This window comes from Bos javanicus, chromosome 9 (assembly GCF_032452875.1).
Source record: "Bos javanicus breed banteng chromosome 9, ARS-OSU_banteng_1.0, whole genome shotgun sequence".
Lineage (NCBI taxonomy): Eukaryota > Metazoa > Chordata > Mammalia > Artiodactyla > Bovidae > Bos > Bos javanicus.
The window spans coordinates 68,479,839-68,624,017 of NC_083876.1; the positions used below are offsets into that span (position 1 = coordinate 68,479,839).

Genomic DNA, 144,179 nt, shown 5'->3' on the forward strand with positions numbered 1-144,179 from the left:
CAAAATTCATCAAATGACTATTATAATAAAACAGATGATCAAATTTGACATTTCTTTCAAAAAATGAATTTTTCAATATTTCCTCGTGTTCTAAAATAAATGTGTGAAATGTGCCTATCTACAAAACAGAAAAGGACTCTAGACATAGAGAATTGACTTCCCCCTTTCAAAGGGAGAAGAGAGGGAATGGACTGGGAGTTTGGAGGTTAGTAGATGCGAGTTATTACATTTAGAATGGATAAACAACAAGGTCCTAATGTATATTCAATATCCTGTGATAAACCATAATAGTAAAGAATATTTTAAAAAGAATGCAAAATAAAATAAAATAAATCTGTGAAAGGGTATCTTCAGGGCTTCTAAATACCACAATTTAAGTTGCATTCTGTTTTACCAGCATTGTAACTTAATTAAGATCTATACATAATTGTAAATGATTACGTTTACAAAGTCAGCTCTGTGATGTGCACATTTCTGTTGGTAGTATAATTAAGACATCCAGATATTTGTAAACATGTTTGATATCAAAATGCCAAGTTATCTCATTCAAATTTAATAAAAAAACATATCTAATATAATTGTCAAGAAAGACATTATCTTTCTTTACTCCAGATCATAAATTACGGTTGTAAAAACTCTAAACTGAAAGATTTGGTACATTTAAAATTTCAATTTTATCAAATATTATCAATTTAATATGTATGTGACATGCTGTTGATTTAATTGAGCAGAAATCAGAGATTAAACTGTTTTACAATAAATTTTCTCTATGCCTAGGAGTGTTATGCTAAGAAGGCATCCTTCACACAGTGGTTGAGAGACATGTTAAATATCTGCTATGTAACAGGCTAAGTACTTTACAAATACTATTTTATCATCACTGAATTCTTAAAACAGCATTATAAGGGCATACTATAATTATTGACACTATGAATGAGAGCCATGAAGCTTAGAATGGTCAGTACAAGTTAAGATTTTAACCTAGTTGTTTGATTCAAAGCCTGTGCTCTCTGGGTAACACCACGCCACCATAACCAAAAAATGTAGCTAAAAGAGCAACATTTGGGGTGTGTATCTGGAGAGAACTGAAATGAGGGGTGATATAAGCAGAGCACCAGGGAAGTCAAAGGTGGTGGAAATCGTGTCCTAGGGCAACACTTCTCAAGTTTAAACAAGTAGACTAATCACCTGAAGATGTTGTTAGTTGAAGAATATCATTCAAGAGGTTTGGGTTGGGGCTGAGATCCTACTATTCTAACAACTCCTCAGTGATGTCAGTGTTGCCCAACCTCCAACCACACTTTGAGTAGCCAGGTGCTAATGCCGCTTGACTGTTTCAGTACCATGGACAGTGGACCCGGCGTGCCACACTGCCACCTCTGCCATTTCTCTCAAATCTCTAATATCTTCTGTGGGTAGATTCTTGTAACAAAATGCACAGACAGACTATTAAAAAAAAAAAAAACTGCTTCTTGGATTTGTACGTACCCTTTAGGTACGTGCAAATATATCCAGAGGAAAGAACTGGGGCTTTAGAAAGGAGAGAGCATATCTGCTTCTGCAATTTAAAAAGGGATGCTGCTACTGCTCCTCAGGTAGAAAGAATCTAATCAGGACAAATAGGGAATTCATAAAATATTTAAGCAATAGCATTAGCTTCAATATTATAAAGTATCTATTTGAGATATCTAACTTGCACATTTGATGAACAGAAATTAGCAGCGTCTTTCTGCCACTAAATCTACTCAACTATTAGCCAATGCATAATGAGAGAGAAAAATTTAAAATACAGCAAAATGCTACTCAAAAGAAGAGTGAAATTGAAATGATTTAAATTTTTTACTTTTAAATATATTTCTGCTATCTTTTACTTTCTTCTGGATTCTTTCTACCTAATACCATATTTTTAGGATAAACTCAAATAGACAATTTTCTTTGACTTTGTCCTTCTTTACCCCTTACTTTGCTGGCTACTCTGGGTGACAGCAAAGCTTCCTCAGGGGCTTTACGACTATCAATCTATTTCACAGCTGGAGCAGAGTAATTCAGATAAGAATCTGGCAAACAATTCCATTTGTTTGCCATTGAAGATATTTTTATTTTCTGGTTGAGGAATTTTTGCTCAGATCTAGAGATGTTATGGGCTACAATTAATGGCAAAAGCAAATGAGTACCATCCCACATAAACTTCACCAGTCTTCCCTTAGCCTTATTACATGATCTACTTAAGAATACTTGTTCTTTTCCATTCCAATGTGTGTTTTCAAAATCAATTCATTTAAAATGTGTTGCCATCCATTGGGCTTACTTGGTACATTTGTAAATTCTTGGTACATTTGTAGTGTACCAAGAACAAAAATGTTGGTTTGCATATTTCAACATTTTTCTCAAGCTAATTCTAAATTCCAGAGGAAGCATCTTACTCTATTAATAGCATTAAGACAAGCTTGGGGGTGTGTGTGTGTGTGTGTGTGTGTGTAACCAAAAATGTGATGAGGATCTGTGTCACATGTTAAAAGAGTCTTACATGTATTACTTCATTTAATTTGCAAAAAATACTTTGTAAATAAAATACTTTGAAATACAGAATACTTTGAAATAGATTTGTTCCTACTTAAGGGTTGGGAGAAATGAGGGTTCATTTCCCTTGATTAGTATTTAGTTGAATTTGAATTATAGTGATTGTTTTGCTCCCATTACTCACTCTTGTAAGACGGGCTTGTTCTAGTGCAAATTGATGCATCTCAGAAGGACACTGCCAAAAATATTATGTGTGAAGTGCAGTGCAGCTTGATGGTGAGAGGTGCCATCCATTACCTCAAAGGAGGATATGGAGCTAAATTCAAAACCCATTACAGGCATGGTATTTTCACTGCTCTTTTTCAACATGGAGAGATACTGCCCATTAGCAGAGATTAAATAATTTACCTGAGTTTGTTTTGAGCACTCAATGCCAAGGAAGAGTTTATGAGAATGCCAAGAATTTATCTTGGAAGTTGCTTGGTCTACTGAATTACAAACAATCCTCTATAGAATATTTTATCCTTGTTTTTTCTGGGACTAATAGTAATTCTTTTAAATGCAAATAATTATCCTTTGGTGATCTTACATAGTTTATTTTAAGTTGGATCACTGAAATCTAAGTTCAAAAATGAATCATCAGTATTTATGACCAAAAGAATGTGCTGATGCCTCTTTCAAGGCCTTCATCTTTGAGGCAGGTTCAGTCTTACAGAATGTGAAATGGTTAGATGACCATTTTAAATGTGCCACTACTTGTCTTAGGATGTGATGTTTGATGATCTTGATCACTTGTGCCCATTCTTCATTTCCTAGGAAGCCACTAGGAAACATAATTAGGAAATATCTCTCAGGGGCTGTATAGAAAAATGTGGTTTCAAGATACTTTGTTATGAATTGAAGAGGTTACAACTAAAAGGAAGGCCCCTTGGAATCACAGCCCTTGAATGGGATGCCTGCACAAATGTGTGAGAACACCTAAGCAAGTTGAGCAGGTGGCTGTGGATTAAAGAGTATAGAGACAGGTGGGGCAAAAATAAAACTTACAGATGGTTTACAGGGGTGACTCATTTCTCTACCCCTTCCAACTTCCAACCCCTTTAGTGTTTAGTTTTGTTTTTAACATTTTGATTGTGAAATTTTTACTAAAAGTGTCAAATCTCCCAATGCTTCTAGTCAAGACAGGAAAAGTGTACCAAAGAAATCCATTTCTACAGCAGTCTCTCCTCATTGCCAAATCTGATATCCAAGATTCTTTTTTAATGTTAAAGTTTTTCATGGAATTCTCTTCTTTTTCTCGTACATTTCCCACATCCAGAAACAAATTTTTGTTGAAAATGAAATCAGCAGACTGCACATTGAAAGACACAAATTCACTGCACTAGAATGCCATACTTGTCTTCCAGTCATTAGCTTAAATATATTCAGGAGACCCACAGGTACACCCTACACCCAGCGCTGGGGTATTGTATGCTCTGTACATGGCAGGGTCGTGGGTGGACTATCTGGTAATCCCGTTTTACATAAAACTTTATTTACTGAATTGACCTGCATATATACAATCACCAGTTCGGTCTCTGCCAAATAGGAGGTACCTAGTATAACCTTTAGCAGCTTTCCAGGTGGCAGAGTGGTAAAGAATCCGCCTGCCAATGCAGACGACACGGAGACCGAGGTTTGATCCCTGGATCAGAAGATCCTCTGAAGGAGGAAATGGCAACCCAAGTCAGTATTCTTGCCTGGAAAATTCCACCGAGCCTGGTGGGCTACAGTCCATGGGGGTCACAAAGAGTTGGACGACTGAGCGCGCGCGTGCATACACACACACACACACACACACACACACACACGCACACGTCAGATAACCTTCTTCTCTGTGAATCGGGGACAGTCCCCACTTACTGGATGTTTGAGGGTAAGGAAGATTAACCCATACTCCTCCTTGGCTGTGACGTTTACAGTTGAACCTAAGTACTGCTCACCGAAGCTCTCAAAGATCCGGTTCGCCCTCGTCCGCCCTGCCCATGACCCTCATATCGGGCCACTCTCGCGGGGCTCTTTTCCGTGCTAGATCGGGTGGGCGCTCCAGGGCCGTGTTGATAGTAGACGCCGGGTCTGGTTCCGCTCGCGCAGCGCTCGCGCAGCCCGCCAGGGGGACCCCGACCAGCTCAGGCAGCGTCTGATAAGAGAGAGTCCGAGGGGCGTGGAGCGAGAGTCCTGCAGCGTCGGCTCCAGGAATACCCAGAATCAGCCGGGGCTTCCCCACTGGTGCAGGGGCTGGTGGGACCCCGGCTCCGAATCCTGGGGTTCCAGTGAGAGGCGCGCCCGGCTGGTGGGTGTATTCTTTTCCACTCTCTGGGCTTCCAGCAGGGAGAAGAGCCCCAGAAAGCGGGTATTTTGTTCCCAACGATAGGTTTTGTCTGCGGTGATCCCTGCACTTCAAGTACAACTTTGAGGCCAGGGTACGCCTCCTGGGGTCTGGGAGTCCGGGGGAGGGGGATTGGATTTTGTCTGCATCCTCAAGGAGGAGGCTGGCGGTTAGAGTGGGGGCGGCAGGGCCTGGGGAGTTCCTACCGGTCGTGGGCAGCGAGAGGCTCGCGCGCACCCGGGTCGCGATCGCGTGGCCACGCTCCTGGAAGCCCGCCCGGCACCCTACGCGCCGCCCCCAGACTCCTCTTTCTGCGACTGGAGCGTGAGGTCGGTGGGGATCCGTTCAGTGGGGATCTGAGCACTGCTGAAAACTTTTCTCCTCTCAGCCCCCGTGAGTCTTTTGTCTTGTGCGGCTGAGAGTCCCTGTCCGCTGCCCGGCGCACGGTGCCGGGTGACCACCGAGGGCAGGAGCGCTCGGACTCCGTGAGCCCTATGGCTGCGGCCGGCGGCCCGGCGACCCGCGGCTGGCACAGCCAGCGGCGCGCCCCCAGCCCCGAGGGCGCCGCCCCCACCCACTTCGGCCCTCCGGCAGCCCTCGCCGTCCGCCCCCTCGCCTGACTCATCCGCCCGCGGTGGCCGCGCCGCGTCCGCTGCCCGAGCCCCGCCGGGATGGGGAGGGAGACCGCGGCTGCCCAAGGCTGCGGAGGTTCCTGCTGACGCCCCCAACCCCGCTGCCTCCTGCGCTCTGCTCGGGAGGCGCCCGACGTCCCACCCGCTCCGGGAGTGAGAGCCGTGAGAGGCGACTGGACCCCCGAGGCCCCGCGCTCGGGACAGGTGAGGAGGGAAGAAAAGAACGCAGCCAGGGATGGGAAGGTGGGTGGGTAATCCGTGCAGTTGAAACGGGGCGCTGCTTCACCACCCTCTCCCTCCCCGCGCCACCTCGGCCCCCAGAGTTAGGATAAACACTGACTCCTGAAGTTTGGGGAATAAACCAAACCCGCCATCAGTTCTGGACTCCCCAGTACCCGGAGCGCAAGAGGAGCGGTGTAGGGCAGCCTCCCAGGACCCCGGAGCCTTGGAGCGGCTGGCTGGGTTTCTCCAAGCTACACCCTCCTTTGTCTCCGTTCCAGAGTCAGCATTCTCTGTAAAGATGTCCACAGTATTAATTTATAGTAGTTCTTGGCAAAAGCAAAGTGTGGTCAGGGTTTCCTAAAGCAAAATCTGTATGTGGTAGGATCTTCATAGACAAAATGGAGAGGCGAAGCAATTATTTGCCCAATTCAGCGCTATTCTTCTCCGTATATAATCTGTCCTTAAGAGAAAGGGCTGAGCGTTTGCAAGATTTGCTCCATTAATCATTCTTGTGCTCTAATTAATTGCCCAAGCCAGCATTTCACATTTTGTAGGTACAGGCTCTCTGTGGGTATTTACTGCCACTAGTTTTCGACTGAGAAGTATGTGTCTGTGTGTGTGAATGGTGTATATAATCAGAATAATTCATTTTTCAGTACCAGGCATAGGCAATGCCAGGAAGTCAGATGCTTCCCATATATGTAATTTACTCACTAAAGTCAGATCAAGTACACCTTAGCCTGGTATTGGACTATGTATGTTGGACCTAAGTGTTTATTACCTTTTTTTTTCTTTTTTCTAAAGACCTTCAAAAGTACTTGTGGACAACAGAAAGCATTTCAGGAATCGACAATTGTTCTTATTTGTCAGTAAGAATATTGAACTCTTTAGGTTTTGCTGTCAAACCAAATTCTAAGGTACACTTTTTGTAGTTCTTTACAAAATTATGAACAAATATTAACAGCTCTGTGAAAGCTATTAACTTTGCTGGCTTGTCATGTCTTGCATTACAGAAACACGTAAAATGACCTTCAGTTTGTTATTTGTCCACCAATACCGGAACATATCACCATTTTGTGAAAAGTAGGCTGAACTTCAAAACTTCTCAAACCTTACTTTGTTTTTCCACCACTTTTTCCCTATACAGAAGCAGCCACTAAAGCATGAAACACTTTAGTTTCATGCTTCTCAGACAGCTTAAGTGAAGGAGTTGTTTTTAACAGAAAATAATGTTTCTCTTAAGTAAATTAATGTTTGAGATTTTTTTTTAACTCTTAAAATATATCTTCTGAAGTGTTAGGAATGATTTTTCTCTAATGAAGTCTTAGTATAGAGCTCATTATTGTGAGATGATTTAACTATAATTTGTAACCTTGGTTATAATTAGCTTTGTATCCTAGGCTGGGGAAGCTTTCAGTGAAAGAGAGTTGTGTGGGGAGCATCTGTATGGTTTGCAGGCAGCTGACAGAGAGATTTAACCTGTTGCTTCTGAGTCAGGTTCAGGGAAATATATGTAATATCCAAAGGCTTTCTGGAAGGGATTCTTCAGCAAAGGTCACTGTAAAGTGTCATGGCTGCTCTTTTTATTCCAATTTAGAGGAATTACTAGTAATGCTTTCGAACATTCCAAGAGATTGCTATACTTGAACTTTTGTAGCTTCAGCATTTTGACAACAGCTCATTGGACAAAGATAACTACTAGCATATAGGGGGAGAGGATTCAAACCGTTTATTTAAATTTTCTTATTCCCATGATAAATCTCAGCATAAAGGAACAGAAATTTAAGAAAATAGATAAGAACAAAGATAAGAACAGATGTCACTTTTTTATGTTTCTTCAACAAAATTGGTAGACGATAAAATTAAGTCTTCATGGTAATACCTATTACTTACCATATAGAATGTAGAGTCTAAAAGAGGAGGCAATTCTAAAATAAATTTCATTTCATGTTACTTTCGCTAAATGAGAGACAGCATGAGGAGTTCAGTCAAACAAAGCACGTTTGGGAAAAGAACTTGTGTAGAGATGGAAAAAATGTGTCTGCAGTAAGATGGACCCTTCATTTTATTAAGGGATATATGATTTGCAGTTTTGTCAAGGGTATTTGTTTCAGGATTTAAGATATGCTTTGTCTGCTAAGATCTGATATGTGTCCAGCCATTCAGAAAACATCCGTGAACCCTTGTCATGGTGCTAGGTTTGCTGATTGGTGGCAAACTAGCCTCTCCTCCTGGGAGTTTGCAGGCTGGCAGGGAGAGGACTGGGAAACATGTCAGATCACTGAGCATCTGCAATGGTCCTTGAGCATCAGGGGTCTGGTCCACACTGGATGTCCAAGGGCATTGGATGGGGAGCTGGAAAACCCAAGTTGTTATCCTGGCTGAGATACTGGTTATGTGGCCTTGGATACCTTTCTAGGCTTTTCAGTCTCTCTGCTCTCGTTGGCAGACCAAGGACTTTGGACTGTGGTCTTTTCATCCTCTTTGTAGAATGCTGCATGATGAAGAGAAATCAGGATGTGGTGGGGCTGGTGTGGTGAGCAGAGTTTGGGTTGGGAGAAGACAGACTGGAGACTGCATTGGACGTTGGGAAAGAGTAATGACCATGATAGTAGGAGGTCAAGGAGACTGAACATCTGGCCCATCACTGATTCTACAAGTTCAAAATAGATAACAAAATAATGAATTAGCAACATTCACTTAGTCCTTGATGGTTTTCAGTGAATTTTCACAAATAATGGCAGTTGATTTTCTTTACATTTCCAAGAGGTTATTCAAGTAGAAAGGTGATGAAACCAGGACTAATTTCGCAGAGCATGTTTGTGCCAGTATGCTCCACTGCTTTTTTGCAGGATCTGTAGAGACAAGAGAAGCTAGAACACACTTTGGAAACCTTGTGTAAATAGGAGACAGAAATATGGGTGGCGTCAGATTTTAGTGGCGTTTCAAATGTATGAGGAAAAGTTTAGGTTATATTCTGGAAGATGTGTGCGTGCTAAGTTGCTTCAGTTGTGTCTGACTCTTTGTGATCCCATGAACTGTAGCCTGCCAGGCTCCTCTGGCCATGGAATTCACCAGGCAAGAATACTGGAGTGGGTTGCTCCAGAGGATTTGCCCTGCCCAGGGATCGAATCCACATCTCCCACATTGCAAGCAAATTCTTTACTGATGAGCCACTGGGGAAGCCTATACTGGAAGCTAAGAATCTCCAATTGTGATATTAAGACCTGAAACATCTGAAATTCTCATTGTTAATCTTTAGTTTGATTACTCCTCAGGGCTTCCTCCTCATCTCATTCCCCTTCCCATCCCCAGCAGGAATTCTGGTGATTTGAGTATTACAGTCATGGATAAGACTCTTCCAGAAACTTTGAGTGCAATTGGAAAAAGAAAATTCTCATATAAAGATGGGCATTCTTGGGCCATTGTACTATTAATCAACGGAATATGTTCCAGTAGCAAGTTATTCTTTGGAAATTTTGTCACCAGAGGTGAAATTACACAAAATTCATGGGAGCATGAGCAAAGTGGGAAGATGTGGACATGTAAGTTCTTTTCTACAGTGTCCTTGTCACTCTGCTCCAGACATAAAGTACACTAATGGAGGTCAAGTCCCCTCCCCTTTACCCTGTGTTCCTGCAGAAGAGAGTTATCAGGATTCATCTGGTTATGCACGCGAGGAACCTACATTTAACTGTGTTAAGCAAAAAAAAAAAAAAAGTATATTTATTGGCTCATGTGACTGGAAAGTCCAAAGGTGAACTTTGCTTTAGTCATGGCTGGAACACAGAGCCTCATGGCTGGAACACACACCCTCTCTCTCTCCCCATTTCTCAGTTTCTCTTCTTTCCGAATCGGCTTCATTCTGAGGCCCCTTTCCATGTGTTTCACATGCTGAGAAAGGTGAGCATTGGTGGTTCCAAACCTGCATTCCTGGGCTTTTGATCCATAAGAAGAGAAGACTTGTCTCTTCCAGGTCCCATTTATGGAAGTCTTCTAAAAGGTCTCTGATTGGTTGTGCTTGGCGGTCATTGACTCAGTCTCCGTGTCCAACCAAGAGTTCTGCTGAAATAGATTTGTACTGGAAGGCGTGCCCAACCCTGTTTGTATGTGGTGCTGGTGGTGGAGTGGGGCAAAGGACTGGGAAGGGCACCATGACTGACGGTTCTGTCAAGAGCTTATAGATCCTCCAAACTTATGAGGCTGCCAATCAAAAACAGCATGTCTATTACTGGGGAGGATTGCTCCCTCCTTTTGGGGGATAGCCTCCTGGACAATGATGTGAAGTTTGTGTGTAGAGGCAACTCAGATGCCCAAGGCCATGCAAAATCCAGAAATGGGACCTTCCTCCCAGCCAAGGCAAAGTCATGAGATGAAATAATTCCTTCCCTGTCTAGAGTTTGGTAATAGGGTCCAGAGGATTACGGAGTGAGGAACCCACCATTTATCCATGTCCATGTGCTTTTAGGAAACACCCTTGTGCCCTATTTTCAGCCTAGGGATTTTATTTTCAAAAGCCTTGGTCATCCTGGGATCATGAGATTGGAGACCCCCTATTTTGGGCATTACAAGATCTAGTGACACAGTGACAGTTTGAACGAGGAAGTAAAGTGACGAACATACAACTATTGTTTTAAACAGATTTGTTGAGATTGTGGGAACTGGGCAGAGAGGAGGCAGTGGGCAGAGATTAGGGTTATCGCTTAGGAGGCCGAAGATGATTGGTCCCAATAAAATATTGGCTTGTGTGAGCAACTTTATGAAGGTCTGATGAGGACTAGGGAGCCTTTGTGTTGAGAGAAGTATTGGAAGGATAAAACAAATCGGGAGGGACAAGACCAGAAGGTAGGCTGGGTCAGTAGGTGAAGTGACTATGTGTTGTACATTTGTTCATAGCAAACGGGCTGTATCGAGAGACGTCCTGTAGCCACCACACATCCTGGGGGCAAAGCCTTTATATGTGTAGCACTGACATTTATCAAAGACCTAACTTCTGTGCCAGGTCCCATGTTACATGCTTTATATCCATTACTCATAAAAGCCCTCTAAGATGCAAAAACAGAAAGTAAGGGAAGTAAATGACTTGCTCAGGGTTATACGGTCATTAAGTGGATTCAAACCCTGGCAATCTGAAACAAAAGCCTGTGCTTAAACTATGCAACACTGTCTCTCAAAGTCAAGATAAAAATACAGTACATCAGGCCAAATTGAAGGATGAGTGCCAAGCTGGACCATCCAATGGGCATCCAGACTGCCAGGAATACAGGCCAGACAGAGGGGATGGAATGGAGGCTATTGGGGTGAAGAGGTAGAGCATCGGGGTTCAGTAGCAAACTTAGTGCCTGAGTAAGAAAGGCACAGGCATAGATTCTTGGCTTGGGGTTTGGGTGCGGCGAGGAACGTGGGTAGGAACAGCTCAGGAAGTTGAACAGGTGGGCAGATCAATAGAACAACTAGAGCTTGATTGTTGATCTGAGGCCAGGAACTCTGCCATCTGCCTCGCTTTAAATATCCTTCATGATGGAAGTCAATACAAATACAGCATGGGCAGCTCCTTAGAGGGAGACGGAGTTCTATTAGTTGTCAGGCACTATTGGGGGAAAAAGAGCTAACATTTGTAGAGCACCTGCCATGTGTCTTCTATACATAATCTCACCAAATCTTCATTAGAGTCCTGGGAGGAGATGTATTGTGGCTTTTTTTTTTTTTTGGTTGTTGAGCCAGGAAATGAAGGCTTAGAGAGGTTAAATTACTTGCCCGAGCTCCTGGAACCAGACTGGAAGTTGAAGGAGCTGTCATGGAAACTGAAATCTATCTGTAGCTCAATCTCATCCTGAGTCTTCAGGGAGTCATCCTGGTTCCGGCAGGGCAAGGTCAATTTCAACTCTGGGCCATAGACTTGGGGAAGTCAGCAGAGGCATATGATTGGAAAGGGAGACTGTGAGTTGAACGTTTAGACATTTGAATGGGAGCTGAGAGCAGGTCATCTGAACAGAGTTGTCCAGCAGGACTGTATCTGGCTTTGGCAGAAAACTCAATAACCTAGTAGATTTTTCCCCTCAGTGCAGGATCTCTATCATTACGCAGGATAGATACGTCAGCAAGTCAGATGTTTGGAGGGCTTAATTTTAGTTACTGATTTCAGTTGAAGAGAAGGGACCTTTGCCAGCTGCTATGGCCTGAATTTACCTTTATACATGCAGGTACTTTTCCCAGAAATATGATAAATAAGAAATAGATACATAGAGGAAGAGCATTAGCACATGCTCAATGTCACAAGAATGTAGAATACACTCCAGCTATAAATGTCCGTACTTGAAGATGCTCTAAATGATGAAATATTTAGAGTTATTTACTGATTAAATATGAGTGATATATCATTTCCCAACAAATGCAAGGTCAAATTGGTCACTGTGTAAATTTGACTGGATGTAGGCGTTTGCTGTGTGCAGTGAACTGTGTATACATGTGGTAAGAAGAAGGGGAATGAGAAGGTACATGAGAAAAAATATTTGAGACATATTTTTGAGACTCCATAGCTCATTTGGAGAAGTGAGACAGTCATGTTTAAAATGTTAAAGCAGCACAATAGAATAGTATGATTTTAGAGTTGACGGGATCTTTCAGACAGTGATCAAGATCACAGTGCTAGCCAGTACCATGAAGTACAAACTTATTAGGAGCAGTTGAACATAAATGTTATGGAAACTAAAAAGAATGGAACTGTCTGAGCCTGGAAGACAGATCAGGGGAGGCTTACTAGAGGAGGCAAGTTCTGATGAGCATGTGACAGAAGGGGTTTCCAGGTAGCATGCTGCTGCTACTGTTTCATCACTAAGTTGTATCTGACTCTTTTGCGACCCCCATGGACTGTAGCCCACCAGGTTCCTCTGTCTATAGGATTCCCCAAACAAGAATACTGGAGCGGGTTGTCATTTCCTTCTCCAGAGGATCTTTCTGATCCAGGGATTGAACGCACGTCTCCTGTTTGGCAGGTGGATTCTTTAGCACTGAGCCACCTGGGAAGCCCAAGGTAGCATGACCAGGAACTTGTAAATATCCTGTAGCCAGAGACCACCGGGAAATGACTTGTAGTTGAACAGGTTATGTTTGCTACTTGTTACAGTGAAGGAAAATGTACAGTCCAGGAAAACATGGAGCATTGCAGTAAATGTTAGAAATGAGTGATTATAGGAGTTGGTCTTGTAAGTGATTTGAAAGAGGGTTTAAAGAAATAGGACTTTGCATTGAAGCAGAAATAATCTTATGAGTTTGTATCTTAATAAGTCTTATCTAGAAGTAGCAAGACTAGAGAGGCTAACACTATTATTGGCAAATATGCAGCAAACACTCATTAGCCAGATTAGGAGACTACTGGTCATTTAGGGGATTGGATATTTGTGCTTTTGTGTTCAGATAAGATTACACAGTGGTCGTCTTTTTGTCCTGATCCATCACGGTCACAGAGTGGCCTTATCTGGTGTTGATACTCTGTGAAATCATTTCCATCCAACAAGAGAGCCCCAGGGCCAGCTCCCAGATGCCTGTGCTACTTTTGTGCTCTTTCATAAACTGGAAATTACGTTCCACAGGGTATCTGATTTTATGCACTGACCAAGATACCCATTTACAATAGGAGCCTGTTAGTGAATACTTCTTTGAGGGTTATTGAGGTGATTTTCTTCCTATTCTGTAAAATTGTACTTAATGTTAACAGCGTTTATTAAGTTCTCACTGTTTACTAGGTACCCTGTAAGATTCCAGGGATGTCAAGATAACAAGGATCTCAAGAATCTTATAATCTATTGAGAAAACCACATGTGAATCAGTGATTATGATGCATTGAAATAAAACTGGTAGAGATATGAGAATGGGTAAAGAATAACAGGGGCTTTGGGGATGAAAGTGATGCTGAGAAAAAGCAGGCTCTTCTGCAAACAGTGAGCTAATCACAGAGGTGCTGAATAGGTTGGCAACTGCTGAGGTATGTTTGCAGTTTGGAGAATCAGCATCTTTGGGCTGAAATGCAGTATGAATTCAAAGATTCTCCATCCTCTCTCTAAGCTGATCTTAGCATAGAAGAGGCATGCATTTTTGGCTCACTTGGCAAACCAAGTATCAGATCAGCTCAGTGAAAGAATGAGAACATACATGTGCAAGCATTTGTAATACAGTAGGGTTACTTATTAAAAGGAAAACTCCCACAATTATGGAGAGGATCTACATGGTTAACACCAGGCTATGGTCATTTAGGTTTAAAGGCTCCTGGGAACTGTTAAATCATACTAAAAATGATCAACCTGGTAATTATGAGACAAGGCTGGGTGCTTTATGAACTATACCTATTATTACCCTTAGAGAGAGTTATTGGTATGTAACTCAGTGGATTTGTGGCACTAATCTATGGCCCTCACATCTACAGGGATGGATATGAAGGTGGAGCCTGGGATTCCCATGAATTTAAGGTCAGACATGTTAACAAATTAGAGGTAACCCTAACCAATCTAACATTAGTATGATCCCATTAGGTAAAAGATCTGTATTCTACTGGTGTGACCACTTAACAGCTTGTGTGTGTGTGTGTGTGTGTGTGTGCCTTCAATGGGGTTGGAGGATGTAATTGACCATATCTAAGCCTTAACATGGAGAAGGCAATGGCACCCCACTCCAGTGCTCTTGCCTGGAAAATCCCATGGATGGAGGAGCCTGGTAGGGTGCAGTCCATGGAGTCGAGAAGAGTCAGACACAACTGAGTGACTTCACTTTCACTTTTCACTTTCATGCACTGGAGAAAGAAATGGCAACCCACTCCAGTGTTCTTGCCTGGAGAATCCCAGGGACAGGGGAGCCTGGTGGGCTGCTGTCTATGGGGTCACACAGAGTTGGACACGACTGAAGCGACTTAGCAGCAGCAGCAGGGTTACTTAGCATTTCTGAAGGATGTTATTATTTCTAATCATAAAAGTATACATGCTTCCAATGAAAACTTTGGAAAATACATTATGTATTTTTAAAAATCAGGGAGAAAGTTTGCCTATAATCCCATGACCCAGAAGTACCCATGACATTTTGGCATTTTTCTTCTTTATTTTTAATGAAGTTTTTCCACAGTTAAATGCGCTCTGTTTGCTTAACCTTATGTCCTAAATATTTTCCAGCTTCTCGGAAAGCTTTATTAATATTGTATAATATTTGATTGCATGATTTACCATAATTTATTAGCTATTCCCTTAAAATTGGACCTTTAGGCTGTTTCCAAATATCTGGTATTATAACTGGCATTTTGATGAAATCTTTGTTCATATTTCAGATTACTTCTTTAAGGAAGATCCATGGAAGGGTCATTCCAGAGTCAAAGAGTAAGAATACTTTAAGACCTTTGGTACTTACTGCCGAACCGATTTTCAGAGTAGGTGAACTTGTGATTGCCAGTGCACAGAAATCCCCTCTCACCTGCTTGCATGAGGGGTTACTTATTTTTTTCTTAAGTGAATAGCAGTTTTGCCAATTGCTGATTTTGTTCCTTTGTTACCAAGACCTCTCTTTTAGAATGGTGATTGGTCAGATGTTGCGATGAGTCACTCCATTAAAAAACATTATTCACAGAGTGGCCCTGAATATCCAGATAGGGGCCCATGACAGAGAGAACATTAGTTTGTGAATGATTTCTTAAAGCCAGTGACAGGCAGGCACATCTTGTAAGGGCACTCTTCAGACCTTTGTGTGGAGCACCTCCTAGTGAAGGTGAGGCTGGATAAAGGCCCCACTTTTCAGGCCAAAATCCTCTGCCAACTCTGTCCTGTAGTTTGGCGGTTGGGTGCTTGGACTCCTGGACTCCTGGAACATTTGGGATCATTGTGCTTGTGGTCCCTACACTGTTGGAAGGGGCTGTCAGCCAGGGAGCGTGGGTCTGTGTCTATTTTGTTCACGCTGTTCTCTGAGCAGGCGACCCAGGTGGGTACAATGTGAGGTCGGCTGTGCCCTAATGTAGCATGTGGACACCTGAGAGATACCCCCTCCCCAAAGCCCTCTGCCCTCTTAGTCACTGATCCACCCCCCCCAAACAAGTCAAGCAAAGATCCTGAATTTTGAACTTTCTGGGTTTACTCCCTTTCCCAAAGACTAGCCAACCATATCAAAGTGTCTTGTTTTCAGAGTGATAAACCTTGCTTTATTCCACAAGAAGGAGGAACTTGGAGCTTACTCAAACCTCCATGGGGAGTTTTGTTGTCCAAAACATTGCTTCAGACTACAAGGGAACTATTGAACTTACCACCGCAGTCAGTTTGAGGTGGTTTTTGAGTTCCAATTTCAGTTTTTCCACAACTGCTATTTTGCTGCAGAAATAATTTACAACTACAATAAAAATACTTCTGGTTTTCTTCTAAGAGTTGGAGGGGAAAATTATTATAGTGTTATGATTCCATTTTCTTTTGTGGATCTCAGTCAGTAATTTTAAGCAAAATTGTTTTCATTCATTTGTCCACCAAATCATTATTTAGCGAGATTCATTTAGTAGTTGCTGTTGAATCATATTTATGACCCATTTTGGTCAAATGTGAGGTCATCTTATACATGGTAATGTAGAAAAACGGGGAGGAAATCATGACCTAAACATTTATTGGTTGCTTTCTGATGAGACATATAAAAGTCCTCATAGCTTGCATAAAGTAGTACCCAAAGTACCCACGCTCTGTAGGAAGTTCATTAATTAATAATTGATTCAATAAATGTTACATGCTGGTAACGGGATATAGTAGGCGTCAAAACAGAGGTTGTGGTGGAGTGTACGTCTAAGTGGGAAAGACAGGTCTGCTTCAGAGAGTAGAAAGTGCTTGTGAGGAAAGTAAGGAAATCTAATGAATAGAGTGCCTGGGTTTTTGTAGATCGAAGGGTAGGGAGGACTTCTCTGTGTTTGAGACATTTGAACTAAGACCAGTCTTGCATACTGAGGAAGGGGTGTGTGCACGCATGCTAAGTCACTTCAGTCATGTCCAGTTGTGTCCAACCTTTTGCGACCTGATGGACTGTAGCCCACCAGGTTCCTCTGTCCGTGGGATTCTCCAGGCAAGAATACTGGAGTGGCCTGCCATGCCCTTCTCCAGGAGATCTTCCCAACTCACAGATTGAACCCACGTCTCCTGCAGCTCCTGCATTTCAGGTGGATTCTTTACCACTGAGCCACTGAGGAAGCACATTGGGGAGGGGAAGTAGGCTTTATTCTCAGGGCACTGGGAAACCATTAGGAAGTTTTTATTTGGGAGCATGATATTTGAGGTCATTTATTAAAAATAGGGTTGAGGGAGTTTCCCGGCTAAGTGGTTAAGACTTTGCCTTTCAATGGAGGGGACGCTTACTTGATCCCTTGTTGGGGGACTAAGGTACCACACACCACAGGATGCAGCCAAAAATTAAAAACCTAACCACAGGGGTTGAGATTAAGAATGTTAAGCAGTTCCTCGCTGTGATGATCGTATTGGAAGTGAGAACAAAAGTGGCATTCGCACTTAGAAACTTCTTGGGTTGTTCTGTTCAAGGTGTGCCCTGTATCACTAAGTGGCTGAAAACATTCCATGAACAGTACGCGTATGTGTGTGCACGCTAATTCACTTCACTAGTGTCTGACTGTGACCCTATGGACTATAGCCCGCTAGGTTCCTCGGTCCATGGGATTCTCCAGGCAAGAATACTGGAGTAGATTGCCGTGCCCTCCTCCAGGGGATCTTCTAGACCCAGGGATTGAACCCATGTCTCTTATGTCCCTTCATTGGCAGGCTGGTTCTCTATCACTAGCACTGCCTCCATAAACAGTATATCCACCTTTAACAGTATATCACCCTCCATAAACAGCATTCAGTTCAGTCGCTCAGTCGTGTCCGACTCTTTGTGACCCCATGAACTGCAGCACACCAGGCCTCCCTGTCTATCACCAACTCCCGGAGTCTACCCAAACCCATGTCCATCGAGTCAGTGATGCCATTCAACCATCTCATCCTCTGTCATCCCCTTCTCCACCTGCCCTCAATCTTTCCCAGCATCAGGGTCTTTTCAAATGAGTCCCTTCAAAAAGTTTTTAATATAAATACAAATATTTATTTATCCAAAGAATATAAGCAGCTTAATGAGTCTGCCACGAAGTTCTTATGTAAAGCTTTTTTAAAAAAAAACAACTGTTCCTAGCATAGTGGGTCTTCCATGGTAGCTCAGCTGGTAAAGAAGCCACCTGCAATGCAGGAGACCCTGGTTCTAATCCTGGGTCTGGAAGATCCCTTGGAGAAGGGATAGGTTACTCACTCCAGTATTCTAGGGCTTCCCTTGTGGCTCAGATGGTAAAGAATCCGCCTGCAATGAGGGAGACCTGGGTTCAGTCCCTGGGTTAGGAAGATCCCCTGGAGGATGGCATGGCAACCCACTCCAGTATTCTTGCCTGGAGAATCCACATGGACAAGGGAACCTGGCGAGCTACAGGCCATGGGTCACAGAGTCGGACACGACTGAGCAACAAAGCACAGTACAGCATAGTGACTTGTGTATGGTATGCATTCAGTAAATGTTTGCTGAATCAGTTATAATGAATCTTCTATACTGTCAGTAAAATATCATCCTAGGATATAGAATCACATTGAAATCACAGTATTTTTATGAAAAGACCAAATAATATCTTTGGAAAAAAATTAGATAACATGTTAACTGTACTATGAATATTAATGATTTTCAATTAGAGTCAAATTAACAGTTAAAATATTGAATATAAATATCTAATACATAGCTATAATTATCTTCTTTAAATACCTCTCACCACACAGTATAGGTGGAAATCTCTGCAAAGTCCACACATTAGATAAAGATTTTGCTAGTATCAGTTGTTTTTTTCACACTCTATTTAGCACATGTGAAAATAAGCACATTCCTTATTTATTTTATGAATCTCCCAATTGTTGAACCAACCTTTGTTCAGAACTCTTCTGCCAGGCCCCACAGAATGGAGTATAGATGGTGATAGCATATAATTAGTGATGTTTGTTAATGAATGTTTAACTCAGTGTCTTCCAGGAGATTGAGTTCAAAATATCCTCTCTGAGTCATCAGACATTTATGGAGAGTGTGCCAAGTGCCGTCCATTGTGGTCAGTTTTGGGAGTTAACAGGCATAGGAACTCACAGTCCAGTGGGCAATCTGGTCAGTACTTAGAGCAAAGAGGAGAGTTTTGAAAGATGATCTTTGGGTAGTGTCCCTGAGTCTAAGCTTGGGGAAAGGAGAGAGTAGTGAGTGAAGCTGTGCATTATTTCACAGAAGTAGAATTTGGTTAAGTGTTTTTTTCAAAGACAGATTACGAAAAGAAGACAAAGATGAAAAAGGCAGCATGTGCCTTAACCATCTTTAGGTAACAGGGCCACTTGCGTCCTGATTCTCATTTCTGTTGAGATTCCCGTGGGGATTCCCCGGCTGTCAGTGACTCAGTGTTCATTTGGCACTGGCTGCAACATCCTCCTCGCTTCAACACCAAGCCCCATGAAGCCCGCCCCCTTGGCTCACAAGCCTTGGGATCTACCCCATGGCCTCCACTCCTGCTGACCCTCACATACTCCTGCAGTTTCATTTTATTTTTTTGACCGCACTGTGCAGCACATGGCATCTTAGTTCCCTGACCAGGGATTGAACCATATCCCTGCATTGAAAGTACAGAGTCTTAAACACTGGACCACTAGGGGAAGTCCCCACATATTCCTGCAGCTTTAGATTGGCAGATTCTTGACTCTGCTGCCTTCTTGGTTGCTAGCAGAGCATCACTTATTCATTGCTTTATTCGTTCATTCACTCATTCATTCTTTCAATAACTATTTTTTTTCAGTATCTACTCATTTAAACACTGGCTATATAATGGAAAACAAAGCCAAGTTCCTCTCCTTATGATCCCTACGTTCCAGTTGGAGGAGATAGCCAATGTGTGTATAGTTGTAATGACAAATATTAAGAAGAATGAAGCCCAGCTCAGGAACAGAGAGCACTGGGATGGGGGTAGAGGGGCGGGTAGAATAGCCTAGACACAGAAAGCCTCAGGGATCAGGTCTGAAATTCGAGCAAAGACGTGATTGAAAGGGAGGGAAGGAGTCATTAGAATGTCTGGGTGGGAGGAGAGCTCCAGGCTGAGAGCAGGAAGTGCAAAGGCCAGAGGAGGCAGCAGGAGAGGTGGGAGTAGGTTTGGAATGTTTGAATAGCAAAGAGGCTGGTGTGATTAAAACAATGCACGGGCTTATAGAGGGCCTTGGGACCTTGAGGGAACTTTGGACTTTACTCTGAGACGCAAGGAAGCACCTGCCAGGATCCTAACCTACCCGAAGCTTTGTTAGGCCCAATCCTAATAGAGTTAACTAGTTTCAGGAAGGAATGTGCAGTGAGTGGAGGCCTGTTCATCTCCCGTATGCACTGCCTGATGGGCCTGAACTCCAACTCAAGATTCTTGAAAGTGATGTGATCAAATGAGAGTGCCATTGACAAAGACTTTGAATCAAGGATAACCCAGAGAATTTCAAAGGGGATGTTTTACTTTGGGTGTGAGCAAAATTTGGTTGTGGATAGAAAACAGTATGCATTCACAGATTCAGTGCCCTGAGGAGACTTTTTCATACAGTAAGAAATCTGAAGACTGGAGAACCCGTCTACTTTGGCTAAAGTTCACTCGCTAAGTATTTGATGCAGATACAAGATTAAAATCCAGGCCTTTCTCCTCTTGATCTTGACTCTTGAGAAAAGGGGTGATGCACATGGGTTAAGCAAGAGAAACAATGTGAAATTTGGCCTGAGATTAGCTACCTAATAAGAACCGGAACTGTCAGGGTTAGTGACTTGGAGCATGCCCATCAGCATCAGCATAAGCATGCCCATAAACATCAGCATTTGTTTGGTCAACAGATGCCCATGGAGCAACTGCTGTGTTCTCGGTATGACTGTGTGTGATGCTGGGGGAACAGGGAGCTGTGTTCACAGGGGCAACAGGAAGCTTGTACTGTAGTAATAGAGGCAAATAATAATAATAATAAGTCATAAGTAGTAAGTGTGGTTTGTAACATGAAGACACAGGCTGCTAGGAGAGAGGGTCATGAGTCAGAGGGGAAATGAAAGTTCCCCTGAGAAATGTCTTGTTAAGATAGGACCAGAGACCAGAGGAGCTTGTCTGGACAAGATCCTTGCCAGAGAGAAAAACCCAGGCAGGAAGGTTGAAAAAGGAAGGAGTTGGGTTGTTTTTGAGAAACAGAGAGCAAGTTGTGTAATTGGATCAAAGTGAGCCTAGGAGAGAGAGTGGAAGGAAAAGTTGTAAGCTGGGCCAGCGGCATCATGTAGTGTCCTGAGGGAAATGGAAATCCGAAGAGCCAGCTTTGAGAAAAAGAGGGTTGACAAATGAATCGCATTTGGATATCATTCTAGAAGTTTTCTGGTGAAGGGGCTGGAGGAAGCAAGAATGCATAAAGGAGATAACAGGGCGTTGGATTGGGTGGTGGCAGAGATGAAAGAAGTGGAGAGAGAAAAGGGAGGTTTTGAAGGCAGAACCAGTGGAGCTTGGTAACTGATAGCACATGGGAAATTGTGGTCCAGGATGCTCCAGGACTTTAGCAGGGATGGTGGTAACATTCACATAGGTGAGGAAGACTTTTCCCAAGTTCCGTTCATGAGTTCAGTTTTGGACACATAACATTTGAGTTATAGGTGAGATATCTCAGAGGAAAGGGCAAGTAGGCGTTTGGACAGATGGGTGTGGAGCTTAGATGATAAATTTAGAACGGGCACCTAAATTTGAGAGTCTTTAGCCTGTAGTTGGTAATAAAGTCATGCAGAGAAATAGAGACTGAACAAAGAAGGTGACTGAGGAGCATGCTTTGGGATTTCCACCTTAAAGGGTGGTCAAAGAAACATACAGAAAAGTATTCATAGCAGCCCTGGAAGTAGGAGAAAAGCCAGGGGTGTGATGTCATTGATGAAAGTCACATGATATTAGTGAAAAAGTTTGTTTGCACATGCTCCTTACTGAGCCCTTTCTGAAGATTTGGGTTCAGTCTCTTTCTCCAGTTTAACCTACCGGTGCAACCATAGAGTAGCCTGTAAGTTTTGGGTGAGATGAGATTAGAAGTTACTGAAAATCTTTTTTTTTTATTCCATGGGCATAGTTGTTGATATTAAATTAGAATAGAATAAATGCTCAAATCATACCTTCACAATAAAATGATGATAGAATAGCGTATCTGAAGGTCAGTTTCATCATTATCATGTTCATTACTCTTCTATTTCTGCTATCAATTCCATGGCTGCCTTCCAATTTAGTAGGTGGAGAAGGACATGTAACCCCACTCCAGTATTCTTGCCTGGAGAATCCTGTGGACGGAGGAGCCTGGTGGGCTGCTGTCCATGGGGTCACACAGAGTCGGACATGACTGAAGTGACTTAGCATTGAACTTTGTAAAGTATTTGCATATATACTTTTAACAAATTGAAATATAATTGACGTGTAATACATTGGTTTTGGGTAGACAACACAGTGATTTAATATATGTGTGTATTGTGAGATACTTACCCCAATAAGTCTTACTAAATTAGCATCTATCACAACACACAGTTACAACTTTTTTTTCTTGTGATGAGAATTTTTAAGAACTACTTTCATCAACTTTCAAATATGCAATACAATGTTATTAACTGTAAGTCACCATGCTGTACATTACATTCCCTAGGACATTTATTTTATAACTTTATTTTAAACCATTACTACATCATATTTAATATATTATCTACGTGATAGGCATTTTTTTAAAACCACAAATAGAAGTTTAAGCTATTTTCTTTTCCAGGACAATATGAGGAAAATATATCATGTAAAAGCAAGTTGCTTGGATAACTAGCAAAAGACTCAGAGGATTACCCTGGCTCTTGTTATTAAAATGCATTTTAGCTCATTAGAACTGAAGAGAAAAGACACCTGTTAATTGAGATTGCCTTTGGCCTCTCCCCTTGGGAGCTTAGCCCATCCTGTATGTGACAGTGGACCCTGAGGGAGCATCGTATCTTTGTTTCTGTATTTTCCTACAGGAAAAGACACAGTAGAAAGTCACTAGTAGTACATGAAACGAATGTACAAAAATCGAAAACCATCCTGTGTGTGCATTTTCAGATTAGAAGGGATTAACTACATTTACATTTTCTCTAATCTTCTAATGTAGTCTTTTCATTTTTTAAATATGTTTCATCATATTAAAAGACTGTTTAAGATTCAGGAATAACCTTATTTATAAGAGGAGTTTATAAAAGCGCTTAGTAGTGCTTATTATGTCCATTGTTATTTTAGTCGCTAAGTCGCCTCCGACTCTTTTGCTACCCCATGGACTGTAGCCCACCAGGCTCTTCTGTCCATGGGATTTCCCAGGCAAGAATACTACAGTGGGTTGCCAGTTCCTTCTCCAGGGGATCCTTTTGACCAAGAGGGATTAAACTCATGTCTCCTGCATTGGCAAGCGGATTCTTTACTACTGAGCCACCAGGGAAGCCTGTATTATGTCCATAGTACTTTCTTAACCTATGATTGAAAAATATATAATAAAAAACTCTCCTGGACTTTGAGTGTTTGGGGAGTTTGCTCAGGATCCCCTGGATCAGTGAGAATCCTCCAGACCTCCTCGGGCACCTTTCTTTTCTTACCTGAATGCTTAGAAGGTGAGCCTACCAATGGTTTTAGGTGTCTTGGCATAAGTGTCTGTAGTTATATGAAACCTTCACAGCAGTGTGTCCTAAGAAGCAGTACTATGTACTTGCTGGCTATATTTGATGATCCATCTTATTGCTTGCTCTTAACCAAAAAAAAAAAAAGAATTTCCCCCCAAATCTGTGCTTTTGGGTGAACCATTGCTGATAATCTTTGAAGAGGGAAGTAGGGCTGCTTTCAGCTTCAGAGAGGACTTCTGTAAGAATTTGTGAAGGTTGACTCCCCTTGGATAACTATGTCTGGTGCAGAAGTTGAGTGAAAGATAACTCTCAGCCCATGGGATACTGTGCTGGGGACTCCAGTAGCTTTCCTACAAGTGCAGTGCTTTTGGAATGTCAGCCACTTTTTTCTGTATGACTGCAGTAAATTGAGTGACAGTCCCTAAGCTGTCTTGTTCAATGTTAGACACACATTACAGCATATTATTCCTGAAAAGCGGGAGACAAACTTTTTTTTTTCTGTTGAGGTACCCATTTAAAAAGCAGTTTGTGGAAAGAGAGTGCCATTTAAAATTTTAAGTGTAAGTACCAGAAAGGTTTATTTGGTTCTTATCTTTTATTTCTGGGCTTCTTAGGTGGTGCTAGTGGTAAAGAACCTGCCTCCCAATGCAGGAGACATGAGAGACTAGAGTTTGATCCTTGGGTGGGGAAGATCCCCTGGAGGAGGGCATGGCAACCCACTCTAGTATTCTTGCCTGGAGAATCCCATGGACCAAGTGGTGGGCTATGGTCCATAGGTTCGCAAAGAGTCTGACACGACTGAAGCAACTTAGCACACAGGTATGCATCCTTTGCCAACAAAGGTCTGTCTAGTGAAAACTATGGTTTTTCCAGTAGTCACGCATGGATGTGAGAGTTGGACTATAAAGAAAGCTGAGCACTGAAGAATTGGTGCTTTTGAACTGTGGTGTTAGAGAAGACTCTTGAGAGTCTCTTGGACAACAAGGAGATGTAACCAGTCCATCCTAAAGGAAATCAGTCCTGAATATTCTTTGGAAGGACTGATGCTGAAGCTGAAACTCCAATACTCCAGCCACCTGATGCGCAGAACTGACTCATTTGAAAAGACCCTGATTGTGGAAAAGATTAAAGTCAGGAGAAGGGGATGGCAGAGGATGAGATGGTTGGATGGCATCACCGACTCAATGGCCATGAGTTTGAGTAAGCTCCGCAAGTTGGTGATGAACAGGGAAGCCTGGTGTGCTGCAGTCCGTGGGGTCGCAAAGAGTCGGACACGACTGAGGGACTGAACTGAACTGAACTGGACTGAAGGCATCCTTTATTTTTATAGCTTAGCCAATGAGATTTGAGAATTGCTAATTAAAGGTTAACCTTTGATACTCTGGTTCCCATATCTGAGTGGGATGCCCTGTCTTATCTGCACTCTCTCTTCCATTCATTCCAGAATCCCTACGACTTGGCTATGTAGCTGAGGTGGCTCCCCTTCAAGTTCAGTTCAGTTCAAAGATATTTTTAAATATACAGTCAACCTTTGATTATCTGGGTTGTTGGTTTAAATCAGATTTTGTTTGAAAAAGAGTCCCATTGCCAGGGATAATCTGATAGTCACTGGAGAATTTGAACTTTGCCCCCAAGAGCCATGTGATTTTGTTGAGGTTACTTAAGCTTGCTGAGCCTTAGTTCACTCTGCTTAGCCTGGGACAGTGTAACCTCCTTAGAAAGGTAGTTGAGTCATAAATGGTGAGATAGGTAAAGGGTCTGGCACAGGGGGAAGCTCGAAGTGGAAACGGTATGAGACAGCCAGTGTGGGCGCCCTAGCGTTCCAGAATGAGGCCAGAGGGGGAGCGCTGTCTCCTCAACTCGTGCTCAGTTGTGTCCGACCCTTTGCGATCCTATGGACTGTATCCTGCCAGGCTCCTGTGTCCATGGTATTCTCCAGGCAAGAATACTAGAGTGGTTTACCACTTCCTCCTCCAGGGGATCTTCCTGACCCGGGGATCAAACCCATGTCCCTTGCGTCTCCTGCATTGGCAGGCAGGTTCTTTACCGCTGGGCCACCTGGGAAGCCCATAAGAGCTGGAGTATTCAATGGCAGTAGATAATCCAGTCCTTTACTTGTCCTTTTTCTCCACTGGCTCCCACCACCATGCCCCGGTTTGCACATATGCTCTGTGTGAAACAGCTGTTTTCTCTGCCTGCTACTTAAGCTGAAATTCTTTCTTGGGGTGGGGGAAGCACTTTTCATTCTAGACACACTTTGACTGCACCTCTTCTGTAGTCTTCCCCTGCCTTTCCAGGGAGAGTAGTTGTACTTTCCAGCACCTTTGAGATACTTTGCTCATGCCAGCAGTTAAAACTGATACATAAAGAGTGACTTCTCTGCTCTCTCTGTTGCAGACCTAAGAGCATGAGTAGTAAAAGTGGATCTAATGTCTCCCTCAGGACAACAAAAAGAGTTGAATGGAGAGTGAAAGGGGAATTATTTTCTTCCACTGGTGGTATTATCACCAGCAATGTTACCTTAAAAAAATAAAAAAAGGAACTGCTTCAGCTCTAAGGATACTGGCTTGAGCACTTGCAGTTTGGAGACCAGTGGACAGGGGTCTCAAGAAGGGCTGCAGCCCTGAATTAAGTCGGAGTATGCCATAAAGAGTTACAAACGAACTACTGTGTATAACATAGAACAGCCACCAGGATATACTCTATAGCACAAGGAATTATAGCCATTATCTTATAATAAATTATAATGGAGCATAATCTATAAAAATACTGTTTTGCTGTGCTGTACACCTGAAATCCTGAAACTAAAACAACATTGTAAATGAACTATTGTGTTTAGTTGCTAAATCGTGTCTGACTCTTTGTGACCCAGTGGACTACAGCATGCCAAGCTTTCCTGTCCTTCACTATCTCCTGGAATTTGCTCAAATTCATGTCCATTGAATTGGTGATGCTCTCCAACCATCTCGTGCTCTGCCACCCTCTTCTCTTTTTGCCCTCAATCTTTTCCAGCATCAGGGTCTTTTCCAATGAGTTGGCTCTTCGCTTTAGGTGGCCAAAGTATTGGAGCTTCAGCTTCAGCATCAGTTCTTCCAATGAATATTCAGGGTTAATTTCCTTTAGGAAAGTCAACTATTCTTCAGAAAAAAAAAAAACAACAACAAACAAACAGTAGAAGCACCTCCTTCCTATCCCCAGGAAGCTTCTCTCTCTCTCTTCTGGGGGCAGGGGCAAAGTAGATACACTGGGCAGGGAAGTTTCTCTCCTAAGTTTGCTAAGGTCCTGCTATTAAGTTTCTCCTGTGGCCAGGCTCCTGGCACCTGCTCTGGCCCCGTAGGGACTCCAGACTAGAAGTGCACCCTCTTACCTGATGAATGGTGTGAGCTCCTTAAGGCCAGATGTGGTATTCTATCTATTGTGTTTAAGACTCCTCTCTAGTTTTTGGATGGTATAATTCAGTTGAATTAAGACAGAAGCTCTGAGGGGTTCAGAGGTGCCTGTAGCATCAGGTGGGATAATGTCACCTTGATTGATGGGCAGGTCTTATCAAGTCTAAGGTATTAACTAGTTCAGAGGAAGAGCTACCCTAGACTTAGAGGTTGACTTTTTCCTGATAGCTGAGAAGTCAGCAGTGGCATCCTGAGTTGAATGAAACAGTATGAGGCAGCAAGTCTGGGCGTCCTGGCATTCCAACTCATAGCCAGATGGAGAGTATTAAATGATAATAGATAACCAGGCCTTTTCTTGGCCTTTTTCATTTTGATATTTTGAAATATCCATGAAGCTATCTTAGTAAAATTCAAAGTTGAACACTTGGAATGCCTGGCGGTGACAGATAATCTGCTTCCCAAACATAGTTCATAACTCAGCTGTGTATCTAGATATTACTTCCTGGATCTCTCTGAAAACACTGATCAATAAATTATGAGCTGTCAGGTTCAAAACCCAATAAATGTCTTCAGTTTTAATTTTTAGTGTTTCAGTAAATCACATTTTGTTGGCATAGAGATAAAAATGAATATCCAAAAGTGTGAATACTATCTTCATTATAAGTACAAAGGATTATTAATGTATTTAAAAATTTTTTTGAATAATTATGACAAATATTAAAATTTTGAGGGCCAATGGACTCAAAGAATTCAATAGGAATAATTTATTAAAAAATGTGAAAAAAGAAGAAATCATTTCTTAATTACTTTCTCAACATTATAAGTTGTTTTTATGAGTACATATATAAAATAAGTTTATTATTTATGAAAGATTTTATTTTACTATTAATATCTGTCTTGTTATTTAAGTTTTGATAAACATACCTCTCTAAAGACCACATGATGGTCTGTTACCTGCATTTCTAAATTATAGTTTTTAATTAATTAAAAAGGAAATATTGAGTCTTCTGATGTTTAAAACTTTGCAATTTCTTTGCAGTCTTGGGAAAGAAAAGCATGATTTTCAGCTGTATCATTGGACACTTTGGTATTTTTTAAATGAAGCTTAACCTTTAAAGTGATGATCAGATCGTGCTTGTTAACTTGTCAGAGGGCAGATAGCCATTCCCTAAGGCGTTCTGATGGAATTTTTTTCTCTTCTTAGAAGGTTCACCGTGTCAGACACTTTGGCATTATTTTTTGCTTTTCTTTTAATATTACAACAGTTAACATTTGAAGTAGATTTATTATCTTTTTTGTAAAAGGATGTATCTTTTTACCATCTCATCCAGTGGTAGACAGAAACACAGGAAGACTATCAATCAGGTTTAATACAATCTTTTGAATATAAATATGGAAGAAAAATGTCTTTATCTAGAAATGGGATTTTCTTTGTTAACATTATGCTCCATGCATGCATTCTGAGGGAATTATCAGTTACAGAGACCACATGATAAAATTTTGGATTTCCATTAGCCTTAAGCCACTGCAAGGTTTGATGGGGACCAGGGCTCCCTATTGGGACCATGTGCCTGGAGGGGAGTAAGCGACAGTGTGGGCTGAAGTCAGGGCCCTGGTAGGCTGTTGTCACCCTGAAGGTGGCTTTTTATGATTATTTTTATATCCTGTTTATTCTTCCAAGGATCTAACAGAGTTCCTTTAAATTCCTAACAGTTTATTGTCAGGGATTTGGCAGGCTGTTTCTTTTGTTAACGTTATTATATAAAACGGTTGTATTATTTTGCCAAATCGAAGTTTCTCCAATAAATACTTTTAACACACAGTAAAGACAGACCACTACTCTGGAAAAACACTTACTCTATAAACGAGTTTACAGATTGTTTTGTTGGGGAGGCTTTTTTAGCAGGATTGTTCCTCATTCCTCCCCAAAAGAAAATACCCTTAATTAGAAGCTCATTGTTGAAAGGAAAAATTAATTTCTTTGCACTTCTGTAATTTTAAAATTACATTATGTTCTGCTTGAGATTAAAGGAGGTTTATAACCTTGCAACCACTGATCTTGCCTGTGCTTTTCCTTTTGAAAACCTTAGCATCAATGAACTCATAACACTATGTAATCTTTTCAGATGAGTTTTTAAAGGTGATCTGTTGCCCTTTGGTTGTGCTTTGAAATGCAAAATAAACAGTTAAGAAAATTATCCTTCAGTTGAGGAAGAAATTCCACTTTTTCTGAAATCCTATTGCTATTCTAAGGAAAACTGTTAATATATTTGTGAGCAGAGGGCTTTTAAATTTATATTATCTAGAATTCTCCTATCATTTTTTATTTCACTTGTGTTTGTATCTGGGTTTATACAGTGACTGTATAGTCATTGGGAAAAAATATCTATAAAGTATGGGAAAGTATTTCAGTATCTAATGTGTTAAAAGAGATTTGGGGGTTTCTGCAGGATTTGGTTCCCATCCTTGAAATGATCTCTAATAAAGTAAAACAGTAGTTCCACCCTGTCCTGTTTCTTCACCAAAGCTCAGAGGAAAGGTGTGTAATAGCCATGGCACTTGAGTGTTTTGAAATCTTCTGTGCTGAAAGGGTAGTGGCTAAGTTTTGGTGGAGCTGAAAGTTGCACGGGACCCAGATTCTGTGTGTCAGAGCAAGCTATGATGGCCCTAATCGTGTACATTTACAGTCTGCTGTTTACAGCCGCTGAGGAAATCTTGTATTGTCAGCCATAAACACTGGCACGTGGGAATCGATGATCTTTTCAGAACAGTAGAGAGAATCTGGGAAAGTGATTAGAAAAGCCTTCTAGCCTCATCAAGCTTCCTTGGTAGCTCAGCTGGTAAAGAATTCACCTGCAATGTGGGAGATCTGCGTTCAATCCCTGGGATGGGAAGATCCTCTGGAGAAGGAAATGACTGCCCACCCCAGTATTCTGGCTTGGAGAATTCCAATTCTACTGCCCCCCCTACAGATGTAACAGTGCCCAATCTCTGTCCCTTCTGAACATCAACATTTTAGGGCAGAAAGGAAACCACAGGTCTTTAAAAGCTACTCTAGGTCATTGGCATTGAAATACTTTTTCACTGCCCCCCCATCCAAAAAAGAAAGAAAAAAGAAACTAGTAAAAATGTAATCTCAGCAGATATGACCTTGGAACATATTATAATAAATTTGCTTTGCAAATTTTGTCTTGTTAATTTAAAACCATGCTCAAAAGTCAACATTTCTAGTTCTCCATCAGCAGCAGTTGAAAGCCAAGTTCTTTTATAGATTCCCCTGAAGGATTCCCAGGCACTCCCTTCTGGAGGACCTATTTCTAAACCGGAAACCTTTCCTTTCTGATGAAGGCAGTCACACAACACAGCTCATTCATCGATAATCCTTTAATGCTGTTAAAATGAGTGGGTAGAAGAGGGCCCTTTAATTATCAATTATAAGAAGATTTGACCTTTATGATCCTCTTCTATTATCTTGTGATAGTATATCTTTGGTGAAGTTGGTGGTGCAAGACTTTGAAATGCATGAAAAGAAAGAAGGGGGAGTTACCTATCTGTAACTGTCCCCTAGACCTATTGTATTTATAATAAAAATACATTAGAAGCCCATAATTCCTTTGTATCAGAAGGGATGTTTGTTTGCAAAGGGTTTTAAAAGGGTAGGTGACCCTGCGTGTTTTGAGTGGATTCAACCACGTGACTTTTCAAGTTTGTTTACAAGTGGTTGAGCCGAGCGGACTCAAATCTGTAGAGGGAATTCTAGAACAAAATCATAACACAGTTTCCATACCCTTAACTATGTTTTCTTGGAACAGTTATGTGAGGCTCTTTGGCAGCCAGACTTGGGAATGTGTTATGCTAAGTCTTGTCAGTCGTGTCCAGCTCTTTGTGACCCAGTGGACTGTAACCCGCCAGGCTCCTCTGTCTATGGGGATTCTCCAGGCACAAATACTGAAGTGGGTTGCCACTTCCTACTCCAGGGGATCTTCCCTACTCAGGGATCAAACCCACATCTCCTGCAATGGCAGGCAGGTTCTTTACTACTAGTGCCATCTGGGAAGCCCTGGGAATATTCAAGTTTAAACTTTCTGACTAGAGCAGCTCAGAGCCCTGTCCAATTGCTGGGGGTTTTCTCTTTGGAAGTTTCAAAAATCCTGTTTGCCTTTGTGAAAGTAGGAAAGGGTACAGAGATGTGAGGAGTAGGTATGCCAGTGTCTTAGAGAACTGAAAATTTAGTTTCTGCTTCTTGAATAGTTTTTCTCACAGGTGGATGTTTTCACAGTGAGTAGTATGGGAGTGGAAGGGAGAAAGGCACACTCCCCTCTGCAAAGAGGAGAGTGAAACTTTAAATGTCAGTAACTACCTTCTGCTGTACCCTCGCGGATGGCCCATGGAGATTATTGTGTCCACTTCAATGGTGTCCAAATGAAGAGGGATATGAGGGAAATCAAAGTTTAGGTGAGCCATAAGGCCTGATTAAGATGTTGCAAAATGCAAAAGGAACTAGAGTTATTCTGGAGAAGAGAAAGTTTATATTAAATGCTTTCAAATATAAGGATCAGGTATCTCCTCCTTAAGAAAAAAAATTAAAAAGGAAATACGTTTAAATAATGGTTTTAGGAAATTAGCTACCTGGATATTTCCTAAATTAAATAATCCCCAGAATGCATTCTCAAGAGAGGTATTATATATATACTCAGGGAAAATGGGACCTAATCATGTCTTCAGAGTGTGACGATTCATTGCCTGGATAAGTGCAGCGTCTGTTGCTATGATGTGTGTTTTCACTCCATAATCTAAGTTCATATAGTTTTTCTATTTTTCCTACTAATGAATTTTTTTGTAAGTGGCATGATTAGGTAATCATGCTTTCTCAATCTTGTTACCAGAAACAAAGGCAATTAATTTTTATGTTTATTTATTATAATAATAATAATAATCAATAACAATTAATAATCATAATTAATAAAATTAAATTAAAATGAATACAATTTATTTATTTATTGAAATAAAAATTATCAAAAAATCAAATATGTAAGCATATATTTGATCTTTAAAATAATTCCAGTACCTAAAAAATACTTGCATCACTCGATTATAAACACTAAAATTACTGAGACTAAAAAAAGGAAGCATTTCAGTATCCTTACAGAAAGCATAAATTGCACATTCAGTTTCTGTAAGTTACATCAACCATTAAAGGTATATATGTTTACAAAACCATATGACTCATGTCATTCAGCATATCACTGTATGGCAATAATTTTAACACCGATCATTGTATTTAAGGAGAAGACAAAAATGCTTATAAAAAAACTGTTCATCATTCATCTAATATTTTATATTGAATATAAAAATAAAATAAAATATGAAAATACTACTATAGTCTATCATAGATTATAGATTATAGAAAATCTTCTAATAAATTCATCTAATTTTTACATATCAGAGAACAAAGAAATCGAATTAGGATCTGGTCATACAGCGAGATATTAGTAGAATATTAGTGAAAGCAGGAAGCAAATTGAGAAGTGAGGAAAGGGTCTTCTGGTTCCCAGCCCAGGGCATGTTCTACTGAAGTGTGCTGTTCAGAATGCTAAGTGTAGATTTTGAAAAGGGCAGTGAAGGCCTGTGCTGAGAATAAAGATGAAGGAAGTAGATATGTCAGTGTCTGTACCGTTAAGGGAAGAGGGAGGTGTAAGCTCGCAGAGCAGGATTAAGGAAAGCTAGGAGCAGGGACTGGGCTTCCCAAGTGGTGCTGGTGGTAAAGAACCTGCCTACCAGTGCAGGAGACAAGAAATGCGCATTCGATTCCTGAGGTAGGAAGAGCCCCTTGGAAGAGGGTATGGCGACCCACTCCAGAATTCTTGCCTGGAGAACCCCATGGACAGAGGAGTCTGGTGGGCAGTACAGCCCGTAGGATCACAAAGAGTCGGACACGACTGAAGCAACTTAGGATGCACATTGAGCAGGAACTGCATCTCACCAAGCCAGCGTCACTGTAATGGCCCCTGTGAAAGGTGGCCTTTCCAAATATAAAGGGCTGTATGAGGTAATCACTTTAGAACTTGAACTTCATCTTTCTGTGAAGGAAAATGTCTAACATTTGTTAGTATGTACTCTGTGGACCTTGCTAGGTACTTTGTTCATACCTTTTCCCTTGATTCTCACTGGACCATGTGAAGTAACAATTCTCTACCTAAGAATATTCTATTAAAGTGAAGGAACTTGTTCTTTGTTGTTCATCAAGTAATGCTATGAATGCTTTATCAGTTTCCAAAAAAGTGTAAAACATTAAATGCCCAACAGCCTTCAAACTATTTTTGACTATAATTTAATTTTCTTTGATTATAAGATTTCAGGCCTGATAGACATGATTATAAATCATATAATTTTATTTATTTTATCTCAGTTGTTTGGAGAAACGAGATCTTATTATACCTCTCAGTTATCTAGTGTGTTCTTTTTTAAGATTTTATTTTATTTTCATTAACATATAGTTGATTTAAGGGCTTTCCTGGTGCCTCAGCTGGTAAAGAATCTGCCTGCAGTGCGGGAGACCTGGATTTGATCCCTGGGTTGGGAAAATCCTCTGGAGAAGGGAAAGGCTACCCACACCAGTATTCTGGCCTGGAGAAATTCCATGGGGTCAAAAAGAATCAGACACGACTGAGTGGCTTTCACTTTCACTTTCTTTCATAGTTGATTTACAATGTTATTATAGTTTCAGGTGTACAGTAAAGTGATTCAGTAACACACACACACACTCACACACACATATATATATTTTTTTCAGATTCTTTTTCATTATAGCTTATTACAAGGTGTTGAGTATAATTCCCTGTGCCATACAGCAGGTCCTTGTGGTTTATCTATTTTATGTGTGAAAGTGAAAGTCACTCAGTCATGTCTGACTCTTTGAGACCCCAAGGACTATACAGTCCACGGAATTCTCCAGGCCAGAATACTGGAGTGGGTAGCCTTTCTCTTCTCCAGGGGATCTTCCCAACCCAGGGATTGAATTCAGGTCTCCCACATTGCAGGTGGATTCTTTACCAACTGAGCCACCAGAGAAGCCCAAGAATACTAGAGTGGGAAGCCCTTCTCTTTTCCAGCAGATCTTCCTGACCCAGGAATCAAACTGGTGTTTCCTGCATTGCAGACAGATTCTTTAGCAGCTGAGCTACCAGGAAGGCCCATTTTATGTATAGCAGTATGTATTTGTTAATTCCAAACTCCTAACTTATCCTTCCCCCTACCCCCGCAGTCATCTAGTTTTAACCAAGAAGCACTCTGAAGTTCTTCACTGTAGCTGTAGAGCAAACTTTCTGTGCCCCATTTTGGTGAAATAATAGGTGTCTTTTGTCATGTCAGGTGAGTGTGACCCACATCCTGCAGGGTGCTGTCATGCAGAGAGCAGAAGGTGCAGGAGGATCAGGATGTGTCAGTGTTTGGAGTAGCACCACCACTTTCTGTGTGGTCTGAAGTATGTCATTTAATCTCAGTGAGCCATTTCTGAATTTACAAAGTGCATCAAGTACTACCTGCTTCACAGGAATTACTCTGAGATTTAAATGATGAAGGATGTGAAAAAGCTTGCTAAGAGTTAGTATTCTTTATACCCTTAAGGGTGTGAACCCATCTTTCTTATGAATATTTCTCCTCCATATCATGGGGGGATTGCATTGCATATGTGTTAGTCTCTCAGTCGTTTCCAACTCTTTGCAACCCCATGGACTGTAGCTCACCAGCCTCCTCTGTCCATGCATATAGTAAGTGCTTAATAAATGCTGGTAATGGATTGGGACTGTAGAAAAAAAGAAAAAAGAATACTGCTCATCAAGGGACATGGGTGCACTAAGATCAGATATCCACTCATTTCCTGGCAAGTTTCTTCTCTTGGAATCTGCTCCAGTGTTGAGGTTGCTTGATCCTCCAAGGCAGCCTTGAGTTTTTGTCCGTCTGCCCTGGATTTTGTCTGCTCCCCCTCATTACAACAGGATTTTTCAGCCCTCTCACTATTGATAGCTTGAATCAGATAATCCTTTGTTGTGGCAGATTGTCCTGTGCATTGTACGATGTTTAGTTACGTCTGTAGTCTCTACTTCTCTTTCTGTGCTGTGCTCAGTCATGTCTGACTCTTTGCAACCACTTGGACTGTAGCCCCCAAGGCTCCTCTTGTCTGTGGGATTTTCCAGTCAAAAATACTGGAGTGGGTTACCATTTCCTTCCTCCAGGGGTCTTCCCGACCCAAGGATTGAACTCCCGTCTTCTACATCTCCTTCTTGGCAGATGGATTCTTTACCACTGAGTCACCTCTTGCCAGTAACTTCAGCCTTAAGAGCAGACCAAGTTGAACAATAAAAAAAATATCTCCAGACGTTGCCTTTGTCCTCTGAGGACAAAATTGCCCACAGTTGAAAAATCACTGTATACAACAGTCATACAACAGCCTCGAATGTGTGAAAGTGAAAGTTGCTCAGTTGTGTCTAACTCTTTGTGACCCCATGGACTATACAGTCCATGGAATTCTCCAGGCCAAAATACTGGAGTGGGTAGCCATTTCCTTCGCCAGGGGATCTTCCCAACCCAGGGATAGAAGCCAGATCTCCCACATTGCAGGTGAATTCTTTATCAGCTGAGCCACCAGGGTGTAATCATTATTAATAGCTTGCGTGTGCCTGCTCCCCACCAGACTGCCAACCCCTAGAGGACAGCACTGTGTCTTTCTCTGAACCCATGTCCCACACCAGGCAGAAGTACACTGAATATGGAAAGAAAAGGAAAGCACTTAAAGAACTACTCAGTAATTATAGTAATTGTATTGGTTCATTATATGGATTTTTTGTTTTCTTCTGGACCAAAAAGGCAAGGACTCACCAAAACCTCAAGTCTTGTTTCTGAAACCATTAGTGCCACCACCTTTTCCTCAAGCTTCCTTTTCCCATGCCCTGATTGCTGACAGAATTATTCAGTGTGTTCACTCTAAGTGGCATTGGCTACTTGAGACTTTAGGCTTCAAGGTCCAGGCAGAGATCAAAGGTTCCTCCTTCTCTCTTTCTCTCCACCTCTTTTTAAAAACTTCATAACACCTTCCACCCCCAGGTTCCAAAGACCACCTATACCCTGAAGATTCCTAAAGTCTTAGCTTAGAACCTCCCAATGAATTCCAGAATCATGTATCCTAGCCCTACTAAGATATCTTCTCTCACATATTTCACAAACTCCTGAAACAAAAACCCCATGTGGGTACAGTTGAACTCATGATCTTACTTCTTTGTCCGTTTTCTGGAGCAGGGCTTTGGAGTCAGAGTCTTCCTTTGTTCCTTGATAACTCAGTGACCTTGTGAGATGATTTCTCCTTTTGTTGCACCATTGTCCTCATCTGATAAATGGATACTTGTCTTCCAGGGTTCTTGAGAAGATTAAATTAGGTAATGCATGTAAACCACTTAGAAAATATTGCCTGAACTGCTTAATAAATGCGAAGTGTTGTTATTGTCTAAAAACATGCCTCCCTGTTTACTTATGTTTACATTACTCAACTGTAAGTGGTTATTAAATGATATTATGTGCCAAGAGATGAGCTACTCACTATAGAAACCAAAATGAATGAGAAATCAGAATGATTCTCATCTCTTACTCCTCCCCTTACCATTTCCCTGTTGCCACCCGGCAAATCCCTACGAATCCCTTTTGTTAATCCCACCTGTCATTTTATTCAGTATAGTCCATTCTTATCCATTTCAAGTGCAATGGCTTCCATGAAGGTTTTGATCCTTTCTTGCTTAGATTATTACAGCTGTCCTTAAAACCAGCCGTTTTGCTTCCAGTTTCATCTCCAGCTTGTCCGTTCATTGTCTTGCTTCCTAGTGTCTTTCACGGCCTTTATAATGAAGGTCAGCCTCTCTAGCATGATGTAGATGGCCCTCGGTGACCTGCTTATCTTTTAGGCTCACGATGGGTGGTATCCCAACATGCTTTAGCACTCAAACTCCAACATGACAGATTCACTCATATTTTCATACCTTTCTGGCAGCTGTTCCTGCCTCCTTGTTTTCCCTCTTTTCTTTGTTAAGCTAACATCTATTCATCTTTCATTCAAAGCCCCATAATTCCCTAAATTGTGAATTTTTGACATTGTACTCATTTTGATTTCTCATTCATTTCGGTTTCTATAGCGAGTAGCTCATCTCTTGGCACACAGTAGGATTTAAAAACCATTTATAGTTTAGTAAAGCTACGATTCCATAAGACTGAATCAGCCAGTGCAGCCTTATAGAACTGCAGGAATAAAACTGAATCAGAATAAATTGACAGAACTAAGCAGCAAAATTAAGAGTGAAGAAAACATGTAGGTATCTCTAATGGGTAGAATACAGTGGCCAGTAGATACAGAATCTTAAAGCTGAGATCGAGTTAGAAGCCTTGACGGAAAAAGCTCATCTGTAATAGATAATAGAGGGAGGAGTACCTAGGGGCCTGGGGGTTAAGGCATGCTACCTTCTTTTACTGTCCCTGCTTTCAAGGAGTTTGATCTCATGAGGGAGAAACCCCAGAGGAAAAAGTGAATCATTTCTTACAATAGAGTACTATTTAAAAAGGTACACACCTAGTGTTACGGCAACAGAGATGAAGTAATTTTTCAACAAATGGGGTCACGTCATTGCCTGGGGGCCAGAAATGACCAGCTCAAACATCAAAGGCACATGTGCAGTGGGCAGATGTTTTACATCATAGCCAAGCCTCCCGTGCCAGTAACAGCTTCTTATAAAGAGCCTGATCAAAGATCGTGTTCAGCGGACCAGACTGCCTTGGGATCACATGGCCTGAGCCACAAAAGATGCCAGTGTTTCGTCATTTTCTACCTAGGTGTTTTTTTGACTAGTTTGCTGCTAAAAGCATGTCCTTTTTTTTTCTCTCTCTCTCTCTCTCTCTCTTTTTCAATCCCTTTATTTTAACTCAAACTGTTCTGCTAAGAGATTACTCTCAACTTATGTTACCTCCTAATACTCTCTGCCCACAACGTGGCCCGAGGCTCTCAAATCCTTGGATTAGCCAGGGGGTTGGGTCAGAGCACAGCACATGCTCGGAAATGGACACTCTGCGGGATACATGTGGTCCCCAAGTCTGGAGGGCGGCATGGTAGAACCTTGAGAACAACCCCTGGACTGCAAGAGCACCTGTCCCAGGCTTCTGAGTCCACTCCATCTTTTGCTCAGAAGCAGCCCTGGTTCTTCGGGAACCTTCATCTTTATCTACTTGAAATGCTGGCTGAGGACAGAACCAGGCAGTGTTTGCCCAGGAAGCGGGAATTTGGGCAGAGCAAGGGAACAGTGCCTCTTTTGTGCGCCTCCATGGGCAGTCCCACTCCTCTGCAACCCTGCTGGCCCCCTCAAATCATCAGATAGCTGGGGATGAGCTAGAGTTCTGTCTCAGGCTCCAGAGGGAAGAAGGAAGGAAGCCCACGCAGTCTTCGGTGCAGCTGAAATATCCCTGATCTGACAGGGGCCCGGTTGCAGGGAGGAACGGGACTCTTCTGATTTGATTTTAATAATTACAACAGCATCAAAAGTATGAATGTTCAGCACATCCTCTGTGTGCGTGCGTAAAAGTACATCCTTTTTTCAGGAAGATTATTTTTCAGACCTGACATGTAAAGTGGGGAAGCATAGGATACTTTCTCAATACTAAGAAGATGACCAAAACATCATTTAGTGTCACTAATCGGGAAGATCCTTGGAGAAATGGCAACTCACTCCAGTATTCTTGCCTGGGAAATCCCATGGACAGAGGAAACTGGAGAGCTACCATCCATGGGGTCACAAAAGTGTCGGACACGACTGAGTGACTAAACAGCAACGATAAACCATTTTAATCCATGATTTCCTTGAAGGAACCATGTTGTTCTGGTTGGGTCAAGGAATGCATTTCTTTGTTGTTCAAATATGTGCCTTTATAAATTATATTGGGAAAATCTCTAATCATGTTTTATCTTTTGAATTGTCAGCTCATCTTCTTGGGGAGGATTTCTCTTCGTTTTTTTTGTTTGACAGATTGAGTATCACATGCTGCCCTTCAATTAGGGTAATGTAAGCAGTTTCCACTCCTGTTATGCGTACACCACTTCATCGTTGAGGTGAAATAGCAGTGAATCACATCCCTGGTTGTGTTTCGGGATTCAATAAACTATTTTCAAGCCAGTTGTTAGCGTTTGAAGTCAATGTCCATTTTTCCGAAACCTTTTACCAACCCCAGAAGACTTGGCTCTTGACTGCTTTGTGTGGAAGGAGCCACCACCCTTGCCCTCTACCCAGTCTAGAGTCTGTAAAGCCTGGGACTGTTTCAAGGGAAGTGCTGAACTGATGTGCAAGAAAGACCCTTTATCAAGACTTGATCTGATTTTGCTGTTGCACAACTGTCACACTGAAATCCCTTCCGCTCCTACAGAAGGGAATACTTACTTCTGCCAGCAGCTTCCTGCCAGAAGTTGGAATGCTTCCCTGTAAATAGTCGGAGTAGCGGGGGTGGAAGAGCTTTCTTCTCTCCCCACGCTGCCTCTGCTTCTGGCAAAGGTTTGGATATTGGCAGGGGCGCCCCGCCTCTGCACAGTCTGTTCCTGGAGGTGGGGGATTCCTCTTACTTCCAATTACCAGTTTCTTTACACGAGGGAGGACATTTTTTGGCACAGATTATCCTTTTCGCTTCATGTCTGGCTGACAGCGCCCTTGCTAATTTATTTTTTTGGCATTTTTTATGCATTTGTTAAGATGTCAAATGGTACGCACAGACCTTTGGAGTGAAGGCTGAGTTTACATCCTGGAGCTTGCAGTAGGTATGGGATGTTGGAAGTTCTCTTTGGAATAGAAGTTATAGTACTGGGTAAATAGAGGGTGTTAAAAGTCATTCAGTTGGGTCTCTTTGGGATCCCATGGACTGTAGCCCACCAGGCTCCTCTGTCCTTGGAATTCTCCAGACAAAATTACTCGAGTAAGTGGGTAGCCATTCCCTTCTCCAGGAGATCTTCCCCACCCAAGAATGGAACCCAGGTCTCCCATATTGAAGGCAGATTCTTTACCATCTGAACCACCAGGGAAGTCCAAATATAGGGCATCATGTGTGATTTACTTGTCTTCTTGCAAAAGTCTCATGACCCTTTAGTAAAGAGTGAATCACAGAATCCTAAACTTATAAGTGGGTCAGGATTTGAAAATTCATGTTCCCCATTGCCTCCATTTCCTTGCTAAGGAAGTTAAAGCCCCAAAACACTTAAGTGACTCACCCAAGGCCACCCAGCTGGCCAGTGCTAGAACCTATGCCAGAATACCAGTCTTCTCTCCTTGTCTTGCATTATTTTCCCTATATTTCAATGCTTTGAAAGTACTGGTCACTTGGTACATTGTATTAGGTACAGCAAATTTATCTTCATAGTTCCTTCTGTGTAGGATGGGGAAAAAAAGAGAAAACCTTACCCCTTTCCCCACCAAGACAATTCTGACTAGCTGTATAGCCATTCTCGATGGATTGGCTATAATTCTTGCAACTAGCTTGAGTTGCCTGGAAAAAGGGTCATGTCAGTGGTTTTCTCCTCTCCCAAGTGGTTGGAACCCTTTGTGGAAACGCCAGCCAGCTGAAACATGTCAAAATCAATCTGTAATTTTGGAGGCTGTGGAAAAGCAGCTCCTGTTGCCTGCCCTGGACAGTCTGTTCTATTATACTATCTGGAACATTAATAGTGCGTTTGTGAAGGCATACTCAGGAAGAACAGAGCTCACAAATTGTTTCTTCAGAGGGAGTGATTATAATAAACAACTAATTTGAGTGAAAGTGGCTCAGAAAATATTTCAGGTTCTGGCTGAGACTCCTATATGCTTAATTAAGTAATTTTTACAAATCTCTTATGAAACCTGATGTTAGGAAGTGCTTTTTTTTTTTTTTTAAATAAAAAGTTAATGAACACGGTATCTGTTCAGAACAATTGCTTTTAAATTCACTGGTGAGATGGGGAAGGTTTTTCTGGTAATTATGTTAGAAGAGACTCATCACACATTTCTTGACTGGATTGTGTTATACCAGAAGGTTACTAGCTGGATCAGAGTCTGATTGAATTTTTTTTTTTCTTTTAAGCACTGATCTTCTAACTCGAATTTTAGTGCCCTTTACCTTACAGCCCATTATTTTACTTATTTTGTTTCGGCTGTGCTACACAACATGTGGGGTCTTAATTTCCTGACCAGAGCTCAAATTTGAACCCCCTGCATTGGAAACCTGGAGTATTAACCACTGGACACACAGGGAAGTCCTGTGATTAGATTTAAAGGAAATTTGAATCCCCTGCATTGGAAGCCTGGAGTATTAATCACTGGACACCTAGGAAAGTCCTGTGATTGAATTTAAAGGAAATGCTGCACATAATGGTAGTTAAAATCCAGAGCCCGTAACAAAGTGGTCTTTTTTTTTTGACAGCAGTTATTAAAAGGGCAAGGATATAAAACTTGTGATGGTGTCATTAGTGGCTAAAACTTAACACTTTAACATTTAAATAAGAAAACGGTGATAAAGGACATTTGGTGTTGGAGTTACATTTTGGGGGGGTTGTTGGAGTTACATTTTGGGGGGGCTTAATAAAACAACTAAAGCTTTAAAAAATGTTCTCTACCCTTAGACTTTATATTTATTAGTATTTCTGACATTTATGGTCATGGGACTGACAAGTTTCTTACACACAGTGGGTGCTCTGCAGATATTGGCAGGTCATAGTATATAGAAGATTAAAAATTTTAAGGAAAATTTTTGTATCAACTTTTCATTTATGTATTTTAAAATTTATTTTTGAAGTATAGTTGATTTACAATGTTGTGTTAGTTGCAGTTGTACAGCAAAGGGATTCAGTTTTGCATATACGTATATACATTCTTTTTCATATTTTCCATTGTGATTTATAATAGGATATCGAATTTAACTTCCTTGTGCTAAATCGTAGGACCTTGTTGTTTATCCATTCTATATATAATTATTTTCATCTGCTAATCCCATACTCCCACTCCATCATTCTCCTGTCCCCCATTGGAAACCACAAATCTGTTTTTTAGGTCTCTGAGTTTGTTTCTATTTTGTAAGTAAGCTCATTTGTGTCTAAGTTTAGATACTACATATATGTGATATCATAGGGTATTTGTTTTTTTCTTTCTGACTTACTTCATTTAGTGTGATAAGCCTCTAGGTCCATAAAGGTTGCTACAGATGTCATTATTTTTTTATATTTTATGGCTGAGTAGTTTTCTATTGTATGTATGCACCACATCTTGTTTAAACATTCATCTCTTGATGGACATTTAAGTTGTTTCCATGTATTAGCTGCATTATTTATATATTTTTATTGCTTAGAATTATAATTTTGAGAAAATCCTCAGACATTTTGGATTTTTACCAGTTCTTTTAAATTAATAATATTCTAAATTGATATGATAAAAGTTATTCTAAAAGATATGATAAAAGTTCAAATTTCCCAAGAGGAAATGAGGGGGCTGTTTTGTTGGTGATGGTTTTGTGAATATAATACTCAACTTTTCTCTTTAAAAAATCATATAATTTAGGAAAGTTCAGTTCAGTTCTGTCACTCAGTCATGTCTGACTCTTTGCAACCCCATGGACTTCAGCATGCCAGGCTTCCGTGTCCTTAACCAACTCCTGAAGCCTACTCAAACTCACGTCCATCCTGTCGGTGATGCCATCCAGCCATCTCATCCTCTGTCGTCCCCTTCTCCTCCCGCCTTCAATCGTTCCCACCATCAGGGTCTTTTCCAATGAGTCAGTTCTCATCAGGTGGCCAAACTATTGGAGTTTCAGCTTCAACATCAGTCCTTCCAATGAATATTAGTATTGACAGGATGGATCTCCTTGCTGACCAAGGGACTCTCAAGAGTCTTCTCTAACACCACAGTTCAAAAGCATCAATTCTTCAGTACTCAGCTTTCTTTATAGTCCAACTCTCACATCCATACATGAATACTGGAAAAACCATAGCTTTCACTAGACAGACCTTTGTTGGTAAAGTAATGTCTCTGCATTTTAATATGCTGACTAGGTTGGTGATAGCTTTTCTTCCAAGGAGCAAGTGTCTTTTAATTTCATGGTTGCAGTCACCATCTGCAGTGATTTTGGAGTCCCCCAAAATAAAGTATCTCACTGTTTCCATTGTTTCCCCATCTATTTGCCATGAAGTGATGGGATGGGATGCCATGATCTTAGCTTTTTGAATGTTGAGTTTTAAGCCAACTTTTTCACTCTCCTGTTTCACTTTCATCAAGAGGCTCTTTAGTTCTTTTTCACTTTCTGCCATAAGGGTGGTGTCATCTTCATACCTGATGTTATTGATATTTCTCCCAGCAATCTTTTCCCTTTAAAAAATCATATAATTTAGGAAAGTACAAAGAAATAAATACCCATCAGTGCACCCTTCATCTTCCAAATCTGCCATAGCTTAATTTCATATTATCTCTGTCACTGGCAGCCTTGCCTTGCATCTCTTTTTCTATCACTAGGTGCAGCTGCACCAGGTAAAAACATTTGCAAAAAATACATGGATGGAACATCTGTCGAATTCCTCACACTGATGATCTCCTCCATGCTGAGAGGTATCTGACATGTGACTGTATTCAGTTCAGTTCAGTTCAGTCACTCAGTCGTGTCCGACTCTTTGCGAACCTATGAATTGCAGCATGCCAGGCCTCCCTGTCCATCACCAACTCCCAGAGTTCACTCAGACTCACGTCCATCGAGTCAGGGATGCCATCCAGCCATCTCATCCTCTGTCGTCCCCTTCTCTTCCTGCCCCCAATCCCTCCCAGCATCAGAGTCTTTTCCAATGAGTCAACTCTTCGCATGAGGTGGCCAAAGTACTGGAGTTTCAGCTTTAGCATCATTCCTTCCAAAGAACACCCAGGGCTGATCTCCTTCCGAATGGACTGGTTGGATCTCCTTGCAGTCCAAGGAACTCTCAAGAGTAGTGATCACTAATAACTTATTTGAATTCTGTTGACAGTATATCACAGATTTCCTTTCTCCTTGTTCAGACAGAATGTATGATCAAGGAAGGTATCACTTTCATACCAAGCAAATTCTAGATCAAGTTGAGTAGTGGAATCTTCTTTATTATTGTTATTATTTTGATAAATGGTGTCCAGACATAGTGCTCTCTCTCTTTTTTTAATTTGAAGACTTTTTTTCCCTGCTAATTTACACTGGTGATCACTTACATGATTAGTGTTATTTGAAGAAGCAAATGTATATTTAATATTACTGAATTTTGAAAGAAAAATGTATAATCTTTGATAGCTTATATTTGAACTGCAAACGCATGGGTCATTTATGGTTTTTCAGTGAATCATTCTTTTTTTTTTTTTTTTTAAATAAAAAAAAGAACTCTTCTTTATTTACTGGATGGCTTGGGGGCACGTCACGTCACCTCCCTGAACCTCACTGTCATCAGCTGTGAAATGGGGATTCATCATGAACACCCTGAATGTCCTCCATGAGTATCCCCTTGTCTCTTTTGAAGAAGTCACAGTCAGTGAATAAACCGCGGTGCTGGCTGCCCAATCTACCCTCCATCAAGCTACGCCTCTGCCGCAGCTTGTACCAAGGTGCAATCCGGCTTGGATGGGGGGAGGAACCACATCCCACAAGGATGCTGGAGGCAGCTGGAGCCAGCCGGTTCCGGAAGTGCTCAGGACCTGGAATGTGATTTCCTAATTGTGAATTCTTTCTGGCTACCAGCCCTGCCCCCACCCCCAGGAATCTCAACAACAGCCTCTGTGGATGACCCCACCCATCTCCAGGCTTAGGTTCCTCCTGAATCATTCTTATAAAAGAAACTTTGAAGAATTGCTCCACTCGCTTAAATCCACTATGGCAGAATTTGTTTTGATTTCTTCATACCATTTACTTTCCATTAGCTGATTTTGTCTCATGGTAGGAGAGTCATTTTAAGGGGGAGAAAGGATGTGCACTCACATTCATGTGAACAGTCACCCACCTCTGACAACTGGATTGCTCAGGGCTGCTGGAGATAACGCCGCAACTTTCCAAATCACTGCCCTTGCTCAGTTGAGGTTTGCAGCCTGGAGCTTGCTTTCAGCCCTGCCTCGAGGTCCTCTTGGGAGTCTCTTGTGCTCTCCATGTGCTGGTTCACACCATCCTCCTCAGGTGTCCTCATCTCCTGTTTCCTGGTCCCGATGACAAACCTGCAATGCTTACCACCTCTCTGTACTACAGCCTTTCCACATATTGAACAATAATATTGAACGGACATGAAATTTTCAATGTTTGACTGGTTTTGACTTGGAAAATCAGCAGTCACATCTGCTTCAAGCCACTGCATGCTTGTTTTCATCCTTCTACCATTCCCTGACTTCTGGGAATAGTCGACCCTTCCCTGAAAGGTTCATTCGTCCATCTCAGTTCAGCTCAGTCACTCAGTTGTGTCCGACTCTTTGCAACCCCATGAACCGCAGCATGCCAGGCCTCCCGGTCCATCACCAACTCCCAGAGTCCACTCAGACTCATGTCCATCGAGTCAGTGATGCCATCCAGCTATCTCATCCTCTGTCGTCCCCTTTTCCTGCCCCCAATCCCTCCCAGCATCAGGGTCTTTTCCAATGAGTTAACTCTTCACATGAAGTGGCCAAAGTACTGGAGTTTCAGCTTTAGCACCATTCTTTCCAAAGAACACCCAGGGCTGATCTCCTTCAGAATGGACTGGTTGGATCTCCTTGCAGTCCAAGGAACTCTCAAGAGTCTTCTCCAACACCACAGTTCAAAAGCATCAATTCTTTGGCACTCAGCTTTCTTCACAGTCCAACTCTCACATCCAAATGTGACCACAGGAAAAACCAGAGCTTTGACTAGACGAACCTTTGTTGGCAAAGTAATGTCTCTGCTTTTCAATATGCTATCTAGGTTGGTCATAACTTTCCTTCCAAGGAGTAAGCGTCTTTTAATTTCATGGCTGCAGTCACCATCTGCAGTGATTTAAAATAAAGTCTGACACTGTTTCCACTGTTTCCCCATCTATTTCCCTTAAACTATTTCTCTTCTGGGATCCACGTCCACCTCCACTGGTTATCCTTTTCTTTTCATAGCTTCCACTTCTAACATTCACCTTGGCTTCTTTCATTAACATATAACATAACCAAGTAATTTCTGTCTTTATATTGGATTTTAAAAACTATAGACAACATTCCACATGTATACACAAGAAATATAAAATGTGTGTGCAGTATAAAGAATTATTGTATAACAAACGCAATTAGTTTAGCTTAACACTAGATCCTTTCTGATACTTCTGAACAGTTATGTGCTCTGATCACTCTTCTTTATCTCCTCCAAACAATATCCTAAATTTTGTATTATTTTACCCTTTTTCTTTATAGTTTAATCACATATGTATGTCTCCTTAAAGATCTTTTGTAATAATCTCACATGCTATTTAATATAAATGCTACTGGAGAAGGAAATGGCAACCCACTCCAGTATTCATGCCTGGGAAATGCCCATGAACAGAGGGGCTAGTGGGCTACAGTGGATGGGGTTGCAAAAGAGTCAGACACGACTTAGAGACTAAACAACAACAAGTATATTCTACAAGAAGTCCTTAAATAAAATATAAAGTCTTTAAAAAATATAAATGCAATGATAATATCTTCTGAAACCGGGCTTTTCACTCACATTTGTGAGATTAATTTACATTAACACGTAGTTTTCTCTCATCTGATTTCCATTTTCCAGGTGTGCTGTTGGAGACTCTATACCTGATCATTGTTGTTGTTCAGTCACGCAGTTGTGTCTGACTCTTCGTGACCCCATGGACTGCAGCACACCAGGCTTCCCTGTCCCTCACCATCCTCTGGAGAGTGCCCAAGTTCATGTCCGTTGAATTGATGATTCCATCCAACCATCTCATCCTCTGTCACCCTCTCTTTCTGCCTTCCATCTTTCCCAGCATCAGGGTCTTTTTCAATGAGTCATCTGTTCACATCATGTGGCCAAAATATTGGAGCTTCAGCTTTAGCATCAGTCCTTCCAAAGAGTATTCAGGGTGGATTTCCTTTAGGATTTACTGGTTTGATCTCCCTACTTTCAAAGGGACCCTTGAGAGTCTTCTCCAGCAACACAATTCAAAAACATCAATTCTTCAGCTTTCTGCCTTCATTATTTCCAACTCTCACATCCATACATGATTACCAGTAGAGCTATACCTGATGCATGTCCTGAATTCCAAAGTAACTTCTCACTTTTTATTCCCTGACTTTAGCTTATTTTGTTTCACTTTGTCAGTTTTGTTGCCAGAAAGAAAACTCTTCTGTCTTAAACAGAAAGGCAAAACCCTCTGCTTAATTGTGTCTCTATTTCTCACTGCTGTCCTTTCTCTTTTCCTTCAAGACTAAAAGCTTAGAGTAGTTCACATTGATTGTCTCTATGTCTTGACGTCCCAGCCAGGCTTCATTTGACCTCTTGATGGTTGGCTTCTGCACGTTTTTATTTTTCTTTAATCTTCATGACAAAGCTCATGACAGACTCTTTTTTCCCCCTTTTTCTACTTAATGTTAAATGTAAGCCTCCAAGACTGTATAATCAGATTTTCTTGGTTTGAGTGCACTGTACCTGATTTTAATAAGCATTCCTTTTATTTTCATATTGATGGCGTAAAGACTCCCTTACATAATGTAAAAGGCTCCTGGAATTATAATTATGCTCTTAAAGTCTCATATTAAGACACTGTGGGTGACGTGGTAAGAGAAGGAGGAGAAACAACTTTGCATCAGAAAGTGCTTAAACATATTTTAAATACCTTCTGAATAATAGTGATAGAAGTAAAATTGGAAAAAATTCTAATGGAATATTTTCTTTTATCCAGGGATTCAGTTCACTTGGGAATGTGACAGTTATCAAGACTCTGAAATATCACAGATGTTTGGCAGCAGGATTAATAGTGTCTTCTCATTTAGACCAGGAGATTACTAGTAGGATTATTGTGCTTAAGACATATATTTGTCTGCATTTGCAAAGTTTAGCAAAGATTATTAAAACAATGATCTAGGTAATTCAAAACCAAGAACTTTGTTGCCTAAATTACTAATATCTCTATTCAAATAATTATCTCAATAATTTAACATTGATTATACCTTTACACCTATGTTCATGAAAATACCCAATTTGGTCAATATCATGGGGCTGCATGGAGAAGGAAATGGCAACCCACTCCAGTATTCTTGCTTGGGAAATCCCATGGACAGAGGAGCCTGGCAGGCTCCAGTCCATGGGGCTATAGAATTCAGACAAGACTTAGTGACTGAACCACCACCCACCATGGGGCTGCAAGCAAGTGATAAATAGCAGAGATAGCCCTCAAGTTGCTGCCAATCGAGAGGAGAAAAAAAAATCAAAGTAGAGAAATAGTTTATATTGCAGATCGGCCTACAAATGGCATTTACAGAACAGAAAAGGTATATAAAGATTCATGTGAAAGGGGAACTTGATTCTCACAAACTGTATGACAATTTTCCTTTGGAGCAGATTTAAGAGACTACATCTCAAACCTGATTTATGAAATTCCTTTTATTTTTATATAGCCACTGTATTGATGGGTTATTTGCATATCATCTGTGTTCTAATACATGATAAATTTATTTCATTCATCAAACCTGTGTTGTTACTAAACTATCTTCCACTACAAAGAACAGGCACACAGAGCCTGATAAGATGTAGTTGAGAAGTTTAGGGTAGTAAGGAGGTAGATATGGACCATGGGACAAGGGAAGGAAGCATTAGAAATTTGAGATTAACAGATGCAAAATATTATATGTAGGATGAATAAGCAACAAGGTCGTACTGTATAGCACAGGGAACTATATTCAATATCCTGTGATAATTCATAACAATGGGCTTCCCTGGAAGCTCAGCTGGTAAAGAATTCACCTCAATGTGGGAGACCTGGATTTGATCCCTGGTTTGGGAAGATCCCCTGGAGGAGGACATGGCAACCAACTCCAGTATTCTTGCCTAGAGAATCCCCATGGGCAGAGGAGCCTGGTGAGCTACAGTTCATGGGGTGGCAAAGCATCACACATGACTGAAGCAACTTAGCACAGCACAGCATAAAGCATAATAAAAGAGAATATGAAAAAGAATTTATACATATATATATATTTATAACTGAGTCACTTTTGTGTACAGCAGAAATGAAACACAACATTGTAAATCAACTGTGCTTCAATAGAATTAAAAAAAAAAAGAAACAGTATTCTCAGTACAATATAAAAAGTGCTCCAATGTGTACGGTACTGTAGATGGAGAGAGGCAGGCAGGAGCTCTGACCGATTAGATAAAGCAGGTGCACAGGCTTCCAGACCCAGTGGAACTCTTGAAGGATAAGTAGAAACTTAGCAGACTACTATTTGCTCAGTCGTGTCCGACTCTTTGCGACCCCATGGACTGTAGCCCACCAGGCTCCTCCATCCATGGGATTCTCCAGGCGAGAATATTGGAGTGGGTTGCCATTTCCTTCTCCAGGGGATCTTCCTGACCCAGAGATAGAACCCAGGTCTCCTGCATTGCAGGCAGACACTTTAACCTCTAAGCCACCAGGGAATCCCTCAGAAACTTAGCAGAGAGACACACAAAAAAGAGTGTTCCAGGTTTTCTGCCAAAGTGGATATTTTTCAAGGATTTTTCTCCAACTATGCATGGGACTGGCAAAAGTCTATGATAGACCTCTTCTGAGACCCCGTGATTCATTCTAGCATTGCTCCAGTCTCCACCCTCCATCCTCTGATCCCAGCCTCTTATTATTATTTTTTTTTTAACCTACTTTTCCTGAATTCTGACTCTAGGCTCTGAATGGTCCAGTATGCATTTGTCAGGTGTTGCGGTTTGGATAAGGCTGGGGAACCAGACACAGCAGGAAAGAAAGGAGCCTGAGAAGAGTCAGAGAAGCAAAATGGGTGTGTGGCACTTGGGGAGCAGGAGTGAATATGCCTGACTAGAGCACAGGTGGGATGCTTATGGAGAAGAGGTGAGAATGGAGTTGACCAGAGAAAGCAGGGTCCAGAACCCAAAGCAACATATGTGCTTTGCTGAGGAGTTTGGACTTTATCATGTTCAAAATGGGAAAACCCTGAAAGGCTTTCCAAGTAGCAGCATGACATGAAAGGCTTGTGTAGTAAGTGTATGTGTACTGTTTAGCTAGTTTTATTGTTTCTGCATCGAAGCCATTGATGAGGTTGCTGTTCTGACCTGCTTTCAGGAAGGAACTTCTGTGGGAGTATTAATAGTTGGTCAGCAGCCTTCAGGTGCCATATCTTCTGCTTTGCCACTGCATGCCCACAGAGCTTCAGGGGTAATGACTGAGCATGGCAAGGAACCGGGGCCAGGCTAGTTCTGCCCAGAGCAGACTCATTCTAGTGAGCAGTACACTTGAGGTGAAGCTGGCAGACTTTCTCAGAGCCGAACACATGAGTCTCCTCTTATTCAATCCTCTTTCTTTTCATGGTTGCCAAGGGTTTATGGTGGTCTGTGGGTTCCTCTCTTTCTTCTCGAACCCTCCCTCTTTATCTGTCACAGGTGTTTTCCCCAATAATCTCTTTTAGTTCTAATTCTGTTTTGACATTGGCCTTTCATAGAGTATGAACTGACATATGATGCCTCAAAGCCTATTTTTAAATTTTAGTATGTACCTTTAACTGGTTGTTTACATTTTTACCCTCTGAACTAGCATGCTTTCTTTATATGAAATACACTGTTTTATGAAGTCAGAGGTAATCTTAAATAAATTATCTCAGGACAGTTTGGACCCCCGGGCATGCCAAGCTTCTCTGCACAAGTTTATCATTACAACTACTTGGGATCTGACAGGCTTCTGGGGGACTAGGGCAGAACTGCCAGCCTTACTTAGTTCTACTTAATAATGTATTTCCCACATCCCATCATGGCAGGATTGGCTCAAGTTCAATGAGTTGATGGACAGGAAATGCTTCAGACAGAAGAGATTTTTTTTTTCTTGACTGTCATTCTTATAAAGTATTTTGATATCTCATGACTAGCAGGTGGTTAGATAAAGGAGGAAGATAATTTAGCATCTTAAAAGCCTATGACCTAGCATTTGGGAAGACAGGATTAATTACAGCAAATCACTGTGTGATTTTTGCTGCAGTGTTTCTCTCTGGAATATTATGCCTTATGGATGAAGAGCAATTCCTCTCTGTTTCTTTAATAAAAAGGCACTTTCAGTAAAAACAGTGAATCATGTTCTTGAAGTAGATTGTGATCTTCAAACATGAGAAAAGCATGTACGTTAACCTTTTTGTTTTTAGAAGGTCTGTCATATTGCAGTTTATATAATATGACTAACGGCAAAACTGTGCACTATATTTATTTAAAATAAAATGCTAGGCTGAATATCAAGATTTTTGAAACTAAAGTGAATTTGTTTAAGTTGTAGAATTGAGTGTTATTTAATCTCCTGGGCAGACTTTCAAGTGTCTCTGTGATCAGAGCTCTTCTGTGAATTCTCTGTGAATGGGGATTCCTGGTGTGGTTCAGGATTTAGGGAGGGATGGAAGACCAACCTCATGGTTTTGAGTGTACTGCGTTGCTCTCAATTTATACATTTAGATCTCTTCAGTAAGTAACAACTAAAAGGCTGAGAGAAATTCAAATGTATTCAGAATATGTGAAATGATAAAATGTTAAATATCTTTAACATTAACTTTTACATTAAATATATATATATATATCTATTAAGTCCTAATGATATAACTGTAATTGTGGGCATTTTCTAGTAAGTTTTCATTTAAAAAGAATACATAGTAGTTGCTTAAAAGTGAAATGAACCATGTGACAAAAGATCTCCTATTTATTTGAATTTGTTCAATGGTACTAGGAAGTCTATCTGGTAGAAGGACTTCATTTGATATAATTTTATAGTATTAAGACCCATGCACAATTGAGATATTGTTCCTGTTCATGTGACACATTCCTTGCTTAAACAAAGCTAAATTATAATCAATGAACATGAGAAGAGTGATTATTTCAAAAGCCCAAGTGAAATGCTAATGAACTCATGTCTTAATTCTGATAAGATTGAATTTGGGGGGGCATGACCTTCTTATTCAACTAAAAATAGGTTATCACTGTTGCTCTAGAGAAACCACAGTGGATTGTAGACTTGGCTACTGTTGGGAGGCTGCATTTGTCAAGTGGAAGTTTTGGAAAAGTCAAAATGCACCTCCCATTGACACTAGAAATTTGTTTTAAACCTGCAATGGACCGTGTTGGGATAAGTGGATAAGGCAATAAAGCAAAACAGTGCCATTTTTGGAAGTGTTTATTTATTTATTTTTTAATCTTATGCTTACAGAATTTTTGCAAGTATAGTACAAAGAACATTTATTCCTAAGTCACTTGAAAATATTCAATAACTTGTTGGCATGATATCCTCACCTTCAAGGACTCTAATGTGCGTTTCTTACAAACAAAGACATTTTCTACATAACTTACATTATAACCACTGAATTCAAAACTTTCACATTGGTACATTACCCCCATCTAATTTTCAGGCTTTACCCAAGTTTTGCCAGTTATCTCAGTAAAGGATCCAGTCCGGAATCGTGTGTTGGATTCAGTAGTCCTGTCTCTTTATCTCCTTCAATCTGGAATGCTTCTTTAGTCTTTCCCAGACTTTCATGATCTTGAAAGGCTAGTTATTGTAGGATGTCTTTTAGTGTGGGTTTGTCTGATGCTTCTTTGTTAGATTCAGGTTTGGTGGGAATATCAAAGAAGCAGGTTTGGGGGTGGAAAATCACTTCTTTACCCTCTTTAGTTCTGACAAAAGACAGATTAGAAGAGGAAAGAAAAATGAATTTAATGCACGTATGCACAGGAGTTCAGAAAGAAATATGACTCAAAGAGGAAGTTAGGATTTGGAGCTTTTATACCATCTTGATAGGGAATGGGGAGAGCCAGAGGGACACTTCCGGGAGAACAAACTTCCTAGAAGGGGAGTAGAAAGAAAGAGCACTTAAGGAAAAAATGACTTTTTGAAAGCTAAGTGGACATTAGGAGAATAGATGGGATATATAATAGTTTTGTGACTGTTTGGTTGTAATACTAACTTCTTCTTCTGAAAGAGAAGATTGGAGTTGTTCCCAGGGATGGGATTTATGACAATTGAATTTTTTAGTTCTTTTGAGAGGCTGTGCTTTTAGGCAGATAAGGGATTTTAGAAACTCAGATGGCTTTAGCTTAAAATCATTTTTATGCCACAGTGGCTTATTCTGGATCCCTTCTTGGCACTGTATTCTCACTGTGTCATTTAAGTGTACAATTTCAGTTCATCTCTTGATAATGATGCTCACTTTGATCCCTTGATAAAGAGGTATCTGTCATTGTAAAGTTTCACATTGTTTTTCATTTGTAGTTAATAAGTAGTTTGTGCGGGGTGCTTTGAATTTACGCAAATATCTTTAAATTTACAAATATGTGAGTTTTTGTTATTATGGTCACCTGGTTTAATAGGTTATAATCTGCTGTGCTGTGCTGTGCTTAGTCGTGTCTGACTCTTGGTGACCCCATGTAGCCCGCTAGGCTCCTCTGTCCATGGGGATTCTCCAGGCAAGAATAGTGGAGTGGGTTGCCATGCCCTTCTCCAAGGGATCTTCCCAACCCAGGGATTGAACCCAGGTTTCCCTCATTGTAGAAAGATTCTTTACCATCTGAGCCACCAGGGAAGCCCAAGAATACTGGGGTGGGTAGCCTATCTCTTCTTCAGGGGATCTTCCCAACCCAGGAATCGAGCCAGGGTCTCCTGTATTGCAGGCTGATTCTTTACCTGCTGGGCTACCAGGGAAGCCCTATAATCTCTACTATCATATATTTTGATGCTCAGTTATCCCATATTTGGCTAGTGGTAGATGGCACCCCACTCCAGTACTCTTGCTTGGAAAATCCCATGGACGGAGGAGCCTGGTGGGCTGCAGTCCATGGGTTCACGAAGAGTCGGACACGACTGAGCGACTTCACTTTCACTTTTCACTCTCATGCATTGGAGAAGGAAATGGCAACCCACTCCAGTGTTCTTGCCTGGAGAATCCCAGGGACGGAAGAGCCTGGTAGGTTGCCATCTCTGGGGTCACACAGAGTTGGACACGACTGAAGTGACTTAGCAGCAGCAGCGGCTTATTCAAACTGACTTTTCTGTTGACACACCCCCACTATTCTTTGAACATTTCCTTGCTTTTTTGGAAAGCACATGTTGTTTTGAGATCATCTTATACTTTCCTTGCCTTAGTTCTGAAATGAGCCATTTTCCCAGAAGCCCTGATTCTGAGAAACTAAGATCAGGATGATGGGTGTGCTCATTGCTATCAGGGTGTTGGCTGCTGCTCACAGGCCCTCTTAGTAGGTATATAATCTCTCATCACTGCTGCTCCCACTCTATCTCTTGGGGACACCCTCTTCATTATCAGGGCTCTGATCCTCTTCACTGGGCTCCTGTGCAATAACACTCCTTCCTCATGTTGCCTGGATCTCAACACCCACATCAGACCATCTTGCCCCCTCCCACAGGGAGTCCTACATCATTTTCCTCAGGCTCTGATACCATGTGCTGGGTCACAGCCCCAGGTAGAAATACTCTGCTTCACTTGGGCTCTGAAACTCTGTAACTGGACACCTGCCCCTCCTACCTCCCGTGGGGATGCCTTCTTTCCTCCACTCAAAGTTTGACACCTTGGTTGGAGCTGCCACCCCTCTGAATGTACATCATCCTCATCCTAACCAGGATCCAGTACTCCACTCTTGGCCATCATGGTTCCTCTACTTCTGTGTGGATTTCTGTCTTGCTCAGCTTCACCAAATGACTTCAGAAATAAATTGTTCATGAAGGGGAATGGAGTTCAATTACATTTTAAAGTGTGGATTTAGAAGTTACCTAATAATTTACCAAACTTGGAAGATCTGCAGTCATATTTTTTAACCAAGACTCTGGAACATATAATTGAAAAGAAATTATTGTATGAGTCTCCATGCGTCAGTTTTTTTAATATTTATTTTTAATGTAAAGGTACATATTTTAATAAGGCAAAGCTCTGATGTTTAATCAAGTCTGCAATCAATGAGAAACGGACACATTTACAGCTTATCTTCTCGAAAATGTACACATGCTTAATTACTTAGAAATAAGTTGTCTTCAGAGAATTTTGTGTTCAAAACCCATGATGAAAATTTCAGAATCCCAAGTAGCAGCGAGTTCCTCATTTACATTCCATCAGATTTTATGGCCTTTTAAATTAGACAAAAAGGTCTAAGTTATTTTGTTTTACACATGGAATGTATACTTAGGACATGGAATTTATATTTCCAACCCAGATCCTGACCCTATAACTACCTTCAAACCCCCTCTATTTTCGACTACCCTTTAGTTCACTTGTGCACTAAGATGCCTGTGACATAAAGTGCAGATGTCAAGTACGCATCCCCTGTGCTTCATGCTCCTACAGCCAGTGCCTACGTGGCATCTGCCTTTTGACGTGTCACGGGCATCTCATGGGCTTCCTGGTGACTCCCAGATAAAGAATCTGCCTGCAGTACAGCAGACTCAGGTTCAAACCCTGTGTCGGGAAGATCCCTTGGAGAAGGGAATGACTAACTCAACATGTCCGTATCTGAACTTTTGACTCTTGATACTGCCCTCTGAGCACAAATCTTCTTTCCAGTGTCAGTGAATGGCAGAACCACCCCCACCCAACCCTGGCCAGAAATCTGGAAATGTTCTTGGTTCTTCTTTTCTTTTATTGAGAATAGATCCGTGTATGCTGTGGTCTGTTCTGTTTTTTCTCAGCAGTTCCTGTCTCAAGCCTAGTCCAACCCACCAACATCTCTCACCTGGTATGCTTCTTACTCCATTCTTGCCACCTTGTGATTCATTATCCTCACAGCTGCCAAAGTTATGTCTGTATATTGGATCATCTTTCTAACCCACTTAAACACACTTAACAAATTCCACAATTCTTATATACACCTGCACGACTAGCCCCCTGCTCATCTGTCTAGCTTCATCTTGTGTTCTTCATTCCCAAGCACTTGGCCTTCTTTCTGTTCCTAGAACATATCAAATATTTTGCTACATTAGAACTTTTGAATATCATCTCCCTAAAATATCATTAACTTCCTTGTTCCAAATAGAACCTTTGTATCTTTATACTACAGCCAAATGCTTACTGATGAGTATGATTTGGGGACCAATTTCTGTTCTCTTACATATTACTTATTTTGTACTCAAAGGAGAATTTCAGTGACAGTATGAGATAATTGTTAAACTTAATTTACTATTAAGAAAAAAACATTAAAGTTGCTTCCAACTGCTTCCAAAATAAAAATCTTAATAAAAGTCAATGTAATTATGACATTTAAAATGTAAAAAAGAAAAAAAGGGACTGTGTCTATAAAATATTCAGTATATGAAACACTTTGAAACCTTAGAAGGAAAGAGAATTCAAAGTATTATTGTTACCAAATTATTACTAGTTTAATTTTCATAAGACTCATTTCAGTAAAGATGGTCAATTTTTATTAATGGTGTTCATAAATACCATAAAATAATTCCTTATATGTACATTGCACAGTCCAGTGTGTGCACACATTATTTTTCTTGAATTCTGACTCATGAGCACAGAGAAGTGACTTGTAGCATCACTTGGCCAAGTCCAGTTCTTTAGACTTCATCTTCATTCAAGAAATATTATCTGGAAGTATATTGTGCTACTTTGCCTACAAAGGTCCATCTAGTCAAAGCTATGGTTTTTGCAGTAGTTATGTATGGATATGAGAGCTGGACAATAAAAAAGACTGAGCATCAAAAAATTTATATCTACAAAGTGTGCTGGAGAAGACTTTTGAAAGTCTCTTGGACAACAAGGAGCTCCTACCAGTCAATACTAAAGGAAATCAATCCTGAATGTTCATTGGAAGGACTGATGCTGAAGTTGAAGCTCCAATACTTTGGCCACCTGATGTGAAGAACTGACTCACTGGAAAAAGCTGTGATGCTGGGAACGACTGAAGCAGGAGGAGAAGGGGACGAGAGAGGATGAGATGGTTGGATGGCATCACTGACTTAATGGACATGAGTTTGAGCAAACTCCAGAAGATGATGAAGGACAGAGAAGCCTGGTGTGCTGCAGTCCATGGGGTTGCAAAGAGTTGGACATGACTGAGTGACGGAACAACAAATATTGTGCACCCTGTAGAGAGGACAGGATAAAACTGGAAGCCGAAGGGATGAACCATTTAGTATGTGCTTCTCAATTCTGTGTGCTTGACTTACCAACAGCAAGCTTCATTATTAAGAATTGCACCATTACCTGGTGAAGAAGTCAGCTCTTTATAATTTAAAGAAAACTACACGTCAGTAGTTGGCAAAAAAGAGAGCCAAAGTCACCATAACATAATAGATCCTTAACTTTTGAAAGGACATTGGTACTCCTTGGAACCTCGTTTTTGTAGTTTACTAAATAATTATAATAAATGTGCCCCCCTTTCCTGCTCATGAGATCTATTTTTCTCTACTTAGGTGTCATTAGATGTCTCCTTTCCACTGCCCACAAGACAGTTCTTGGAGGGTGTCTGAGACTGTGCCTTTAAAAAGGGCAACTGCAATCTGATGTGTCAATGAGTTACTGTGCTGTGTGTGTGTAAAGAAATTAAAATTTATCATCTTTATTGAAACAAATCATTTGAAAATTAACTGGAAATATTTGGTTAACAATAATACACTGAATTCCCTTTTCTTCCAAGGCAAAGTATTTCATATACTGAATATTTTATAGACATTGCAGCCTTTTTTCTTTTTGCATTTTAAATGTCATAATTACAATGATTTTTATTAAGACATTTATTTTGGAATCAAGCTTTTTTGGGTTGTTGTTTTCTTAATAGTAAATTAAGCTCCACAATTATTCCATACTAATTACTACTGAGATTCTCTTTCAAGTTATGAAATAAATAATATTGTAAGACAACAGAAACTAGTTCCAAAATCACATTTATCATGTAGTAGTTGACTAGTGTCAAAACGCCAAGATTCTATTTCACTAAGGAAAACAACATTATTATGATTCATAGTCATTAAGCCTCATGCTTATTTTATGGATTGAATTTTCAGCTTTTGATTATCATGTGTATATGTCTGTGTGTATATGCATTGTGAATTAACAATAAGTCTTTAGGAATGTAAGATCCAATAACATGTTCAAAACTTAAATTTACTCTCCAACAGCTTCGTTTCATTTGTTCCTTATTTCTCTAAATTTGCCATCATTCACATCTAATTGCACAAGCCAGCCACTGGGCATTGTCTTGATAATTTTGTCTCCTTTACCTTCCACATCTACTCTAATGCCAAGATCTGTTTATTCTACCTTCTAAACTGCCTTCTTAGTTTTTCCATTCATTGATCCCATAGCTGCCACCTTGGTTCAAGTTATGATCATCTCTTACCTAGATTGCTGTTGGGCTTCTTAACTGTTCTTCCGAGACTGTTTTTGCCTCCTTTCCATATAGCAGCAGGAATCTTATAATAATGCAGATCTGATCCTAGTCTGGGCTTCCCAGGAGGCTCAATGGTAAAGAATCCGCCTACCAGTGCAGAAGATGTAAGAGACTCAGGTTTGATCCCTAGGTTGGGAAGATCCCCTGGAGGAGGAAATGGCAACCCACTCCAGTATTCCCACTCCAGTATCCTTGCCTGAAAAATCCCATAGACCGAGGAACCTGGTGGGCCACAGTTCATGGGGTCGCAAACAGTTGAACACTGAGCATGCATGATCCTAGTCTGTCTCTGCATGAAGCCCATTCACTCTGTCTCCTAAGGGAAAGTTCAAAGCTTTACGATCTGTGAAACTTCATGTGATCTTGACCCTACTGCCTTTTCACTCATCCCTTTGCCAGAGTGCCACTGCTTCTGTTCATTTCTTTGAGAACCGGGTACTTGACCCTTTCAGCATCTTAGAACGTGCTGTTTTCCCCTCTCTTCTGTACACTGTCTCAATGTGAAGTCAGATCCTTATACTTCTCAGACTAAGATAGGCCACCATGACATTCACTTCCATGCCATCCTACATTTCCCCTTCTTAACACATGTAATACATAATTACTTATTCAAAGTCTAGCTTTTCCACTCAACAGGAGGTGAAGATCAAGTCTGAGTTGTTCATCATTTTATTCCTTACCCCAGCTGAGTGCTTGACACATCGTGAATGCACAGCAAGCATTTGTTGAGTGAATGAAAATGAATGAATGGAAGACGTATATGAATATCACTCAGATATTTACTTTTGATGTCGAATTGTGACAAATGAAGTTCAAAAAAATCAAATAATGAACATTTGAGCCCAGGTGAGTGGTGCTTTTTAAAAGTTTATTTGAAAGTATCATCACCAGTCATGTCTACTAGGGTTCTTGGCAATGTATGGATACATATAGAAAGAATCTTTCAGATGAAGAAACTTAAATATATTGGTAAGCCCTGAACAAGTGAAAAGGATTCCCTTTGAGAATACACATGGAATGTAAAATCTAGAAGAGATTTGTTTTCCCGTAGGCGTTTTTTTATAGCTGTTCAGTCCAGTCATCTAAACAACTCTCAAACATATGAAGGATGATTACATAATAATTTTAGACTCACTGGAAATTTGCAGATGTATCAAGAATAAAGCAAAAGAAGAAATAGGCACATACCCAAAAGTCAAAAAGCAAGTCAAATAGATGTCATAAAGCCCAAAGTGTATGTATTCTCAAAGTCTTTATTCCAACTTTGATTGCTCTCAATACACCTATTGCTTGGCTTTTTCATTTCTAAAACCAAAGCCCCAAACAGGAACTGGAGAGAGAAAGAAGTTGTAGGAATCCACTGTTCCCAATGGCAGGGTTAGCAGACAGCAGAGTCATCTCACCCTCCTCCAGACTTCTGCGGAAATTGACTGCATGGCAGCACTGACCATATTCACCTAGTGGCATGATTATGCTTTTAGAAGGTCATTTTCCATTCTTGATCATAAGCTCATCAGGAAAACCTTGACTTTTTACAAGGCTTTCAGAGAATCACATAAAACCATGTCATAGTTGATATTCATAATCAAAACAAAGCAAAACAACTCTGAGTCATCAAGAGAAAATTAAATTATGTTCAATATTGTTTGAGGAGCCTGGAAAGAAATACTATATTTTAGAAATGTTTTCTTCTCTAATAATGGAAATAAAAAGCTTTTCTTCTAAAAGAGCTGAATATAAAGTTATTGCTTCCATTTTTTTTAGAGCCATGCATAAACCATGGAATGTCTCAGAGCTAAAGTTTTATTATTTACTACTTCTAATTCTATTGATGTTTAGTTCAGAAACCCTTTAAACAACCTAGCTGATAGCAACCTATGAAGAAGAGAGGTAAGTGTTCATACAAGTAAAAACCTGAAGCTGTAACTTAAATTATTATCTCAAGATCACAGCTATTAAAGACCAGAAATGTTTGGTCTTTCTGGATACACTTAGCCATAAAAACAATGTAGCATTGTGGTAAAATCACAAGCTTTAGTCAGATACATCCTGGTTGGTATCTTTCCTTTGGTCAATACCAACTGAGGCACAGTGGGCAATGTGCTTAATCTCTTTAGGTGAGAGAAAACTGAGCAACTACTGTTTGTTGTTGTTGTTATGTAGTTGCTAAGTTATGTCCGACTCTTTGCAACCCCATGGACTGCAGCATGCCAGGCTTCTGTGTCGTTCCCTATCTCCTGGAGTTTGCTGAAACTCATGTCCATTGAGTCATGAGTTGTGGTGATGCCATCTAACCATCTCTTCCTCTATCTTCCCCTTCTCCTCCTGTCCTCAGTCTTGCCCAGCATCAAGGTCTTTTCCAATGAGTCAGCTCGTAGCATCAGGTGGCCAAGTACTGGAGCTTCAGCTTCAGCATCAGTCCTTTCAATGAATTTTAAGGGTTGATTTCCTTTAGGATTGACTGGTTTGATCTCCTTGCAGTCTAAGGGACTCTGAAGCTATGACAAGCCTAGGCAATGTATTAAAAGGCAGAGACATCACTTTGCCAACAAAGATCCATATCGTCAAAGCTATGGTTTTTCCAGTAGTCATGTACGGATGTAAGAGGTGGACTATAAGGAAGGCTAAGTGCTGAAGAACTGATGCTTTTGAATTGTGGTGCTGGAGAACAGCAACTATTAGTCATGTGATATTATCACTTATCAGTTTGGCAAAGTATGAACTGGAGGCAGGAGGGGGGAAATCTTTGAGAAATCAGCTAATGAATTTCCTTTGGGTTTTGAAGCCAGTGTGTGTGTGTGTGTGTGTGTGTGTATTAGTTACTGTGTTGTGTCTGACTCTTTGTGACCCCATGGACTGTGGCCCACCAGGCTCTTCTGTCCATGGTATTCTCTGGGCAAGAATACCAGAGTGGTTTGCCATTTCCTTCTCCAGGGGATCTTCCCTTCCCAGGGATCGAACCTGAGTTTCCTGCATTGTAGGCCGATTCTTTACTGTCTGAAACACCAGGGAAGCCCAAGGATCAGGTATTAAATAAAAAGACATTTCCCAATGACACCAACCCTGTGTGTTTTAGTAAGTTATTTTTTAGTTCATCTGCCCCTCAGTTTCTCTGAGTATAACATTGGAATAACAGTAGTACCTATCTGTATCAGCCAGAATAGATCATGTACAATAACAAACAGTCCCCAAATCTCAATGATTTAAAATAACAAAATGTATTTCTCATTCATTCATGTCAGTTGTGGGTTGGCCAGTAGCTCTTTCACATCATCCTTATATGAGAACCTGGAGTGATTGACGTTTTTTATCTAGAAGGTTGTCAATCATCATGGCCAAGGGGGGAAGAGATCATAGCAAATCACACACTGCTTCTTAAAGGTTTTTGCCAGAAAAAGGCATATATCTCTCCACTTACATTGACAAACCATGGCAATTCATCTCTCTTGCCTGACATTATGGAGTTGGGACAATGAAATCCAACAATGGGCCAATAGGTCTGGAAAGAGAAGTGAACTATTGATGAACAGCCCTAATGATCACCACCTGGATTTATTAGGGTTGTCCGGAGGATTCATTTAGTGATGCAAATAATAAGGCTCATTCCTGATACCTTACAAGAACTAAATAAATGTTAGGGACTGTTATGACGTACATTGATTACAAACTTTATTCATAATAATGACTTGAACTTTATTTTAGTGTCCCTTAAATAAAAAAATTTTTGAGCATTCTTTAGCATTGCTTTTCTTTGGGATTGGAATGAAACCTGACCTTTTCCAGTCCTGTGGCCACTGCTGAGTTTTCCAAATTTGCTGGCATATTGAGTGCAGCACTTTCATAGCATCATCTTCCAGGATTTGAAATAGCTCAATTGGATTTTCATCACCTCCACTACCCTTGTTCACAGTGATGCTTCCTAAGGCCCACTTGACTTCACATTCCAGGATGTCTGGCTCTAGGTGAGTAATCACACCATCGTGATTATCTGGGTCATGAAGATCTTTTTTGTACAGTTCTGTGTATTCTTGCCACCTCTTCTTAATATCTTCTGCTTCTGTTATGTCCCTACCATTTCTGTCCTTTATTGAGCCCATCTTTGCATGAAAATGTTCCCTTGGTATCTCTAATTTTCTTGAAGAGATCTCTAGTCTTTCCCATTCTATTGTTTTCCTCCGTATGTTTGCATTGATCACTGAGGAAGGCTTTCCTATCTCTCCTTGCTATTCTTTGGAAATCTGCATTCAAATGGGTATATCTTTCCTTTTCTCTTTTGCTTTTTGCTTCCTTCTTTTCACAGCTATTTGTAAAGCCTCCTCAGACAGCCATTTTGCTTTTTTGCATTTCTTTTTCTTGGGGATGGTCTTGAGTCCTATCTCTCGTACAGTGTCACGAACCTCTGTCCATAGTTCTTCAGGCACTCTATCAGATCTAGTCCCTTAAATCTATTTCACACTTCCACTGTATAGTCATAAGGGATTTGAATTAGGTCATATTTGAATGGTTTGGTGGTTTTCCCCACTTTCTTCAATTTAAGTCTGAATTTGGCAATAAGGAGTTCATGATCTGAGCCACAGTTAGCTCCCAGGCTTGTCTTTGCTGACTGTATAAAGCTTCTCCATCTTTGGCTGCAAAGAATATAATCAATCTGATTTTGGTGTTGACCATCTGGTGATGTCCATGTGTAGAGTCTTCTCTTGTGTTGTTGGAAAAGGGTGATTGCTATGACCAGTGTGTTCTCTTGGCAGAACTCTATTAGCCTTTGCCCTTCTTCATTCTGTACTCCAAGGCCAAAGTTGCCTGTTACTCCAGGTGCTTCTTGACTTCCTACTTTTGCATTCCAGTCCCCTATAATGAAAAGGACATCTTTTTTGGGTGTTTTAGAAGGTCTTGTAGATCTTCATAGAACTGTTCAACTTTAGCTTCTTCAGCGTTACTGGTCGGGACATAGACTTGGATAAGGCAGAGGAACCAGAGATCAAATTGCCAACATCCACTGGATCATGGAAAAAGCAAGAGACTTCCAGAAAAACATCTATTTCTGCTTTATTGACTATGCCAAAGCCTTTGACTGTGTGGATCACAATAAACTGTGGAAAATTCTGCAAGAGATGGGAATACCAGACCACCTGACCTGCCTCTTGAGAAACCTGTATGCAGGTCAGGAAGCAACAGTTAGAACTAGACATGGAACCACAGACTGGTTCCAAGTAGGAAAAGGAGTACGTCAAGGCTGTATATTGTCACCCTGCTTATTTAACTTCTATGCAGAGTACATCATGAGAAATGCTGGGCTGGAAGAAGCACAAGCTGGAATCAAGATTGCCGGGAGAAATATCAATAACCTCAGCTATGCAGATGACACCACCCTTATGGCAGAAAGTGAAGAACTAAAGAGCCTCTTGATGAAAGCGAAGGAGGAGAGTGAAAAGTCGGCTTAAAGCTCAACATTCAGAAAACTAAGATCATGGCATCTGGTCACATCACTTCATGGGAAATAGATGGGGAAACAGTGGAAACAGTGTCAGACTTTATTTTTGGGGGCTCCAAAATCACTACAGATGGTGATTGCAGCCATGAAATTAAAAGACGCTTACTCCTTTGAAAGAAAGTTATGACCAACCTAGACAGCGTATTAAAAAGCAGAGACATTACTTTGTCAACAAAGGTCCATCTAGTCAAGGCTATGGTTTTTCCAATGGTCATGTATGGATGTGAAAGTTGGACTATAAAGATAGCTGAGTGCTGAAGAATTGATGCTTTTGAATTGTGGTGTTGGAGAAGACTCTTGAAAGTCCCTTGGACTGCAAGGAGATCCAATCAGTCCATCCTAAAGGAAATCAGTCCTGGGTGTTCACTGGAAGGACCGATGCTGAAGCTGAAACTCCAATACTTTGGCCACCTGATGTGAAGAGCTGACTCATTTGAAAAGACCCTTATGCTGGAAAAGGTTGAAGGCAGGAGGAGAAGGGGATGACAGAGGATGAGATGGTTGGATGGCATCATCAACACAATGGACATGGGTTTGGGTGGACTCCAGGAGTTGGTGATGGACAGGGAGGCCTGGCGTGCTGCAGTTCATGGGATCACAAAGAGTCGGACATGACTGAGTGACTGAACTGAACTGAAATGAAAATTTTTAAATAAACCCTGTGTCTGGGAAAAAATAGAGCTGCATAAGGAAGCATTACACATTCCTTCATAACCTGGCATGAAGGAAATGCCTCAGTGTGCTGGACAAACTCAGCATCAGGCCTTGGATGACTTAGATGTTACAGTAGTCAGTTATTCTTTATGTCCAGTTGGGAAATTTATTATTTATAAACTGCTAAATAACAAATTTTAAATTATACATTTCATGTTATGGAGCCAACTTCATCATTTTCGAGTGTCCAACCCTGTTTCTGCACATTCCTTGTAAAGGTAATGTGTATTAAAATTGTGGATATATAAAGTTGAATGTAAAGCTGCAAAGCCTTGCTTATGGTTCAGGGGTTCTTCCAAGTTGAAGATAGGCAGGTCAGATCATAGTCAAATTCGTTTAGGCAAAAATAGGTCTTCTTAGGTTTTAGAGTCCTCCTTCATTTCCCTTTCTTCTTGGGGGGGACCTTTCTCTCTTTGGGTCATTGTGATGGATGGCTGATTGGCTACATTTTAGCACAAATGACTTTGTGCGTTAGTTGGGTCTTAAGTCTTAAATGCGTTGATCTGGCCTGTGAACTTCTCTACAGTGAAGACTCTGTCATCCTTGGGTGTGGGTCCCCAGTGCCCAGAAGCATCTGGAACTTGGTCTTCATTAACTGTGAGTGAAAAACAGAAGGACTGTACAACAAAGGTATTGTTCCCAATTAAAGCTATTTTGGGCATCAAGAGAGAACAAGGGGGCATTTTCTTAGTGCCGGGCCCCTGAAATCCTTTGCTAATTGTATTTATCCTTTCTCATTTCTTTTGTCCTCATGGCTGGTGGTGACCATTAGGGAAACAAAAGTGGGGTCTCTTGATCCTCCAGCACCGCTGGACACTGTTGCCTCAAGCCATATTTCTCTAATTACAACATTCCCTTCCTCGCTTCCTTCCACCCCTGAAAAAGCATCTGTTTTAGAAGAAATAGTCAGCAATCCTCTGCCACTGTTTGATCTGTGTAAAGATTGGGTCTGTTAAGAAAATCCCTTCATCTCAGTGGCTCTCAAACTTCAGTAGCATCCGCATCACCTAGAGGGCTTGTGAAAACAGATTGCTGGGCCCATCCCCAGGGTTCCTGATGCAGTAGGTAGCACTAAGCCCATTAATCTGTATTTCTAACAAGCTCATGAGTTATACTAATGCTGCCCTATGTTGAGCACACTTCTCCATCTGAACTCTTCCAGGGCTCCTTCCCCAACCCGCCCCCAAATTTCCCAGTGCTAGTTTTTCTCCAGGTACTGGTTTTGCTTTTTCATATTGCTTTTGAACTACTGGAATGTTCCTGATTATTTCTCTTTCTGATATTTTATGTGTCTACCCAAATGTTGTTTTGATTGTTATGGATTATGAATTCTTACTCTTGTGAACTGTCTTATCCCAGAAGACTTTCTAGAGAGAGAAATCTGAGGGAGTTGCCTGCCCAGCTCATATGAAGGCTGTATTTGGTCAGTAAAGGGATGGTTTCCTTATAGCAAACATTTGGGCCCTTTAACTAATTATTTAAGAAATGTATCATTTTTGTTGTTGTTGTTATACTCCTGGTATCTAGCTTATTAGCTCGTCGGCCTTTTAGAAATTATTAAAAAAAGAATCACTTCAGTATATTGGTGAAAGATAAAATTAATGTGTCTGCAATTTTGCACAAGGAGTTTTGTCATTTAGTTGACTGCTTCAAGCTTTAAATTCATGGTTGTAACTCTGAAGTTGAGCTTGGCATAACAACAGAGCAATTTGACTTTTAAGAATAAAGACACATGTGAGCCTAAAGAAATGAAAGTCCAGGGGCTTCCCTGGTGGCTCAGTGGTAAAGAATCCACCTGCCGATGCAGGAGACATGGGTTTGATCCCTGATCCAGGAAGATTCTACGTGATGCGGAGCAACTAAGCCCGTGTGCCATGACTATTGAGCCTGTTCTCTAGAGCCCAGAAGCCACAACTACTGACCCCACGTGCTGCAGCTACTGAAGCTGGCACTCCCTAGAGCTCTGAACAAGAGAAGCCACTGCAGTGAGAAGCCCTCACACTGCAGCTCGAGAGTAGCCCTGCTCGCCTCAACTAGAGAACAACCTGTGCAGCAGTGAAGACCCAGCACAGTCAAAGATAAATACGCAAATAAAATTCTCAGAAAAAAAGAAAGTCTAGATTTTGAGTGATCTTTGGTATGGGGAGGGAGGAGGGAGGAGGGTTTGGGATGGGGAACACATGTATACCTGTGGTGGATTCATTTCGATGTATGGCAAAACCATTACAATATTGTAAATTTAAAAAATAAAATTAAATTAAAAAAATGTTTGTTAATAAATTAGTAAACTACAAGTTACATTTAATGAGACCATAAAGTCAACTTTTTCCAGATGGCTTATCTGGGTATTTTCTTTATGTGTATCTTTTCTCTGTGTATATCTCTAGTTACAAGAGGGGCATTTGTATACCTCAGTTGGTAAATTAAGAACAGCTGTGTACATTTTGGTGTTCGTTCTCCAGTGGTGTATGTGTGTAGTATACAAAATATATTTTTGAATAAATGAGAGCTTACTACATTTTTCTTTTTATATTAATTAGCCTATTTATTGAACATTTCTTCCTGTCATTAAATGACTTTTTACATTTTAAAAACTGACTACATAATTTATGTGAATGTATCCTAATTAGTAGATCAAATCATTGTGCTAATATAGTCAAAAGAAAAAAGAAAACCATGTTGCCAGATTACCCTCTGGAAAGAGAGAAAAAACTTTTGTATAAACATTACGCAAAAAACTTTTTGCTGATATTTCCTTGGTTTATACTTCTTATCTGATACTTTAGGTAAAAAGTGAAGTCTTTATATTGATTGGGTACTAAAATATTATCTATGAGTTTAGGGTAAATAGGAGTCAATTTTTTATATTCTTTTCAGTTTGGGAAATAGATAGTCCAATCTGTAGCAATAAAAAGATGAAATACCAAAAATTATGCCCCAAAGTAATGAGATACATAAGAAACTAAATAGATTGAGTGTTACCATCTGTTACTTTCTTTGGGGAATATTTGATCTTTATTTCATCTATGCATTGGGTGATATGGTATTTGTTTTTTGTTTTGAGAAACTTGATTACTTCTCACATACCATCTTGATAATTTTTATGTAACTAGTTCTTATAAAGGTTAGAAGCTGAGCTCATTTTGTCATCACAACACTTGGAAGTGATTGAGGGCATGCCACTGTGCCATTCAATTCAGAGATGCATATGATTTCATTCTTTAACATATTTTTTCTTTAAAGGATAAAATTTGTTCCTTCTTTAAAGAATATATTTTTCCTCACTACATTCTAAATTCATGATCATAAACTCTTCTTTCTCCCCTTTATCTCCTTGTTTTCTCTCAGCCTTTCCAATTAGACCTCCTTCCCCTAATTCTGTTGCTGTTAACAAGCAGTACATTTGAAGGAGGAATCACATGATTTCAAGCTAAACAGCTCTGGACTTGAAATCTTGCTTTTCTACTTCTTCACTGTGTGCTGTTGAGCAAATTACCCTCTCTGAGCCTCAGTGAAATGGTACAGTTTTTCCTCCCTCACAGACTTTTTCTGAAGATTAAATATGATGATATGTATAAAGTTCCTAAAAAAACTCAGTAAACACTAATACCTTTCTCATCTTAAATTTTTTATTCTTTGTTCTCAAGTTGCATCCTTTCCCCCAGAGTCTCCAGATGACTCATTTGAACCTCTTGGCAGATCTCTTGGAAAAGATTCAGGATAAACCTTTTCCCCTTCTTTCTGGGATTCATCAGTATTAAAAAGTCACCATTTAACTAACATTTACTTTGATCTCAGTAAGTCCATAGAGTTTAGTTTAGTCAACTTTATTCCGTTTAAGTCTGAATGAATCCTAAAATGAGTTTTTAAGCAGGACATAGTCCTCAAGTCTTTTATAAGAAGGGATTACTATCTGAGATCACAGGTCAAGCAAGGAGCTATAATGGTGACTAGTGTCTCCAACAAGCAAGGCTTAAGTATGTTACCACTGAATTCTGTGTTCTGCTTTGGAATTGCTGACAGAAAGTGATACTTGTTGGGTCTAAACTTCCAGCCAGTCTGAATTCGCGCAAGTGCACTTGTGGCTTATCTTCCTTCTGTTTCCTCTGTTGGGAATTCCTCTGCCTGTCTGCTTTTGCTCTTCCCTTCTTTTAAGACAGCTTGAGGGTCATCTTCTTTATGAAATCTCTCCTACTCATTCCTTCTCCTCCCCAACTCCAAGGTCATTATCTCCTTTTGACCCCTTGAATACTCACATCATCGTGCCAAGAACATTTTTCAGTACTTGCTTGTCCTCCTGCTCCAGGCGCTCAGCCCGATAAGAGCACAGAGGATGTCAGATTTACTTTGAAGCTCTGGACAGAATCTGTGTTCAATTGGAAGAATTAGGAATGTTATTTGATTTACTTAATTACTTGATTTCATTATCTTACACAGATTTTAAGAAGAAATGATGAAAAGTCCTCTTCATCATTCAAAAAGTAATAAAACAAAATAATCCAGACACCCTATAAATACATGGTTTAAAGCAAAGGACACTAAATCCTGAATAAGCTGGGTGATCAATTCTCTACACTGTTTTTGTTTTAAAGATACAACCAGTTCTTCAGGAAGTGATGTCATGGCTACAGAAGTTGTATAGTCAGAACTGGAGTTGGAGATCCTACAAAACAGTTGTTGTTGTTTAGTTGCTAAATTGTGTTCAATTCTTTGTGACCCCATGGACGCTAGCCCTCCAGGCTCCTCTGTCCATATTTCCCAGGCAGGAATACTGGAATGGGTTGCCATGTACATCTTCCCAACCCAGGGATCAAAACTTACATATAAATTACATGTGTTCTTGGACTCTTTGTTCATTGGTATGATGGGGATATTGATAACAGCTTTTCACAGTTATTGAGAATTTAAGGAGACTATGAGAATAAGCCAACCTATGTCTGGTTAAACTCGAAGAAGCTATAAATAAAATCTGTGGTATAAGCATGAAACTATAGAAAAAAAAATATATATGTATACTCAGTACACAAATGAAAATTTACCACTATAACCCTACTAGTATTTGATTTTGATGAAAAAAATCAAGATTGAAAGCATTTTATTCATTTATCTGGAGGAAAATTCCTTTACAATGTTATGTTGGCTTCTGTGAACATCAAGGCGAATTGGTCATAATTATATATATGGGTCCCCTCCCTCTGGAGCCTCCCTCCCTTGAAGACATTTTAAAACTCAGATTGAAGTCAAGTGAACTGATCAAAAAGCCCAACCTTGGCATAAACTCATCTTAAATAAGCCCCAAGGATGTTAATGCCTTGAAGAAAAGTTAAATGTAAATATTAATAAACTAGTTACTCAGTCATGTCTGAATCTTTGAGACTCTGTGGACTGTAGCCCACCAGTCTGTTCCATTCATGGGATTCTCCAGGCAAGAATACTAGAGTAGGAAGCCATTCCCTTCTCCCAGGGTTCTTCCCGATCCAGGGATAGAACTTGAGTCTCTTGCATTGCAGGCAGATTCTTTACCATCTGAGACATTAGATTAAGCGTGGAAAAGGCACATATGAGGTAACCTTTGAGTGCATGGATGGTTTCCACATAGCTCCTGCCGTAAGGACCTGCCAAGTCGGACCCATGCACTGGGATAATTCATGGGTCTCTGTAGACATAAGCTGTGCTGCATATGAAGGATGAAATGGTAAATTGAGGGGACAGAAGAGAGAGTTCATTGCAGAGTTTGAAAATTAAATAAAGTTTAGTCTTGCTCCATCATCTTTAGGAGAAGATGAATGTAACTCAGGTTAAGTGGAAGACCCCTTTCCGGACCCCCAGCCCAGTTTCCCTCTCATAATGAAGCTAAAGATCTCCATCCAGCCTTGGTGGCTGCATGCTTTATGAGAATAATAATTTTGAAGTTTCAGAGTGCTTCTCCGTAAGAAGCTCATTTGCATAACTGAGTCAAAACTAGAGGTCAGAGTAACTGAAGGCTGTGAGCAAGGACTGGGCTTTGGGCAAAGGAAGCAAACCACACCACCTCCAAAAGCCAGAAGGGAGTTGTGTGAATAAGTTAGGATAACCCAGGCACAGAGATAGCTGATCAATCCTGATAAAATATTTTCTTTACAGTACACAGCATTATCCTTGAGAATATTCTAGATTATAAATTTCTTCAAGACAGACACCAATTCTTAATTCATCCTTTATATTGCCTTGTATCCAGTAAATGCAGGTGTTGCCAGAAAAGGTAGAATTGTTTTCTGTGTTTCAAGATTGTGATGTACTGTAAGTAAACCTTTCGTTCCTGAATTTCTGGTTTAGTCGAGTTAGTGATTTTAGCCATTTTCTACTTTTTCAAGCTCTGCATTTTGGCCTCAAAGGTTATATTACACCTGCTTTTAAATTAGCAAGTCCACTGAATTACCCAAAGATCTAGCAGGTCTACCTTTTACTCTGTTTTCTAAGTTTCAGGATCTTTTTTGTTGTTGTTGGTCTATATTTAATTAGAGTCCCACAATGGAAATGAAATAAAAGTAATGCATGCTTCATGCAGAGGTGAATAATTAGATATGCAGAAAGTGAGTGTTCTGTTTCATATTCTCCACAATCCCACTCTTCAAGCATAAACCTTGTTAACGGTGATGCTGCTTCCCACATCACTTCAGTGCATATCCAAACACATATCTGTATGTTTGATGTAAATAGGACCTTACTCTTACAGTTGTTATAAAATCTCAAAAATATGATGTGAATGTTTTTCCTTATTGGTCCATGTTAATCATTTTGAATATCTGAATAATACTCTATTCTACAGATGCAGCACAGTCCTCTGTTGATGAGTCTTAAGTTGTTTCCAAGCATTTTCTATTATCGTGGCACTGAATGCATGATTTTCTATGTACTTCTACAAGTCTTTCTAAAGGATGTCTTCTTAGAAGTGAAATGGGGGCATCACAAAGAAAATGAACATTTAAACTTTGGAAAGTCATTCTCATATTAACCTCAAAAAAATACCAATTTGTCCTCTCATGCCAGCTTGTTAGAGTTTGTTTTCTTGCACCTCACCAGTAAGGGGCATAATTAATCCCTCTTTTTTTCCCCCATGTTTATCAATTAGCTACTTTACTTCTGAAGTAGCTTTTGTTTGCATTTCTTTACTTACTATTGAGTTGCCCCCCCTTTTTTATTGGAGTACAATTGCTTTACAGTGTTGTGTTAGTTTCTGCTGTACAATAAAGTGAATCAGTGTAAAATATATCTGCTCCCTTTTGAGCCTCCCACCCATCCCCACCATCCCATCCTCTAGGTCATCACAGAGCACTGAGCTCCCTGTGCTCTACAGCCACTTTCTGCTTGCTATCTATTTGACACGTAGCAGTGTAATATACCGGAGAAGGCAATGACATCCCACTCCAGTACTCTTGCCTGGAAAATCCCATGGACGGAGGAGCCTGGAAGGCTGCAGTCCATGGAGTTGCTGAGGGTCGGACACGACTGAGCAACTTCCCTTTCACTTTTCACTTTCATGCATTGGAGAAGGAAACGGCAACCCACTCCAGTATTCTTGCCTGGAGAATCCCAGGGACGGGGGAGCCTGGTGGGCTGCCATCTATGGGGTCACACAGAGTCGGACACAACTGAAGCGACTTAGCAGCAGCAGTGTAATATACATCTCAATCCTACTCTCCCAGTTCCTCCGTCCTACTGCCCTTTTCAGTTGTTAACTGGACTTTTGAATTTTTTCTTCTGTGAATTGACTATGAATGTCTTTTGTCCATTTTTCTCTTGAATTGCTATCTCTCACAGGAAACTACCAATGAAGCAAACCATTCTAAAGTATAACAGATAGTTGAAGCTAAAAATATTTCAGGCGTGATCCCAATATGCCCTGCCCCTGTAGAAAATCATAATGCACATGTATAATGTTTTTAGAAACACGGTGTTATGCCCCGTTGATTTTAGGTTAGGTCTCTCTTGAATCATTTTTACTGCTAAGCATTCTTTCCAGTCTTTTTCATATTCCTGACATTTCATGTAGTCTATCATTATTCTCAGTTTTCCCTTTTTAGCTAATCTGTTTAGAGCCAGGATTTGTGGAAGATTCAGTCATCCCGGCAACCCTCAGAGGACAAGTCTAGTCCTTATATGAATGTTTTTTTAAAAGAGGTGAAAAAAAGTAAGGACTTTAAGGAAATATACGGGAGTTGTTTATGCCTTCAGATAGTTAATGTTTGCAATAATAATCCATAGTTTTCTCCCCCAGTACATTTCTCATCCTCCACTTTCCCACCTTTCTCTCTTCCTTCTTTTCTGCCTTTTGCCCATTTTCTCTGTCTCTCTTCTCCAGCACCAGCTCTGAATCCATTAATTTTTGTCTCCTGGAATTCTAGATAGAAACTCAGTAAAATAGGTATCTACTGGTAATTCTTCAATGGTGAAACAGTGGTTGTTCCCATTCAGTAGACCAGAGAGAGGCAAGGATGTCACTTATCCTGTTGTTTACTTGTTTGCCTTTGTGCTCTGGGTGGTAGGGGATATAGATAGGTAATAGCAATTGTAAGTTTAAACTTGGGCTTCCCTGGTGGCTCAGATGGTAAAGAGCCCACCTGCAGTGCAGGAGACCTGGGTTTGATCCCTGGGTTGGGAAGACTCTTGGAAAAGGGAATGATTACACCCTCCAGTATTCTTGCCTAGAGAATTCTATGGACAGAGGAGCCTGGTGGGCTACAGTCCATGGGGTTGCATAGAGTCAGACATGACTGAGTGGAGATTTAAACTTGGGAAAAGGAAAGCTAAACTATATCTGGATGATATAATTATATTTCTAGAACACCTAAGAGAATGAACTGGAAAGTTTTTTCTTTTTTATTACTAAGTGAGCAAGTTCAGTAGAAGTAGCTTAGTTCAAAACTAATGTATAAAAATCAGTAGGCTTCCTACATCCAAACAGCTACCTGAAGATAGAAATGATACTGACAGAAAACATACCAGTGTGCAACAGAAATCCAGTGACAAAATACCCAAGGAATAATAAGTAACAAAAAATAAGAAAGATCAATGTTTAAAAAAAACTATGACATAAAACTTTTTAGATAAAATGTTGCAGTGGTATAACAAAGCCAAGTTTCCTTTGGCATGATCCCATAAACATACTAACCAGATTTTTAAAAACCAAATTTGTAAGTTCATAGGCAACATAAAATATGTAACAATAGACAAGAAACTTTTGGCTAAACAGAATGAGAATGGGCTAATCTTATCAGATATTCAAATATATACTTTAATACAAATGCTAATTAAATCATTTTGGTTCTGGCAAATTAATAGGCCAATCAATGGAACGAAATGGTAAGTCTTAATTTTGACCCATATGCACATGAGATTTGGTATATAGTACAAATATATGAAATTAATATGTGATGGAAGTAGCATTTTAAACCAAGGAAGGAGAGATTGGTTACCTGTTCAACAAAGTAGATCTTTATCTCAGTTCTTACACAAAAAGAAATTCCAGATACATTAGCAAATTAAAATGGAAGAGAATTGGAACATAGAATTATTGAAAGAAAACATGGGAAAATTTTAAAATATGATCTAATCTTGAAGATCTTTCTAATGATCATATGAGGGGCCTTGACCTGCCACGGCTTGAAGTGGAGCTTAGCTTTCCAGGCAGAGACTGGGTCACGTTGGAGAGAGCACCAGATCCTAGCCACTAGACCAGTGGTCAGTGACAAGGGCCCTGGCCCTTCAGAAAATAATTTCCACAAGGGAGGAAAGTAGTGAAGCAGGTATTTACTAGGAGGAAAAGAGAGGATAGTACCTGTGGATAGTCACACAGGACACAGGTGAACTCGCACACACACAGAGGGAGAGACGTGCCCTTGTGGTAGTTTAAATCACTTATATGGGACATTCCTTCTGACTTTTCTTTGGCCAGTCATTTTGGTTTGCCTGGTTCACAGCCTGTATCTGGGCTTCCTTGGTGGCTCAGTTGATAAAGAATCCCCCTGCAGTGCGGGAGACCGGGGTTCAATCCCTGGGTTGGGAAGATCCCCTGGAGGAGGGCAGGCAACCCACTCCAGTATTCTTGCCTGGAGGATCCCCATGGGCAGAGGAGCCTGGCGGGCTGCAGTCCATGGGGTCACAGAGTCACACAGGACTGAGTGACTGAGCACAGCACAACTCTGTCCATATTTGGTAGATCTCAGGATCCTGCTTTGTGTGTGCGTGCATCTCTTGACATCACACCCGTTTGACCAACAAGGAGCCTTTCTGCATGTGTGGTCAGGGAGGTCTTCTGACTTGAGAATGAGAACTATGTGGTCTGGGCAAAGCCCAGCCACCTCCCTTAATTGTCCTCTTATTCTCTCCTTGGAGTTTCCTCCACAGGGAATGAATCTCCAATTGCTTTACCCTGGGGTGGGGCGGCATCTACCTCCTGCCTCAAGGCCATCAATCAACATACTGATATTTTCTGTTTGCTTAAAGATACAATCAAAAAAAGTAAAAAATATAAATTAACTATGGTTGCCAGCATATCACTACCAGAGAGCTGATTTCTTTGGCATATAAACAGCTTGTATAAATCAATTCTAAAAAACCAAATGAGAAAAAATTCTCCCCCTTCTATGGAAAGTAGTATGAGAAATCCAACACCGGGCTTACCTCTGGGAAGGGGAACTAGAGAAACCATGAGTGGGAGAGATTTCCTCTTTGTACTGTGGGGTTTTTATAATACCTTGAGCACAAGTAGTTCCCAAATAAAGATGAGAGAAAGACAGATTGGGCACCGAGTACTTTTTGAAGCTGGAAGCTTCAAAATCTGTTTTCCCCAATTCCCCTTGCTGCCTGCCACCAACCTGTACAAGTAGGAGAAGAAGGGGAAGAAAACGAAAATAGAAATAGTTACATGCATTTCCACTGCCTTCTGTTTTTTTTTTTTTTCTTTAAATACATTTACCATTAGCAGAGGCTTCCCTGATGGCTCAGATGGTAAAGAATCTGCCCACAATGTGGGAGATGTGGGTTTGATCCCTGGATTGGAAAGATCCCCTGGAGAAGGGAACGGCAATCCACTCCAGTATTCTTGCCTGGAGAATCCCACGCACAGAAGAGCCTGGCGGGCTACACAGTCCATGGGGCCGCAAAGAGTCAGACACAACTGAGCAATGGACACACACACACCATTAGCAGCTTTTCTCTAAAGGACCTATGGAAAATGTCTTGCTCTACTCACCGCAGGGTAGGCCAATAAATCTGAGACAAGGTATTGAGACAAAAGGACTTTATTTGGGAGCCGGCTGACAGAGAAGATGGCAGGCTAGAGCCTCAAAATAAGCACTTGTCAAGGCCTGGATGGTTCTTTTAGGGATCAGAGAGGAGACGGGAGGTGAGGAAACAAACAAAAAAACATTTACTTCTTACAGATAACTTCTAGAGCAGCAAACTTCAGGCAGGGGGATGTTTAGTTTCACTTCCATACAATCCTTCACTGGTGGGCAGGGTCAGGCTATCTCCTTGAGGCAGGCCATGATGTATACCTACAAAAACAAAAGTGGCTAGATTAGGGATCCAGTCCCTAATCTAAATTAGGATTACAGAAGCAAATTCAGTATGAATTCAAAATTAACCCTTCCTGATTACATATCCTCTAAATGCTGAAGGACTTTTGTATTCCCAGGCTTAATAGATTGCTTTGTGTGTGTGTGTGTGAGTCAAGAGGAGTTTGATCTTGCCATCCCTCACAAGGCCTCTCTTCATACCACTTTTTATCTTGCCTGAAAGGCATTCCTGCTCAGATTTTACTTACGGGAAAAATAAGTAAGTTCTCTAGAGGGAATGATGGACTTTGAACTATTTCCTAGTGTTTTTCTAGGATTTTAAAAATGCTACATAGCTTAGAGCTACTGAAATTTGATGTACTATCTTGTTACTGAGGATTAAAAAGATGACATGTGTGTGTCCGACTCTGTGCCCCCATACACTGTAGCCTTCCAGGCTCCTCTGTCCATGGGATTCTCCAGGCAAGAATACTGGAGTGGGTTGCCGTACCCTCCTCCACGGGATCCTCCCAACCCAGGGATCAAACCCGCGTCTCTTTTGTCTCCTGCATTGGCAGGTGGATTCTTTACCACTAGTGCCACCTGGGAAGCCTGAAAGATGACATGGTTCACCTCTAATTTAAATGGTGTTTTTGCTTCCCTGGTGGATCAGAGGTTAAAGTGTCTGCCTGGAATGCAGGAGACCCGGGTTCGATCCCTGGGCTGGGAAGATCCCCTGGAGAATGAAATGGCAACCCACTCCAGTACTCTTGCCTGGAGAATCCCATGGCGGGAGGAGCCTGGTAGGCTATAGTCCCTGGGGTCACAAAGAGTAGGACACAACTGAGCGACTTCACTTTCACTTTCCTCTAGTGAGAGATGTTCCTTCTTTACAGTAGAGAAGAAGGTAAGACCTTTTGCCTTATTAATGGTATTGGCACAGCTGTGTCACATGCAAAGCTGATAGATGTATCAAGACACTGGCTTCAAAGTGGAGCAGCTGAAATTGAAACTTCCTAGTGCACTCTAGCTTTCCCCCTCATCTTATAGGAATATCAGCCTGTGTTTGGATTTTCCAGGCATTTAAAATCACTGGAAAGGACATTACTACTACTTAGAGTCTCACTTTCCAAAACCGTCTTCGAAAACATGGTCATGCTACCTGTAAGTGAAATTACCAGATATGTTCTCCTGCAGAGGAGGAATCCATATAAAAGGTCCAGTTTGTGATTTAGATACTTCAGCTCTTTTTCCAGGAGTATCTCAGCTAATTTCGTGCACCTTAGTAAGTTTGTGATTTCTTTAGCTTCTTTATACCAATTCCAAGTCCACATCCTGCCAGGAAATGCAGTGAACATGGGTCATTACAATCCTTACAAAAACTTTTTCAGATTTGAAGAACTGGGGTCCAGGGTGAGAAGTATATTTCTACTTTGGGGAAAATAAGTTCTGATATCTTCTGTTCCTGCAGAAAATGTCTCCCACTGTCTCTCCGCAGGGTTTTACCTAACAGCTCATTATGGAGCTGTTATTTGGCCTCCTGAAGACTTTTGTGTTCTGTGGGCTTCCTGGATTGTAGCTCTTGGAGAAAATTGTTCCATGTCATTGTTGCACAGCTCATGATTGGTTTAGGCCCATATTTTATAGTTTGTCAGGCCGGCAGGTTATGGAAGCATCAGTAACAAAGAATATATATAGATTTCCAAGTGCATTCTACATTCTTAGCATTTTCTGTATGTTTAGAAGGTACTTGACCATAAAGTGACATTTTTTCTGGGTATCGTGTTGATAATGATAAAAAATTCTGTATATCCCCTTAGTTCCAGCATTCATGTGGAAGTTGAACTATACTAAGTATAAGAATTGATACTTTTGAACTGTGGTGCTGGAGAAGACTCTTGAGAGTCCCTTGGACTGCAAGGAGATCCAACTAGTCCATTCTAAAGGAGATCAGTCCTGGGTGCTCTTTGGAAGGAATGATGCTCAAGCTGAAATTCCAGTACTTTGGCTACCTCATGCGAAGAATTGACTCATTGGAAAAGATTCTGATGCTGGGAGGGATTGGGGGCAGGAGGAGAAGGGGACAACAGAGGATGAGATGGCTGGATGGCATCACTGACTCGATGGATGTGAGTTTGAGTGAACTCTGGGAGTTGTTGATGGACAGGAGGCCTGCAGTGCTGCAATTCACAGGGTCGCAAAGAGTCGGACACGACTGAGCGACTGAACTGAACTGAACTGAAGTATAAAGAAACCATTCTCTCCAGGGCAGACCAGCAAAGGTCTTCAGAATGTACATAAAATCATAGCTTAAATTTGTCACAAAATTCACATTTCTTGAATTTTCGCTTTCTATCAATATCTTCCCTAGTTCTCATATTCCCAACCCATATTCTTCATTTTCAGTCTGTTTTATGTTCAGGTGTCCCAGTGGGAACAGAATGGTGCTTGCAGAATTGATCAGATTACTTAGGCGTTTGATTTAATTGTGTCATTAAAATAAGTAAAAATATCAGATGAACTGGTTTGGGTTTGTCTACTTTGTTTTTATTATTGCTAATATTATTTTTTGACACAGATGTATCTAAATCTCAACAAATAGAATGAATTGAAAAAGGAAATCATGCTTTATTCTTTTGGTAGTATATTTCCCACCTGTCTCTCTCTTATATACACTCAACTCTTCTTGCAACTACCACATTTTTAATGCTTCTAGCACTAAAATACACAGATTCCACTCAGATAGTTTTTGACTGTAAATCCCGGAACAAACTTGCAGTCATAATTTCCTTCCCCTGTGCAGTGACCCATCACTGATTATTTAACTCAATATATTAAAATATGTTTTTAGTTTGCCTACCTGAGCAATGAAAGGGTTAATAATATTGAACAATGAATTAATAATAATAGCTACTGTTCATTGAGAAGTTATTTTAACCAACACTATAGTGGACAGTTTATATATATATATATATACACACACACACGCACACACACACACACACACACATATGCTATGCTAAGTCACTTCAGTCGTGTCCAACTCTGTGCGACCCCATAGACGGCAGCCCACCAGGCTCCCCCGTCCCCGGGATTCTCCAGGCAAGAACACGGGAGTGGGTTGCCATTTCCTTCTACAATGCATGAAAGTGAAAAGTGAAAGTTAAGTCGCTCAGCCGTGTCCGACTCTTAGCGACCCCATGGACTGCAGCCTGCCAGGCTCCTCCGTCCATGGGAATTCTCCAGGCAAGAATACTAGAGTGGGTTGCCATGCCCTCCTCCAGGGGATCTTCCCAACCCAGGGATCGAACCCAGGTCTCCTGCATTGCAGACAGATTTTTTTACCATCTGAGCCACCAGGGAAGCCTTTTCATGTATAAATGTGTGTGTGTGTGTGTATGTATAAAACTTAGCTTTATCCCTAAGAAGATCTTAAAGTCAGACACAGATGCTGACCGTAGCTCCCAGACACTGAACTGTATTATTTCCTCTGCCTATTAACAACCCTATTGGTATTATCCTCATTTTACAGGCAAGGAAACTGAGGTTGCAAGAAGATGAACCAGTTTTTCAAGGATAGTTGTTAAGCGATATGCAGGGATTCAAGTTCCCTCGGGTCTTCTGCCACCAGTGTACTGTATCCTCTCTATTCAGGACAGGTTTTGTCATTTTATACATGGAGGAACCAATGTAACAAAAATTTAAAACAACATGTCCAAAATTGCATGGCTATCAAGTGATGAAGCAAGGATGTAAAGTCTTGTCTTTCTGATTTCAAGGTCCACGTGCGAAACCATTATGCTACACATTAAAAAATGATTTCTATTCTATCCTTATTTTTTAAACTTTAATATGATTGAGCTATCAGTCACCCATAGGCATTTTCTCTTTCAACTCTGGGAAGTATGTAGATTAGAAATACTCTTCTAAAAAAGTTTCAAATGTCTCTACAGGGAAGAAAGTCCTAAAACTGTTCTAGCTTGAACAGAAAATATTTCCATCTGTCACATTTGTGGATACCACATGGGGTTTTTATATAATGCTTTTGTTTGGTCCTGAAAGCATAGATTAATTTTTACTTCCCTGTGGCAGATAGCCGTACCGTCTGGCAACTTGTTAAACCTTGAGATAAGAATAAAAATTCAAGCAAAAAAGTAAGGCGATATCAAGTATATTTAAAATAATAGGCAGACTTCAGCTGAGAAGATGAAGAAAACCCATGGAGCAAGGACCCTTGTGAAACAGTGAGAAATAATGATGACTTTGAATCTGTGTGGCAAACTTCTACTGATGCCCCAGGTGTCCATGACCTGCTGCTGCTTCTTGGAAGCCTCCCTGATTCCTCCAGATAGTATGGAAGAGCATTCTGTTGTAACTTCATCAGAGCTGTTCATTCATTCGATTTTAAATGTATACTCTGTGTTCCCACTGGACTGCATACTCTTTGAAATCAGGGACTGAGTGTTATTATCTTTGTGTCCCTAGTACCTAGCATATTTCAGTTGTATTTAAGCTTTCATCAAGGCAGTTCACAGTCAACAGATAAACTTGCTGAGCACTAATTACATTCTAAGCACTGTGTGAGGCCTTGGCAGATAGCATGAAAAATAATAGAAAAAAGGCGTCTAACCAAGAATGAACATTGGACTTGGAGTCAGAAAACTTGAATTTCAGTCTTGTTTTCTGCTTCTTCATTGTTGGATCTTAGACAACATTCTTGGTTCTTAGTTGGCTAGAAGGAATGTCCGGATTCAGAGTCTTCTAAAGCTTTTAACTCTCCAAATCTAGTTACTTCCTCAGATATAAGGATATGAATACATCTAGAATCACATCTGGTGGATAGTAGGCTCATGTGTGGTCAAAAAGTAGGTCAGTATGGTTAACAGAAGACCTAAGTGTACAGGAATAAACTTCCTTCCATGAGGGTGTAAATATTAAAAACCGGATTTAGGGCTATGAAAAGCAAATCTAGGATGTGCTTAAACTTGTTAAAAAAAAAAAAAGAGTAAAGGACAACAGAAATAAGGTTTTTAGAATTACAATCAGAGCAAGAATAGGAGAGGATAAACCTGATGTTTAGATGAGATGGTGTAGTGTTGATAATGTAACACACAGGCAGAAATCTTCTTTGTCAAGGAGAAAGAGTTTTTGGCTGAGATGTGTAGAATAAAAATGGTCTGGAGGGGATATGAGCTCAAGGTGATGAGTAGATGGTAATGGAGTCCCTGAAACAATGCAAGAGTCTGCATCTCTAGCAAGAAAGGTAGCCAATAAGATTGAATTCCTACTGATGATTTCTGAGCTCTCCAATGAATGGGTATGATCACAGAGGCCTGGAGATGGCCCAATAGCATCCTGGTTTGCAAAGTGAAGAAGCAAGCATGTTGTGTGAAGTGGAAGCTGCTGATCCTAATAGCTAGCAGTTTTGCTAGCAAAATTGTAACTGATTTATGAACACTGAGGATGAAAAATAGGATAATTGATATATAGCTAAAAGTTCAGTTCAGTTCAGTCACTCAGTCGTGTCCGACTCTTTGAGACCCCATGAATCACAGCACGCCAGGCCTCCCTGTCCATCACCAACTCCTGGAGTCTATCCAAACCCATGTCCATCAAGTCAGTGATCCCATCCAGCCATCTCATCCTCTGTTGTCCCCTTTTCCTCCTGCCCCCAATCCTTCCCAGCATTAGAGTCTTTTCCAATGAGTCAACTCTTCACATGAGGTGGCCAAAGTATTGGAGTTTCAGCTTGAGCACCAGTCCTTCCAATGAACACCTAAGACTGATCTCCTTTAGGATGGACTGGTTGGATCTCCTTGCAGTCCAAGGGACTCTCAACAGTCTTCTCCAGCACCACAGTTCAAAAGCATCAGTTCTTTGGTGCTCAGCTTTCTTCACCATCCAATTCTAACGTCAATACATGACTACTGGAAAAACCATAGCATTGACTAGATGGACCTTTGTTGGCAAAGTAATGTCTCTGCTTTTTAATATGCTATCTAGGTTGGTCATAACTTTCCTTCCAAGGAGTAAGCGTCTTTTAATTTCATGGCTGCAATCACCATCTGCAGTGATTTTGGAGCCCCCCAAAATAAAGTCCGACACTGTTTCCACTGTTTCCCCATCTATTTCCCATGAAGTGATGGGACCAGATGTCATGATTTTAGTTTTCTGAATGTTGAGCTTTAAGCCAACTTTTTCACTCTCCTCCTTGGCTTTTTTTTTTTTTTAATAGACATTTATTTATTTTAATTGTCCTCCTTCACTTTCATCAAGAGGCTTTTTAGTTTCTCTTTACTTTCTGCCATAAGGATGGTATCATCTGCATCTCTGAGGTTATTGATATTTCTCCTGGAAATCTTGATTCCAGCTTGTGCTTCTTCCAGCCCAGCATTTCTCATGATGTACTCTGCATATAAGTTAAATAAGCAGGGTGACAATATACAGCCTTGATGTACTCCTTTTCCTATTTGGAACCAGTCTGTTCCATGTCTAGTTCTAACTGTTGTTTCCTGACCTGCATACAGGTTTCTCAAGAGACAGGTCAGATGGTCTGGTATTCCCATCTCTTTCAGAATTTTCCACAGTTTATTGTGATCCACACAGTCAAAGCCTTTGGCATAGTCAATAAAGCAGAAATAGATGTTTTTCTGGAACTCTCTTGCTTTTTCCATGATCTAGCGGATACTGACAATTTGATCTCTGGTTCCTCTGCCTTTTCTAAAACCAGCTTGAACATCTGGAAGTTCACAGTTCACGTATTGCTGAAGCCTGGCTTGGAGAATTTTGAGCATTACTTTACTAGAACGTGAGATGAGTGCAATTGTGCGGTAGTTCGAGCATTCTTTGGCATTGCCTTTCTAAAAGCTACAAGTTAACCCAAACTAATTTTGTTGTTGTTGTTTTGGGTAACTTACAGAAGAATATCTGTCAGCTTGTCATTTCACAAAATCATATCTCTTGGGAGAATATGGAAGCACCGAGTGTAACTGACTTTCTTGCTAGACTTATTTATAACTAGTTGAATGACCGCCTAAAAAAATAGCTGCTAATCATCATATTCTTCAGGCCAGGATGCATATTTTGAGGCCCACATCTACTATAGTACCAGATACCAAGTTTTACTAGTTACTTGAATGAATATCTATATAAATTAAAAATGCCCACCTAGGAGGAGGTCTCAAGTGGAAATTCACAGGGTGTAATTCAAGTTTCAGAAGTTTGGGTGAAGCCTTGGATCATGAGAGATAGATTAAAAAACAAACTCTGTGCCCAGGTTAACAAAGTGAAATTCAGTATAGAAAACTTCTTCACTTGAATCTTTAAGAAAAGTCCCAGCCCTACTCTATCCAGGATGGTAGAGAAAGGAGGAGAGTTGGGGTGGTGATTGGTTTGTTCTGAGTCTGCCCCTTCATATCCTGAAAGCGATCTAGAAAGATGTGAGAGGTCAATGCTCACCCAAGGACACACCTTCACTCTCATCTATTCCCAATAAAAATGGAAATGGAAGTCAGTTGTTTCATAGTCACCATTCTAAAGGGGGCTTCGTAGGTGGCATAGTGGTAAAGAATCCTGCCAATGCAGGAGATGCAGTTCCATCCCTGGGTTGGGAAGACCCCCTGGAGAAGGCTATTGTAACCCATTCCAGTATTCTTGCCTGGAAAATTCCATGGACAGAGGAACCTGGTGGGCTGTCCATGGGATTGCAAAGAGAAGGACACAACTGAGCAACTGAGCCTGCAATCACTGTTCTAAAGGTACAAAGCATTCTTTAGGGTCTGGTGTTCTGATAGAAACAGGAATCAAAATAAGAAAAATGGGCAGGTAAAGAAGACCTCAAGTGAAAGCAAATGTGGAGGCCCATGTCATCTCAAATTCTGTAACAGCACAGGCTTTGTAGCCACCTCTGAGCTGTGCGACCTTAGGCAACTTACCTAGACTCCCTGAGCCTTAGTTTTCTCATCTGCAAAATAGAGATCATAAAGATTGTGTCCACTTCCAGAACTGCTGTGATAATAAGTATATTCTTATACCAAAACACTTAGAATGGTGCCTGACTGTGACCAGTGTGTTAGCTATTATTACTATTATTATTATTAAAACCTAGAAGGATGCTATGATTTGTTATGGTAAGAAGGCTGTAGTTTACAGGATCCTGATTCTCCCATCCCTTCACCTCCAGCCAAAAATGTGGTAAAATGTAGAATGGAGGAGATGTGGCTTTGCAGAATAAATAAACAAGTAGACTTAGGCTATTTTGTGTATACTGAATACTCTGGGTCAAGTTGACAGTGCAGTTTGATGCTGCTGAGGCTTGTGTATTCACTGCTTCTAGATTTTATAGTTTCACTAGGTTTCTATGGTTTTTCTGGTAGTCATGTATGGATGTGAGAGTTGGACTATAAGGAAAGCTGAGCGCTGAAGAACTGATGCTTTTCAACTGTGGTGTTGGAGAAGACTCTTGAGAGTCCCTTGGACTGCAAGGAGATCAAACCAGTCCATCCTAAAGGAAATCAGTCCTGGGTGTTCATTGTTAGGACTGATGCTGAAGCTGAAACTCCAATACTTTGGCCACCTGATGCGAAGAGTTGACTCATTTGAAAAGACCCTGATGCTGGGAAAGATGGAAGGCAGGAGGAGTAGGGGATGACAGAGGATGAGAAGGCTGGATGGCATCATGAACTCAATGGACATGAGTCTGAGTAAACTCCAGGAGCTGGTGATGGACAGGGCGGCCTGGCATGTTGCAGTCCATGGGGTTGCAGAGTCTGACATGACTGAGCAACTGAACTGAACTGAACTGTGATTTTCCAATATCAACCCCTCATGTACAAGTTGAGATTAATTTTCCTAAGATGACAACAAATGTATTTTGCATCTTCCTCTAACTCCACTGAGCATGAGTCTAGCATTCAAGCATTTGGGAATGACTATTGCTACCTTTCAAGACCTGGCCCTCCGTCTGTCTCTAGGCCAGCCTGGTTCCCTCCCTTGGTGCTGTGTGCTAAGGCCAGCCAGAGCTCTGTTCCCTAGTCTTTCTTTCTTTCTTGACCTTATCTGAAATGCCATTCACTTGCTTTCTTTCACTCTGATGAATGTTAGAATGCTCTCATCTGTATGAAGCCTGCTGTAAAAGTCCTGCCTGATGGAAATTTTTATTCTAGGGGTTATCACATTCTGTTCTATGTAGATATACCAGCCCCTTCATTAGCTTTCAAGCTCTTTGAAGCAGTGACTGAGTGTGCGCATTTTTGCTTTTCCTTTAGGGTCAGTTTGGTGCTCTGAGTCCTGAAAGAAGCTCATTTAGTGTTGAATTGTTTTGAATGGAATCAAGGGAGGACATTGACATCCAACCTGAACTTGCTAATCCTTGGGCGTCTTGGTGCCTCTGGCTGGCTGGTCAGGGTGGTCTGGCTGAAGAAACTGTGTGAGCTTTTATTTTCCCCTCATTCTGGACTTAATTTCTGTACTCCTCCAGGTGTCTTTCCTTCTCTCAGTCACACTGTTATTCAGCCTGTGCTTTTTCTTCCTGTCCTGCTAACCAGCATTGGTTCTTCCTAAAAGAACCCAGTCCCCCGCTGCTCTTTTCCAGCTCTCTCTCCTCATCTGTATTTCTCAAAATATTTTTTTTTCTCTTCCATCCCCCTTTCCTCTATCAACTTTAGGAATAGAAAATGGCATCATAAGGAGAAAATGTTTTAACAAGTTGGGGAGGACTCGGAATGTATATGGAGTGGGAATTCACCGTGGTTGCTTTTAAACCAGATGCAAGCCTTTTGCCCTTGTTTTCATTCTATTCAGAAAGATTTCAGACGAAATCCTTATCCTCCTAAATGGAAATAACTGAGTTAGATGGCTGTTATCTAATCTAAGCATTTTTTTTTTCAAACACTCAAACTGGTATTGGGTTCAATAAAACATAGATGGACACAGCTTTGTTTTACCCAAGGTTTAGTGGGTGCCCTTAACTGTAGTGTGCATACTTTGATAAACTTCATAGGCTAGAGCTGTGGGTTAGATCATGGTTTGTTCTTCCAACATTCAACTATTTTAATCCAAGCTATAATTCCAATGAAGGATGGATTTATTCACCAGCTTGTTCAGCTAACTAAAACTGTAGGTACCATCCACCACCATGTTATTTAAACACAATTCAGAAATCATAAATAGAAATCCAAAAGGAGAGCTTGATTTCACAAGACAGAATTTGATACCACGAAGAAACTCTTGTAGAAATTTGCCAGAGACCTTGCGGGTCTTAAAATATTCTCTGCTTTCTACTAGCCAGATTTGGCAGCTTGAGAACTATTCATTACAAATAATGACAAATATTTTACCAACTCACAAAATGTTGCTTTTTGTTTTGGCATTACATTTGTTCAAATTTTAAACTAGGAAAGTTAGTACAAAAATCCTGTGGTCATACAGAAATCTCAGGAGAAGTATTATTCCCATACTGAGCATTTTAGCAAATATTTTTTGACACTAACTATGTGTAAGGTATTATATCAAATATTTCTGGTAACAAAAATGAGAGTTAAACTTAATGTTTGACCACAAGTAGTGGAAGAACTAAGACACTGTAATATGGTGAGTGCCATAGAAAATTTGCTAAAATGCTCTGAGGCACGAACTCATGTGGGATTTGCTTAACCAGAGAAGGCTTTATAAAGAAATGGAATATTAGCTTTATAGATTAGCCAGAGGATAATATGTGAAATATGTGAAAGAGATAAAAGAGGATCTAGACAGATGAAACACTATTAATGAAGTCTCAGAAACATTGTATGGAGTACAGGCAGTATGATTCGGTTTTAGTTTTATGTAACTGAAAGAGAGTAGTTGGAGATGAAGCTAAATTCCATGGGTCTGAAAACCCAGAGTAAAACGTTGGTGAGTAGTGAGAATATTTTACCTATTCTTCCACTCTGTAAACAACTTCAGAACCATATTTTTAGATAATTAATCTAAGCTTGATTGCGGAGGAAGAGAAATGGAGTTTGGAAGACCAGTTGGGAAGTTATTATAATAGTCTAGTAAGTGTTAATAAGAATAGCACTAAGCTGGGAAGAATAGGATTGGAATGAAGGAGTAGAATTCAGAGACATTCTATAGTGAAAATTTTTAGGATTTAGAACCTGATTAGAGGATAAGAGGCAGAAGAAAAGGAGGACTTAAAGGTAGCTATGAAGAGTCAAGCACAAGAACTGAGGCCATTGAAAAAGTCGGACAAGTCAAGTGGTGGGTAGAAGGTGAGTCCAGCCTGTGTGGAGGGGATGGAGGGGAGCTCAACTTTGCTGGAGAAGCATGATTGTGCGTAAATATGTTCCCCAATGGGGAGCTGGAAGTGTGAAACTAAAACTCAGGCTACAGTTCAAAATACAGACTTGGGACGCATTAGCATTAAGGAAATAGTGGAAGGTGTAGGAGGGAATACGAATGCCAAGGGAGAGCATAAACAGAAGATGGCCACGGACAGGACACTTGGGGGAAGCTTGTCTACTTTTAGGTGAGGAAAAATAAGCTCAAATCGAAATAGTCAGTGAGGTCAGGAAACAGCCATGAAGCCACAGTATCATAAAAAAAGCTGGACAAGAGCAAGTTTCAGGAAAGGAGGGCTCGGGTAATATCATGGAAACAGAAAAGTCAGGAAGATGAGAATTGAGCAGGAGAAATTAAATTTGATAGTTGAGAGTTCATGGGTGGCTTTTGCAAGAGTAATGTTAGAACTGTGAGTTGATGGAATGTATTCTATTTGTAAACCTAAGGTTTGTTTGGGGCCTATTAGGTGTTTTGGGTGTTTTCATTTCTTTAAAACAATAATGAAGGATGGTGTGTGTGTGTGTTTAAGAGAGAGAGAAAAAAAGAGAATATGTGTATCTTGTGGCCAGGAAACCGTTTTATAATTTTAAGCAATAAAATATAATTTTAACTGATAAAGTTACTTAAGGAAAATGTACCTTGAGCTCACATTTCCCTAATAATAGAAACACTAATTCAGCCAAAAAAGGAAATCTCTAGAATTTTATATTAGCCGATAAACAAAACTTCTACCCAAATTATGTTGATTAAAAAGACATTCTTCTGCCCCATTGCATTACATGAAACAGCAACAACAAAAATATAGAAACACTTGCTGAAATGATGAGCGTACCTCAGAACACAGATTTATCATCGTTTTCTCTTCTTTCCAGAATAAAAGACCGAGCTATGATAGCAACTGGTGGAGTGATAACTGGCCTGGCTGCCTTGAAAAGGCAAGACTCTGCCCGATCACAGCATCATGTCAACCTTAGCCCGTCGCCTGCTGCCCAGGAGAAGAAACCAGTCAGGCGTCGACCTCGGGCCGATGTTGTGGTTGTTCGAGGCAAAATCCGGCTTTATTCCCCATCTGGTTTTTTCCTCATTTTAGGAGTCCTTATCTCCATTGTAGGAATCGCAATGGCAGTCCTTGGATATTGGCCTCAAAAAGAACATTTTATCGATGCTGAGACGACATTGTCAACAAACGAAACTCAGGTCATCCGGAACCAAGGCGGTGTAGTGGTTCGCTTCTTTGAGCAACATTTGCATTCTGATAAAATGAAAATGCTTGGCCCTTTCACAATGGGGATTGGCATTTTCATTTTCATTTGTGCTAATGCCATTCTTCACGAGAACCGTGACAAAGAAACCAAAATCATACACATGAGGGACATCTACTCCACAGTCATCGACATCCACACTCTGAGAATCAAGGAGCAAAAACACATGAATGGCATCTACACTGGTTTAATGGGAGAAACGGAAGTAAAGCAGAATGGGAACTCCTGTGCTTCGAGACTGGCAGCAAATACCATTGCTTCTTTTTCAGGTTTCAGGAGCAGTTTTCGGATGGACAGCTCTGTCGAGGAGGATGAGCTTGTGGTGAATGAAAGTAAGAGTTTTGGGCATCTTGTGCCACCTTTGCTCTCTGACAGCTCTGCCTCTGTTTGTGGCCTCTATCCGCCTCCTTCCAAGACAACTGATGATAAAACCAGTGGCCCTAAGAAATGTGAAACCAAGTCAATTGTGTCATCGTCCATCAGCGCTTTTACATTACCTGTGATCAAACTGAATAATTGTGTGATTGATGAGCCCAGTATAGATAACATCACTGAGGATGCTGATAACCTCAAAAGTAGGTCAAGGAATTTGTCAATGGACTCCCTTATGGTCCCTTTGCCCAATCCCAGTCAGCCCTTCCAGCCAGTCAGTCTGATGCTCCCAAGGAATAATTCCATTGGGGAGTCATTGTCAAGTCAGTACAAGTCCTCTGTGGCCCTTGGACCTGGAGCTGGACAGCTCTTGTCTCCTGGGGCTGCTAGAAGACAGTTTGGTTCCAACACATCCTTGCATTTGCTGTCATCACACTCAAAATCCTTAGACTTAGAGCGGGGTCATTCCACATTAACCGTTCAGGCAGAACAACGAAAACATCCAAGCTGGCCTCGGTTGGATCGAAGCAACAGCAAAGGATATGTGAAACTAGAGAACAAAGAGGACCCAATGGAGAGGCTGCTTGTGCCCCAGGCTGCAATCAAGAAAGACTTTACTAATAAGGAGAAGCTTCTTATGATCTCAAGATCTCACAATAATTTGAGTTTTGAACATGATGAGTTTTTGAGTAACAACTTGAAGCGGGGAACTTCTGAAACAAGGTTTTAATGTGGAAAACATATCTTATTTTACAAGGATATATATATTTTAAACCTATTTTCACTGGTGTTTCCTTGTTAAAATTTTGGTTACAAGCCTTTTTAATCAAATGGTTTGTAGTATATTAGACCTGGCTGCTTAACTGTGTAATGGAGATGGTTATATGTTTGGATTACTTACTATTGCAATACTCTGTATACTACGTGGGATTTTATTTTTTTCCAAAAGCATGGTCTCTTTTATTAATATGAATACAAAGTATTTCCATCCAAATTAAAGTTCCTTTTCTTTACTTTAAAGTTTTTTCATTGATGAACATATTCTTTCATCGATGATCATATTCTTTCATCTTGATGATCACACATAGAGCAAAGTGTCCAATTTAGAAAAGCCAGGGTACCAAAGTGTGGACTGGAAGTATAAATTCAATGCAAATCTTAGGTGTCATTTTCTGAAAAATTGCTTTAGGATTGGTTAAATTTTTAAAAGGCAAAATATCTGGCTTCTGTTCAAACTAAATAATTGAATTGGTTAAACTTGTTTAGTTCTGTGTAAGTAACTGATATGAATTGGTAAAGTTGGTTGTGACTAGTACCCTGAGCTCTAGGTAGGTTGTATTTTTTCAACATCAGTTCTATTTTAGTGATATTTTATTAAGAAACCATGTATTCAAGAGCTACAGCTGAGAATGCCAGATATTCTTAGGGGTAAGTATCAAAATGCTCTTAGCTTTAACTTTAGATATTCTGGATTGAAATTTCTTTGCAACTGAGTTCAAAAATGAATGAACCAATTTAGTGTTTAGAAGTGCTATCTTGAAATAATTATATATATATGAAGAAAATGTTGACTAATGAATGAAAATATATGCTAGTAAATGCTAACTAGTCTCAGTACCTTTCCCTAGCCATCTCTCTCCTCATCTAATATCCACTCATTCCTACATCCTTGTTTTCCCCTAATATTTCTTAGTTCCTGTTATTTGGAAGAAAATCAGCTAACCTTGACTTTTCTTTTATCTTTGCATATCACTAAGTTGGTGGTTGAATAAAATTTAGTCCTTGGTACATTGCCTTGAAATTTATCTTGTTCTAGAAAGCCTTATGATAATTCCAAAGACTTTCTTATGGCATAATAAATATTTAGGATTATGGTTCTCAGTTATTGAAGATAATAAATATTAAAATAGATTTTCCACCAGGAAATTTTCATGTTTTCCATTAGGGTAACCTAATTTAAAAAAATTGTTTAATGGAACACTCAGGAAATTTTACAAGTTTTTCTCAGTGTGTAAACATTTCTGAACATCAGTATTGCAGTTGTAGAAGAGGAAAAGGAAAATATCTCTGTATTTGTAATTCCCCACAATTCCACCTTGTATTGGCATCATGAACTTCCCTCGATTGAGGCACAGTGTTACTTGTTAGAACATCGAGCCTGTGTATTGTAATAGTGTGGGCTTAATATTTTATGATAAAGCATTTAATAAACCTCCAGTCTTAATATAAGTGTGTGCTCTTCATACATTTGCTATTATTTTTTGAATGAAATACATTTCTGCTTAAAGTACTGCTTTTCAAACTTTCAGATACATTCTACTGAAGGTGCTTGATACCCTAACATCTGCACTGGGTACTGTGGCTTCTTTATTTTCATTTAAAAATTTTTTTATTTTTGGATTAATGAGCTAGGTCCATCCATCTATTGAATTAAGCTATTTTGATATTTTGTTATTTGGATGTGATGCTTAATTTTATGTGTCAAGTTAGCAGACTAAAGGATGTTCAGACTTCTAAGTGTGTCTATTAAGGTGTCTCGCAAACAGACTACCGTTTCAATTAGTAGAGCAAGTAAATTGCCCTTACCAATGCAGATGGATATAATCTAATCCACTGAAGGCCTGAATAGGACAAAAAGGCAGAGGAAGGATGAATTCCCTCTCTCTACTTGAGCTGGGGCATCATTCTCTCCTGCCCTAAGAAATCAGTGCTCCTGGGAACTCAGACTGGGACTTATACCATTGGCTTAAACCAAAGGCTCCTTGGTTTTTAGGCCTTTGGGTTGGGCTAGAACTACCACCTGCTTTCCTAGGCCTCTAGCTTGCAGGCTGCTGGCAGATAGTGGGACTTCTTGGCTCCAGAGGTAATCTTTCATAATAAATATATGTATATATATCTAAAAATATATATCTGTTAATATCTCCTATTGGTTTGGTTTCTCTGGAGAACCCTGACTAAAACACTGAGGATCATTTTCACTTAAAATTTCTCTGACTTTCAGGAAAATAACCAGATACATAGCATCCAGCAAATGTCAGTGATACTCCTAGATTTGAAAACAATGGCTCACAACACCCCTGATGTGACAAATGACTAAAGCAATATAATTTGCTCAGCTCGCCCCTGAAAGAGCTCTAGCAATTTGAAGAGGATTAAACAGCATGGGTCTTGGAAGACTTAAAAAAAGGAATTGGGAGCTCAAGCAGTGATTTCCGTTCAATCTCCTCTCCATCAAAAAGCCTGAGTTTTTACTTCCAAACAAATCAATTTATTAAACAACAAATAATTTTATTTTAAATTAATCAAAAATGCATATTGCCAAGTAAAGCTTTCGATAAATGTGAAGTAGCTGATGTTGCCATATTGACTTGATGTCATTCCACCCCAAAGCCATGAAACTGGAATTTTAGTTAGACTATATTTTGAACATTTCCCTTAGTCTTTTACAAATACTGCAGATTACTCATTAACTCCATGTCTTCTTCTAGTAAACCCATGTCTTCTTCTAGTAAATCTGGACCATGAACTAGCTGCCTCCAGCTTAAAAAGGTTCTAAGGCCTGTGGCCTATCTGGGTTATATTAGTTTGCTCAGGCTTCCATACAAAATACCACAGATTGAGTGGCTTACAAAATAGAACTTTATTTTCTCACAAGTCTGAGGTCTAAGATCAAGGTGTTTGGCTGGACTCCTTGGCTTACAGAAGTCCACCCTTTCACTGTGCGTCTCTAGTGTGTCTCTGTCTTCTTATGACCATACCAGTCATGTTGGATTCAGGCCCTACCCTCAAGACCTTATTTCACCTTAATTACATTTTAAAAGGCCCTGTCTCCAAATACGGTTACATTCTGATGTACAGGGTGTTAGGACTAAACATATGAATTTGGGGGGTGTGCCCATCAACTGAGGTGTGCCCTTAAGAAGCAGGAAAGCTGAGTGTTCTTAGCCTGGAGTAGATGACAAGAACACAGTATGCTCCCGATGGCGTTGTTACCCCCGCTGTGTACCTTGAATAAGTCACTTACTCTGCATCTTGATAAATACAATTTTAACTAATTCCTTTATTTCAAGACTTCGTTCCTCAAATGGGCAGTGGAGATGAGTAAGAACATAAACTATAAAGTACTTTCTATCTCTAAACGTCCAGGGTTTTTGGTGCCATGGGATAAAGATCCATTGTTATATATTAAATGGTTCAATGCTCAGAGAGAATCCAGGATGGTGCTTGAATGGGTCCATAGTGAACATTCAACATAAATAAACTATTACTGCCTGAAAGTATCACCTAAGAGCTTTTCAACCTTCATGCTGCCCCCACCCTATGCCCCCTGCGGTAGGGTGAATAAAAGGCCTTTAAACATGTCCATGTCCCATATAGCAAAATGGACTTACAACTCTAAATTAAGGATCTTAAAGCAAGGGAAGTTATCCTGGATTATTCAGGTGTGACCAGTGTTATGAAAAGGTCTTTGTAAGGAGGAGGCAGAGGAGAAGCTGAGATGACCAAAGCAGCCAGAGAACAGAAGATGCTAAGATTGGGCTTTAAAGATGGAGAGAGGAGCCACCAGCCAAAAAATGCAAGGAGAAAAACTCTAGAAGCTGCTAAATGCAAGGAAATGGATTCTGCCCTCAGCGCCTCTCTAGGAATCAGCCCTGCTGGTTGGCCTTGACTTTAGCTCAGTGAAAATGACTTTGGACTTCTGGCCTCATGAATTGTAAGAGAGTACATACATGTTCTTTTAACCCACTGATTTTGTGTGGACTAGTTTCACCTTTCACTTTCATACATTGGAGAAGGAAATGGTAACCCACTCCAGTGCTCTTGCCTGGAGAATCCCAGGGACGGGGGAGCCTGGTGGGCTGCCGTCTATGGGGTCGCACAGAGTCGGACACGACTGAAGCAACTTAGCAGCAGCAGCAGCAGTGTATATGTTTCCATGCTACTCTCTCAATTTGCCCCACCCTCTCGGAAATGGCAACCCACTCCAGTATTCTTCCCTGGAGAATCCCAGGGACAGAGGAGCCTGGTGGGCTGCTGTCTATGGGGTTGCACAGAGTGGGACACGACTGAAGTGACTTAGCAGCAGTAGCAGCGGCGGCTAATTACCAGATGTATATGTGTATGTGTAAGTTCTGTCTGATTCTTTGCAACCTTATAGACTAACCTGCCAGTGTCCCCTGTCCATAGGATTTCCCAGGCAAGGATACTGGAGTGCACTGCAATTTCCTTCTTCCAGCAAACTCATAAGCAGGGTCATAAGCAGACTCATACCAGGTGATGGCAGATGGCCCTAAGCGTATGTGGCATATGTGATCAATGTATGATCAATTTTAGGTTTATGTCAACACTGATAAGGTAAGTGTAATCATTTAAACTAAAGTAGTAGAGCTTTTTTGAAGCAGGAATTACTGATTTTGATACATAACAAAAAACACAATAGTTGCTTAGGAGCAACCATCAATTATAAAACCTTTCAGGCTCAAATTAGTGTTTCTATCTACATAATTTTAGAAAAAACAGTGGTCAGATCAGATCAGATCAGTCGCTCAGTCGTGTCCGACTCTTTGCGACCCCATGAATCGCAGCACGCCAGGCCTCCCTGTCCATCACCAACTCCCGGAGTTCACCTAGACTCACGTCCATCGAGTCAGTGATGCCATCCAGCCATCTCATCCTCTGTCGTCCCCTTCTCCTCCTGCCCCGAATCCCTCCCAGCATTAGGGTCTTTTCCAATGAGTCAACTCTTCGCATGAGGTGGCCAAAGTACTGGAGTTTCAGCTTTAGCATCATTCCTTCCAAGGAAATCCCGGGGCTGATCTCCTTTAGAATGGACTGGTTGGTAGTCAGTAGAAATCAGTAAAAAGAAAAACATTTTACTGAAACTTTGTTTCAGAATGGATATTATGCCAGAACTTAACAATTTGCTAGATGAAGATGAGTTTTTAGCTACTTGTTTTAGCAGTACAAATATAATCTTTTTTAATCCTTATGGGAACACACTATGAAAAACTAAAAAAAAGTAGAATAGATTCTTAAAAAGATCCACCAGTTTGCCAAAATTTTTTAGTGTTTTAAATATTAAAACATTGACCTGTCCAGTGGAATATATTCAACTTTTACGGTATTTAGCTTGTTCAAAGGTCTTAATCACTAGTTCTCTAAAAGCCATACATAGATTACTCTATCTCATACTTTCAACGAATTGCCCTGTTCCCCTTCACCCACCTTACATGTAATTCTGTTTAAGACATTGTATCAATTATAAGGCACATAAACTTGATATTAGATCCCCATTTGATGATTTTAATCCTTTGTGATCTGAATTCAAACTGAAATAATTCAATTGGTTTCTCTGTATATGCTCTTTCTCCCAGGATGATGGCACAGGCGTAAAGGCCCACTTATTTGAAGTGCCTGTTTAAAAATAGTTGATGTCATCTTGATATAATAATTTAAAAATCAAAGAATGAAATATTGCCATTTACGGCAACATGGATGAATCTGGAGAATATCGTACTAAATGAAGGAAGTCAAACAGAGAAAGACAAATGTTATATGGTATCAATTATTTGTGAAATCTATTAAATGAATTTATTTACAAAAGAGAAACAGACTCACAGACATAGAAAGCAAACTTATGGTTACCAAAGATAAAGAGGGGATAGACTAGGAGTTTAGGATTAAAAGATACACACTACTATATATAAAATAAACAACAAGGACCTACTGTATAACACTGGGAAGTATCTTCAGTATCTTATAATAACCTATAATGGAAAAGAATCTGAAATATATATATATATATGCACACATACATATATTTGAGTCACTTTGCTGTATACCTGAAACTAACACAATATTGTAAATGAACTGTTCAGTTCGGTTCACTCAGTCATGTCTGACTCTTTGAGACCCCATGGATTGCAGCACGCTGGGATTCCCTGTCTATCACCAACTCCCGGAGCTTGTTCAAACTCATGTCCATTGAGTCAGTGATGCCCTCCAACCATCTCATCCTCTGTCGTCCCCTTCTCCTCCTGCCTTCAGTATTTCCCAGCATCAGGGTCTTTTCCAATGAGTCAGTTCTTCACATCAAATGGCCAAAGTATTGGAGTTTCAGCTTCAATATCAGTCCTTCCAATGAATACCCAGGACTGATTTCCTTTAGATGGACTGGTTGGATCTCCTTGCAGTCCAAGAGACTCTCAAGAGTCTTCAACACCACAGTTCAAAAGCATCAATTCTTTGGCGCTCAGCTTTCTTTATAGTCCAACTCTCAAATACATACATGACTATGGGAAAAACCATAGCTTTGACTAGATGGACCTTTGTTGGTAAAGTAATGTCTCTGCTTTTGAATATGCTGTCTAGATTGGTCATAGCTTTTCTTCCAGGGAGCAAGTGTCTTTTAATTTCATGGCTGTAGTCACCATCTGAAGTAATTTTGGAGCCCCCAAAAATAAAGTCTCTCACTGTTTCCATTTCCCCCATCTATTTGCCCTGAAGTGATGGGGCTGGATGCCATGATCTTAGTTTTCTAAATGTTGAGTCTTAAGCCAGCTTTTTCAATGAACTGTATTTCAGTTAAAACTTTTTTTTTTTTTTAGTAATAAAAGTCAAACCTGCCCCAAGAATAGGGCTCATTAACATGACAGAATTTGATCACTCAACCTTCATGTGTTAATAGGTCAATTCATATTCTTGAAACACAAATATAGTAAACCTGTATGTAAAATATATGTATGCATATATACATATATATATATATATATGTGTGTGTGTGTGTGTGTGTGTGTGTGTAAGATAGTATAAGAAAAGAGAAAATAAGCCATAAAGAAGATATAGGAAACCTCTGTACATAGTATCTTGTCATTCTCACCTCAGGTTGGCTTTTTCCATAATCTTAAAATTCATTTATTCTCTTTTTTTGTTTCCCTCTACTACTGGTTGACTCAGCAATTGTTTTATACCACAAATGCTTGAGAAAATTACTTTTATTTTTGTCTCTTCCCCTATTAATTCACTACTTAGTAGTTTGAGATTTTGTATTAATTTTCTATTTCCTTCTCATTACCAAGTAATATTGATTCTCCAAGGGCTCCCCTGATAGCTCAGTTGGTAAAGAATCTGTTTGCAATGCAGGAGACCCCGGTTCAATTCCTGGGTCAGGAAGATCCACTGAAGAAGGGATAGGCTACCCACTCCAGTATTCTTGGGCTTCCCTTGTGGCTCAGCTGGTAAAGAATCTGCCTGCAAAGCAGGAGACCTTGATTCGATCCCTGGGTTGGGAAGATCCCCTGGAGAAGGGAAAGGCTACCCACTCCAGTATTCTGGCTTAGAGAATTTCATGGACTCTATAGTCCTTGGGGTCTCAAAGAATCAGACATGACTGAGTGAATTTCACTTCACTATATACTCTCCAGGAACATGTATTCTCTAGAAATTAGATGTAGAGATTTTGTTAGCAGTGTAATGGTTTACAATCTAGACAAGGTCCCAGTATTTGTGGTACAAAAGATAAAATACTTGCTAATAGAAACATACAAATCTAAAATCAAGAAGCAATAAGAACATAAGAGTTAACGCACAGTGGAACACACAAGTTCATGGCAGCATCAAGACTTGAATCCAGGACTACTGATTCCCAGTATCAATGTCAATTAAAATCAAATCCAGCTTTTTAAAAAAATTAGTTGAACTGAGGTAGGCAAACCTAGAGCCTGTTACATGGAATGAAGTCAGAAAGAGAAATCCAAATATCATATATTGATGAGTATATTAATGAACATATATAAGGCTTCCCTGGTGGTTCAGTTGGTAAAGAATCTGCCTGTAATGCAGGAGACCCAGGTTCAATCCCTGGGATGGGAAGGTCCCCTGGAGAATGGAATGGCAACCCATTTTAGTAGTCTTGCCTAGAGAATTCCATGGACAGAGGAGCCTGGGGAGCTATAGTCCATGGGGTTACAAAGAGTCAGACACAATTGAGTAACTAACACAGAGAGAGAGAGAGAGAGAGAGAGAGAGAGAGAGAGAGAGAGGCAAACCTAGAGTCTGTCTTACAGAGGAAAGTAAGTCAGAAAGAGAAAAAGCAAATATCATGTATTAATGCACATATATGGAATCTAGAAAAATGGTACTGATAACCTGTGTGCAGGGCACGAATAGAGATGCAGATATAGAGAAAGGACTTGTAGACACAGGTGGAGAAGGAGAGAGTGGGATGGATTGAGAGGGTAGCTTTACACATTACCAGGTGTAAAATAGACAGCTAGCGGAAGTTGCTGTATAACACAGGGAGCTCAGCCTGGTGCTTTGTAATGACCTAAAGGGGTGGGATGGTGGGTGGAAAAGAGGCTCAAGAGGGAGGGAATATATATATATATACTTATGGTTGATTCACATTTTTGTATGACAGAAACCAACACAAAACTAAAGTGATTATCCTCCAATTAAAGATTTTTTTAGAAACATACATTCAAAATCTGATGAATAGATTTTGGGTTTATTAGAACTGGTTAAAATTTCAGCCAGAATCTATAATTTGAAATTTTCATTACATCTTAGAAGTGTGTGGAGGGGTTGTTGGGGGTGTGGTGATATACTAGAGACTAACATTAGAGAAAGCACAGTGTTTGGAATGAGAATTTTCAATACCTATTTTATAGTTTGACTTCTTGTGTTTGATTTATTAACTTTGTAACTCTGCCATGAAAATTATGCCATTAAGCTCTTCTGAGCCATTATTTTATCTTTGAACAAGATCTATGGAACTAAAATGAGTCATTTGCATCCATATTCAATAAACCACATGTACTAGAGGAAAGACAGGAAGATAAGGAGGAGGGCAGGAAGAAGTATGGGACTTGGGGGAGAGGAGAAAATGCCATATGTTTTTTCTGCTTATTAAAAACCCATGCCCAGCAAAAGGCATTCCATTTATACTTTATTTTGGAATAAAAGAAAGCTTATAATTTTTAATCACTGAAGTAGTGAGGAAATATTCTTAGTTGATTTTAAATACATTTTAGTACACATTAATAGTGTTTGTTATACAGCTCATTTGAATCAGTCACCCTCAGGGTTTGCGAATTAATCATTAATTTGAGGTTGTCAACTAATGAGTCATCAATAACTAGAAGATGTTCAGAAATTATTATTCTAAAAACAAAATCACTTTTTTCTGCACTTAGGTATTTTCTGTGTTCGTTAAGTATATATTTTTCCTTAAAGCATTTCCGAACTCCCAATGTGTTACCTTCTGTTATCAGTTATAATGTTAATATCTTGAGACGGCATATTGACTTTCCAGCCAGTTAGCTGAAGAGTTAGGGAAATACCTTTCAAAGGCTCTTACATTTTATGAGTTCACTATTATAGTTTCTTACTGTTTCAGGGCACTAAGAGGGTCAAATAAAATATATATGAGCAAAAAATATGGAGAACATTTAGAAACTGGATCATATTCAATATAGGCTATAAATAATTGTCCTGTACAGCGTACCATGCTCATTATTATTTGACAGGGAAAAATTATGAACTAATCTAAGTGAAATATATTCACTTTGGCATGTGAATACTACCTTGTATTTTATATTGGCTAACAAAATATGCAGCAGCTTCCAAAATAAATTTCATATAAACCATTTTTTTCTTACTCTAGAGGTCTGGCAATGATATGCACTAAGAAATTCTGACACAAAATTATTATGTGTTTATAAAATTATACCAAAAGGGCCTAGTCCTACAAGCACAGCCTCAGTCAGTCATTCAGTTGCTCAGTCGTGTCTGACTCTTTGCAACCCCGTGGACTGCAGCATGCCAGCTTCCCTGTCCGTCACCAACTCCCAGAGCTTGCTCAAACTCATGTCCATTGAGTCAGTGATGCCATCAACAAGCATAGCCTACCCTCAAGTATTTATTTAGTGTTTAATCTGTGGATTATTCACATTCTTCTCTTTCAACTTTTAAAATATATCTGTATATTTTATTATTTACTTTCGCTAACATAATGTTATGGTTATGTTCTCTTTGGACTACAGGTTAAAGGAGAGGTAACAATGAATACTGACCATTCTGCAACAGAGTAGTAACACTGCCATGGGTTCATAGTAGAAGCAAAGAGAGAACATCTGAGAAAATGGGGGTATCTCAAAATATGTATTTTATATTTGTTATTTTTGTTCTTTCACTCTTGTTGCCACAGTCTACCAAGAGTTGACTCTTGGTCAGAATAGAAGTTATTGTCAATTCAGGTATGTCATTGAATTATTTATATACGGGAAAATTTGGGAAATTCTGGAACTGATTTTAACATATTCTTTGTAGACTCTTCTCAATATTTCTAATTTTCTAGACTTCAGACTTTATTCATCAAGATGCCTCAGAGTCTTGCACAGTGTTGGTACTTATTAGAATCCCAGCGGACACTGATAGAATTAATTTAAATTTCTTTTCATGAGTGAAAAATAAAGGTTATATTTCAGTGTCCTACACTTAAAGGTCAGTTCCCAAAAGACCCTATGATAAGAAAGGGAGAACATACATGAGTGATTATAAAATGTTAACTTTTAATTTAACTTTAAATTAAATTTTAAGTTTCAATATTTACTGGAAAATAAAGCATGAACTGGCCTGTAAACCAGTTGCTAGAAGTGAAGAAGGAATTAGTCCAGTGGAATTCTTGGTCCTTTAATCCTAGGATGAATAAGGAAAGTAATTTCAAAAGCTAGGTTATCTTTCCAAAAACAAAGAACATAGAAAAGCTATTTTAGAAATGCAAAAGCAATTCAGTACCTGCAGAGCTGGTCAATGGCCTTTTTGAAAATTAACTTTTTATTATCTGTCTGCCATATACTTGCTTTTTAATTTTAATGCCCAAACTCTATTTTAAATAAAGCAGATATTTCCATTTGATCAATGGAGCAGTTCCCTGGTGTACATAATAATTCAATTTCATGAATTTATATGTCAAAATGATCATTTGCAGTTAGTGTTTCTAGAGAACCATAGGTTATAATCCATTTACCAAGGTCTTGTGATTGGTATGGCACATCTTCCTCATTCTCAAGTTTCCCAGAAATTCCAGCGTTACCTCAACGTGCAAATTATCTTCATTTCATAGATATAAACCTGAAATAGAAACTTGCTCTTAATGAGATTTTATACCTGTGAGCTAACAGCGAATACCAGAAGCATGGGAAAATCGAAATTTAAGATGCAAATATCCCTCTTCCAAGTTATGTGAGAAAAAATTCAGATGTTACTCATTTTATTAAAAAGGTAAAGAAATTGACTTTTAAAAAAATCTCAAGTATTGCATGGGCTTCCCAGGTGGCGCTAGTGGTAAAGAACCCACCTGCCAATGCAGGTAATGTAAAGAGACAGGGGTTTGATCCCTGGGTTGGGAAGATCCTCTGGAGGAGAGCATGGAAAACCACTCCAGTTTTTTTGCCTGGAGAATTCCCTGGAGCCTGGTGGGCTACAGTCCATAGTTTTGCAAACAGTTGGACACTACTAAAGTGACTTAGCATGCATACATGCAAATATTTTATATTGCATTCTTGGGATGCTGTTGATGGCCTTGGGAACCAATTATGAGAACTGCATTATCCTTAACACCCTGAAAGAATATCAAAGAGAAGGTAATGCTCTCTGGAAGAAACAGCTTGAGGTAGACTTTGAAGGATTTGTATAAAACAAAGAACTATCTCAAGAAAAATCATTTAGAGGAAAATAGCAGCCACGGTCAAGATTTAGAACCAGGAAGAATAAAGCCTGCAAGACTCATGGCCTGTCTGAAGTACTGAGTTTAAACTGAAGAGAACAGAAGATAAGTTGCAAAGGAACAGAGTTCACATTCACAGTAACTTCAAAAGCCAGGCCAAGGAACTGGTTTCTAGACTCATGACAATACCTCCTAAGAATAAGAGAAATACACTGAGGAAGGTTTCCTTGGAATATATGCTTTGTGGTGATATGCAGAGAGGTTTGGGAAATATTGGAAGCAAGGAGAGAAAGACCTTGGGACCTAGATCAAGGTAATAGCAAGGAAAATGGGGAAGTATCAATTCTCAGTCATCATATTATTAATTTGCTAGCTTTACTTGTCTGTTTTTCTCTCCCTCATCTTTGGTTCCTTGGACACCATATCTTGATTTTTTTTTTTTCCTGCTTCATTAGCTCCTTCTTCTAAATCTCCATGGCTGGTCTTTCCCTTTCTTCACTAACACTGGAGTGCCCTAGGGCTGTCCCTGGTTCTTCTTTCTTCTGGATCTGTCCTCACTTACTTAGTGATCAGATAGCTTTTTAAACCATCTCATGTCTATGACTCCTACAGTCTCCCTTTTCCATTTGGATTCCTACTAGACAAATTAAATTTAACATATCAGAACTGAACTCCTGTTTTTCTCTCTAAACCTGATCTATCTGTAGTCTTCCCCTTCTCAGTTGTTGGTAACTCCATCATTCCAATTGCTTGGACTCACAACCTTACCACCTTCACTGACTCTGGTTTCCCCACATCCAATGTTTCAGCAAATGCTATTGGCTCTGCTTTCAAAAAATATCTATAATCCTGACATTTCATACCCACCTCCACTGTTTCAATTCATCATAATATCTCACCTAGAAATCTGAAATACTCACATAACTAGTCTTCCTACTTCCATCCTTCAGTGTAGTCTGCTCTCCACGTGGCAGCTGAATGAATCTTGTCACCTGTCTCCTCATGCCCTGCAGTGGCTTTTCAACCCTGGCAGGACCTACATAGCCTGCCCTTTGTTAAATACCTCCAATCTTCATCTATTACTACCTGGCTTGCTCAGCTACACCCATTCATTTTCCTTCCTGATCACTGAACACAACAGGCCTTTGCCTGTTTCAAGGTTTTCCACAGTGTGTGCCTTTTTTTCTAGATGTTGTTCCTTCAGATACCTGCCTCTGCCCAACATCAAATGGCATGCCTGGGGAACCACTGAGCCACTTCTTCATTTCAGAGCCTGAGATAAGTATTTATGGTTTACTCTTGTTTCATGTTCTGACCACATACAAGGTCAGAAGGGGCGGTGCTGAGGAGATACCCCTCGTCCAAGGTAAGGAGCAGAGGCTGTGCTTTGCTGGAGCAGCCGTGAAGAGATACCCCATGTCCAAGGTAAGAAAAACGCAAGTAAGATGATAGGTGTTGCAAGAGGGCATCAGAGGGCAGACACACTGAAACCATACTCACAGAAAACTAGTTAATCTAATCACACTAGGACCACAGCCTTGTCTAACTCAATGAAACTAAGCCATGCCCATGGGGCCACACAAGACAGGCGGGCCATGGTGGAGAGGTCTGACAGCATGTGGTCCACTGGAGAAGGGAATAGAAAACCACTTCAGTATTCTTGCCTTGAGAACCCCATGAACAGTATGAAAAGACAAAATGATAGGATACTGAAAGAGGAACTCCCCAGGTCAGTAGGTGCCCAATATGCTACTGGAGATCAATGGAGAAATAACTCCAGAAAGAATGAAGGGATGGAGCCAAAGCAAAAAGAATACCCAGTTGTGGATATGACTGGTAATAGAAGCAAGATCTGATGCTGTAAAGAGCAATATTGCATAGGAACCTGGAATGTCAGGTCCATGAATCAAGGCAAATTGGAAGTGGTCAAACAAGAGATGGCAAGAGGGAATGTCAACATTCTAGGAATCAGCGAACTGAAATGGACTGGAATGGGTGAATTTAACTTAGATGACCACTATATCTACTACTGCAGGCAGGAATCCCTCAGAAGAAATGGAGTAGCCATCATGGTCAACAAAAGAGTCTGAAATGCAGTAGTTGGATGCAATCTCAAAAATGACAGAATGATCTCTGTTTGTTTCCAAGGCAAACCATTCAATATCACAGTAATCCAAGTCTATGCCCCAACCAGTAACGCAAAAGAAGCTGAAGTTGAATGGTTCTATGAAGACCTACAAGACCTTTTAGGACTAACACCCAAAAAAGATGTCCTTTTCATTATAGGGAACTGGAATGCAAAAGTAGGAAGTCAAGAAACACCTGGAGTAACAGGCAAATTTGGCCTTGGAATATGGAATGAAGCAGGGCAAAGACTAATAGAGTTTTGCCAAGAAAACGCACTGGTCATAGCAAACACCCTCTTCCAACAACACAAAAGAAGACTCTACACACGGACATCACCAGATGGTCAACACCAAAATCAGATTGATTATATTCTTCGCAGCCAAAGATGGAGAAGCTCTATACAGTCAGCAAAAACAAGAGCGGGAGCTGACTGTGGCTCAGATCATGAACTCCTTATTCCCAAGTTCAGACTGAAATTGAAGAAAGTAGGGAAAACCACTAGACCATTCAGGTATGACCTAAATCAAATCCCTTATGATTATACAGTATAAGTGAGAAATAGATTTAAGGGACTAGATCAGATAGATAGAGTGCCTGATGAACTATGGACTGAGGCTTCTGACATTGTACAGGAGATAGGGATCAAGACCATCCCCGTGGAAAAGAAATGCAAAAAAGCAAAATGGTTGTCTGGGGAGGCCTTACAATAGTTGTGAAAAGAAGAGAAGCAAAAAGCAAAGGAGAAAAGGAAAGATATAAGCATCTGAATGCAGAGTTCCAAACAATAGCAAGGAGAGATAAGAAAGCCTTCCTCAGTGATCAATGCAAAGAAATAGAGGAAAACAACAGAATGGGAAAGACTAGAGATCTCTTCAAGAAAATTAGAGATACCAAGGGAACATTTCATGCCAAGATGGGCTCGATAAAGGACAGAAATGGTATGGACCTAACAGAAGCAGAAGACATTAAACAGAGGTGGCAAGAATACACAGAAGAACTGTACAAAAAAGATCTTCATGACCCAGATAATCACGATGGTGTGATCACTCACCTAGAGCCAGACATCCTGGAATGTGAAGTCAAGTGGGTCTTAGAAAGCATCACTACGAACAAAGCTAGTGGAGGTGATGGAATTCCAGTTGAGCTATTTCAAATCCTGAAAGATGATGCTGTGAAAGTGCTGCACTCAATATGCCAGCAAATTTGGAAAACTCAGCAGTGGCCACAGGACTGGAAAAGGTCAGTTTTCATTCCAATCCCAAAGAAAGGCAATGCCAAAGAATGCTCAAACTACCGCACAATTGCACTCATCTCACATGCTAGTAAAGTAATGTTTAAAATTCTCCAAGCCAGGCTTCATCAATACGTGAACCATGAACTTCCAGATATTCAAGCTGGTTTTAGAAAAGGCAGAAGAACCAGAGAGCAAATTGCCAACATCTGCTGGATCATGGAAAAAGCAAGAGAGTTCCAGAAAAACATCTATTTCTGCTTTATTGACTATGCCAAAGCCTTTGACTTTGTGGATCACAATAAACTGTGGACAATTCTGAAAGAGAGGGGAATACCAGACCATCTCACCTGCCTCTTGAGAAATTTGTATGCAGGTCAGGAAGCAACAGTTAGAACTGGACATGGAACAACAGACTGGTTCCAAATAGGAAAAGAAGGGCATGAAGGCTGTATATTGTCACCCTGCTTATTTAACTTCTATGCAGAGTACATCATGAGAAACGCTGGGCTGGCAGAAGCACAAGCTGGAATCAAGATGGCTGGGAGAAATGTCAATAACCTCAGATATGCAAATGACACCACCCTTATGGTAGAAAGTGAAGAGTAACTAAAAGCCTCTTGATGAAAGTGAAAGAGGAGAGTGAAAAAGTTGGCTTAAAGCTCAACATTCAGAAAACGAAGATCATGGCATCCGGTCCCATCACTTCATGGCAAATAGATGGGGAAACAGTGTCAGACTTTATTTTTTTGGCCTCCAAAATCACTGCAGATGGTGATTGAAGCCATGAAATTTAAAGATGCTTACTCCTTGGAAGAAAAATTATGACCAACCTAGATAGCATATTCAAAAGCAGAGACATTACTTTGCCAACAAAGGTCCGTCTAGTCAAGACTATGGTTTTTCCAGTGGTCATGTATGGATGTGAGAGTTGGACTGTGAAGAAAGCTGAGCACCGAAGAATTGATGCTTTTGAACTGTGGTGTTGGAGAAGACTCTTGAGAGTCCCTTGGCCTGCAAGGAGATCCAACCAGTCCATTCTGAAGGAGATCAGCCCTGGGACTTCTTTGGAAGGAATGATGCTGAAGCTGAAACTCCAGTACTTTGGCCACCTCATGCGAAGAGTTGACTCATTGGAAAAGACTCTGATGCTGGGAGGGATTGGGGGCAGGAGGAGAAGGGGATGACAGAGGATGAGATGGCTGGATGGCATCACTGACTCGATGGACGTGAGTCTGAGTGAACTCCAGAAGTTAGTGATGGACAGGGAGGCCTGGCGTGCTGGGATTCGTGGGGTCTCAAAGAGTCGGACACGACTGAGCGACTGAACTGAACTGAACTGAACTGGTCTCATGCGCTCTTCCTTTTCTGCCCCACAAGGCATAACTTGAATTTACCTCTCTGACTCATTTTACAATGGATGCTGATTCCAACCAGAGCTCTGTCTTCCACATCTCCTTCTCTTACTCTTTGTGCCCCTTATTAGTTTCTGTCTATTTAATCTCTCAACATTGTCTAGGGTTTTTCCCTTAGCTTTGAGCACCCCAAGCTACTGCTTCACCTTTGCTTTCAAGACTTTCTTGAACTATTATTCATACATCTAAAATTATTTGCATGACATTACTGGTTTGGAAATAATCTGCAGTCATTATTGTAAAAAACACACATATCCCAAAAAGAAGAAACTGTATAACTTAGAAAGTGCAATATCTCCCATGATCCTATCCTCAGATAGACACAGCAAAAATCACTTTTAGAGAGCCTACTGGGCACCAGGTATTGTGATGAGTACTATGGAAACAAAGCAAAATAAACATGGTTTGACCTTCAAGGAGTTTACAAGCTCAATTAACCAAGTACCTCTTTGCTGCACAGGAATAGCCACTGCGCTGTGACCTTTAGCTCGTACCTTGCTCTGGACACTAACCATCCACTCTGGATGCCTGCTCTGGCCCTGCAGATGCACAGCACCCCCTGCGGACAGCATGAAGGCTGAGGAGGTGGAAACAATGGACCCAGAGTGAAGAGGCTGGATGAGACCAGGAAGACCAAATGCAAACAGTTTTGAAAAGACTGTTTCTGAGATGATCCAGAAACTGAAAAATTATTGTCATGTCACCTACGCTTAAATGGATTTGAGTATACTCTGTTTCTTTCTTTCTCAGTGACAGATCTTCTCAGAACTTAAAAAAAAATTTTTTTAAGTCCCTTAGTATAAAGCAAAATATTCTCAAAACTTGAGAAGCAGAGGAATGCATCGTCTTAACTACACTTTGAAAAAGAAGCCAGGCAAGGAGGGCTATTTGACCCAACCCAAGAGGATCCTAGGAAATTTGTAGTATATGTCTGTTTGCAATTCAGCCTTTGTGACTCTCCTCTTCCTATCTCTACACATGGCTCTTTGGAACAACTTCCTCCAGCCTCTGAGCTTCTAAAAGAAGAAGATCTAAAATGACAATTTATGCTATTTAACTATTAATAATTGATGACACTTTGATGAACTGTAGGATGAATGTCTTGGTTCTACAGTTGAATTATCCCAGTCTTTGCAAGAAGTTGGGGCAGAGGAAAATAATACTTCTGCAGGCTCTATTCTTCTTCTGGAAACTTCTTTTTCAAGAAGAAAAAGCCAGGCTGGCTAGCTACCAGAGAACTTGTCCAGGAATTCCTGGGAATGAAAGAGCTGAAGTCCCAGAATACGTGCTATTTCTAGGACCTAGAACAGCCTCCGCATTCCCTCTAGGACCTAGAACTGCCCCTCCCCAAACTCCTCCTCCTCTCTTCTTGAGTTTGGACTCCATTCTTTCTTCTCATCCTTTCGCCTTATTTTTTCCTCCAACTTCCTAAGTCTCTATTCCAAGTCTCCTAAGCATTAGCTTTATGGTTTTCATTATTCCTACATAGCGGATCTAAGCCGCTATGGGCACAAATAACCCTGAAGTTCTCACCAACAGCTACAGATCAGAGCAACTAGTCTCTTTCTTGCTACCAGGTTATAATGAAGGCAAGTCTCTTACTGAGTTGTGTGACAAGATAGACATTAATTAGCAAATAAGAGGAAAAACTGTTCTGTAAGTTGGATAAAGTTCAAATTTTTTCCAAAATATATATGTTCCTATTACACCATAGCAGAAAAAAAGTGTCCCTCCATTTTCTGAGAGTCCTTGGTTGGGTCTGAAATTAAACTGACAAAGGCAGACAAGCAGGAGAAAAGCACAGATGTTTTAATACATTTTTATATATGCATGGGAACCTTCACCAGAAAATGAAGACACCTGAAGATCTGATCAGAGCAGGAAGCCTTCATAGCCTATTAGACAAAGAAACAATGAATGTGTGAAAAATTGACATGACAAAGGGGTTTGGACTGGGGTAGTAAATGATAAAGTAACAAGTTTGTTTATTCAGCTTTCTCAGCTCAGTATTCCCTATCCTTCCCCCTTCCTCCAGAAACAAGGAGAATGTGTTTCACATGGGACATTTATCTCTTGCTTTCAGGGAAAATAATATGAGTGGGGAATATCGCAGTGACCTGTCTGTTTCTGCCATTTTCTCAAATTTCTCCATCTTAAGATATTTAAAACACCAAGGTGCCATATTTTGGGGTAGCATGTCCTGAACCCCCTCAACATCCTCCATGACAATTTCACTCAAGGCAGACATGGTTTTCTAAAGAAGGGGTTCCCAAACTTTTGGGGTTCAAGAATCCTTTACATTCTCTAAATTTATTGAAGACTCCAAAGAGATTTTGTTTATGTGTCTTATATTTGTGGTTATTTGTTGCATTGGAAGATAAAACTGAGAACTTAAATAAATATAAAGACATCTCCCTCTAGTTTTCAGAGCAATGATGCTTTCACATATGGAGTCTCTGGAAAACTCCACTGTGTACTCATCAAAGAATGAGAATGAGAAAAGCAAATTGAACCTTATTATCAGGGAAATAATTTTGACCTCATGGACCTCTTTCCAGTCTCTAGAGTCCCCAGAAGTCCCCAAACTGTACTTTTTCCCCTAAAAAAAGGTTTATGTATTTATTATTTATGTATTTTTGTTTTTTGGCTGTGGTGAGTCTTCACAGTTGCAATGAGAAGGGGCTACTCTTCATTGTCATGGGCACAGACTCCTCATTACAGTGGCTTCTCTTACTGCAGAGCACAGGCTCTACACTGCTCTGGCTTCAGTAGTTGCAATGCAAGGCCTCAGAAGTTGTGGCTCATAGCCTTACTTGCTACATGGCATGTAGGATCTTTCCAGACCAGGGATCGAACACGTGTGTTCCCTGCATTGCAAGGTAAACTCTTAACTACAGGAACACCAGGCAAGCCCATGAACTATACTTTCAGAATCACTCATCTGCGGTTACAATTCAGTAAAAGAACAGATGCAGCTAGAATCTTCTGAATCAATATCTTGGATATTGAAAAATAAAATTCTCAGGCACCATCCCTATGAGTAAAAGATGAAGAATGAGATAAAAGGTATCTCAAGTCTTTAGAACCTGTTCATAAAAGTGTAGGAGAAACTCCAAAATGTTTCAGCCAATCTCCGTGTCTTGAATATCACAGATTTCGTAAATAAGAGCTCATCTTTCACAGCCATTTTGCTTTTAGAAAGCCACTGATTTTAACAATGGAGGCTCCTTTCTAATATCATAATACTAGTTAACAAAGTTGGTTCTAGAGACTGAAAAAACAAAAAGGCAAAGGTCTCACCGCAACTACCCCACCTCTACACTACCTTGGAGCGGATCCCAGAAACACCAGTTCTTCTGTAAATGTTTCAGCATTTATCTCTAAAGGAGTCTTATCTCATCTTAATCTGATAACATCATTATCATAACCAAAAGCATAACAGGAATGTCTTAATATTATCAAATGCTCACTTGATATTAAAATTTCGCCAGTTGTTCCATAGATTTTTCTGTCAATTTCCTCATATCAGGATCCAAATAAGATCCACACCTTACAAGTGAATAGTGTCTTTTAAGCTTCCTTTAATCTTTAGATTTCTCCTTTTTTCCCCTCTTGCAATTTCTTTGTTGAAGGAAATAAACCATTTGTCCCATACTGTTTTCCATTCTGGATTTAGCTGACTACATCCCTCTGGCATTATTTGACAAGTTTCTCTGCCCCATATGTCCTGTGTATGGGTTGTTAGGAGTGAGGTTTTTTTTGGATCCCCTTAAGGAGACACATGAAATGCATGGACACTTTTTTGTGAATTGCAATAACAAGAAATATAGGTAATGATCTCTACTCCCAGTTCCTGGCAGCAAGCTCCTGAAACCCTTATCATTTCCTAAGTGATAAGAGTACTAAGAGCATCTCTTAGTCTACTATTTATCTTTGACTTGACCTCATTCCTGACACAGGGCTCCTTAAAGTGTTACGATTTCCTAAGTGATAAGAACACTAAAAGCATCTTTTGTTCTAATGATGCAACTCTGGGTGGGTTCCTGGGTGACTCCTGGGTGGGGACTGGTCACCAGAAAGACCAAGTCATGATCAGAAGCTTGGAATTTTCAACCCCAGTCCTCATATTCTAGAGAGGAAAGAAGGAGGCGAAAATGGAGGTAATAATCGATCAGGGCTGCATGAAGAAACCTCTATAAAATTCCCATAGTGGGGCATTCAGAGCTTCCAGGTTGGTTGAACACATCCGCACCAAGGGGACATACCCTGACTCCAGGAAGACAGAAACTCCTGCACTCAGGACCTTCCCAGATGTCTTCCTATATATCACTTCATCTGGCTGTTCATCTGTGTCTTTTATCATTTCTTTACAAAAACTGGTAAGCTTGAGTGTTTCCCTGAGTTCTGAGAGCTTCTCTAGCAAGTTAGTCGAGCTCCAGGGGGGTCTTTGGAACCTCTGACCTACAGCTGGTTGGTTAGAAACACAGGCATCCAAAGTGTGTATGGGGGAGGTGACGGAGGTCTTGTAAGACTGAGACATTACCTGTGGTATCTGACACCATCTCCAGGTAGATAGGTTCAGAATTATGTTAAACTGTAGTACACTTGGCTGTTGTTGCAGAGAATTATTGGTGTGGGGAAAACCTCCACAGATTTGTTGATCAGGAGTAAAGTGTTTTGTTAACTCACAGGGGAGAGAAACACGTAGGGAAGAACTCAGTTTTTCCTTACATAGACAGGGAAAAAACTGAGTTTTAGCCAAATAGTGACATTAAGATGAAGTGAACAGTTAAAATTGGATTGTGTAGGGATTGAGAAAAAATCTTCATTGAATTAAACCCTGTGATTGATCAGATTATCTGCTACAGAAGCCATGTTACTTACCACTATTAATATACCTATAGTAATATCACTTTGTCCAGGAGAAAGTACTATAAAGTAAATTACAGGCATCTCAATAATCATCTTTGACATTAACAATTTTAATACTATTTTCCTAATGTAGTCTTCTTTACCTGAAAAGCACAACTATTTCTGTTATTATTTCTCTTTCTGATATTTAAATTTCTGACAGGAATATATGACTGAAACATTATTGATAATAATTTTATTGTCCTCTAAAGTTAGGACATTCTAATATTCAACCAATGATGCCCAGTGACAAAGACTTTTTTTTGTGTCTCAACATCCTGTTAAGAATTTTTTTATTTCAGTTTAGTTCAGTTCAATCACTCAATCGTGTTTGACTCTGTGATCCCATGGACTGCAGCATGCCAGGCCTCCGTGTCCATCACCATCTCCCGGAGCTTACTCAAACTCATGTCCATTGAGTCGGTGATGCCATCCAGCCATCTTGTCCTCTGTCATCCCCTTCTCCTCCCACCATCAATCTTTCCCAGCATCAGGGTCTTTTCCAGTGAGTCACTTCTTCCCATCAGGTGGCCAAAGTATTGGAGTTTCAGCTTCAGCATCAGTCCTTCCAATGAACACCCAGGACTGATTTCCTTTAGGATGGACTGATTGGATCTCCTTGCAGTCCAAGAGATTCTCAAGAGTCTTCTCCAACACCATAGTTCAAAAGCATCAGTTCTTAGGCACTCAGCTTTCTTTATAGTCCAACTTTCACATCCATACATGACTACTGGAAAAACCATAGCTTTGACTAGATAGGACTTTGTTAGCAAAGTAATGTCTCTGCTTTTTAATATGCTATCTAGGTTGGTCATAACTTTCCTTCCAAGGAGTAAACATCTTTTAATTTCATGGCTGCAGTCACCATCTGCAGTGATTTTGGAGCCCAGAAAAATAAAGTCAGCCACTGTTTCCACTGTTTCCCCATCTATCTCCCATGAAGTGATGAGACCGGATGCCATGATCTTCGTTTTCTGTATGTTGAGCTTTAAGCCAACTTTTTCACTTTCCTCTTTCACTTTCATCAAGAGGCTCTTTAGTTCTTTTCTGCTTTCTGCCATAAGGGTGGTGTCATCTGCATATATGAGGTTACTGACATTTCTCCAGGCAATCTTGATTCCAGCTTGTGCTTCCTCCAGCCCAGCATTTCTCATGATGTACTCTGCATAGAAGTTAAATAAGCAGGGTGACAATATACAGACTTCATGCCCTTCTTTTCCTATTTGGAACCAGTCTGTTGTTCCATGTCCAGTTCTAACTGTTGCTTCCTGACCTGCATACAGATTTCTCAAGAGGCAGGTCAGGTGGTCTGGTATTCCCATCTCTTTCAGAATTTTCCACAGTTGATTGTGATCCACACAGTCAAAGGCTTTGGCATAGTCAATAAAGCAGAAATAGATGTTTTTCTGGAACTCTCTTGCTTTTTCCATGATCCAGTGAGTGTTGACAATTTGATCTCTCGTTCCTCTGCCTTTTCTAAAAGCAGCTTGAACATGTAGAAGTTCACAGTTCACTTATTGCTGAAGCCAGGCTTGGAGAATTTTGAACATTACTATTACACAGTAATAATTTCCATAATAAACTTTCTTGATAACATCATCATGTATTTGATGGTTCTGGTAAAGTTCTCTCAAGCAGGGCAACCTCTGGAAAAGTCAGAAATTTTTTAAAACCTCAAGTATCATAATAATTTAAATTCACCTGATTCTCAAAAGATGAGGTTTCATAGCAAAAGGAAAACAATAATAGGAAAAATAAGCTTGAGAGTTTTCCTTTATGAGGTGGACTTCCTTTTCTGCACCATTTAATAAATACCCCCTACATTTGAACTAGAAAATAGTTGTTCAGTCAATGGAAATATAATTGTTTACCAGGAGACTTCTTTACTTATAGAGAACAAAATTTGATAATGTAATCAAAAGTGGGGTCCAGCTCCTTGCCACTTAAGGTTAGTGGAAAGGGAAATTTGTTTATTTTGGATGTGGGCAACTGAGGGTGGGGGAGAAAGGACAGATGCCTGTCAAAAGATCAACCCTCTATGCTGCCCTGGAAATCAGGGGTCAAGAGCTTTTCTAGCCAGTTGGTTGCGGGGGTGGGGGGATTATGTCTAGAAACAGAACCGTTAACTCTGACAGTCATCATGAAGTTGTTCTTCGGTGGTCTGATCAGCATCATTCTGATTGTTTTAAGTATAGTTACTCTTCAGTTCTAGGATCAGTTTGTTCCCATATTCTTGAGATCAAATCTCGGAATTGTGGCAGCTTGTGTCATAGCTACAGTCTGGTTATCATGTAGTTAACTTCTACCGGATAGAGGTTTCAGTATGTATACCACGGCTCACAGGATTAGCTCAGAATATTATCTAAAGCCCTTGAGAAGGAACTAAAGGTCCTTGACTATGCTTAATGATTAAATGATTATTATTTAGTCTGTTGGACTGTTTTTCTTTGTTTCTGCATTTTCTCACTTCTCTGATTAAACTTATTTGGCTAAAGTTTTTCCACAGACGAAAGGCAAGCAGAGGACACAGGGGACAAGGACCATAGGGTCTTGCTCCGTTTCAATAATACTTAAGTGGTCTGCAAAAGAGGATTTGGGCTTCTGTGCGTTTATAAAAGTGTTTGTTGCTCTTTGTTTGATCATGATTAATTTGGCCAGAAATGATGTGAATGCAGCCTCCACTGTTAGCCCTATGGGTATTAATCATCTCCTAGGTGATCTTGGTTTCCATGGCAACTGTAATATTTATGTTTTCACTGTAGCACTGGCTGGTCTCCAATGGTTGGAAGGGCAGGGTAATCCTGAAACATTAAGTCTCAGTCATAAATTTCTCATTGCTGTTATTAGAAAACCAGTTCACCACTTCCAAGTATTATTACTGATCTGTATTCAGATAAGTGAATTACAAACAAAAGTGTTCTGAGACAACTCTGTCTTTTTTTTCTATGTTACCAGGCTTTTCGGTCCAATGAGTTTTTGCTGACTAAATAAGTTCCTGGTATTTGCATCCTTATTTTCATGATAACTTTAAACATACATAATATATCATTATGGAAATATATAATATTTAGAATATATACATATATAATATGTGGAAATAGATTGAATAGGTCTAGTATAACTCCCTAAAGGGAAAAGAAAATAAATATTAAGTATAACTTTATATATTCTTTAAAACAGAGATATCAGTTAAGCCCAACAGACAGTGAATTAAAGTTTCTGAATTATGTCAAAATTAAAAAGAATCAAGAGTGAATTGTCCATGAGAAAAAGTCTCTGATCTTTCCTGCCTTCATCAGAAGTCATAAATATTGTATCAGTTATCAGGATTTTCCTAGAAAGAGTTTCCAGAACAATGAAATCAAGCAGACTGTCTTACACCTAGGGGGATTCAAGGGTGGAAGAAAGTCTTTTCTGAAAGATGGCCTGGAGCAAAATTATAGATTCTTGGTCCCTTGAATTAATGATGTCAGTATCCCTGCATCCTTTCTTCAAGTTCTTTTCATCCTGCATATCTTCTAAAATATACAGTTAACCCATTAGACTGATAAATTTTAAAATGATAGTTCTCTTAGGCTTTAAAAAAAATCGTGCCATGGAAGCATCTTCCATCCTGATCATGCACAAAATTGGCCCCTTCTCTTTCTTTGGCCAAAGGATGTCAATGGTACCACAGAATGATGCACAATCCTCCTAGAAACTGTTTTTATCATCTCTGGGATAGGAGGCAGGGAAAGCTGCAGGGGGTGGGGGGCAGAGAGGGGAAAGGATGCGGACCAAGAGTGAACCATTAACATTGAGTCACTTTGTGGGGTCTCACTGCTGTGTGCACCAGGACTCCTAGACTGTCCTCTAATGAGCAATACCTCCACTAAATTCAGAAGTGTCCATACCTCATGCCTGGTGGCTGAGGAGACAAAGTTTAGTGAAGTCGAGCACTCAGAAGAGAGTCTTTACACACCAGGTGCTCAGAGGACACTGTGCAATATCGAAGGAAAACTTTAGTCCAGCCAAACGGCACAGTTTTAAACAGAGAGCTCTTAAATTGGAATATTGGGATTGACATATACACACTACTATATATGCAATGGATAACTAATAATAACCGCTGTACAGCACAGGGAACTCTGCTCAATACCCTGTAATGGGCTACAGGGAGAAAGAATCTAAAAAAGAGAGGATATATGTGTACATATAACTGGTTATCTTTGCTGTACACCTGAAACTAACAACACTGTAAATCAATACAATAAAAATTTTTTAAAAAGAAAAGTGATCCCAAAGAACTAGCTAAAACTAGCAGCAACAGCAACAATTAAAAAAAAAAAAACTGGAAACAAAAAAACAAAACAAAGAGCGATCACCTAGGTGACATACATTCAAACTTTTGAATTTTTCTACTGTATTCCATAATTCAGATACAGTGGATATCTCCAAATGTGAAAATAGGGCCATACAAAATGAATTCCATACTGAGTCCCTGCTCGTTCCTCCAAAATTGGAAACTCAACAATTAAGAGACTCTATTTTGTCTTTCAGTGCTTCCCCTATAAGGGGGCATGGGGAGGACAATAAAACACTGCCAGTGTTGGGATACAGTAGTTAGGTCTGCTTCTCTGTGACGTTTTTGTGCTCACATTATGGAAAATCCCCATAGAATCTCAAACTGATTTCAAAGTCTTCTGTCATCATGATAAAAGATCATTTGAATTAGACATGCATGTAATTAGCTCAGTTCTCTTACAGGGAGCACCTTGTCTTTGAAGGGGCTATTCAGAGTGGACACTCCCTGAGCAAAGCCTTTGCAATAAACAAGATTGATATGATTCTTTAAAAGCATGTTGGTTTATGAATGCAAGCTCCAGTGTCTGGGTTCCTGGTAGTGGCTGCTATCTCCTGGATGAATGGAAACTAAGGTTTCCACTTTCATGTGTGTGTGTGTGTGTATGTGTGTGTGTGAGCAGAAAACAAGTCACTTCCTGTGTGGAAGCCAGGTTTTGCCTCCTATATTTCTCTTCGACTTTAAGCATTTTTCTCCTTGTGTAACGGGCATGTCTGCATCCCAAACATGGAAGCACGAATATACTTGACAGAGTGAAGAGCTCATGCAGCACAGGACACAAGAGCCTTGGAATGAAAGCTCATCCTTCCCACCAATTGGCACTTTGCAAAGGAAAACAGGTATTAGTGGTTTATTTTGAGCTAAATCCTCCCCAACAATAAACATAAGTGCACCAGCCTGAAGTGTCAAGAGACCCTGAAGGAAGTGCTAGAAAAGCCTTCAGTTGCAGCATTTTGGATTTTGCAGGTGGCTTACAGGATGAAGGAGAAAAGGAGCCTTTGGGTGGCCCTCTTCCTCGGCAGGTCTGTCTGTGACCTTGGCCAGTGCTGATCCTCTCTGGGGTGTGTCCTACTTTTGTCTTGTTGTTTAGTCACTAAGTCCCATCTGACTCCTTAGTGACCCCATGGACTACAGCCCTGTCCATGGGATTTCCTAGGCAAGAATATCAGAGTGGGCTGTCATTTCCTCCGGAGGGGGATCTTTCTGACCCAAGAATCAAATCCACATCTCCTGTGTCACCTGCACTGGCAGGCAGGTTCTTTACCACTGAGCCACCCAGAAAGCCCTATGTCCTACTTTAGGGGCACAATAGGTTCTGAAGACAGATATATCTCAATTTTATGTTCTGACTGACATTCTCTACACGACTTGAAGAGATGGGACTTGGGGGACTGCCGGCAGGATAACCAGGTAACGCTGTGCTGGTAACTGGAAAAGTCCCCTTGTCAAGGTCTTAAGTTCCTGCCTCTGGAGGTACCAGTTTTCCAGACCAGTTTCTCAGACCAGGTGAGAAGAGAGAGCGAACACAAAGGACAGAAAAGATAACCGAATCAGGGAGGCACAGAGTATACCGATATAAATAATTCTAATGTTAATCCACTTGATGGAGTTTAAGATTCTGTGGTCTCATAAGAACATCACATGTTCTCTCTCTGACTCCCGTTTTAAATACAGCCAAGCTTGCAGTCACTTCTGTTCAGACACTCGGCTCTGACAGCTGACTCCCTTTCAGCCCTCACCTAATCTCTCCCCAGTGGTGACTGGCGGCTCACAGACTCCTCTGGGGTCTCCACAGAACCAGAGACACAGCTTTCCCTGTGGGAACACAGAGCTAGAAAAATCAGTTGGAATCATCCTCATTTCCTTTCCATTTTTAAGTGAGTAAATTCAAATGAAAGAGGGTGTCTTAGAGGGGAAAAGAAGGCACAAAATGAAGGCTCCAGCAGAAAGGCAGAGCACAAGAAAAGCAATTGGAGGATTCTGAATTGTGTGAAGAGCTCCTACTCATGCTTGCAGCCTCTGGGAGAACTGCCTTCTGTTCCACAGGCCCTGGGGTGCCTGACTTGCTGCCCATCCCTAGGGGATGGTCCAGCTGACCCCATTCGCATTCCTCCAGTCCCTGCCTCAGCCCTGGGACTGCTCTGCTCCTTCATCCCACCACCCACGGCAATCTGGGCAGGCAGATATGATGCAGATACAATAGAAACCCCGATTGTGAACCAAATCAAAAGCCATGCTCGTATACTAGAGTGACTGCTGGATCCACAGAAGCCTGTGAACCTCTCTTCCCTCCAGGGTGTTTTTCAAGTCTAATTCTTTGGTGTCTAGTGAGAGGACTGATTTGATAAGAGAGGTCTGCATCCAGGTCATGGTTCCACCTCTAAACTGGAGTTTTCTCATCTGCCATAGGAAATAAGAAGAGTGCCTGCCTCCTAGGGCTGTTGAGAAGATTAAATGAGATGATACCCATTAAACATGCAGTAAAGGCATCACAAATGTTACCTGTTATTATTGGCAGAGTCAGCCTTAAGCAAAAAAGGAAGGCAGGCTCTGTTAACTTTTAGAGCCTTTTTGTTCTACTTTCAGTTCTCCCACACCTTAGTGGGCAGCTTTCAACCTCCGATGTCCAAAAGAATGTCTGTATACTATATTCCCAGTAACCGCCACATCCAAGCCTCATAACATAAGCTCCTTCCCCGAGTTAATCAGGCACACAGCACCTGGCCTCCATGAATCAAAGAAGGTTCAGACTGAAGTGGTCTCCACAGAAGTATCTCCAGAGATTGTCTAGTCTCCAAAGTTTAAGTTTTGTTCAAAGCTCAGAAAACATCTCATCTAGATTTAAAGATCTGTTTTTATATCCTTCCATGCACTGCTGCTGCTGCTAAGTCACTTCAGTCGTGTCCGACTCTGTGCGACCCCATAGACGGCAGCCCACCAGGCTCCCCCATCCCTGGGATTCTCCAGGCAAGAACACTGGAGCGGGTTGCCATTTCCTTCTCCAATGCATGAGAGTGGAAAGTGAAAGTGAAGTCGCTCAGTCGTGTCTGACTCTTAGCGACCCCATGGACTGCAGCCTTAAAACTAAATGGGACTAAGTTTTACAGAGTTTCTTTCATAATAACAGGGAATTTCCCTGCCCAAATTTACATACATGCATCCAGTGGTAGGGGATTTGCAGGATATGATGGGCAACTAGAGTAGGAGAGATGTTGACTAGTGCGGTAAGGAATGTTAGAGCCAAATAGACAACAGCATTTTATTTTAGAAAATATGTTAAGGGACCGTGCAAGGATTAGTTAGGATATCAACAAGCCCTGACCTTGAGACATGGAAATGTCTTCTTAACCAAAATCCTGTATTTAAAGGAAATTCATTAAGCCAGTTTTAGTTACAGGCCAAATATTATTGAATTATCAAAACAAATCCCCATTTCAAATATTAGTGAAAACCATACAGTACAAATTTTATGTGTATAAGAATTTCTTAGAACACTCATCAAACATACAAATGCTACCGTCCCAGTGATTCTGGAATGGTCTGTGGGACTCTGTATTCTAATGAGCATACCAGGTGTTTCAGAGACAAATAGGTTAGAAAAATGTTTTGAGAAAAACTGCTGTAGACACATTCTATACTCAGGCATTCTCAATTGGAGGTGAATTTTTCCCTCAGGGAACATTTGACAATGTCCAGAGCTATTTTGGGAGAAGGCGATGGCACCCCACTCCAGTACTCTTGTCTGGAAAATCCCATGGATGGAGGAGCCTGGTGGGCTGCAGTCCATGGGGTCGAGAAGAGTCGGACACGACTGAGTGACTTCACTTTCACTTTCCACTTTTCTGCATTGGAGAAGGAAATGGCAACCCACTCCAGTGTTCTTGCCTGGAGAATCCCAGGGATGGGGGAGCCTGGTGGCTGCCGTCTATGGGGTCACATAGGGTCGGACACGACTGAAGTGACTTAGCAGCAGCAGCAGCAGAGCTATTTTGGGAGAAGGTGATGGCACCCCACTCCAGTACTCTTGCCTGGAAAATCCCATGGACGGAGGAGCCTGGTGGGCTGCAGTCCATGGGGTTGCGAAGAGTCGGACACGACTGAGTGACTTCACTTTCACTTTTCACTTTCCTGCATTGGAGAAGAAAATGGCAATCCACTCCAGTGTTCTTGCCTAGAGAATCCCAGGGACGGGGGAGCCTGGTGGGCTGCTGTCCATGGGGTCGCACAGAGTCAGACATGACTGAAGCGGCTTAGCAGCAGCAGCAGAACTATTTTGGGCTTCCCAGGTGGGGCTAGTGGTAAAGAACCTGCCCACCAATGCAGAAGACATAAGAGACCTGGGTTCTATCCCTGGGTCGGGAAGATCCCCTGGAAGAGGGCATGGGAACCCAGTCCAGTATTCTTGCCTGGAGAATCCCATGGACAGAGGAGCCTGGCAGGCTACATACAGTCCATAGGGATGCAAAGAGTCGGACATGACTGAAGCAACTTAGCATACACACATGCAGAGGTATTTTTGATTGTCACAACTTGGTGAGGTGGGAATGGGGAGCAGCACTACTGGCATTTACTGGATGCAAGTCAAAGATGCTGCTATACATGCTACAATGCACAGCCCTGTTCCCCACAACAAAGAGTTATGATTCAAAATGATACTGGCTCTGCTCTATAACCACACTGACCTCAGCAGACTTGGGGCCCAAACTCAGAATATTCTGCTTTCAGTTTGCGGTTTCCCTACAAGTCAAGCTGGTGTTGGTGGTTGCTCATCACTCACTCCACTTTCCTCCGTGTCCACTTAGTCTTAGGAGTTTACTACAGAGCATTCTGACAACCTGGGTACAAAGATGTAGGGTGGAAAATGCTGGCTCAACTCTGACCCTTTGGAGGCAATTATCTTCAGAGGCTTGAAGGACGATGGGCCCTCTCTGCAGCCACTCCTGAGTCATCACTGCCGTTGGCAGACACAGTGATGCTGGGAAGATTTCTCTGTGGATTTCAACTCCACTTGCAGTTCGGAAATAGTGTTGAATCAAAGTAGATGATCGAAAAGCATGGTTAAACAAGAAAGCTGTGGAGGCTTTGCTGACCAATTAAGTCTGTTTCATTTCAGCTCAACAATTCAACAAAGGGTTCTGTGCCAGACAAAGTGTAAGACACAGGGAAGGATTGAAAATTGCATAATATTGTTCCTTCCTCAAGGAGTCACAGCCTCAGCTCCCTCTGCCTTTCTTCTCTCTGCGGTTTACCTTCCCCCTCGAACACCTGAAAAGCCCTTCCTTATGACTGACTTCTATTTATTGGCTGCTTAAGACCTAAGAAGCTAAAAAAGAGCCAAAGAGACTAATCTAGAAGTCCCAGAAAGGGCAACAGAACAATATCCCTCTTTATAGGGAGGTTCTGGTAATTTATCATTAACAAAGAAACAGCCTTCAATGGGGCTACTAAATACTGAGTTTCTATATACCAGAACTATCTCAGCAAATATCTCTAATTTCTAGACAGTTTCTATTTTCAAATAAGGTTACTCTGCTTGCTTAGGTGGAATAACCCTAGGACTTGAGTTTTGCTGAGGGAAAAATGCAAAAGGCATTGAAGTGTAACATACTTTAATCAGGTGAGAAGAATAACCCCTGCCAGCCCACCCAGTGGACTATGGTCAGACTATACAAAAACTCCATGACAATTTTTGAGAAAGAAGCGTTCAATGGAACCCCACCCATTCCCTTTTCAGTCACATCATTTACTCTTCTTTGTAGTTTTTGAAAGGTTCATATTTCTGGGCTCTAGGTTCAGGATAGAAGCTTCTTTTCCAGGTCAAGAAAGGCGGCCTGAGGAGGGTACCCATGGAGCTTCAACTGTAGGCAGTATTCTTTTTTTTAAGCTGGGTGGTGGACATTTAGTGTAGTGTAGTGCATCATTTTTAAAAAATATTTGTGACTCATATTCCTTGGGATATATAAACTATTTCATTGTAATGGAAAACAGAAGTTCCCAAGGTAAATCTTACAATCAGCCAGATGTACATTCAGTGTCGTTTCTCCAACATTCATCATTCTTCTCTGCTTCTTCCTGTTCCTCTACCTCTTATTCCCTGCTCCTGAACTCCCTCTCTGTCGTTCTCAATCCTGTATCCCCACCTGCCACTTCCTCCCACTGCCTCTTCTCCCCGTCTGGCTCTGTGTCCCATTTCTGCAGAACCTCCTACTCTTTCCTCCCACAGCCTGGGCATCTGTGAGGAGGGAGGGGCTGGTGTGAGCAGGCAGTCAGGTTAATTCTAGACCAAAAGCTTCACTTTGAGATTGTCCACATGGTCCCCAAAGCCTCAGATGTTTTCATAGCCATACTTCTTTAAAGTGTTCATTACCTAACTTTCTGCACCAAGGATTTGAGAGTAATTATAAAAACATGTAGACTATAGCAAGATTGCATAAATAGTTGAGAGAGTCAGAACAAAGATCCCATCCCTTTATTGGGCAGGGTTTGTATTAAATCATTCTGCTATCAGCTTAATTAAACTGCAGCTGTATTTCCTAGAACTCCCATTGTTTGATGGTTCCAGGTTAGAATTGGCTGTAAGAGAACTGGGTATAAAATATGAGGGGTAGGCTTTAGCAGCAGCCTCCCTCTCTGGATCTTTTGTGATCAGAGGTGGCAGCCAGTTCCAGTTTCAACTCACTCTTTTCTGCTGCTTCTTCAACTGTCCTTCCTGACTTTTCACCCTGTTGACCAACTTTTCACCCTGCGGCCCAAGTCTATCTCCAGGCACTTGCTGTGGCCCCATCGACTTCTCCCATAGACTCCTCCAACAGCTCCCCCTCAGCTGGCTTCTTCTGTGCCTGCCTGTGTTTGGCTTCTCAAGTAAACAGGTCAGGCACTCTGTTGTCTTTTGCCTCCCTTTGAGACCATCACTTACCCAGTGCCCTCTCCCTCTCCACAATTGTGAAAGGTCTGTGTGCTCAGTCACTTGGCCATGTCTGATTCTTTGCAACCCCATGGACTGTATGCCGCCAGACTCCTCTGTCCGTGGGATTTTATAGGCAAGAATACTGGAATGGGTTGTCATTCGCTTCTCCAGGGGAATCTTCCTGACACAGGGATCCATCTCTCAGGTCACCTGCATTAGCAGGCAGATTCTTTACCACTAGTGCCACCTGGGGATCCCCGTGAAAGGTCTAATTCCAGTAATAAGTCTACTGTCCCTTAATTCTTAAGAGGTTCAGCTTCTGGGATTGACACCATGAGAACAGTGTTCAAGATCAAAAGATGACACAAATCATTCTCTTTGAAACACTGATTGTGGGCACAGTTGAGTCAATCTATCCGCTAATCTCATTTACTGATGAAATACTGAAACCCAATGACATGAAGTTACAACCATAGTCCATCGAGGTCACAGCTACACTAGCAGACATGGGAATAGAACCCAGATTACCGATTTATACAGTTTTGATTTTTTTTCTCAACAGTGACTATAGCCATATTTTAAATAAATGACTATTGAATCAGTTTGCTTAAAAAAAAAGAAAAAAGGATGTGTCAAAGGAGAAATTAGTACTTTGACACTGCTTGGATCATTCTTTTAGAAAACAGAGAACTGTAATGATTATTCTGCTTAATAACTGACAGGAAGCTAGATGGCATATCATACAGGTGCTGAATTAATTAAAAAAAACAATAATAAAAGTTATTAGAGTGAAAAAAAAATTGAGCATATGAGAACATCAAAGTTGATCCTGAATCTAAAGTAACTATGGAAACATTGCTTAGAAAAATTATATGTATTAACTTTGTGGTTCACGGAAGACATTAGCATCTTCAATATTTAAAAATAAACAGTCTCAAGATGTTCCTATTTACATTTTTAGCAAGTAGATATGTAGTCTATGGAGCATATTTTAGCTGTCATTAAGAGAGTCACTAACAGTGGAATTTCCTCACTTCTAGCTTTGAAATTTCCCCCTTAAGACAAAATTTGCATTGATGAAAATATAAATAGGATATGTCTTGATTGAAATGGCGGTAGTTGCATGAAATTATTTCCTAGGTATGAAAGAAAAGAAAGACAGAGTTCATACAACACATTGTTTGTATAACTCCCAGATAAGATGTAGAGCCCAGCATCCTCCACACTGGTATGTGGGGCTTATTCTCAGGCGACTCATGACTAGGAGAAGGGGCTCCGGCTACCCACCCTGAGGTGATCCTGGGAAAATCATGTCCCCCCTTCAAATTCTAATCTGTTTCCTCATCTGCAAAAGAAGAGAGTACATATGGATAACCTCTGAAACACCTTTCTCTCCTTAAATCTCATTTTTGTGTTGTGCCAAGACATAGCATAATGGTATAAATGAATTTTTAAAACTCATAGTTTACAATGTTGTGTTAGTTTCAGGTGTACAGCACTGTGATTCAGTCCTCTCTCTCATATATATATATGTCATATATATATGTATATGCTGCTGCTGCTAAGTCATTTCAGTCGTGTCGGACTCTATGTGACCCCATGGACAGCAGCCCACCAGGCTCCCCCATCCCTGGGATTCTCCAGGCAAGAACACTGGAGTGGGTTGCCATTTCCTTCTCCAATGCATGAAAGTGAAAAGTGAAAGTGAAGTCGCTCAGTCGTGTCCGACCCTCAGCGACCCTATGGACTGCAGACTTCCAGGCTCCTCCATCCATGGGATTTTCCAGGCAAGAGTACTGGAGTGGGATGCCATTGCCTTCTCCAATATATGTATATGTATGTATGTATATATACATATACATCAGATTCTTTTTCCTTATCTTGTTGTTGTTCAGTCACTAAGTCGTGCCCAATTCTTTTGCAACCCCATGGACTGTAGCCTGCCAGGCTGCTCTGTCCATGGGATTTTCCAGGCAAGACTACTGGAGTGGGTTGCCATTTCCTTCTCCAGGGGATCTTGCTGACCCAGGAATCAAACCTGGGTCTCCTGGATTCTCATGATAGAGGGTAAAAAGGAAAGGGCAGTGGGCTGTGAATGGCTGTGGGTAGCCAAATCATAGCATCTGCATCAGCATGCTCTACAACTTTTTCTGAAATGGAGCTAAATTTATCTTAGACCAAAGGCTGCTCTGATGGTCATCCTGCCTCCATCATAGATGCCTAGAAAAAAATCAGTTTTTGATAATGATTGCCAAAGTATCTAGAAATGTCAGAATTATAATTACATAAATTAGAGGAGTATATCTATACCAGTAAAATAGCCCTAATAATAATATAAAATAAAATTATAATAATAAAAATAATAATAATACAATTTCAGAATGAAATAATGCCATTTGCAGTAATATGCATGGACCTAAAGATTATCATACTAAGTGAAATAAGACAGAGAGAAAGACAAATATCATATGATATCACTTGTATGTTGAATCTTTAAAAACGATAGAAATAAACTTATTTAAAAAATAGAAAAAGATTCACAGACATAGAAAACAAACTTATGGTTACCAAGGGACATGACTTAGTGACTAACCACCACATGAAAATCCAGAAAGCCAAACACCCACCTACCCAGGCTTTCTTCTATCCGAACTGACAATATGATCCAGTTCTGGCCAGTGAAAATCAGGAAGAAATCACCAAGAAGAGCTTTGGGAACACATTATAGAGGAGACAGGCAAGCTGGTTCTCTCTTTTGTCCTTTGGCTCATGTCCCTCCCACCTGAGACGTGGACTCAGAAGCTGAGAAGTGCAGTAGTCCTCCAGCCACCATAAGGCTAAGGCCACATGTTGAGGAAGGAGGAGCAGCCAATAGGAATCTGGGCCAGATGGTATCTCTGAGCTATTATCCAAATTAATCTACCCCAGATTCCTTGTTGGGGGGGTAATAAAATCCTGATTGCTTGAAGCTTTCAGTGTCCTATTGCTTGTAGCCAAACACAGTCTAACTAGTACACATGGACTCTGTGGACAGTGTTAAAACAGGGCTCTAACTTGTATGGCTTAAAGTGGAGAAAAGGGACAAATAAATTTGGACCACTACACACAGCGCCATTATCCAAAACCACAGATTTTTAGGTATACATGGTGAGAGCAAGAACGGTCACAAACAGAACTGCAGAGAATGCCACTGCTTTTTAGAGAAGATGAGGAGCAAAGCCACAAAGCCACAAGAGAAGTGAAGGAAAACAATGATGAGGTGCCTCCTGAGAGAAGTGAGGAAAATGGTCTTGCTCTTCTTTCCCTTCCATGCACCTAAAATGGCAGAACAGTCAGAGGAATGTGTTTTTAAATTGGTTGAAAGGGAATACAAGTTTTTAAGACTTTGATTATATTTCCTCTCTATCCATCATTACTTAGGGGTTGTGTAGGATAATTCTCATATCTCCACATTCTCAACAACACAGATGATTTCTAATCATTGTGTTTTTTTTTTTTCCAACCAGCACATTAGATTTTTATTCACTATGATAAGCCTCAAAGATGTTCACATTCTAACCCTTGCTGCTGCTACTGCTGCTAAGTCGCTTCAGTCGTGTCTGACTCTGTGCGACCCCATAGACGGCAGCCCACCAGGCTGCCTCGTCCATGGGATTCTCCAGGCAAGAACACTGGATTGGGTTGCCATTTCCTTCTCCAATGCACGAAAGTGAAAGGTGAAAGTGAAGTCGCTCAGTCGTGTTCGACTCTTAGCGACCCCATGGACTTACTGTAGCCTACCAGGCTCCTCCGCCCATGGGATTTTCCAGGCAAGAGTACTGGAGTGGGGTGCCATTGCCTTCTCCAGATTCTAACCCTTAGAACCTAGTAAATGTTCCCCAGTAAAATGAACTTTACAGATATGACCAAGTTCAGGATCTTGGAAGAAGGAACTTAAGATGGGTTACGTCCTACCTAGGTTATCTGCATGCTGCTGCTGCTGCTGCTAAGTCGCTTCAGTCGTGTCTGACTCTGTGCGACCCCATAGATGGCAGCCCACTAGGCTCCTCTGTCCCTGGGATTCTCCAGGCAAGAATACTGGAGTGGGTTGCCATTTCCTTCTCCAATACATGAGGGCGAAAAGTGAAAATGAAGTCACTCAGTCGTGCCCAACTCTTAGCGACCCCATGGACTGCAGCCTACCAGGTTCCTCCGCCCATGGGATTTTCCAGGCAAGAGTACTGGAGTGGGGTGCTGTTGCCTTCTCCAGGTTATCTGCATAAGCTCAATGTAATCACAAGGGTCCTTATAAGAGAGAGACAAAAAGTTCAGAGTCATAAAAAGTCCGTGTTATGACATAAGAAGAGAGTGGGTGATGCTATGTTGCTGGTTTTGAAGATGAAAGATGGAGCCATAAGCCAAGGAATGCAGGCATCCTTACCAAGCTAGAACAGGCAAACTAATGGAAGAAGAAACAAGAAGAATCAAGCCCTGCCAACACCTTGATTTTAGTACTTGCGACCTCCAGAACTATAAGATAGCAAATCTGTATTGTTTCAAGCCATTAAATTTGTAGGCATTTGTTACGGTAGTAGTAGGAAATGAATACACAGGACTTTTGTACCTCAGAAGAGTCTATTTGACCATAGCAAGCTGGCCATAAGTGATCTCCATGGTGAAGCTCAGACAGGTTTTTTTGTGGGGGTGGGGGTGTGGGTGGGTTGAGAAATACTTGAGATAAAATTTGCATTTTTGTTTTGTTTTCCCACTTTTGAGATAATATTGACATATGACATACATAAGTTTAAGATGTATATTGTGATTATTGGATATATGCATATATTACAAAATGATTATCACAATAAAGTTGGTTAACACCATGGTCTCCTCACATAATTACAATTTGGGTGATAACACTGAAGATCTATTCTCTTAACAACTCTCAAGAATATAATACAGTATTGTTGATTAGAATCACACTATGCATTGGATCCTCAGATTCTATTTATATTATAGCTGGGAGTTTGAACTGTTTGACCAACATCACCTCATTTCTTCCACCCCACCAGCCCCTGCAACCATCTTCTCTATCTATTCAACTTTTATTAGATTCTAGAGAGATGTGAGAAAATATGATATTCACTTTCTCTGTCTGACATATTTCAATTAGCATAATGCCTCAAGGCTCATCCATGTTGTCACAGAAGACAGGGTTTCCTTCTTTCTGGTTGAGTAATATGCCACTGTATGAAAATGGATGGATAAAGACAATGATGGGTATGTAAGTTGTTTCCACATTGGGGCTGTTGTGAATAATCAGGCAGTTTTAAAGTGCAAGGCAGGTGGGCTTGTTTCAGAAGTCTTCCTTTACCTGCATCCTACCCTTTCTCTCCGCAGGTACCCCAGGTGTCCCTGGCCTTTCTCGCCTACTCTCTGTGTCTCGGGTTTCTCCTTCTTCTCTCTTAACATGTGTTCTCTGCCCCATTTCCTCAGAAAATGTAGCTTCCTCTTGTATCCCGAGGTCATAAATGAATTCTCTAATATAAGGTAAGGTGAGGAATCCCAGCTTGGAAATTTGACTGCTAAGATTTACTAGCATGTGGGCTTGTGCAATGTAGTAGTTTTCTTCATTTATGGAACAGTTGTAAGAACAAATATCTTACAGGGATAGGGTGGAGGTTTGAATATTTGTGAAGTGTTTAGGGCACATAGTAACTCTCAGTAAACATTAGCAATGAATGTTGATGACGTGGGGTTATTTCATTCAAAGTCATTTGGAGTTTAAAAAGGGCTTTTTCAAGAATAACAGCTTAACACAAATCATTTCATTTTTTATTACAAAATTTCCCTTGTTACAACACATTAGTTTGGGTGATGTTGGGGCCCAGGAAGGTGTTCTGTGGCCCATCTCATCAACTGGACAATCTGTAACTATGATTTCACTTCAGTTCAGTTTAGTTCAGTCGGTCAGTCGTGTCTGACTCTTTGAGACCCCATGAACCGCAGCACATCAGGCCTCCTGGTCCTTACCCAAACTCATGTCCATTGAGTCGGTGATGCCATCCAGCCATCTCATCCTTTGTCGTCCCCTTCTCCTCTTGCCCCCAATCCTTCCCAGCATCAGGGGCTTTTCCAATGAGTCTACTCTTCTAATGAGGTGGCCAAAGTATTGGAGTTTCAGCATCAGCGTCAGTCCTTCCAATGAACACCCAGGATTGATCTTTAGGATGGACTGGTTGGATCTCCTTGCAGTCCAAGGGACTCTCAAGAGTCTTCTCCAACACCACAGTTCAAAAGCATCAATTCTTTGGCACTCAGCTTTCTTCACAGTCCAACTCTCACATCCATACATGACCACTGGAAAAACCATAGCCTTGACTAGACAGACCTTTGTTGGCAAAGTAATGTCTCTGCTTTTGAAAATGCTATCTAGGTTGTGCATTAGGCATCTTCAATGTGCTTACTGATGTAGTAAGCCCTGTAAGTGTTTGTGTTTGTGTCTGTGTGTGTGTGTGTGTGTGGCGAGGAAGCACAGATGAATAAGAACATCTCTCTGGGAGTTTACTGTGTCACAAGCCATCTGGGCTTCTTCCACCAGGGTTGTCCTGTCCGCTAGATCATCTAGTGGCCTGGGTAGGGGGGTGAGGGAAGATGATCATTCAGGCTGCAGTGAGGCAGCTGGGAAGCAACCTACTACATTTGGGAACTTGATGGCAGGAACAGAACTGGGTCTGCTTTGTGGAAATCAGTTTTATCACCTACCTACCATGGGACCGGGGCTCCCCTGGTGGCTCAGATGGTAAAGTGTCTGCCTGCAATGTGGGAGACCTCGGTTCGATTCCTGGGTTGGGAAGATCCCCTGGAGAAGGAAATGGCAACCCACTCCAGTACTCTTGCCTAGAAAATCCCATGGATGGAGGAGCCTGGAGGGCTGCAGTTCATGGGATTTCAAAGAGTCAGACACGACTGAGTGACTTCACTTCACTTCACCGTGGGACCAGAAAGGACACCACAGATGCGCCCACAAAAGGAGATGGTGTTCAGAAGTCCACAGCATAATTACCTTTGCTCTTAGCCTCCGATGGCCTTTCTCCACTGTTACGGTGATTTTTCACGTTTTCTAGGTTTTAGTCAAACCAAGTTAACTGGTCATAGAGGGTAGGTTGGAGGTGGAATGAGAGACTATGAATCAAAAGTAAGACCATTCCCACTGACATCAGATAAGGGTGACAAACAGGTAATTAAGTCTAGCATGTTTCTAAGTAAAACTGTAATTGCGTCAAGCTCTTCTAACCCAAATAGCTAAGGGATGATTCCTACTGCTTAATGAAAGCAAAATTCTTACCAATCGATGCTTTAGCCTAATGCTCATTCATTTATATAAAGGTCAATTGCCACATAATATCCACTGCTGATTGCCACCCACAGAAAAAGTAGTGGGAGGGAAAAAAATCCATATGATGTTTGTTATCCTGCCTAGTTTTCCAGCTTTTAAAAATACCTGTGTCTGTGTGATGACTACACCAGGGGGCCTTGATTATAGCTCGTTTTTATATAACAGAAGGAACTGTGCTTTTTAGCTGTTATAATATAATATTGGCTTGTATCTACAGGACAGCGAGTCCTTTTGTTTGTTGTCATTATCATGGTTAGTCATAGAGAGTACGTAAGAGCATCCAGCTCAATTTTCTTAAAATGCCCCAGTGCTCATTGGAAAGACATTGTCAGACACGATTCATCTTCCCACCTGTCAAATTTCAATCCTGTTTTCAAACACTTATGGAGCAAGATAACATAGCATAACCAAAATCAGAAAAAAGATCTCAAGGGAGCTGGCAGCCAAATCATGAAGCAAAACGCTTCCCTCCAGAGGCTTACCTAAGTTTCATGCTAGAAATTGTACCTGCTCTGCCAATTAGCTGATGCTTAATGGTAAAGCAATATCCCACAACTCAACAGACTGGGAAAATCTTACAGAGTATAACGTAAGGAGCCACTGGTTTTTTTAAATCAGAAAAAAAGTTATTGGTGAGTTAAGTCTAGTAGTGAGAAGGCGTACTTATGTTTTGGAGGCAAATTGCAAACATCAAAGAAAATTTACTGGCAAGTGTTCTTCTGAAAAGCAGAAGGGAAGCCATATAAGTGGGTTTATTTGTCCTGCAAACAAAGATAAAGTAACGTGCTAGAAGGGAGTGAGATAATTCCGAGGCTTCTCTAAGACACTGAAATCAATCTCATGGGGGCATGCCATCCTGTGATTCAGTTAACAGATGCATGCCCCACTTTTTACCTGGTTCTTGCAGACTCTTGTTTCCTCTCCTCTCTGGAGTCCATTGTCAGGGGACCCAACTCTCACTTCACATACCTGCAGGCTTTCATTTCCTATCTATTTATGGTTTCACACTGTGGAACATCTTGTACCTTTCTTTACCCAAAACTTATCTCTTTTGTTCATTTTTTTTTTTCTTGACAAATGTTTTTATTCCTCTAACCTCAATGAACCTATTCCGCCTAAAGTGTTCGCGGTCCTCCGTGGTTTTACTATGTGGTCACACTGTGTTTTCCCTACCCTCTGCAACCACCAGGTACTAGACTTGCAGTTAGAAAGGAGCTTTCTCAAACTAATATGTTCATGTTATCATATCTTAAAACAGAACCTGGGAATATCAATTGTCCTGTGAGTAAGAACTGTCCTGCCTCCTCTCCTCGGAGAGCTCCACACCAATCTCAGGTGGGGCTGCTGGAGTGACTGCAAATATCCCTACAATGCAAGGGAGAATTCTGTAACTGGTCATGCCAATCATGGCTAACATCTTTTAGCTCCAGGAGACAGTCTAAAAGTATTCTTCACTGCTTCCCCTCCCCCAGCACCTCCACATCACTGAGGCATCAGCTCATGGGTCCACTCCCCTTGGAAGCACTCCTTGATCTTGCAGATCTCAGGCTAGGTCTTTCTAACTAAAGATCAGGTGGATACCTTTAGACTGTCTCTTCCATTGGCAGATAGGATGGGGACTCTTTACTTCAACTTCAGCCTGTTGTCATAAAGACATCACCTACCATCTGTAGTTACGTGGGCTAAGCATAAATATAGATGACACTGGTAAATACCTGGGAAACAGCTTGGGAGTTAGCTTAAAAGTCTTAAGTTAATGAAAAATATGTTACAATTTAAAGATAAGAGAGTGAAAAATTATGTCAAGACCTCATTCTTTTTTTTTTTTATAAGATTTAAAACCAAGTTAATGGGTTACAATGAACTCCTTAGTTCTTTATCCAGCGCTATAGCCATATATATACCTGCATTAATTAAAAAATATTCATGGATAGGCTGCCTCATTTTTTTGTAGAATGCAGTTTGTTTTTGTTAATAACAGACAATAAGATTAATTTTAAGGAACAGTGCAATGTTTTCTGCACTATTTGATGATACTTTCATCAGTCTTTGATGACATTATATGATGTGACAATGCTTTCTTGGTTGTATCTATCCTTCTAAGGCATCTGACAAGGAAGTGTTTGTAATGTTTTCTAAACATAGGTGATTGAATTTAGTCTTCAACTTTATCTTTGGATGTTGACTCAATTTCTGAGCCTCATTTCCTAATAATTATAACTGAAAACCTGACCTGCCTCTTGAGAAACCTATATGCAGGTCAGGAAGCAACAGTTAGAACTGGACATGGAACAACAGACTGGTTCCAAATAGGAAAAGGAGTACATCAAGGCTGTATATTGTTACACTGCTTATTTAACTTCTATGCAGAGTACATCATGAGAAACACTGGGCTGGAGGAAGCACAAGCTGGAATCAAAATTGCCAGGAGAAATATCAATAACCTCAGATATGCAGATGACACCACCATTATGGCAGAAAGTGAAGAGGAACTAAAAAGCCTCTTGATGAAAGTGAAAGAGGAGAGTGAAAAAGTTGGCTTAAAGCTCAACATTCAGAAAACGAAGATCATGGCATCTGATCCCATCACTTCATGGGAAATAGATGGGGAAACAGTGTCAGACTTTATTTTGGGGGGCTCCAAAATCACTGCAGATGGTGACTGCGGCCATGAAATTAAAAGACACTTACTCCTTGGAAGGAAAGGTATGACCAACCTAGATAGCATATTCAAAAGCAGCGGCATTACTTTGCCAACAAAGGTCCATCTAGTCAAGGCTATGGTTTTTCCTGTGATCATGTATGGATGTGAGAGTTGGACTGTGAAGAAAGCTGAGTGCTGAAGAATTGATGCTTTTGAACTGTGGTGTTGGAGAAGACTCTTGAGAGTCCCTTGGACTGCAAGGAGATCTAATCAGTCCATTCTAAAGGAGATCAGTCCTGGCTGTTCATTGGAAGGACTGATGTTGAAGCTGAAACTCCAGTACTTTGGCCACCTCATGCGAAGAGCTGACTCATTGGAAAAGACTCTGATGCTGCGAGAGATTGGGGGCAAGAGGAGAAGGGGACGACAGAGGATGAGATGGCTGGATAGCATCACCGACTCGATGGACGTGAGTTTGAGTGAATTTCAGGAGTTGGTGATGAACAGGGAGGCCTGGCATGCTGCAATTCATGGGGTCGCAAAGAGTTGGGCACTACTGAGCAACTGAACTGAACTGAACTGATAACTGAAAAACTTCAGAAAAGTCTCATTTTTGGTGATTCAAGGTTCATAAATATTTTACCATAGATGATTTTCCACTAATTTTAAGTGGGTGTTTGACATCATTAATTAGTCATTTTGTTACATAACCCCCATTTAATGTCACTGAGTTAGAAACATTGAAGTTTTTTCTCTCGTGTGAACTCAACAAGTCATTTGAATCATATGACATGTTTCCTACAAGATGACACATCGGGGATTACAGTTGATCAATTTAAAGTTCTGAAATTGTTATTCACCTGATTTGCTGAACTACTGATCAAAGTATCTTGTGTATGTCTTTTAATGTGAAAACAATCCAATCCTGTACCCACAGTGATGCCCTGAAAGGTGCAGTCAACTTACCACTTACTCACTCAGCACTAAATACATTGTCTTCTCTGTGCCACCATTTCATTTATTCTTCAAGTACATAAGTTGTATCATATAAAATGTGAAGTGATTGTTACCATTATCATTACTGAGAAGACATAATTTTAAATTTGCTGTGAAGTAAAAATTGTATTATTTAAAGGACCAACTTGTTATGAATATCACAAGAGTTGACAGTCCTACTCACAAGGAGCTAATCATAATTATAAGATAGATGGGTTTGGGTGAACTCCGGGAGTTGGTGATGGACAGGGAGGCCTGGCATGCTGCAATTCATGGGGTCGCAAAGAGTCGGACACGACTGAGCGACTGAACTGAACTGAACCTTTATTGTACTCCTATCATGTGACAGGTACTATGCTTAGCTTTTACAAATATTTCCAGCATAATCCACTAGAGCTATGATTATCAACTAGTGGAGAGATTCTGTCAGGGCTATTAGAATTTTATTAAGCATAATCAGTACTATAATTACTTTTATTTCTTTATTAATCATGATAATTTATTTTCTTCTTGTTTAAAAATAAGGTTTATTGGTATCATTTTATTCTCAGCTTTAGGAAAAAGGCATCTTTGTAAATTTCTGCTGTTTGTAAGTTCACACAATATCTCAAGCTTGGATTACAGGACACTCCCTCACTTACTTGTTTTGTAAATGTGTACTTCAGTCATGATAACTCATATCTTGTGAAATCCCCAAAACATTAATTTGGGGGGATTTTTTTTCCCTAGGGGAGCATGGAATAAAGAATCTGGGACAGATTGTTCTGAAGTAACAAATGACTATAATACAAAACAGAATAAAATAAATGTCATGAAGAATGCACGAACAGAAGATCTCTTCCAGCTCAACAATGGGAAGGTAGTGGTCAGAAAAAAAATCTTAATTAAAGAGGTTTCTGTGGAGAGAGATTTTGCAAGGCCGGTGGCATTTTTTTTTCCCCACAAAAATGGCATAAAATTGGCACAAATCAAGAAGGGAAAATGATTCATATGGAAGATTAGAGTTACAGAGGCAAGAAAGGGATGGGGGTTGTTCAGTGAATGGGAAGAAGATTGAATCTGGTGGATATTTGGAGGAGAGTTAAGTGAGGAGTGAGAGAGGATTTTAGAAGAGGAAGGTACTTAGATGGGGGCTGGGATTTAATCTAATAAGTAGTGGGGCTACTGAGCAGAGAGGCGACATGGTTAGCACAGTGGTGACATGGTCAGCTAAGGGCTTAAGGAAAATAAATCTTTGAAGGCACAGGTCCAGAAGGAGAAAACTGGAGGAAACCAGTTAAAGGGCTCTTCCTGCAGTCTAGATGAAAGGTAATGAGGACCTGGGCCAGAGTGGTGGCAGTGATAATGAGGACCTGGGGGAGAATGAGTTGCCTGTGGCTGAAGACCCTGCTCCCTGCCCATCATCAGTCCTTCTATTAATGGGTAAATGACATGGAATGTTCTCACAAGCTGTGAAAACACCTCATGATTTTATGTTTAATTCAGCAGATCACTTCCTGTTTTTAGTCCTGGGTGAAGCTCTTCCTGGTTTCTTACTATTAATAGAAGTCATTGAAATTTTTCTGGGTCATAAAACAATAAGATTTATTAGCAAAAAATACAAAGACATTTTCAGTTGATTTCTCTGACGATTAAGAGAATGGGTCATGTGACAAGTCCACGTGTAAGTGATGCTGGGGGCACAAAAGCCTTCTATATGGTCCATGTGTGTGATCTGTGTGGGCTGTAGATCAGAGAGAATTGTGCTACATTTAGCTTCCAAAATATATAGTTAAGAGGAGACAATTGTTACTAGTGGCCCTTTGCTGAAACAGCACAATTGATTTTGAGTTATTGAAATGCACAAAGCAAGAAAATTGAAGCTTCTGTGCATGTCTGCCATGGTGGAAAAATCTAGTACCTGCAATATGATTAATTCATATTGCAATTATGTTTTTAATTAACTTACTCTATTTTAATTCCTAAAAACATATTAAACACGTCTCGCTTTATAGACTCAATTATCAGCATTGATAGCCTCTGGTTTGGAAAAGATAGAATTTGACCATTGCTATTAAATTTTGAGTTTGGAGGAGGCCTCTGATGGGTAATGGCAGCAGGATTTTACAGCTGCTTTTAAATTTTTTAATTCTCCCACCAGTGGCTCATGCTGTGTAGTTTGTCTTTAAATCTCCCTACAAAGTTTCTGTTTTTCTTTATATGTAATAGGCTGGATGTTAGTAAAGAAAAAAAAAAAAAGTCTGGAAATTGAGGTGTATGTAAGTGGCCCTCTTTCTTTATTGCTTGGTCATGTCTGACTCTTTGTGACCCCATGGACTATAGCTCACCAGGCTCCTCAGTCCTTGGGATTCTCCAGGCAAGAATACTGTAGTGGGTTGCCATTTCCTACTCCAGAGGATCTTCCCAACCCAGGGATTGAACCTAGGTCTCCCACATTGCAGGCAGATTCTTTACCAGCTGAGTCACAAGGGAAGCCCAAGAATACTGGAGTGGATAGCCTATCCCTTCTTCAGTGGATCTTCCTGACCCAGAAATTGAACCAGGGTCTCCTGCATTGCAGGAGGATTCTTTACCAAATAAACTATCAAGGAAGCCCCAATGACTTCAAATCAAATCAAATCAGAGAATCAATCCCAGATAATGTAAAACCAATTAAGAGAAACTACCTGTAAGGTTCTGTTCCTATGGAAGCACTTCTAGTACCAACATCTATATCAGTCAAGGTTCAATCAAAGAAACAGCATTGGAATTTATTAAAACCATTCAACACTACATATTTCTGGGACCTTGTTAAATAAGGTTATGTAAGGTCAAATTCCAGTTGAGCTATTTCAAATCCTGAAAGATGATGCTGTGAAAGTGCTGCACTTAATATGCCAGCAAACTTGGAAAACTCAGCAGTGGCCACAGGACTGGAAAAGGTCAGTTTTCATTCCAATCCCAAAGAAAGGTAATGCCAAAGAATGCTCAAATTGCCACACAATTGCACTCATCTCACATGCTAGTAAAGTAATGCTGAAAATTCTCCAAGCCAGGCTTTAGCAATATGTGAACTGTGAACTTCCTGATGTTCAAGCTGGTTTTAGAAAAGGCAGAGGAACCAGAGAATAAATTGCCAACATCCGCTGGATCATGGAAAAAGCAAGAGAGTTCCAGAAAAACATCTATTTCTGCTTTATTGACTATGCCAAAGCCTTTGACTGTGTGGATCACAATAAACTGTGGAAAATTCTGCAAGAGATGGGAATACCAGACCACCTGACCTGCCTCTTGAGAAACCTGTATGCAGGTCAGGAAGCAACAGTTCGAACTGGACATGGAACAACAGACTGGTTCCAAGTAGGAAAAGGAGTACGTCAAGGCTGTATATTGTCACCCTGCTTATTTAACTTCTATGCAGAGTACATCATGAGAAACACTGGGCTGGAGGAAGCACAAGCTGGAATCAAGATTGCCAGGAGAAATATCAATAACCTCAGATATGCAGATGACACCACTCTTATGGCAGAAAGTGAAGAAGAACTAGAAAGCCTCTTGATGAAAGTGAAAGAGGAGTGAAAAAGTTGGCTTAAAGCTCAACATTCAGAAAACTAAGATCATGGCATCTGGTCCCATCACTTCATGGGAAATAGAAGGGGAAACAGTGGAAACAGTGTCAGACTTTATTTTGGGGGGCTCCAAAATCACTGCAGATGGTGACTGCAGCCATGAAATTAAAAGACGCTTACTCCTTGGAAGGAAAGTTATGACCAACCTAGATAGCATATTCAAAAGCAGAGACATTACTTTGCAACAAAGGTCCGTCTAGTCAAGACTATGGTTTTTCCAGTGGTCATGTATGGATGTGAGAGTTGCACTATAAAGAAAGTTGAGCACTGAAGAATTGATGCTTTTGCACTGTGGTGTTGGAGAAGACTCTTGAGAGTCCGTTGGACTGCAAGGAAATCCAACAAGTCCATCCTAAAGAAAATCAGTCCTGGCTGTTCATTGGAAGGACTGATGTTGAAGCTGAAACTCCAATACTTTGGCCACCTGATGCGAATAGCTGACTCCTTTGAAAAGACCCTGAGGATGGGAAAGATTGAGGGCAGGAGAAGGGGATGACAGAGGATGAGATAGTTGGATGGCACCACTGACTCAATGGACATGGGTTTGGGTAAACTCCGGGAGTTGGTGATGGACAGGGAGGCCTGGAGTGCTGCGGTTCATGGGGTCGCAAAGAGTCGGACATGACTGAGCGACTGAACTGAACTGAACTAGAGTTTGAGGCCAGTGAGAAGGGAAAATGACCATGAAGAGGAAGAGAGAAGAAAACACAGACCCTACAAGGTTAGATTAGAAACTGTGATGGTCTTTAACTGACTGTAAGCCTTCAACTTAAGTGACATGGGTGTACCATGGGAGCTATACATACACTTGCCTCAGAAGTCAGAGATGCTAAAGGAGGATCTTGCAGGAGTTGGAGTAGCTACAGGCCCCAAACCTACAAGGGGAGCCAGTAGGTAAGTTATTATATGCAAGAGCTTGGTCCCACAAATCTCCCCGCATAAAAGAATATGGTTGCTGCTCCATAACTACCTCCCAAATATCAAAGTATTTCTTATGGCCTATGCTAACATGGAACTATTCAAGGCAGGAGATTTGGGAGATACAGCTCCATTTTTGGAATAATACAAATTCATCAGAATATGTAATCATTGTAGGTAACACTGTGAACAGAAACTGACCCCAGGAAACAATTACAGCAGTCTTTCTGAACTTTGAGATAGGAGGGGTATGCTGGTTTCACTCTTTTCTGTCCTATTTAGCACTTCTTCTATCCTACAAATAGTCATTGAAGTACACTGAATTCCTGATTATTTTAAAAACTGCTATTTTTGAGCAGTCAAAATATATTAAATAACCAGTGTCTATGGCTTGTGGTATATTTTGTGGAACAGAGTATGCTGAGTTTTGTACAGAACATGGAAATGCAGTCGGACTGTGGCCAGCTGGCTTTCCATCTAAATATAGTCCTATGCTGATAGGATCTGTTTCTTGGTAAAGGTTTTTATATCTAGCTCTCTAAGCAGATATTTTTTCTCTCTTGTTTCATTTTCAAAGGGAAAGTGATTGTAAACTTACCTTCCTCAATTTACTCTTCCTTTGTGAAGATTTAGCATCAGTAAAAAGATAAGAGTGGTGAATATTTGAAGACAAGGTTGATCCCATGTTAAAGATATTGCTAGAAGTTGAATGAATAGTGGAGCCATGAAGAAACACCCCTCTTCCTTTCCAAATTGCAATCAGAGGATAAGTTCACAAACTGTCAGCTCCATTAGTGGTTGGGTGCTGTGCTTAGTCATTCAGTCATATCTGACTCTTTGCTACCCCCATGGACTGTAGCCCTAGAATTTATGGCTTCTGTAGACTGTGGTGGTATATGTAGGTTAGACTAATAAGACCTTACTCCCCATGAACTTGTAGGGAAGATATCAAGTACACTTGTGTATTCTTACCTGCTGCAAAAAAAAATTAGCAGGGTGGCTCCATTGTACCTGGTCACCTGTAGAACAGGGAGAGAATAACAAATAATAAGCCTATACATGTGGAGGGATAGATATGCTTATGGTAACAGGGTAACAGGAAATTAAGAGGAGGACTAGAATAAATGAGCATGAACCTCCTCTAATTCCCTGGAAATGCCTAGAAGTCAGGAACTGTATCTTCTACTCACTGAAAACCAGGGCCATTCTGCTTCCTACAGGGAGGAAGAATAGGGGCTCAAAGAGGTCCCCCCAATACTCACCCCTTGTAGGTTGGGACAGAAGTCTTGGTTAGGCAAATGTAAGGCAGATGGATAAGAACTGACCCCAACAGTAGATTTATATCGCATCACATTTTCAAACTGTTTTCAAATAAACAGTCCAGTCAACCCTTGCAATCATTTGGTGAAGGAAGCTGTTTTTCACAGAACCAAGTACATTTTATCTCCATTTATTAAAAAGAAAACCATCATTTGAGGAGATTAAATGGCTAACCCAAGGTCACACAGATATCATGGTTAAAACCAGGACAGAAAACTAGGTCCTCTGATTGCGAGTCCACTCTTCACCTCACTGCATGTGATCTTCATATTGTTAAGGAATTTTAGAGGTCACCCTGCACAGCATCCAGAAAGCAAGCCTCAGGCAATGGTGCATGTGTAAGGTTTCATCACAGGGAAGCAAGAGGGAGGGAAAGGAAAGTTAGAAAGAAGAGTGACGAGAACTACTGAATATGTTACTGAGTCAGCCACTGCCGTGTAGCAACCCGACATTTATTGAGAGCATCTTCTTTGCCAGGCACTAAGGATTCTAGGAGTAATAACTCCCTTCACCCTTGCAAAAATCCCATGAGATATGTATTGTTGTTATTCTCATGCAGTACACTAATGCACAATACATACTAACACACAATACACAATGCCCCCCCACTCGTATGTTGAAACCTAATCCCCAGTGGGATCATATTTGGAGGTGAGGACTGGAAGGTGATTAGGTCATGAGAGTGATAAGCACCCTAAATCAGATGGCAAGAGAGCTCCTCCAAGAGAGCTTCCTCCAAATAAGGACAAAAGAAGACGGCTCTCTATGAGCCAGGAAACAGGCTCTCACCAAGTATAGAATCTGTTGGCACCTTGATCTTAGACTTTATAGCTTCCAGAACTGTGAGAAATAAAAGGCTTTGTTATGGAAGTTATCCAATCTGTAGTTTCCTTTCACAGCAGCCTGAATGGATGACGACCCCTTAGTTTATATAAACAAGGCAACTGAGGCATAGAGGGGTTAAATAACTTACTGGTGATCATCCAGCTAGTAACTGCCATGTTAGTCGCTCAGTCATGTTTGACTTTTTGTGACCCCCATGGACTAGCGTGCCAGGCTCCTCTATCCATGGAATGCTCCAGGCAAGTATATGCGAGTGGTAGCCATTCCCTTCTCCAGGGGAGCTTCCTGACCCTGGGATCAAACACAGGTCTTCTGTATTGCAGATGGATTCTTTACTGTCTGAGCCACTTGAGAAGCCCCATAACTGCCATGCTAGGGTGTAAAACCTGCAGGCTGCCTGAGGATGCCACACACTCAACCCCTGTGCTCCTCTGTCATAACAGAGCTTTTGCATAGGCAGTTAATGAGAGAGGCAGGATGTAAACCATTCCCTAGGACAAGACTGAGGCATTGCTGCACACCATTCAGCCTTGAGTGAAAGCTGCTTCAAGCTGAAAGCTGTTCAGTTTAAACCTATGTATGAAATCTACCTAATCACTAGTAGAAGCAAAAACTTTCTATTATATTACAGACTGGTTTTGTAGATTTTACTTTGGCAGGGGTTAGGGAGCAGAGAAAAAAGGCTGTTTTCATACTTAGAATAAATTCTTTTACAAGTAGCATTTGAATCAAAATTCTTGTATAATCATAAGAGTTTCCATTTTTAGACACCAGCCCACTTATTTCTCCTGGTATTTTATGTAACTCAGTCCTAGAATAAAAAGTAAATAAGACAGAATCAAGGGCATGGAGTCCTCTTAGTGATGAGGATAATAATGCCATATGAAATCCCCAGATGACCTGGTGTGAATTTATAGAAGCATTTTCGTTGATATTAATCACTGTAGAGACAGAGTCTCTGAAAGGTCCAAGCATTAAAGGTAGTTGAGAACCAAGCTAGCGATCTCCCAGGAATAGATAGCACACACAATGGATGACATTTGCTATATGAGTACAATAAATGCGACTGTGCCTCTGGCTTACAAGGCTTCTTCAGAGATTTAGTAACTCTTCAAAAATTCAGTGGCCAATGAGTAAAGAAGAGCTATAGAAACACTCGTGAATGTTACAAGATAAAAGCTGCCTGAGAACTACTTTAATACTCCTTCCATCAAAGGCAAGGATTTTAACTCTTTTTATTTCTATACTATTAAATTTGGAGTGCCTAACACAGTCCAACCATTAGAGATGCACAATGTATATTGAATGAATGAATGTAAAAGATTTTGAAACAAACATCTTCATGTGGTGTGTAGAGTATGTAATATGGCAGTGGTAGTCTGTTCTCAGCGCTGCCCATTGGATAGTGAGTAATGATCAAGGGACATCACTAATAGCAATCCCAGTTCTAAACTAGGGAGGAGGACTGTCTCCATCTCTCTTAAAAGAGGCATTTCATACTAAAGATGAACATTCCAGTCCTTTATTTCTTACTTATACTGTCCCAGCTATATTTTGAATTTAATTTTGCTTTCCAGCAAATATAAATTTGCTTCCAATTCTGTGAAAGAATACACTGATTTTTTGATTCAAGCACTCTAGTCTTTCTCATCAGTTTTATATCTCATTGTATATTTATCAATTAGAAATCTTTAAATAAATCAGTCCCCCATGAATTTTATTAGTATGAATCTGTCCTTAAAGCTTTAATCAATTTTTTATGTACTCAGAAAAACTGCCCCATTGCCTTGCAGAACTGTAGAAAGAATACCATTGTTGGAAAAAGACCCAAGTTTAATTCTTAACTCTGATGACTAAGTCTGTGAGCTGTAAGTACCAATTTTTCTGAGCTTCCGTTTCACGATTTCTTGTTATGAAAACATGAACAATAAGTAGGGATAAGATGAAATAGAAACAAAGTGCCTATAGATGGCCTTTGTGCTGTGCTGTGTTGTGCTCAGTCGCTTCAGTCGTGTCTGACCCAATGTGTCATGAGTTGAACATGACCTAGGGATCAAACCCATGTCTCCTGTGCTGCAGGTGGATTCTTTATCACTGGGCCACTAGGGAAGCCCAGATGGTCTACAGTAAGTCCAATATATGTTCTTTTTCTTTCTTTCAGCTGAGAAAAACTAGACAGACTAGTACTTGCTGACTTCAGAATGATGCTACCTGCACGTATGTCACCAGAAAACCCTGCAAGTAATTCCAGATGCTGTTGCCCCTTGGGTTTTTCAAATTGTCCTCAGTGACACAGCAGAGTTTGCATGACTTCAGGTGTCAGCCCGTTTGATCTCATTCAGGTAGAATGAAACCCACCTGAATGGAAGAGCCCCTCTTCACCTACCATCAGCCTTTTCTGGCTTCTTTCCTCCAGTTCCATTCCTAACAGTAGATGGATCTAGAAATAATCTCTTTGCCTGAAGCCTGTGGTGGACCTTAAGGTCCTGCATGTCTGTGTTAGTTGGGATTCTCCATTGCCTTCTAGATTGTTAATTAGAACCCACATTTTGGAAAAATCTTAAATATGTTATAGTGTTAAAGAGAAATTCAGAAAAGAAGGGAAAATTTGAAAAGATTCAAGGTGAGATCAATTATTTAAAATAACTAGACATAAATTCTTCAAAACTGGACTAGTTTTAGTTCAAACATGATGCACTAAAAGCTGTTTGGTGCTGAGTACATATTTTTTATCTTGTCTGTATATTCTTCAGAAACCTAAATGAGTTTCTAGATTTATAAGCTTGAGCATTGTGACAATTTTTTCTGAGGGCATCACTTTCATTTCTTTAAGAAGTTCAATTGTCCAAGAAGGGGTGATTGTTCTGCACAGATGTTTTATTCTTAGTCATGCCAACTTCTGAAAATTTGTAGCTTGGCCTACTATTTTTATTTAGCTACATAGATTTTTCATTTCAGAAGCTCTAAATACATGATATCTTCTTTAGTTTCCCTTATGTTACAATTCTTCTCTATCCCCCTATAGGATAGGCATCTTGAAGTACTTATTTTTCAGGCTGGAAGGCAGTAAACATGACAACTAAAATTAAAACATCTATGTCACCATTTCTGAACAATTCATCTGATACCTAAACTATCTGGAACGTCTCTGCCAACTCTATCTCAGTTATTAGTTTGGTCCAAATTAAAGTGTTTGGTTTATATAATTGAAAGAAGAGCATGGCATTTTATTTCTCTTCTGTTCTATCCTTTATGCTTTAATTTTACTTAAAATCCCCATGCTAAAAATAATATCCAAACCTCCTAGGGATTAGCGTTAAAAATGTTAAGCTACTTCCCTTTATTCAAGACATTTGTTGCTATTCAAACTCTCTTATCCATACAGGCATGGATGATAGATTAACATAATAGATATTTTATTCCATAGTTTCTATTATCAGTACAGGCCAAGCAAAGGACACAGGTCCATTCATCAACTGATTCATCCACTTACTCACTCAGCAAGATTGTACCAAATCCGTTATCATAGTATGCAATGATGAATTAAACAAATATAGTCCCTGCCCTCATAGATCTTATAGTACTAAGTCAGAGCTAAATAGATAACATATCAACATGAAATGAGTAGTTACAAAATGTGACAAGTTACGAAAGAAACAAAAGCCTTTGTGATAG

The 144,179-nt window shown here is 40.6% G+C and overlaps 1 protein-coding gene across 4 annotated transcripts; it reads left to right on the forward strand.

The window, feature by feature from the left end:
* Positions 1-4,766: 4,766 nt before the first annotated feature.
* Positions 4,767-91,369, forward strand: TMEM200A (transmembrane protein 200A). Of its 4 annotated transcripts, XM_061427952.1 has the most exons (3): positions 5,215-5,724; positions 14,165-14,207; positions 88,379-91,369. In XM_061427952.1, the coding sequence occupies exons 2-3, from the start codon at positions 14,167-14,169 to the stop codon at positions 89,868-89,870; spliced, it is 1,533 nt and encodes a 510-aa protein (XP_061283936.1). In that variant the 5' UTR covers positions 5,215-5,724; positions 14,165-14,166; the 3' UTR covers positions 89,871-91,369. The 4 variants fall into 4 exon arrangements, with proteins under 4 accessions (XP_061283939.1, XP_061283938.1, XP_061283936.1 ...); XM_061427955.1 differs by lacking the exons at positions 5,215-5,724; positions 14,165-14,207 and adding an exon at positions 4,767-4,852; XM_061427954.1 differs by lacking the exons at positions 5,215-5,724; positions 14,165-14,207 and adding an exon at positions 4,901-4,982.
* Positions 91,370-144,179: the final 52,810 nt, after the last annotated feature.

Excerpts from the sequence above, each read along its gene's own strand:
- TMEM200A (XM_061427952.1), top strand. The coding sequence starts at position 14,167 with ATGGATATGAAGGTGGAGCCTGGGATTCCCATGAATTTAAG. Across the intron at positions 14,208-88,378 it reads GGGATTCCCATGAATTTAAG|AATAAAAGACCGAGCTATGA; the intron begins GTCAGACATGTT and ends TCTTCTTTCCAG.